The sequence below is a fragment of the Sciurus carolinensis genome, chromosome X (genome assembly GCF_902686445.1).
Source record: "Sciurus carolinensis chromosome X, mSciCar1.2, whole genome shotgun sequence".
Classification (NCBI taxonomy): domain Eukaryota; kingdom Metazoa; phylum Chordata; class Mammalia; order Rodentia; family Sciuridae; genus Sciurus; species Sciurus carolinensis.
This window is the reverse complement of record NC_062232.1, coordinates 98,526,032-98,646,479: the sequence shown is the minus strand read 5'-3', so window position 1 is coordinate 98,646,479 and position 120,448 is coordinate 98,526,032. Positions and strand designations below refer to the sequence as shown.

The window sequence follows — 120,448 nt, the reverse complement described above, 5'->3', positions numbered from 1 at the left end:
GGAAATATTCATATGGGAACATCCAATTATTTGCAGTTGAAACAACAAGAACCATGGCAGGCTATAGTGTTCAGGTAGAAGTCAGTGAAAGTCAAGTTGCCTCAAAGAGTTGAAGACACTGAGTTCTGGATCAATCACACTGCCACCCAGACCTTGAGTATAAAGGAAATGCAATTAGTTAGAGAGTCAATGACACAGCAATTCAACCTTCCAGGTAAAGTACAGGTGAGCCAGGGTGCCAAAGCAGAGAGATGAACATAGGGGAGAAGGGAGAAGGGGAAAGAAGAAGGCAAACAAAATGCAGTTAGCCAGAAAGCCCAGAACACCCCAAGACCATGCTGATTAACAAGGATATAACTGTGGCTCCCCAGCTTCTCACTCACATACTGAAAATGAATGCAGTAAAGAACACATGAGCATAGAGATGAACTCTTACCAGTGTTCCTTTAGAATTAGATGTAAACATTTAAAAATTTTTTTCTTCTCTTTTTACTACTGGGGACTGAATCCAGGGATGCTCAACCACTGAGCCACATCCCTGATCCTTTTTTTATATTTTATTTATAGATGGGGTCCTGCCAAATTGTTTAGTGCCTCGCTAAGTTGCTGAGGCTGGCTTTAAACTTGTGATCCTCCTGCCTCAGTCTCCCAAGCCTCTGGGATTATAGGTGTGTACCACCACACCTGGCTAGACTTAAACATTTTTTAAAGGAGTGTAGCTAATGCATTATCATTTAGAGGTCTAAAATCTGGCCCTCTGTTTGCTAAAAATCAAAATTACTGAAACCAGAGTTTGTCTTGCATTCCTCTGTTTACTGAAGTCATCTGAAAATAAGTCACATTCAACAAGTGTTGGCGACCAACTTTTAATAATACATATTTAATTTTCAGAAACATATGCTAACCATCAACAACATGGTCAGGGTTCCACTGCCCCAGATGTTATTTCATTGGTACATTATATTGATATTTACAAAGGCTTTCAAATTCAACAACATAAAACAAAACAGCTTAATTTTTAAAAACTACAATGCTTTAAAAAAAATGTAAACAGTTCAATTTTACATTATTGTAAAAAAGAAGACTCACTCCTTAATGCGGCTTATTTTTTTTTAAGTGAGCAAAGCCTGGTGCTCATGGATAAAGAATGAAAAGAATTCTTTACATAGAAACATTGTGCTCCAGTGTGGCAAAGAAAAAAAATTATATATATATACATAGAAAGAAAAGAATCTTAAGTCCACAATTTAGACCACAAAAAAATCTTATCCCCAAATTGAGAAATTTATAAAAACCATTTATCCATGGTTATTGACCTATTGAAAATCTATATAACATTTTCAAAACAATAACTCAGTCAAAAGAGACTACTTCTCTTTTTTCTTTGGTACTGAGGATTGAACCAAGGGGTGCTTTACCACTGAGCCACATCCCCAGACCTTTTCATTTTTCATTTTGAGACAAGTACTCACTAAATTGTTGAGGCTGGCCTAGAACTTGCGATCCTCCTGCCTCAGGTTCCCGAGTCGCTGGGATTACAGGTGTGCGCCACTGCACCCGGGAGACCATGTTTTTTTAAAATGAAATTTTGTGCAAAAGAAATTGTTTAAGCTAGAAACAAGACTATATACCCCAGCAAGAGGCCAAAAGAGCCACTGAAATAATTTAACTTTGTTAGACTTAGTGCATGTAACCAAAAGGCACACACATGTGATTAATATATTAATATCTTTTCATGCAGAAACTTGTGCATGTTCATAATTATATAACAAAAACACATATATAACAAAACATAAAGCCTAATATCTGGCAATGTTAATCTAGCCACATTCTTTTCTAGTCCATCAGTCCAGGATTTCCTAGATCATTAACACTGCCTCTCAAAAAATATATTATATTTGAAAAACTTTCGATAAAAATTAAAAAAAGGATGTTAGCTTGAAACACTATATATTTTTTCAGTTCTGATACATATAGAAACTTACTGATATGTTTATTTTAAATGTCAATTTAAATTAAGATACATTTTTCCTTTTGTTAATAAACACTTTGATTGCTCCAGTGAAGTCAGCAGAGAGAAGAACTTCTGTATTATCTGTCTTCGCAATACCTTAAAAGCACAGAAAAAAGGGTTTCAGTGAATATGCAGCCTGCTGCCACAATTACCATATGCCCATGACATTTGACCTTTGTGGAGAAAGATCTTAACCTCACAGCCTTTCAGCTTGTTCCTGTACCCTATTCATTCTGCTGTACCCTTCCTCCTCTCTGAGGTTCACTTCCACTAACTCTGTGCTAGCTCTTTTTTCCCTGGCTTGAGGATATTATTCTTCCTTGGGGCCTGGAGGCCTGGATTTACTCCCAGGTGCCTAGGTTTCTAAGTCGTCTAACACTTCCATTTCATGGAAATAGGCTAGTGTGTTATTCAGCAGCAGGACTGGAATGTTGGTAGAATGGGACTAGTTGGGCAAGTCTGTTGCTAACAGTGTCTCTAATAAGGGTGACGGTAAGGTTAACCGTACCACAGACATATTGAGACTGCCATGAAATGAAGTAAACACCTTAGCTCTCTGAATGCTGACAGCACCTTTGCCTTTACAGTCCATATGAAGATCTGTATAGCTATGCCAAATGGCAAATATGCTTACCTCTAACAATTGCCAGCTGTGTAAAAACGTTTAACAAATTCAGTATTAACTAACTCTATTATAAATAGGTAAAGATTATAGATGTAAGAAGGACTGATTAATAAGGAAGAGAATAATCTAAACTTTAATTGGAAAGTTGTATATAGGATGAGTCAGACAAAATGGTTTCACTTAGACGTGCTAAGAACATATTCTATGTCTTTGAGCATTCCTTACCACCCTTTTGGTCTATCTAAAGTTATGCTGTGCAGCAGTAGCAAAGGACTTACGGATATAAGAAAGGCTAGAGAAGAAAAAAAATCAACATATACCAATGCATTATGAGACTACATAATAATGAAGATGAAATGATAATATTTACTATACACCAGGTATTATGCTAGGCATTTTACATGTTATCTTCAATTCTTATCAAAACCCTGTAAAGCAAGTTATTACCACCATTTTACACACTAAGATGACAGGCTCAAACTGCCAAATATGCCAGGAATAGAGGACAATCAGATATTTTATGATCTCCACATCCTAGGATTAAGAGTTTATTCTTGTCAGACATGGTGGTATAATTTGGGAAGTTGAGGCAGGAGGTTCACAATTTTATGGCCAGCCTCAGCAACTTAGTGAGGCCCTAAGCAACATAGTGAGACCCTCTCTCAAAACAAACAAACAATAAATAAATATATAAAAGGGTGGGGAATGTAGCTCAGTGGTTGAGTGTCCCTGGTTTTATTTCCCAGTACTGGAAAAGAAAAATCTTTGATTACACCAATATAGGTACAGAGCAACAAAAACAAATCTGAGCATAATCCATAGCTAGGATTTCCTGTAGAATATGAAGGGGAAACATATAGAGTATAAAAAGGTATAACTGTGTGGGAACAAAAAAGAAAAGAAAAAGAAAAAAATCCTAAATCATTTAAGTTAGAAGAAAGAAATGGGATTTAATTCTGAGAAGGAAAGTAAAAGAAAAAAATACAAAAAAACCCCAAACCAAAAAGCAGAGGTCAATATTTCCAAATGTGTAATTAAGCAAAGATTTAATAATTCTAACTTGGTTTAGTTTTTAAATCTTGCAATTGAAGTTCATCTTTGTTATAAAAAATGTTCTTCTCAGACAAACATTAGTGTGCGGAGAGTGTACATACTACTACAAGAGTAGTTACTTGAGATTCAAGTGCTTAAAAACTTCAGCATTCAAAATATTTAAGAAGAACCCTCTGCACATCCTATTGCTGTAATTTTAAGGCTTTATAAAAGGTTGGTTTGTAGTCTGTAGCGTGAGAAGGCACATTAAATAGTCTTCTGCTACTGAGTTTCATAATACAAACCTATTTCTACTAACAAGTGGTCCAAATTTGCATGGTCTTACCATACTCTTAAGGACTAGTAGGAACCATTTTTACATAATTGGCTGGCACTAAATCCTATTTGCTGAGTTTCTTTCCACTTCCTAATTTGAATTTTTTATATAACTGGAATCACTACTCATTCTCAAAGCATTACCACACATGTAAGAAATTATTGGCTTGTAAATAGCTACCTATCTCAAGATGCTGCACATTTGTGGCAAGTAGAAAGTAAGCTTGCTTTCATTTGAATTTATTCACTTAGTCAAGAAAATATTTACTAAGCACCTACTATATACAGGAAAGCACTTTGCTAGGCACTACTAATGAGACAATAAATAAGACAGACTCTCTGTTCTCTCAGAGATTACAGTCTAGTAGAAAAGACATAGTAAAGAAGCTTTGCACTCATATGTCTTGTTTGCATTTCTTTAAGGAAAATGGTTGCCTATAAAAATTAGGAACTTCCAAAATTTTCATTAATTCCTAGGTGAATTTAAAAAAGAAAAACTTGCAAAAAATGTTCCTAAAATGTTGCAAAGTGGATATCTGGCAACTATTATGGTGTAAACAAATATTCTCTATACTCATGAGAACAGCATTATAGTCAACACTAGGTTAGTGAAGCTCCTAAGTATTGACAAGAAAAAAATTAGGGCAAATAAAATATAAGTACCTACCAGTTGATGTGGTATCTAAAACTTCAGCATCTTCACCTTTATCACTCCCTTCTGATTTTTCAGACTGCATATCCAAAGATAACATCAGACTTGGATTTGGAGCAAAGATGGCTGATGTAACAACTGCATTATGTGCTGGAAAAAAAATTACTTAAGGATAACTGACAAATTTGATAGTAAACATCAGGACAAAAAGGGTAAGATGTAGGGCTGGGGAGATAGCTCAGCTGGTAGAGTGCTTGCCTCGCAAGCACAAGGCCCTGAGTTCGATCCTCAGTACCGCAAAAAAAAAAAAAAAAAAAAAAAAAAAAGGGTAAGATGCAATATATCTTTTAAAACTAACATACAAGCTGCGTGTGATGGTGCATGCCTGTAATTCCAATTAGTTGGGAGGTTGAAATAGGAGGATTGCCAGTTCGAGGCCAGTGTGGGCAACTGAGCAAGACTCTGACTCAAACTAAAATTTTTAAAAAGGGCTGAGGATGTAGCTCAGTGGTAAAGCACCCCCCTGGTTCAAACTCCAAAGTATGGGGTAGGTCAAATAAACTAACATACATGTATGTTATATGCCAAACATCCTTAAAAACAAACAGAAGAGCTGAACCCAGTGGGACACACCTATAATCCTAGCTACCTAGGAGGCTGAGGAAGAAGGATCACAAGCTAGGGGCTAGCCTGGGCAATTTAGCAAGTCTGTTTGTTTAGATGGGTTGGTGATGTATCTCAGTGGTAGAACATCCCTAGGTTTAATCCCAGTACTGTCAAAAGCCAATCAAACAAACAGAAGGAACTAAAAGCAATTTAAAACCCAGAATTATTTTCTAAAAAATAAAAACAAAACAAAGCAAAACAAAACAAAACCCCAAAATCAAACGCATACAAGTTCTAAGATTCCATGACTTCTTAAATTTTACCTCAGCTAAACAGGACGTAAAGCAGCTATAATTGATAAACTTCTTAAATAATGCTGATACAAATTTACTTTGATAAATCGCCATTTTATTCACTTATAAGACACATATAAGTAGGCAATTGCTTACCTTTAATACCTTCCCAGAAGTCATTACGATCTCTCCTGACTGAAGTAAACTTGCTTAAGTCATGATAGGTACTCCAGATATAAACATATTTATCTTCTGAACCGCTAACGAGGTAAGTAAAATCATGGCTAAATTTTGAGAAAAAGGTAAAAAAATAAATAAGAAAAAAATATCAAAGTTTCTATCACTACTTCCTAATTTAAAATACCTAAGCAACACCTGAAAGAACTTATTGAAAACTAGAATCATTGTCTCACTCTGGAGTGGGTAGGTCTAATGTTGTTTCTAGATATTGTGTGTGTGTTTATGTGTGTGTGTGTGTTTACTGAAGATTGAATTAGGGCCTTACACACACTGGGCAAGTACTTTATTACTGAGCTAACCCCCTAGTCCTGGCATCTATATTTTCATCAAAGCTCCGGTCACTGTGATGTGTGATGCTAGTTAACTCACACTGGGACAATCAATGACTTAAGGGATGAGAGAAGCAGAATACTTTACCAATTTAATTACTATAGAATTAAAGAAGAAAAGAATAATTGATAGGAAAAGACCTGAAAGAAAGATGGCTAGGAAGAAGAAAAAGTAAGCTGACAATCCTATTTCAGGAGAGCTTGCAGACTGCAAATTGAGTTCAAATAATGAAGCTGGTGGCAAAAGCTTGTAATCTCAGAGCCTTGGCAGGCTGAGGCAGGAGGATTGAGGGTTCAAAGCCAGCCTCAGCAATTTAACGAGGCCCTAAGCAACTCAGTGAGACTCTGTTAATAAATAAAATATAAAAAAGGGCTGGGGACCTGGCTCAGTGGTTAAGTGCCCCTGGGATCAATCCTTGGTACCAAAAAAAAGTTCAAATAATGATAAGTAAAGGTGTAAAGACAGGACATTTTGCTTAAGGGTAATAAAATGCTTTCTTAGCTGCTGTACCTAAAAGGAAAAAGATAATGTGGTGGTGTTGGGGTAATCCTTCTATTAAAAGCTTACATAACAATATGAAAGCAAAATATTTGGAGCTAAGAATCTTCTATGGCTCTGCAACTGTGACTTTGACCAATCAATATTTTGTGTTTTGTTTTTTTCTTCTGTAGAATAGGGGCAATTCTAAGTCTTACCTACCACACAGGAAGACAAGGTAAGTATTGCATGATGACATGAGATGCCAGTTACAAAGTGCAAAGAAACTAAAACCCTGACATAAAAATAAGGCATAGATCAATGAAAAAAATGGGAATAGGTAAGAAATGTTCTGGTCTCTTTTTAGGAGTTTCTCAATGTCAATTTACCTGAAACTTGCTTTGATCTGGCTGCTGCTATTGACATAACCCTTATACTTCATGGATAGTGACAAATCTCTCAGATCATATAGTCTGATTCTGGAGTCATTTGAGGTTACCAGTATCTAAAAATATATAAAAGAAAAAGTTAAAAATATATCTTTTAATCTAAATTAAGCTATGACACATGTAAAACAGAGCTCAAAACAAGAAATAGTAATATTCCACAGGAAAGGGAATACATTCTTCGTCCAGATATTAAAACTAACTTCAAATCTATACGTAGTGTGGAGAGAGCTGGTTTTGAATAGTACAGTACCTTATTTTCTCCAGGTAAAGGCTCAATGCCAGTAATTTTCCTTCCAACCTTATTGCGCCCTCTAGTAGATCGGACATGTATTTGTGTATGGTATTTCAAATGCTAAAATTAAATCATAAATTAAAAATATCAGAATTAGAAGAAACTTCCAAGATCACTTGATAAAATTCTTATACAGATTTGGTATTATTTGTCTAATTTACAGGTAAGGCAGGGGATTAATGACTCATCCAAAAACTACGAAAGTGTTTTATTGAGTACTCAATTATGTTATTAACCCAAAATAATCATTTACCTCTGTATCATAGAAAATACATCTCCCATCATATGTTCCAATTACTGCATATTTGCCATTCTGACAGAAATTTGCAGCTGTGATCAATTTTGTTTGACCATCTACTTCATTCCACAAAGCCACTTTTTTGTCAGGTATGTTCCAAAGGCGAAGCTTTCCATCAAGTGACCCACTTAGAAAATACCTGTCATCCTAAAAAGGTGGCAAAAGAAAAGCTTTTTATTTTACCACTTGAAGAAAAATTCAGCAAATCAAAACATTAATAAGTCTATTAGAAATAATGTTTTAAAATGTAGATCTCATTGTATAAGTATTCTTATTTTTCATCTTTTGTTTTGGATGTTGGGGATGGAACCTGGGGCCTCAGACATGCCAGGCAAGCTTTCTATCCTTGAGCTACATCTCCAGTCCCAAAACATTATTTTTAAGCAAGCATTAGTTTATGCACCAAAAACAATAACAACAATTAGAAACTTCAGTATTCATTGTGGAGAAATAACATTCTAATCATTTTACCCTAATCTTGAACTGCTTTTCTCAAGGTATGATATTAGTAGAAAATGTGCTTGAGTGTGTATTGTGTGGAAAAAAATTCTGTAATCATGTAATTTGGAAATTCTGGGTTGCAAAATATTAAACAGGATTCTCAGACAATTCACATTTTGAATATATAAAAAGAGGATAAAGTTGGTAGTGTTTTTCAACTTATTTCACCACACAATTTTTTTGGGCAGATGGGGGAGTCTAGAAGGAACATCTAACAGGCCATGTTTTGGGAAACATTATCCTATACCATACTCTCCTCTGGGATGCACACAATACTGGGATAAAAGGGTAACACAGGTCAGTGGCTTACAGAACCAGGCTTTTTTGGAACTCCAATATCTTGTCAGCAGAGAATCACCTCATGATTCAATCTCAGATCAGGAGTTCTTCATCTGGGGTAATCTGGCCCTACAGTAGACATCTATCAATGTCTGAAGTCAGTTTTGGTTGTCACAGCCTGCTCTGGGTTGGGATGCTATCAGTAACTAGTAGGCAGAGGCCAGGAATGCTGTTAAACATCTTACAATGCTCTGGAGAGCATTCCCTCCCCCTATAACAAAGAATGTCAATAATACCGAGGTTGAGAAATCCTGCTGTAAACTAAACCAGTCCTACCACCAAGCTGGTCTAATCTTTGGCAACATAAGAATTAAAGATTAAATAATTAGGGCACCAAAACAAGGAGGCAATTCTCTTCTCTGCTCAAGATTATTGTTCTTACCTACTTAGGATGTCTGTCAAGAACAATCAACAAATGATGGGCATTTTTATGACTATGGTTTAATCAGCTGTACTCAATGTATGCTAGAAGAGCTGAACAAGTAAAAATACTTCATCTTGGGGGTTGGGGAGCTCAGTGGTAGAGCACTTGCCTAGCATGCATGAAGTCATGGGTTCAGTCTCTAGTACTGCAAAAACAAATCAAAACACAAACAAAAAAACCCTTCATCTTGGTATTCTAATACAAAATTTTACTTAAATACATGTGTGTGTCTCCAATTTGCTGTTTTGTTTACAATGCTGCTACTTTCCTTCCAGTTATATTCCACGTCATACTGCCTAAGGAAATATCTACACTACCACATTCTTCTATCTCCTCTCAAAACCCCTCCAGATCAGTAGAGTTTTTGTTTCCTAAATAAAAAGTAAAATTATAGAAAAAATTACTGACTGACAGAGGCCTTAATAATAAAAAGCTACCTAGTACTATCACAATCTAATATTTCTTTCCATTCTGATAGCTAAAATAGAGACAAAATGGTAAATCTATCCTGCTACATCTTTAGGGGACAGAATGGCAATGTCATTCAGAAAGAAGACTAACAACTTGATGGTCAAAACTGATAAGGTATTAACATAGATCAGACATTTTTAATTTTCCTAAGTTAATGACCAAGTTCTTTGAAGTGTTCAGGTTTATAGGTTGCTGCCTATATCATAAATCTGCCTAGAGAGGGCAGCAAGTATATTAAGGGGGGAAAAAGTCAGTCTTCTCTCCTAATTTGGAGGAAAAGAGGAATAAATGGGAATATGATTGAAATGTTACATTCAAAAGACAATGATTGCTGGGTGTGGTAGGGCACAACTGTAAATCTAGTAGCTCGGGAAGCTAAGGCAGGAAGATCTCAAGTTCAAGGCCAGCCTCAGCAACTTAGTGAGAACTTGTCTCAAAATAAAAAATAAAAAGGGCTGGGGATGTGGTTCAGTGGTAAAGCACCCATGGGTTCAATCCTCAGTACCAAAAAAAAAAAGACAATGGTTGTTAAACAAATGATTGGAAATATAACAATATGTCAACACAGGGGAGGGCAAGTCAAAGTCAGCATAGGGTGACTCCAATTATTTTTTTTATTTATTTATTTTTTTTGGCGGGGCTGGGGATCGAACCCAGGGCCTTGTGCTTACAAGGCAAGCACTCTACCAACTGAGCTATCTCCCCAGCCCCCAATTATTATATTAATAGATAGTAGAGTTGATACCAACATGTGATTTCCCTTGTGCTTAGTTAAAAAAAACTTAAAACTAATCTAGCATTAAGCATTTGGTGGCTCTGTCCTCCAAGGGCATACGATAGACAACAATTCCATTACAGCAGAATTTTCTCCTTTGGTTGAAACATGAAGTACTTTCTTTCCAGGGGAAACATATTAAAAGATTTTCTAGATTGAAAATGAATAAGAAGGGATATCAAGATTAACATGAATCAGGCAAGCTGGCAAATGCCTGTGGTCCGAGCTACTTGGGAGGCTAAAGCAGGAGGATCACTTGAGCACAGGAGTTTGAGGTTATCCTGGGCAACAAAATAAGACCCTGTCTCAAAAACAACAAAATACAACAATAAAGGATTAGTGAAGTTTGCAGACATTAAATAGAATTTCATGTGTATATGTATATATTTTTTGGTATGAGGGATTGAACTCAACCACTAAGCCACATCCCCAGCCCTTTTTTATTTTTAAAAAATATTCTTTTAGTTGTTGATGACATTTATTTCATTCATTTATATGCAGTGCTGAGAATCAAACCCAGTGCCTCACACATGCTAGGCAAGTGCTTTACCACTGAGCCATAACCCTAGCCCTTTTTGTTTTATTTTGAGACAGGGTCTTGCCAACTTACTGAGGCTGGCTTTGAACTTGTGATCCTCCTGCCTCGGTCTCCCGAGCTGCTGGGATTATAGGCATGTACCACCATGCCTGGCAGAATTTCGTATATCTTATAATGAATTTTGGTCTTTGCTTCTTTCAGTCTTTTCCACTTTCTCTCTTTCCTCTCTCATCCTCCTGTAATTCTCCCTATATACTTCCATTTCTCATTTTATAAATTTGCTGTTTTCGCTTCTGTAACAGCTCTCATCTTTAATAATTTACACACTACATGTCATAAAATATTTGGAATGTTTATTTACTATTATATTTAGAGTAAAATATTCTAATGTAGAGTAACAGTATTTATTTCCCTTCCCATTTTTAAAGCAAAACAGAACAAACACTAATTTAAGCTGATTTAAACTACGTAGCTATTAATATTTTTTCCATAGTCTAACTGCCCTCCAAAGAAACCAAATTCCCTCATCTTCCTTTTAGCATGACAAAAAGTATTAATTACTTACTCTTGGATGGAAAGCTATGGCAGTGACAAAATCTATATGTTGAAAACAGCAAAGGCATTCTCTTCTAGAAATGTGCCATAACCTAACTGTTTTATCCATTGAAGAAGACAGCAGAAAGTAGTTCTATGGAGAAAATAAAATTGATTAATACCACATGAAAAATACCTGTTTGTACAATAAAAGTAAACTTTCAGTTTTATGTACCTCAATAGTGCTGTTATTATTATATGCAGCACCAGAAATAATAATTATCCAATTTGCTTGAAAATTTTCATTTTTTCAAACATTTAAATATCACATTTTATCAATTCATATTACCTTTTCTGAAATTAGCACAACTCTTATGATTTTTATGTCCTAAGAAATCTTCCAGGCACCAGCAGAAGACTAAGGTGTACCTTAGTTGGTATAGCCTGTACACATTGAAACTTAGCTATAAATAAAAGGCATCTACTCACTTGATTGTCATTTCAGTTATTTTTCACACTGATAACACTGTGAATTTTAACTCACATGAATCCTAATTGTCACTTAAAAAGTCTTCAGAAATTATTTTATAATGCAGCATGGAAATGAAAAGTTATTGTGCACCTGTCACACTCTAGGCAAGAAAAATAGAGAATAGAAAGTGTCAAATCTTTCAGAATAGATTATAGAACTTTCAAAGCTCAGAGAGGTACTATAACTGAGGCATTGTGATGGCCCCATCACCAATGAACCAAACATCTATCTATCAAAATGATCCTGCTGGTAGAAGCTAATTCACTTCTAAACAATCTATTTAAGGTGAGAAATTTAAGCGATACTGGATGAGGAAACTCAAAAGAGACCCTAGTATTCTTTGGTATGCTTAAAGGTGCTAAACAAATCAAAGCAATGATAGTATTTTTTTTGAGTATATACAATTTGTCTATGCATTATTCTTAGTACTATATAGCAACACTCTGAGGTAGGAATATTATTATCCTTTTAGACAAATGAGAACAGGAAGGCAGAGAGAGAGTTAACAATTTGCCTAAGAATACACAGTTCATCAGTGGCATAGCTAGGATTTGAGCTCAGATGGTCTGGTATAAAGTCCAGGCTATAATCACTACACTGTTTTGCAGAGTGCTTAAGCAGAAGACATGTTATGAAAAGTACCATGATAATTTTGTCATTTGCTAATAGTAATTAAGAATCTTGGGTTGGGGAGATAGCTCAGCTGGTAGAGTGCTTGCCTTGCAAGCACAAGGCCCTGAGTTTGATCCCCAGTACCGCAAAACAAAATAAAACAAAACAAAAAAAGAATCTTTACTCCTCACTGTAAAAACATTAACTGCAAATATGGATTTGGATATGTAATTATGCTGAGATATAGATATGCTGTTTTTGACTATTCTAAAAAGTATACATTTATGTAGCAAAACTGTTTTTAGGTAGATGGCATACTTTACAATTAAAAAAAATAGAACTTAAGGGCTGGGCATATAGCTCAGGGTTAAATGACTTGTCTAGCATGTGTGAGGCCCTGAATTCAATTCCTAGTACCAAAAACAAACAGAATTTGGAAGATTTACAATATTCTTTGAAACATCTAGTAACAATTATTTTTACTTTTCCGATCCACTCAGTTCCAGAAAAGCTTAAAAGAGTATATGTAGTTTTATTATTTTCTATTGATTAATAACAACTATATAAAAAATAAACCTACGGCACACTGCTCATTAAAACTGGTTTTAGGGCTGGGGATATAGCTCAGTTGGTACAAGCTGCACAAGGTCCTGGGTTCAATCCACAGCACCACGAAAAAAACTGGCTTTATTCAGGGCTAAGGGCATGTGGTTTAGCAGCAGAGCATGTGCTTAGTATGTGCTAGGTCCTGGGTTTAATCCCCAATACAAAACCCAAAATAAAACATTCTAAACAAAAATGGGTCTCATTGAGTTCTTGCTTTAAGCTGGAAGAGGTAGTGTAACTAAAAGAGGTAATATAAGCATATGAACTAGATATGAAGACATTCCTAAAACATTCAGTAAAGATGAAGACATGTTATGATTTGTTCTATATGTCAAGAGGTTTCTATTTAATACTTACTCAGTGAAATTAAATAAACTTCTTAAACTAAGCACTGACGTTCGGAGTCAAAGAAATTAGGTGCAAATCAAGTTCTATCCATAGCTAGTTTTATGACCTTAGACACATCACAGAGTCCAGTCCCCTCATCTACAAAATGAAACCCTGTCCACCATGTGGGGGTTGTTATTCTAACAATTATTAAGATAATTCTTGTTAACTGGCATAAAATAAGTCTTCAAGAAATGGAAAATCCACTATAAAAACTAATTATTACAGACGTTGAAGAGAACCAACAGTGAAAGATTAGGCCTCTAACCTTGAGGGATTTAGAATCTTGTTGCAAACGACACCTAGAAATGTACATAGGTAAGAGTTAAGTAAAAAGAGAGTTCATGAAAAAAAAAAAAAGCACAAGATAGGTGATTAAAAAAATGCAGTGACCCCAGCACTGCAAAAAAAAAAAAATGCAGGAAACAAATCAACATTTACCTTAGTTGCCTTATAAAGGAGATGGGACTCAAAAAAATACATTGAAGAATGAATACATTTTTGGTTAGATGGAGTAAAAGAAAGGCACTCCATGCATGGGGTTTTAGAACAGAAGAAATTTTGTTCTTTTTCTCTCTCAGGGTGGGGAGTTAGGGATATGATAAACCCTTGGGGACTATTCATCCCCCTTTTTACAATTTATTATTTGATTTTTTATTATAAATTATTTTTTTATTTTTTACAGACAGCACTTTGATTCATTGTACACAAATGGGGTACATCATTTTGTTTCTATGGTTGTACACGATGTAGGTTCATACATGTAATGTCTGTCTGTCTCATTCCATGATTTTTCATACCCCCTCTCATTTCCTTCTACATAATCTAAAGTTCCTCCATTCTTCTCTCACCTCCCCCACCCCCATTATATATAATCCTCCACTTATCAGGGAAAACATTCGGCCTTTGGTTTTTTGGGATTGGCTTATTTCACTTAGCATGATATTCTCCAATTCCATCCACTTATTTGCAAATATATTATTCATCTTCTTTATGGGTGAATAATATTCCATTGTGTATATATGCCAGAGTTTCTTTATCTATTCATCTGTTGAAGGGCATCTAGGTTGGTTCCACAATCTAGTTATTGTGAATTGAACTGCTATAAACATTGATGTGGCTTTGTTACTGTAGTATGCTAATTTTAAGTCCTTTGGGTATAAACTGAGGACTGGGATAACTGGGTCAAAATGTGGGTCCATTCCAAGCTTTCCACACTGCTTTCCAGAGTGGCTACACCAATTTGCAATTTCACCAGCAATGTAAAAGTGTGCTTTTTTCCCCACATCCACGCCAACAACTATTATGGTTTGTGTTCTTGATAACAGCCATTCTAATTGGAGTAAGGTGAAATCTTAAAGTTATTTTAATTTGCATTACTCTAATTACTAGAGATGTTGAACACTTTTTCATATATTTATTAATTGCCTGTATGTCTTCTTCTGTAAAGTGTCTATTATTTGATTTTTAATTGACACATAAATATTGCATATATTTACACTTTATAATAATTTGAAATATGTATACATTGTGCAATGGCTATATCAAGTTAATTAACACATGCATTATCTGTATACTTATTTTTGTGGTGAGAACATGTAAAATCTACTCTCTTAGCATGTTTCAAGAATGTAAAACATGAATATTCACTGTATTCACCATGTTGTACAATAGAGCTTTTGAACTTCTTCCTCCTGACTGAAATGGTAAGTCCTTGGGCTAACATCTTTCCAGTATTCCCTCAAAGTCTGCATTTCTAAAGATGGAAAACCGATTATGAGTTTTTAGAGTTATTCTTAATAGTTCTTAAAATATTTCAAAATATTTAAAAATAGATACAGCAGGGACATCAACAAACCCAAACCAATTTTGGTCATTACAACATATACAATATAATTGGCATGTGTCCTTTTAATGCTCAGTCCTGCATTTTTCCTCTTCTCCTCACTGATTTTTAATCCTGGGGTCCAGCTGCATCTTAGGTACCTGCTTACATACAGGAAACATCTGGAACATTCTCTGATGATGACAATGATTTTGCAGTACTGGAGACTGAGCCCAGGGATACTCTACCACTGAGTCTCATCCCCAGTCCTATTTATTTTTTATTTTGAGACAGTCTTTCTGAGTTGCTTAGGCTGGACTCAAACTTGCAATTCTCTTGCCTCAGCCTCCACAGTCACTGGGATTGCAGGCATGTGACACTGCATCTGGTCTCAAATGATTATTAATTTTTCTACTCCCCCAGTAAGGTAACCAGAGACTGGTGAATTTTCTCCCCAACTTTTCCTTGTCTTGGTGACCATTCCAGAATGCGATGAAATTCCATTCAAATAACTCATCTAGACCAATACATCCCAAAATATTTGTGGTAAAGGACTGCTTTTGTTTTTAATTTCCAGTGAGTCACAGGCCAGAACTACTAAAAATATACAAAACAATAACTAGAAGAATGAAATGAAAATAAAAGTAATGTAAAATATAAAGGCTGATTTTTATTAAACAAGTAGAAGATTTCTTTTTTTTAATCTTTTTTATTTTTTGGTACTAGGGATTGAACCACAATCACTGAGCCACATCCCCAACCTTTTTTAAAGTTTTTAAAAAATTTTGAGACACAGTCTTGCTAAATTGCTAAGGACCTCACTAAATTGCTGAGGTTGGCTTTGAACGTCCAATTCTCCTGCCTCAGCCTTCCAAGCAGCTGGGATTACAGGCGTGTATCACCCCACTTGGCTAGAAGCCCAATTTTTAAGATTAGATTCAATAGTCAAAAAATTACTCTGAAAAACTTCCATTAATATTTCTAAAAGGATTCATCTTGGTTTCTGTATTTATCTCTTCACAGAGCAGTATTCATACCAGGAAAGTCAGGGGCACTGCTGTATGCCTATAATCCCAGTGGCTTAGGAGGCTGAGGCAGGAGGATTGCAAGTTCAAAACCAGACTCAGCAAATTAATGAGGCTCTAACCAACTTAGCAAGACCCTGTCAAAGAGTTAAAAAAAAGTGGGGGGGGGGCCTGGGGATGTGGCTCAGTGGTTAAGTGTACCATTGAATTCAATCCCTGCTAGCAATAAAAAAAAAAAAAAAGACCAGGAAGGGCCAGTTCACAAACTGCCACCAGTCCTTAAAAATGCGTATTTTTCAGGACTGGGGATATAGCTCAGTTGGTAGAGTGGTTGCCTTCCAAGCACAAGGCCCTGAGTTCAATTCCCAGCACCACAAAAAAAAAACCAAAAATGCACATTTTTTCCACTGGAAGTAAGCAGATATCTAGATGGATACTAAATAATATGTCTGTTAACTCCAAAATATTTGGAAAGAATACCAGGAAGAAAGTGTATAAAAATTTTGATTTCTTAAATCTTTGTAATGTGCAGAACATTTGTTATTTTTGTAATTCTGTTTCCATGTGGTGATTAGCTGCTATTACACAGGAATGGGCTAGAGAGGAATGCTCCAAAGCCAAGAGGGTTGAACCCTAACTCCTTTACTCCTTGGATATGTGGCTTTAGGTATGCTAGTTAACCTGCACAAATTTCGTTTTTTTTTTTTTTTAATTATTGCTAGGGAAACATCAATGACCTTATAGGATTTGAGGGTACAAATAGCACATGTATTTACATTTTGCCTATGTCATCAATGCCTAAACTGCTACCTGGCACCTTAATAAGTAATATTAATTGGGCATTTACTATATTATAGACAAGTGCTTTGTATTAACTAGGTCAATTAATCTTCCCCTACAGTTCTTTGAGGAAGCTACTTTTATTATGCTTAATGAGGCATGCTGAGGTTAAGGAACTTGCCCAAGGTTACAAAACTATAAGAGGTAGACTAGGTAGGATATGAATCCCAGGAGCCTGGCTCCGGAGTTCATGTTCTTAATTAGGCGGTAAAGTGATAAACAGATATGTTTTGAGTGAGCGAAAAGTACTGGCATTCATATAGGTGTATTTGCATAGGTTCTAAGTAATGTTCTTTTTACTATTTCTTCCATGAAGGAAAAAGGGGAATGGTCAATGAGACAGGGAGGATATCAAGAAAGTATAAGGCTCCATAACCAAGAAGAGCATTTCAAGAAAGATTAATAGCATCAAATGATCCAATGCGAGGAATGTTAAGGAGAAGGAATTCAAAGAACAGGTGTTAATTTTGATCAAAAGGTAGCTATGATGGTTGATTTTATGTTATTCTGTGTAGGGTTTAGTACCCAGCTGTATAATCAAGCACCTCTCTAGTGGCTGTTGTGAAGATATTCTGTAGACTTAGTTAACATCTATTATCAGTTGATTTTAAGGAGATAACCCTTGAGCATATGGGTGGGGCCTTATCTAATCAGCCCAAGGTCTTGAGAGGAAAAACAGGTTTCCTAGAGGATAAGAAATTCTGCTTTGGGTTGGGGATATAGCTCAGTTAGTAGAGTGCTTGCCTTGCATGCACAAGGGGTTTGATGCCAGTACTGCAAAAAATAAATAAATAAAATAAATAAAAACAAAAAAAATTCTGCTTTAAGATTGCAGCATTAACTCCTGCTGTTTTCACCCTAAAGGCCTGTCCTACAAATTTTAAACTTGCTTTTCCCCACAAATGCATGAGCCAATTTCTTAAAAAGTTGTTATTAGAGGCTAGGAAGGGTGGGAGGGTAGGGGGATGAGGGATGGTTGAATAACAGGTATCAAAATACAAATACTGGTGTTCTGTAGCACAGTATAGGGTGTCTATAATTTTCCACAGTTTATTACGTATGTTATAAAGAACTACAGAAGAGTTCAGAAGCACCTGACACAAAGAAATGTTAAATGTCTAAGGAGATGGAGGGGATGGGGTTGTACCTCAGTGGTAGAGCACTTGCCTAGCACGTGTGAGGCACTGGGTTTGATCCTTAGCACCACATAAAAAGTAAATAAATAAAAGTACTGCGTCCATCTATAACTAAAAAAAATTTAAAATATTTAAAGAGATGGAAATGCTAATTACCCTGATTTAATCATTACATATTATATACATATATTGAATTATCACATTGTATCCTACAAATTTTTTTTTTTTTTTGGTGCTGGGGATTGAACCCAGGGCCCTGTGCTTGTAAGGCAAGCACTTTACCACCTGAGCTATATCCCCAGCCCCCCTGCAAATATTTTTTAAAAGTTAAAAAAAATCTTTCAGTTAGTATTACATTTCAGAAAAAAACACTTTTAAAAAGCAAAATGAAAGCAAAATTTCTAATTATATGATTTGTACTTATTATTACAAATGAATGTGATTATCAAATTAAGGATATCTCATACTTCTATCTTCTGACAACTCAGGGTAGGGAAGAAGTGCAAAGAGACAATTAGGACTTAGTTTCAAAATCAACTATCAGGTGAGACCTAAGCTTGTTTTGAGAGATTAAGGGAGATGCTATGTACCCAGAACATCTAAACAGGTATGACACAAGAACAAAGCTGGAGCTTGGGGAAAGCCTGACTTGCCAACATGAAAACTGTGCCACATGAAGTTCTCCTAAAATAGTTAAAATATATGGGTACCACTGGTATCCCTGATATTATTTGGTTAACTCAGTTTATTTTCCTCAAGTCAGGCTTTTAAATAATATTTTCTTTCCTAAATTCTTAATATTTTAAAGATTCTGATTACTGGCAAATTTTAATATGGAGAAAGTGTAAGATGTCATGCAAAAATTCTAAGTTTTCATGCTTCTAATACCTTATATAAAATTTAAAACATCTCTTTAAATTTTCACAAGACTTTTAAAATATTTCATGGCAAAAGAGCCTCTTTACTTTGGAAATAATTTTTCTATAAGGAAAAAAATCACAAACTGTTTAACAAAAATTAATAATTTCATGAATTTTAGCCAATTAACATCAAATTAGGCTTGATGAGATATTTAGGACTTCATCCTCACAGTAAAAATCATATTCATTTTGCTGAGGAAATATATTTTGCAGAATTACTGCTTATAATAAAAGCAAAACATAACAAATGTACAGATAGATCTAGATAGAACCCATAATATAAATATTTACTTATTAGCCCAACTTGATAGGTCTTTTTTTTTTTTTTTGGTGCTGGGGATCAAACCCAGGGCCTTGTGCTTACAAGGCAAGCATTCTACCGACTGAGCTATCTCCCCAGCCCTAATAGCTCTTTTTTTAAACTTAATTTGTAGATAACTCGCACAAAGGATATAAGAACATCGAAACACTTGACAGTGTAATAATGATACAAATAAAACTGTTCTTATCTTAAATTCATAGTTATACAGAATTAATACACAATTTCCAATAATAATATCTTACTTTAGACCATGAAAGATCGAGGAGATCAGCAGTGTGTCCTTTGTATTTGCAAAATGGCCTTTGGCGAAAGGGTGCGTTTTTGTCATCAGGGTCTTCTTCAGTTCCACTGCATACCTATTTAAATATAAAGATAAACTTTAAAACAGAGGTGTAGAACTAGCAAAACCAACACTTCTTACTCTCCGCACCCCACCTGTTCTGTCATCAGTGCCCAAAATGAAATCATAAGCCACTAAAATCAAATTCCATTTTATGTTGATCTACTTTTTATGACTTCTTTTCATCTCCTTGCTCTAATAAACCAAGATCATTCCCTAAGATAGATCATTCTAGATAGATATATATTTAGATCTATCAATACATCTATATCTCTATGTATACCCTGCTATCACAATCTTCTCCCTCCCTAACAAAGTCCCTACTTCATCCTTTTCTGAGCATCTGTTTCTTCAGGAAAGACAGGGGCCAGCACCAGGCAATGAGTCATGATTGGTTTAAGTTAATTAAGATGAGCTCATTCCCTTTCCCAATGATGGCTGGTTTAGGTATGGACATATGCTACACTTTTAGTCAATTAGACAAAGGGAGAAAATTATGGGGGTGGTGAGAATAAAGGGAGTCTTATATAGAGGGATTTTCTCACTCTTAAAAAGGAGCATACTTAAGAGACCTTCTACTTTCTTGTCTCTAAACATTGTTGTGTGCACGTGACACCTAAAACTATAGTGGCCATCTTGGGACCATGAGGGAAAAAGCCCAAGAGAACTAAACAACAGAGCAAAAAGCAGGAAGGTGGTAGGATCCTCTGTCCCTGATGCTACTACTGAGCTGCTGAATTAACCAATCCTGGTACAGCCTTACCTATAGACTTTTCCTCATTGTTTAAGCCTTTTTCAGTTGGTTTAAGTTATTTAAAGTCAAAAACACCAGAAAGCCAGGTAGAAAATAATGCCATACATGTGTGCCATGCATTTAGTTATAACATGCTTTTTGTATTCATTATCTGAATGAATCCTAGCAACTCTATGAGGTAGATATTAACATTATGAAGAAATCAGGAAAGAACCTGAGGTTCAAAGAGGTTAAAATAACATATTAAACATCACACAGCCACCTGTGAACAGCAGAAGCAAAGCAGGAATATAAGTCATCTAATTAGTCCAGATTTGTCCCTCAGCTGTTCTACAGGATATAGAATGAGCAAAAATATGGAGTGCTCATTAAGCCTTCATATTTACAGAAGTGTGGGTAGAATGATGAGGATAGAAAAAGTTTATGGAGACACAGTAAGGGATTAAGGTAGAAAGCTACTTTGAGACCACATCATAAAGGGTCTTGAATTCGAGGCTTAAAAGAATGAACACTCTAAGACAATGGAGAGCCAACATAGGGTTCTGAAAAGGAATAAAATTATTTGACTGGTACTTTAGAAAGAGAACTCCAGAAAATGACAAAGACAGTTTGGAGAGAGCCAGTGGAGCAGGAAGAACAATCAATAAGATTAAGAATAATGAGGGCTTGAACTAGAACAGGGGCCATTGGATAGATAAAAATTACTACCATTCTTTGTCTAGTTGTTTGCTTGTTTGTGGTCCAGGAGTTCAAAACCAGGACTTCATGCATGCTAGGCAAGTGCTCTACCACTGAGTTACACATCCAGTCCTCTCTAGAACTTCACCATTTACAAAAACTTTTTCACATCAGCTACGGAAGTAGACCAGCAACATAGGCTTTGAGACCTTTTCCCAAGCTCACCTAATCCTAGATAACTAAAACTTTTACCTCTAATTTCTGCTGCCAGATTAGTGAGCACTATCAAAGACATAAAACTAAATGGTCTTGCCCCATTACAAAAAAGTCAACTTCTTTTTAAACTATCATTTACTTTTCAATCACTTCTTAGCAGATTTTCCCTAGCAGTGATTCCATGCCTCTTTCTCCTCAAATACCCATTTTCTTCTCCCTGCATTCTACCTTATTTCAAAATATTTTTCAAAAGATTTTTATTGTAAGTAGTACATGATCAGTATAGACAGTTTAGAAAATCTAGAAACTAGAACAGCTAAAACCAATATCACCCACAATCTGCTTACATTTTGACCATCTTCAATCTTTCATTTTTAAAAACATAACTGAAATCATATTGTATACAAAATTTGACATCTTCTTTTTTTAGACCATGAGAATTTTCTCCATTTTACACTTTGAAAACACTTACTGGCCACACGTCAATGCACCATAATTTAATCATTCTCTATTAGCTGATCACCTAGACATTTCCAATTCCTTTAATATAAGCAGCAATTCAAAGAATGTTCTAGGACATGAATGTTTATCCCACTTTGACTATTTCTTTAAGGAGTAATACTGGGTCAAAAAGTTTGAAGTTGAGGGCTGGAGTTGTGGCTCAGTGGCAGAGTGCTTGACTAGCATGTGTGAGGCACTGGGTTCGATTCTCAGCACCACATATAAATAATGAATGAAATAAAGGTCTATCAACATCTTAAAAAATATTAAAAAAAAGTTCAAAGTTGAGACTTTTTATAAAAGTATCTTCTGTTTGTCTTAATAAAAGTAGATAAGTTTATTAAATAAATTTTAAGAGACAAATCAAATTAAAATGAACTAAAATTCTATTAACTAGAGATAATATTATTAATAATTCAGCATATTTCCTTAAATCTTACCTTTTTCGTCACAGGGTAATATTGTATATATTTTTCCATTGTGCATTTTCTACTTTATTTATTGTGAAGATTTTTAATGCTATTACATAGCCTTTGAAAACAATTTAGGGGCTGCACAGTATTCTACTGTATGGATTATATTATAGTTTATGTTTAAATCATTAGAAATTTAGCTTTTTCAAATGTTAGCTATTATTAGAACACCTAGATGAATGTATTTTTACTTATATCTTTGGCCATATCAAATTATTTCCTCATGATAAATTATTAAAGGTAGAAATTTAAAGTAAAATATTATACAATTTTTCTAGGTATGTGTATACATATAATATTCAACAAATGAAGGAGGGAGGGAGATTGAGATAATAAAAAATATATGTAAAGCTTTATTATAGACATATCTAATATATACAAAAATATGAATGAATATAAAAAAGCTTATATTCATTGTGCCAAGCAAATGAATAAGCCCCATATAATATAATCAACCCCATGCATCCATCACCTGCTTTAGTAATTAACATTTCAGCAATCTTGAACCACCAATCCTTTCATTTTTATCCATTTTTGGTGGAGCATTTAAAGCAACATCTAGACACTAATTATTTTATCAGTAAATACTTCTATGTATATCTTCAACTGATATGCTCTTTTAAATATAACTACCATGTCATTATCACAACTAAAAATACCATTTACATCATCTAGTACCTAATCCATATTCAAGTATAGGTTGAATATCCCTTATCAGAAATGCTTGGAACCAGAAATCAATTTTTTAAAAATATAAAGTTAAAAAAATTTGTACATATATGAGAATATCTTGGGGATGGAAACCAAATCTAAATATAAAATTCATTTGTGTTTCACATAGGTCTTATTATAGCCTGAAGGAAATTTTTACCACCCCCCCATAAATAACACTTTTGGTAGGTGCTGGTTATTGAACCCAGGGCCTTGTGCATGGTTAGCATTTGCTCTATCTCTAAGCTACAACCCCCAGCCCCTCAATATTTTTAATAATTTTGTGCATGAAATACAGTTTAATGACATGGAATTTTCCACTTGTGTAATGTTTGTGGCTTAAAAATGTTTTGGATTTTAGAATAGTTCAGGTTTTAGATTTTCAGATTAGGGATGTTCAACCTATCTCTTGATTATCTAAAAATGTCATTTTAAAGTTGGACTATTCTGCCACATGGTAGTGTGACTAAGTGGTCTAAAGTTGGGCAGTTTTGAAAAATTATAAAGCTTTTGATACTTAGTAGACTTACTGTATACCACATACTGTGTTGATTATTTGGGATACCAAAATGAATAGACCATAAAAGTAAGAAATGTCTTATTCTCAGTATAGAAGCTAGAATGATCCTTTTAAAATGTCAGATTATGTCATTCTGTTTTCAAAAACCCTGCATTGGCTCTCACCTTTCTCAGAGCAAAAGCCAAGCCCTTGCAATGGCCTACATGTTCTGATCCCTATCCCAATCCACACCTCTGTGACTTCATTTGCTGCTTCTCTTCCTCTTGCTCACTGGCTCCAGTTACCCAGGTCATGCCACTGTTTGTTGAACACAACAGAACTCCTACTTTATAGCAGTTTCACTTGTTGCTTCCTTTACCTGGAATGGTCTTCTCTTTCAGATAGCCATATGATCATTTCCTCACCTCTTTAAGATTTTGCTCAAATGACAAACTCTTGGTGAAGCTTTGCTTGCCCACCTTATTTGCCCCATACCACCCTACTTTAGTTGTTTTATCTTTTCTACATGAAACGTATTACCTTCTCATATCCACATGCAAAAGAATGACCTTGGACCCTTATTTTACACCATTCACAAAAATCAACTCAAAATGGATGAAATACTTAAATGTAAGGTCTAGAAAAAACAAGGAAAATGCTTCTTGACATTGGGCTTGGCAATGATTTCTTGGATATGACACCAAAAGCACATACAAAAAAGAAGTAAAAATAGTAGAGCTACAGTAGTAGCTTCCTTATTCTTAGTTTTGCTTTTAGCAGTTTCAGCTAGCAGCAGTCAACTGTGGTTCAAAAGTTATTTGTTTTAACTCTTTCGAGAGAGAAATACCATATTTATATAAGCTTTATTATGGTATATGGGTGTAACTGTTCTATTTTATTATTATTATTGTTAATCTTACTGACTTATTGATTGATTGTACTGGTGGTTTACCCCAGGGATGCTGTACCACTGAGCTACATCCTTAGCTCTTTTTTTTTTTTTTTTTTTTTTTTTTTGAGACAGGGGCTAAATTGCTGAGGCTGGGCTTGAACTTGCCATCCTCCTGTCTCTGCTTCCTGAGTTGCTGGTATTATAAATGTGCGCCAAAATGCTTGGCCTGTGCCTAATTTATAAATTAAACTTTATCGTAGGTCTGTACACACAAAAAAAAACCATGGCATATAAACTTGCAATATCCATGGTTTCAGGCACTCACTGGGGGTCATGGAATGTATTCCCCATGGATAAGGGATGACTACTGCACATCAAACTAAAGAGTTTTCTGCACAAAATGTAAACAACCAACCAAACGAAAATACAACTATGGAATGGGAGGAAATATTTACAAACCAATCTGATAAAGGTTAACATCCAAAATATATAAGGAACTCCTACAAATAAAAGCAAAAAACTAAACCAAACCCCAATCAAATAACCCAATTAAAAAGGGGTGTGTGTTGCATGCTTGTAATCCTAGCAACTCAGGAGGCTGAAGCAAGAGGATCACAAGTTAAGAGGACAGCCTGTGCAACTTAGTGAGAACCTGTCTAAATATAAAAAACAAACAAAATGTCTGCAAATTCAGTACTGCAATCAGCAGTAGAGCACCCATGGGTTCAATCCCTAATACCACAAAATTAAAAAAATAAAACAATTAAAAATGGGCAAAGGAACTGAACAGACATTTTTCCAAAGAAGGTATACAAATGGTCAATAGATAAAAAGGCACTCAACATCACCGTCATTAACTATATAATGATATATTTCCCAACACCTGTTAGAATTCTATTATAAAAAAAATAGGTGTTGGCATGAATATGGAGAAAAGGTAACTCTTGTGTACTATTGGTGTAAATTGGTGCTACTATGAAGAGCAGTATGGAAATTCCTCAAAAATTAAAAACAGAACTAACAATTGAACTAGTAATCCCACTTCCTGATATATATCCAAAGGAATTAAAGCCAAGATTTCAAAGAGAGATCTGTACTCTCATATTCATTGAAGCATTACTCACAATAGCCAGATCACACAAGTAACCAAAATGTCCATCAATGGATGAATAGATTAAAAAATGTTGCATATACATGATAGGTTATTTTTCAGTCTTCATAAAGAAAATGCTGTCATTTCTTTATGCTAAGTGAAATAAGTTAAATACAGAAGGACAAATACTGCATGATACAGAAGCAGAGAGTAGAATGGTGGTTGCCAATAGCTCAGGGAGGAGAAAACAGGACAATATTAGTCAAAAAGTACAAAGTTTCAGTTATACAAAATAATAAGTCCCAGAGATCTACTGTATAGCATAATGACTATAGTTAATACTGAACTGTATACTTAAAAATTTATTGAATGTTCATACATTGTTGGTGGGACTACAAATTAGTAAAACCACTTACTTACTTAATTAATCAATTAATTTATTGGTGCTAGGGATTGAACCCAGGGCCTTGTGCTTGCGAGGCAAACACTCAACCAACTGAGCTATCTCACCGGCCCCAGTAAAACCACTTTAGAAAGCAGTATGGAGATTCTTCAAAAGACTAGGAAAGGAACCATCACATAATCCAGCTATTATACTCCTCAGTATATATCCAAAAGACCTAAAATCAGCATAGTATAGTGATACAGCCACATCAACGTTTATTCACAATAGCCAAGTTATGGAAACAGCCCAGGTGTATGACAACAGATGAATGGATAAATAAAATGTGATATATTTACAAAATGGAGTTTTACTCAGCCATAAAAATGAATGAAATATGGCATTTGCTGATAAAAGGATGGAAATGGAGAACATGGTACTAAGTGAAATAAGTCAGTCCCAGAAAGTCAAGGGTTGAATGTTTTCTCTGATATGTGGAAGCTAGAGTAAAATAAGGGGAAAAGGGTGTGTGTGTGTGTGGGTAGGAATCCCATGAAAATAGAAGAGAGATCAGTTCAGTAAAGGAAGGAGATAAAGAGGGAGGGAGAAGGGACAGGAAAAGAGGAACTGTGGAATGAAACTGACCAAATTATGCTATGCACATATATGAATATAACACAGTGAATTTCAACTTTATGTATGTCTGTAAAGCATCAATTAAAAAACTATAAGTAAACAGAAGGAAGTTCAATGGATTAGAGGAAGAAGAGCAGGGGGAAGGAGGAGGGGAGGGAAAGAGGAAGTACTGGGAACTGAAATGGAGCAAATTATATTCCATGCATATGGAATGATTATTTCTAAAAGAACCCTGCTATTATGTATAACTATAATGCACTAATAAAAACATAAAAATACAGAGTGTTGATCTTAAATGATTTTAAGTGCTCTTAAAACAAATAGTAAATAAGAGGGTAAGGGAAAACTTTTGCAATCAATGTATAGGTTAATGGCATAGGTTGTGGTGATGGTTTCATGGTTGTACACTTATCTCTGAACTCATCAAATTGTGTATTAAATGTGTACTGATTTTTGAATGTCAATTATAACTAGATACAGTGGTTTTAAAAATTGTCTTGGAATGTTACAAAATGTACTTATTTTATCTTCTTTCACAAAAATGTAGGCTTTATAATAGATTTGCCTCCGTTGTTCATTTATATCTCTGATTCCCAGAACAGCGACTAATACACAGTAGGTACTCAATCAATTTTTTTTTTATAAAGAACCTAGATTTATTTAGTTTATGATATTGGAGACTGAGAGAGTCAAAAACATGGCACCCATGTCTGGTGAGGACCTCACAGCTGTGTTATAAAATGGTGAAGGCAGGCAAAATAGAGTCACTATTCTACCTTGGGTTCTTCTACCTCTTTTAAAGTCAGTAATTCCATCATAGGGGTCCAACCCTCACAACCTCATCTACTACTAATTACTTCTCAAAGGCCCCACCTTTAAACACCATCAATATATGAATTTGAGGATTAAGTTTTCCACCCTTGAACTTTTAAGTGATGCTTTCAAACCATAGTCATTGAAGACACAATCAGTACTTAAGAGGTGGGGCTATTATATTCAATCAATATTTTTGAATTCAATGAAAACCAAGTTCCAGATCTCAAGATATCAACTAGTGAAACATAATGGTTAACAGCATAAGTTCTAGTGACAGGACAGAGTTGTGTTCTAATTCTGACACTAATATATCTACTCACTGTGAGAAACTAGTGAGTTACTCAGTATTTCTAAGCTTCCCCCTGCTTCTTTTTTTTTTTTTTTTTTTTTTTTTGCAGTATGCTTTACTGGGAAATGAAGCCAGGTCCCTGCAAATGCTAGGCAAGAGTTCAACCATTGAGCTGCACCCCTAGCCCTTTTTAAAAATTATTATTTTAGATATACAAGACAGTAAAGTGTATTTTGACATGTCATATATACATGGAGTATAACTTCCCATTCTTGTGGTTGTACATGATGTTAAGTTACACTGGTTGTATATTCATACTGAACATAGGAAAGTTATGTCCAATTTATCCTACTGTCTTTCCTATGACCCCTAGCCCTCTTAAGAGTACTTTATCTGTAAATCAGAGTTCTTAATTAATGGTATCGGGGATACAGGTGTACTACTGAGTATTAGCCCTTTTTATTTTTTTTTAATTTTGAGACAGGTCTGGCTAAATCGTCAAGGCCTCCTGCCTCAGCCTCCTGAGTTACTGGAATTATAGGTATGTGCCACTGTGCAATGCTGTAAAATGGGAATTTTTCCTAGTACCAAGGCATTGCTTTATGAAATGCTGCACACCTACATTTCACAGATATTATCTCTCATACCCTTACAGATAAATCCCTTCATTCAAGTTCCAGATTCTAATAATCTATTCCCCCAAATTTTAAGTAGCTGTTAAATGCTATTAATACTCATATTGATATTTTACTACATAAGCACACTAAACCCAAATTTACCCAATAAAGCATTAATTTCTAGGTAAAAAGCATACTTAAAACTTTCACTGTTCAGAAGAAAATTTTATACAAAATATTCATATTTGCAATCTGGCCTAATTATGGATTCTTAGAAACCATGAGGTAAAAGTCTAAGCTGCAGCCAACTATAAAAATCTTCAATTTATTAGTCCACAGCATAACAGAGAGAACTAAGCATGCATCTCTTCCTTTCTCATATTTACTGAGCTACTTTAAAAAATCAACAGAAATGGAATAATAGAATTCTAGGCTTGGCACTATAAATAAGTGGTGAGTGATCGTGGATATATCACTGTCTGCTCAACTGTACAATAGGTACGTTTATATATTCTATTTTATACAGATAATGAGAAAATAAAGGAGTGAGTTTGTGTCAGGTGTGGTGGCACATGCCTGTAATCCCAGCGGCTCAGGAGGTTGAGGCAGGAGGATGGTGAGTTCAAAGCCAGCCTCAGCAAAAATGAGGTGCAAAGCAACTCAGTGAGACCCTGTCTCTACATAAAATACAAAATAGGGCTGGGCATGTGGCTCAGTGCTTAAGTGGTGACCCTGAGTTCAATCCTTGGCAGCCAAAGGAAAAAAAAAAAAGGAGAGAGTCAGTTTGTACTTCAAAGGAGATATCATATGGGGAAAAAAAATCTCACATACATCAGGAAAATAAACTCCATGTGCTCACCATGCTTCGCTGCACCTGGTGCTAAGTTAAAAGATAATTCCAAATACCAAACTCTAATGGCACATGAAGTAGAGATCTTTTTAAACTGTTCCCAAACAGAATGTAGAAATTCTAAATGAACCTTTTCTTGAAATGTAAGATAAAAGTTATTCAACTATTCCAGGAAAAAAAAAACAGTATTCCAGGAAGGATCCCAAATTTTTATGTCAAAATACATGACAGTCCCCATTTTAAAAGGCCTTCCATTCAGTAAAGATTGTAGTTACTTTGGTTTCGGGGGGGGGGCAGGAGTAGAAAGAAATAGTTAAGAATCTCTAGGTAAGATTGTTGAAATAAGCATAAAACAAGGTGGTACACATAGCCCCTCTTTTTAATAGTAACCAATGCTTAGAAATTTAAAGATAAATTAAACTATTAAGGGCAAACTCCTTTCTCTAAAGCAAACCAGTTAAAATTTCTACCATTACATTAGTCAGTGAAGGCTTTATGGAGGAAGTAGGCCACAAAAATTAGGCAAGGTTTGAACTGAAAGAATGAAGATCAAAGGCACCTAGATAGGGACAAGAATGGAAATAAAGGCACAGAGGCTGAAATTCAATGCTGGCAGTCCTATCTCAGTGAGCATGGAGTTCAATTCCAAAGATATGAAAATCTGTGAAGTACAGCTCTGTGGCTCAAATTAGCCACCAGCCTATACAGGGAGACAAATTGACAAGGAAGATATATAAGCAGTATCAATAAAAAAGTACATTTGTACTATCAGAACAAAGATAAGGAACAATTTTACATGCTGAATTAGGAAAAATACTAAGAGAAAGTAAGATATTTAAGCTGAATCTTTTTAAAGATTTTTTAAAAAATTTTCAATGGACCTTTATCTAAATTTATATGTGGTGCTAAAAATTGAGCCCAGGGCCTCACACATGCTAAGCAAGCCACTGAACCACAACCCTAGCCCTTGAGCTGAATCTTGAAGGATGAATACAGGTTTGCACTGTGAAGAAAGCGGGCAGAGAAGACAATCCAGGTGAAGCAAACAGTATACACAAAAACCATAAAAGAGTATTTAAGGATACAGGTCTAAACCCAGCATGGTAAGTACGCTGCACAGGTAGTAGGGAATTAGAAGTAAGTTCAAAAGGTAAGATGAGGCAATGTTAGGACAGACCTTATTCTGGAGGTAAAACAGAGCCCTCAGAAAAATATAAACCATAAAATGGCATTCATTATTATTTTAAATATATCTAACATGAATTTGAGGGAAGGAGATTTTTTTAAATCTAAGTTTATATTAGTAGTTTGGTACCTTGAATACCAATCTTTAAACATCAAAATTTTTCATTTGTCAACTCTAATGGAAGAAACTCTTGTTTCTTTTCATTTTTTGAAATCTACTCCTTTTATTTTCTAGGTCTTCTCATGGATAGCAAGAAATAGAGGAAGATTCAAGATGGTGGAATAGAAGACGACTACATTCCTACTTGTTCTGTGGCTAGGGATTCAAGCAGCTTCTCAGCAAGTTGGGTGAAAGGAATTTCACTAAAATTCCATAATGGATATTCAGAGTATCTTAGAGACTCAGAATTTGGGTATATTAAACAAAGAAGGAAGAGTACATTAGAGCCAAGCCATTCAGGTTGCTGGTTCACCAGAGGGGAGGGATAATACAGAGAAAAACACAATGGACAGATTGAATGAAAAAACCTGATATCAGCAAAGCCTGGCCAGGTGTAGTGGTGCACACCTGTAATTCCAGCAGCTCGGGAGGCCGAGGCAGGAGGATTGTGAGTTCAAAGCCAGCCTCAGCAACTTAGCAAGGCCCTAAGCAACTCAGTGAGACCCTGTCTCTAAATAAAACACAAAATAGGGCTGGGGATGTGGCTCAGTGATCAAGTGCCCTGAGTTCAATCCCCAGTACCAAAAAAAAAAAGGAAAAGAACAAGGCAACCTGAACTTGTACTGTACAACTGAGGTTGTACTGTGAACTGGTGTTTGAAAACTGCCCCATGTTTCCCATCTGGTCATGGAGCGCTGAGGCGGAGCCATCTTGAGGCAGCCACAATGCAGCTACTGCCATGGAGCCAGGAGGTCATAGCAAACACTGCACGTTGTCCCAGCAAGTACCTACCATGTGGTCGAGGGTGCATCTAGAAGAATGGGAATTAAACAGGCACAGAGAAGAATGTGCCCAGGGGATTCAATTCAGAAAAGCAAAGGGGAGCCTGACTTGCTTTCCCTTTGGGTTGGGCAGCTCACATGACCAGCTGAAGTGAGTAGAGAATCAAAACAAGTGGGTGTGAATGCTGTGGGCAGCAGAGTGTGTGGAGGATTGGCTCCCCTGCTCCATAAGTAACCTTCTTGGGAGGCTCCTGAGATACAGACTCCTGACAGAGATTGGCAACCACCAGGCCCTAGCAATGTGTTGATCTAATCTCTCCAGAGAAGGTGCCACCCAACAAAACCCATAAGGCTTAATTAGACCTAAACTCCAGCCAAAGAACCACCATTCATAGAACACTGAAGTAGCCCCTTCCTGAGACTGCATCCATCCAGTCTGTGCAGACAAAACTCCAACTGATAGTACTTCCCATTCCATACTACCTTATACCGGTGAGAAGGGAAGCTGAGATTTATTTCAACCAGCTTCAGTCTTAGGACACTCCAGCTTGGGGAGCAACACAAAAAGAGGAAGGGGTTCATAACCCTCAGCCCTTCCTTTCTCTCAGTACATTGCCTAAGAAGAAATGGGAAGAAAGACAGTTGGACATAGAGACTGACCATTCTTGTCGATTATCTTGACCACATCAGTGGAGACGATTCCTTCATTTTTTATTAAGAATATTTTTCTTGTGTTGTAGCTGTGGCTCAGTGGTAGAACACTTGCCAAGCATGTGTGAGGCATTGGGTTTGGTCCTCAGCACCACATAAAAATAAATAAAATAAAGGTATCATGTCCATCTACAACAACAAAAAATATTTTAAAAAGTTTTCTTTTCTTTCCTTTTTTTTTTTTTGTGGTACTGGGGATCAAACTCGGGGCCTTGTGTTTGCAAGGCAAGCACTCTACCAGCTGAGCTATCTCCCCAGCCCTCTTTTCTTTCCTTTTAAATTCTTGATGTGTTGACTGGTTCATGAGTTATGTATATATACATACATACATACATATTTGTCTCATTTTTTAAAGTGTAGTTTTCCTTGCCTTGCATTTTGAGGGTTAGTGTTTTTGGTTTGTATGTTTTGGTTTTATTTTATTATTTTCTCTTTCTCTCTTATCTTTTCCTCCTAATAGTCAAATTCTCCTATTCTCTCTTTCTACTTTTATGTTGTTTTTCAGATTTTTTCTTCTCCTTCCTTATAACCATCATCTGCTACATCTCTTTTCCATTCTTTGTTCACTTTTTAAAATTGTAAACATCTTTTCACCTTCCTAGCACATATTCTTTTCCCTTAATTAACTAATTTTGACCATATTTTAGTACTAATTGGTTTCTAAAACTCCTGCCCCCACCATTCATGCTGCTGTTATGGATGACATAGTTGACACCTACTGTTTGCTTTGATGCCAGTTCTAGTTTATGGTTACTTACTGTTTTTGCTGTTGGCAATTGCTGACCCCATCGTTTCTGGGTTTTGTGGTAATTAACCTTATAGATGTCATAGTAGGAACCAGGTATTTATTTTAATGCTGTATACTGCTTGCATTGGTTGTTACTATTGTTTGTCTCTCCATATTCTATTAGGTACTGGAAACTTACTGGGACACTACAAGTTCTCAAGGTAGAGACTCTGTTGCTGAACTAAACTCAACCAAAAGATAGTGCAACTTGTTCCACAAATTAACGACACTCAAACTTCAGCTATACTTTAATACAAAGAAGAGAAGAGACAAAAACCCAGACTAACACCCAGGCCCAAGTAGAAATGGCTAGGGGTGGGCCCTCAGGTCTCACTCATGGACATACATTGCTACAGCAAAAACAGAATTAACACAAAGGCTGTGGATACCAGGCTTACAAGGGGGTCTCAACCTAGATCACTCTAGAACACTTTGACAAGTGAAGAGTATACCCTAAAAAGAACCGTATGAGTGGAAGAGAAATGCCTCCTAACAGATGCATTAAATTCAACATAAGAATACAAGAAATATGAAAAAAATGTAATCTGACACTTAAAGTTCATTATTCACCAGCAACTGATCCCCAAAGATACTGAAGTGGATGAAGTATCAGGTAAAGAATTCAAAAGAATGATTATAAAGATGATCAAAGAATTCCAAGAGAACACAGGAAGACAACTGAATGAATTAAGGAAGTCAATATAGGATATGAATGAGAAATTCAGTAAGACAGAGATATTGAAAAAGAATAAAACAGAAATATTGGAAATGAAAGTCACAGTAAATCAAATAAAATGTTAAGTTGAAAGTATCTCTAATAGAGTAGGCCATGCTGAAGATAGGATCTCAGAGCTGGAAGACAATGTCACCAGCCTTGGACACTCAGAGAGCATTAAAGAAAAGAAAATAAGTAACCATTATACAAGAACTTTGGGACAACAAACAGACCAAATTTAAGAATCATTGGAATTGAGGATGGTTGAGAGATGCAGGCTAATGGAATGGATTAACTCTTCAGGGAATAATAACAGAAAATTTTCTAAACCTTGAGAATGAGATGGATATCAAGATACAGGAGCCATTTAGAACTCCAAATAGACAAGATCAAAAAGAACCTCTCTACAAAATGTTATAATTAAAATGCCTCAAATACAGAACAAGGATAGAATTTTAAAAGCCTCAAGAGAAAAATGTCAGATCACATTTAGAGGCAAGCTAATCACAAGAATTTCCAATTTCCCAGCATAAACTCTAAAAGCCAGGAGGCCTTATAATGATGTCTTCTATGTTCTGAAAAAAAGAAACTGTCAGCCAAGTCTGCTATATCCAGCAAAGCTATCCTTCAAAATTGAAAAAAATAAAAACCTTCCATGATAAGTAGACACTAAAAGAATTCACGACTACTATACCATCACTAAAGAACTAACTTAAAGAAATACTCCATACAGAAATAAAAACAAAACTTTAGAACTTACAAAAGAACAAATCTCATTTGAAAAGTAGCTAAGAAAATGAGAAACAGGGCCAAATTAAACACTATAAATAAATCAAAATAGTAGGAATTAATAAACATCTCTCTGTAATAACACTGAATGTAAATGGAATCAACTCTCCAATTAAAAGGCACAGGCTTGCAGAATGGATTAAAAAGCAAGACCCAACTACAAGTTGTTTGCAAAAGATGCACCTTACAGGCAAAGATAGCCACAGGCTGAAAATCGAAGGACAGAAATTGATATACCATGCGAATGGAGCCTGAAAACAAGGAGTAGCTACTCTCATATTTGACAAAGTAGTTTTCAAACCAAAATTAATCAGGAGACAAAGAAGTTCACTTCATACTGGTAAAGCAAATAATCCAAAAAGAAGATATAATAATAATAATAATAATAATAAATATTTATTCCTAAATGTGTATATAACTAATTTACATAAAGGAGACACTACTCAAATTTAAACCTCAGAAAGACACCAGTAAAATAATACTAGGTGATTTCAACACACCTCTCTCACCATTAGATAGGTCACCCAGACATAAACTCAGTAAAAACTATTTGGACCTGAAAATTACTATAAATCCAATGGACTTAACAGATATCTATACACTATTTCATTTGACAACAGCTGAACACACTTTCTTCTCTGTGGCTCATGGAATCTTCTCCAAAAAAGACTATTTTAGGCTGCAAAGCAACTCTTAGCAAATAAAAAAAACTGATATAATTCCTTCTTGTATCTTATTGGGTCATAATGGAATGAAATTTGAAATCAACACAATAAAATACTAAAGAAACTATACAAACACATGGAGATTGAAGAATACATTTTTTTTTGTGGTACTGGGGATAAACTCGGGGCCTTGTGCTTGCGAGGCAAGCACTCTACCAGCTGAGCTATCCCCCCAGCCCCTGAAGAATACATTTCTGAAGGATGAATGGGTGACAGAAGAAATCAAGGGAGAAATTTAAAAATTTCCTAGAATCAAATGAGAATAGTGATACGATATACTAAAACCTCTGGGACACTGGGAAGGCAGTTCTAAAAGGGAAGTTTATAGGTATGAGTGCCTACATAATTACTCTAACCACTATGGAAATCTGAATGGAGGTTGCTCAAAAGACTAGGCATGGAACCACCATATGACCCACCTACACCATTTCTTGGTATTCATGAAGAATTAGTCATCATATTACTGTGATACATGCATACCCATGTTTTTAGCAGCACAATTCACAAAAACCAATATATGGAACAACTCTAGGTGTCCATTAACAGATGAAGGGATAAAGAAAATGTGGTATCTACACAAAATGGAGTTTTTATTCACTCAAAGAAAAATTGACTTGGGTCATTTGGAGGAAAATGAATGGAACTAGAGACCATTAAGCAAAATAAGCCAAACTCAGAATGTCAAGAGTCATATATTTTCTTTCATATGTAGAACCTAGAGAGAAAAAAGGAAAAGAAAGGTGGGGGAAGATATCATGAAAATCAAAGGGAGATGAGTAGAGGAAAGGAAACAGTGGGTGGGAGATGGGGAGGGAAAGGGGAAGTGCTGGGGAATGATATTAACCAAATTATATTGTTACAGTGTATGCATGTATGAATATGTAACCATAAATTCTGTCATTATGTACAACTCTAATGTACCGATTAAAAATGTGGAAAAATAATAAAATAAAGCTGGTTCAAAATTTAAAAAAAAGAGAAAGAAGATATGAAAATACAAAAATTTCCCAACTGGAACAACTGTTCTCAAACAATTAAGAATTAAGGACACTTACTAATGGATAGGGTATGAATGTATTTACCTAAGCAACAGATTTTTTAGACTATCTTCAAGAATGAGAAAATCTTGCTATAAATGCTATATCATACTTTTAATTAAGTGCCTTCAAACAACTATAATTTTTGATTAACAAAAGGTAATTTATGGCAAACAAATCATAGAATTTCACAATAGTAACCATAAAACAATGAACATACCCCTGTATCTGTATCAGATTTTGATGAATTTAGACTTTCCTGAGAAGGTGACGGGGACACACGTCCTAAAAACAGCATAATAATTGTAAAAAGGCATATATGTACACATACCCACTCAAACAAAAAATAATCATAAATAATAACAATAATGCCTAATAATCATAGGATATAATATTCTGGAAAAATATACTTTTAAACAAGTAAAGTATTACCTTATAAGCACCAAAATCAAAATATATATGTATGTGTTTGTGCGTGTGCGTGTGTGTGCGTGTGTGTGTGTGTGTGTGTGTGTGTGTATATATATATATATATATATATATATATATATATATATAAATGATATTTTCTTTTTGGTAGTGGGAATTGAACCCAGGGGCACTTTACTACTGAGGTACATCCCCAGCCCTTTTTATTTTCAGACAGGATCTAATTTGCTGAGGCTGGCCTGGAATTTGCAATCCTCCTGCATTACAGGTATGTGCCACCATGCCCAACTTACCATTTTTAATAAAATTTTTATAAACTGGCTTAACTATTCCCTATTAGTAAATAAATATTGCTAAATACTCAGTATTCATAGTGAATACATTCTTATTAATTATGACAAATAGCAGGAGGAACAAGAAAGGGGCAAGTCAAGACTATAGCTAGGTCTTAAGTGCTACTGAAATAGTCTTTTTGCTCTAGGAAGGGCAATTAAAGAAATGATAAACAGCTAAGGTTAAAAAAAACTCCCTCATTATACTGTAAAAACAGTTTAATTTCTTGTCAAACTCATCATTGCTTTCAATTATATATTACAACATAATGCAAGTAAATTTATAGGGTTTTCTAAAAATCATGAGTCCTAGTTTGCCAGTTCAGTGAATCTCTCTAGACTTCTATGTTCCTCAAATTGGTGCTTTGAATATACTCTATATTCTCACCAATGGCCACCTCTATTCCTCTTTCCCTATTCTTTTTTTTTTTTTTTGGGGCTGGGGATTGAACCCAGGGACTTGTGCTTGATAGGCAAGCACTCTATGCACCAAGTTATATCCCCAGTCCCCTTTCCCTATTCTTAACTTCTTGTTTTCAGCCTTGGATGATTGGGAGGGGGAGGTTTATGGAGAATATTTATTATGCTGTTAAGTAATTATAAGAAAAGAATCCCACAAATGAAAAAACCCCTATTTACATCAATTTTACATTTGCTGATAACTTACAAGGCAAACATTTTTACATAGGTGAATATCTATTTATAAACATAGGTGTTCATATACATTGTATTCTGAGGGCTCTCTTTCCACTCAACATTTTTTTCACATACTCCTTGATATACTGACAATTTGGACTTACTTTTCATGGTTTATTTCCTTAATCATTCTTTACATTTTAGGTATACATATTACATTCATTCTTTTTCTAGTTTAATGAGATCTTTCCTTTTAATCTAGGATAGAACTGAAGGTTGCCAGGCGAAACCAAATAATTTTGTTCTCAATGGTTGATGAAATTAACTATGTACTATGCTTGAAAAAGGATAAATCAAAAAAGCTTTGTGATAGTTACTTTCATTTGGGTTTAGTTGCTGAATTGTTTATTTTTAAGTGACCAAATGACAGACAGCTAAGGAGGGCATTATAAGTTGAATAGTCCTTAATCAGATTCTGGAGTTTTTCGAATTTTGGAATATTCACATACACTTCATCAGTTTAGCATCCCCAATCTAAAAATCTGAAACCTGAAATGCTCTAAAATTAAAAATTTGTTGAGCATGATGCCAGTGTTCAATAAGTATACAGAGCATTCTGAATTTTAGAGTTTAGGATTAGGGATGCTCAACCTGTACTGTACCTAAAATGCGAAAATTCCAGATTTCTGTAATTTTTAAATAAATGAAAAATACCTTCAGTATTATATTTCATTCGCATATTGTTGAAATAATCAAAAGCATTTTTTAAAGCCCATATTCTCACTACATTGTCTTGTCCAGCTGAGGCAAGTAACCGGCCACAGTGAGAAAATTTCATAGTCCAAACAGCTCCCTATGAAAATAAAAGAAGGTTCAAAGTTGTTATTTTTAAAGTTTAGACAGGCAACTTTAAGTCAAAGTTTAAAATTATGCCAAATTATACATATTAAGATAATGTTCATGGGCTGGGGATGTAGCTCAGTGGTAGAGAGCTTGCCTAGCATGTGTGAGGCACTGGGTGCAATTCTCAGCACCACATAAAAATAAATGAATAAAATAAAGGTGTTATGTCCATCTTAAACTGAAAATATTAAAAAATTGCTCACATTACTAAGGACCTTTATGGTCAAAAATCCAATGGTGTTATAATACCCCAAAAGGAGACACTGAGAGGAAAGGCAGGATATGATAGTTGTAGTTTGCCATAATTTACAAGTTCAGGACCCCAAACCAATGTCTACATATTAATGAAAATAAGCATTCTGAGGTAGCCAGATATCTTAATTAGAAAGTCTAAGTCCTAGTTTGGGATCTTAGTTGCCTAGCTGAACATGAAGTGGGAAGAGAGAGCTCTCTCTTCCAGACAGCATCCCTAACCAGGGCTGAGGAAAAATAAAGCCCATAAAGCCCATCTTGGCTATGAACCTCACGGCATTAGGTATTTAGGAAGAAATATAGGAATAGTGTGGTCTCATCCTGCTTTTCTCCCTAGAAACAAGGTTCTGTAACATATGGGGGAGTGGATGAAGAATACAAATCCTTAAATTGGAAAAGTCAAATCCTATGACAACAAATACTATAACACACCATCTACATGTATCCAAAAAATTACTCAAGTTAGAAGCAACAGCTCATTTACTGCAATAACATTCATTTCTACAAAGTTTATATGCAATAAAAACTTTGTCATTTGGAGTCTACTACAAAGGGATTTCACTTAAAATAACAAATAACAAGGAAGTAAAAATAGTACAAGAAAATTCATCAGATTCCTTAGTGAAGGTACTTTAATCAACTCAAAAATCTTATGTGTAGATTATAAGCACCTAAATTTAAGTTCCAATCTGGCTGCCATCTGTTGTTTATGGTTGCTTCCTTCTATTTAAGCCAACATTTAGACTTAAAATCTAAATAGATTCCCTGATCAAGAACACAGCATCACCGGGCATGGCTGTGCAGACCTGTAATCCCAGTGGCTCAGGAGGCTGAGGCAGGAGGATCTCGAGTTCAAAGCCAGCCTCAGCAAAAGTGAGATGCTAAGCAACTCGGGGAGAGCATGTCTCTAAATAAAAATACAAAATAGGGATGGGGATGTGGCTCAGTGGTCAACTGTCCCCAAGTTCAATCCCCGGTATCCCCCCCACCTGAAAAAAAAAAAAAAAAGAACACAACATCACTTATTCATCTCTGAGTTCTATTGCTGTCTTCCTTTTGTGTTCCTACATTTCCAAAGGATAACTGTAATGCTACCGATGTACTTTCATCTATATTGATATACTTGAATTCTGATGTAAGAATATAAACTTCTACTTTCTTCCTTGTTTTAGCTGAGTGTCTCACTTTAAAATACATATTGGGTCTGAAATATTTGTTAAAAATATTTAAAATATACTGGAAAATATCTTAAACATTTTTCATAGTGACAGATCACACTCTAATTTAACTGCTTTAATATTTGATACTTTGGCATGGTTTTATTAATGACAGAAGCTTAGAGTTTACATATTCAATACTTCACTCCTTGATCTATAATTCAGAGACAGATTCTGCATCACCTATTCATTAAATCATAGTAATATAAATGTACTTTTCTTGAGTCAGGCTAGCAAAAGTATGTGTGTGTGCATGTGTATAAATAACTAGAGATCAGTTTTATAAAAGTGAAAGTGTTTCTCTTAACAAAAACAGTATCAATCCTGAAAAATGAAAAGGTTGGTTACCATATGTTCTCCACTAAGATCTTGCACCACTTTGATCTGATCAAAATCATAAGGTCCTTTGAAACCATGTGCCGCTTTGAATTTAACTGGTCTTGTATATGGCATCCCTTCATCATCACTTGATGAAGGATCATCTTGATCAGTATGAAACACTGAAGAGAAAAGCAACAGAAATCATTGCCAGTTAATATACATATCTACTTTCATATTTTCCTATCTACTGTTTATAAAGAAAATTCGTTAGAGAAGAAAAATTTAGCTATTACTATATAACGTTGGTTAAGAACATGGAATCTTAGTGCCAAGTTACCCGAGTTCAATTCGATTCTGTGGTTTATTGTCTATGTGACCTTTCTATACCTCTCACTTTTCTCAACTATGAAATGGGAATAATGATGGTATTTATCTCATAGGGTTTTTATGTGATTAAATGGATTAATACAGATAAAAGTGCTTAGAAAATTGGCACAGAATAATTACAATATAAGTGTTTATTAAATAAAACAAATGAATGCAATAATGGCAAAGGCACAGGAGCTTAAGATCTGTGCAAATTTAGAAAATGTACCAAATTTTGAAAATATTTATAAAAACTAAATAGCCTCACAAAATTAATTTACAACTGATTATTGAATAATCAACCTGTCCAGGTTGTCATAATCACCAAATATAGACATAATAATTGCATAAATTCATTTACCTTTGCACTTACAAAATTAAGTGATATAGTAACTTATGATTTACTGAAATATTAAGATATTAGCAGTAAAGGTTTATTACATTCAATAAAATAGTGTTTCTTATAAACTGTAGGCTAAATTTAGATAGTTACCAATTTACTGAACATTCAGTTGAAATAGTCTTATATTACTTACCTTCATCTCTTACACTTTTAACTTTATTTATAGCACGTTCACCATACTCCTCAGCAAGATGCTTTGCTCTCTTTACTGATTTTCCAAGGAACTTCTTTAGTTGAGTCCTTAACAAAAATATAAAAATATTTTATTAACTAATTGTTAAAGTTTAACAATTCACAGATAAACACATTAGCTGTGACTGATAAAGTATATTACTTTGAAATGAATTTTTCATTTTTATTTCACATAAATAGCAGGTATTTGAGTTCCCATGTTCCTTCAAATAATTATATTCTAGTGAGTATGTTACCAAGGAAATACAGGCAATTTCTCCCAATTTATAGTATCATATTATTCAAAGGCATCAGCTTTCTATGGTGAATAATTAGCAGGGGTTGGATGGGGAAGGGAGTACTTAAAATCAAGATACTTGTGCCCCATACCCAGATAATCTAATCTGGAATCTGGGGTGAAGCCATGGATATGCAGTGAGAATCACTTTGAGAATATGGCTTTAAAGAGTAGTCCTTAAAAATATTTTACCAACAAAAAGAAAGGGTAAGGAGTTATTTACTTACAAAATAGAATGCTTTAGTAGCCTAAGGTGGTCCTTTGCCCAATCTCTTTCAATCTAGGTGTGTGCATATAATAAAATCAGACCAAGATTTCCTAGTAGGTACTCCCAAACACAATGTTAACACAAGTATGTATTAGTTTCAAATTTCATGTGTTAAGAAACAAATCACATTACATAATATTTAAAACAAAAATAATTTACAAATCAAGGGTAATTTTTACCAATCCATTGATCCTTAGGATGTTAATGATACTATTTTTTAAAGTAGTTAACTTTTTGTAGAAACTAAAGAGAAAAAAGGGGAAAAAGCGATCTTACAAAAACAGAGGGGAGATCAGTACATTAGAAAGGAGGAACCTAGGGGAAGGAAGGAGGGAGGGGGAAAGGGGGAGAAGTGGGAAATGAAGTTGACCAAATTATACTATATTCATATATGAATATACTACAATGCATTCCAACTCTATATACAACTATAATGTATCAATTAAAAACAAATGAGTAAGCCAGGTGTGGTGATGTGCACCTATAATCCCAGCAGCTTGGGAGGAGGACCTCAAGTTCAAAACCAGCCTTCGCAGTTTAGTGAGGCCCTAAGCAACTTAGTGAGAACCTGTCCAAAATAAGTAAGTAAGTAAGTAAAAAGGGCTGGGGGTATGGCTCAGTGTTTAAGTGCCCTTGCATTCAATCCATGGTATCAAAAAAAAAGTAAATAGAAGGAAGTCCAGTAGAATACAGGGAGGGGAAGTACTGGGGATTGAAACAGAAAAACTATGTAATATGCATTTATGAATATGTCAAAATGAACCATATTTTTATATATAACTATAATGCATTAAAATTTCAAAAATTAAATGAAAAAGTTGATAACTCATACACACAAGATGTTTAATCCTATGAAAAACAAAAGGAGATGAGTAGAATAGAGGAAAGGGAGCAGGGGAGGCGGGGGTGGGGAGAGGGGAAATACTGGGGAAAGATATTGGTCAGACTATATTGTTATATTATGTACATGTACAATTATGTGACGACGAATTCCACCATTATATACAACTATAATTGTACCAATAAAAATGTGGGAAAAGAAGTATAGCATATACAATTATGTATAGTACATAAGACTTTAAATAAAGATAATAAATACCTACATTTTACTGGTTTTAAAAAAGATATGTTCATTGTCATACTGTTTAGAATAGATAATATACAGAAATAAATTTTAATCAACATAGGAATAGATTATATAAGTGCTTGTATGGAGTACAATAAAATCAATGAAGCAAACATCAGTTCATTCATTCATTCACTCATTAATTCTTTCTTTTTTTTCCTTCTCTTTTTTTGATTCCAGGGATGCTTAACCGTTCACTGAGCCACATCCCCAGTCCACTTAATTTTTAATTTTTTTTTAAATTTTGAGACAGGGTCTCATTAAGTTGCTGAGGCTAGTTTTGAACTTGTGATCCTCCTGCCTCAGCCTCTGGAGTCACTGGGATTATAGTTGTATACCCCCTTGCCCAGTGCCCAAACTTCAGTTCTTTAAATGTTCCAAGTTCCCAGTCACCTCAAAGCCTCTGCACTTGTTGTTTCAACCTAGCATAGTCTTCCCCTGGCTAATTCCCATTCATTCACCTTTTAGGGCTCAGATCAAATAATTCTCTCTCAAAAGAACCTTCCTTGACTTTAGGACCAGTTTTCCTATTACATACTCTAACAGTATACCCGCAAACTGCAGTTTTCTAACAATCAGTACATATCTAGTGAGATTTGTCTGTGTAATTTCACATTTACATCTGCCTCTCCCATTTAACTTGAAGGTCTATGAAGATGGAGACTGATCGTCTTCTTAACTGATGTATACCCAGCACCTAACTACCATGTCTGGCTCATAGAAAGAGTGCAATATATTTATTATTGGTATTGATAGAGATGTTTATAATATATTAGATTTTTTAAAAAAGCAAGCTGATAAACTATTAGGCACAGTACAAATCTCAATATTGTGAGAAAAAAATTTCTATGGAGAATATACCAAACTATTAAATTGATTATTTCTGGGGGTGAGATTATAAGAAATTTTCATTTTCTATTTTATGCATTTCTATTATTACTTTTTTAAAAATTCATTTTTAATGTAAACAAATGGGATACATCTTGTTTCTCTGTTTGTACATGAAGTAGAGGCATACCATTTGTGTAATCATACATTTACCTAGGGTAATAGTTTTTGATTCATTATTTTTTTCTCCCCCCCACCCCTCTTATCCCTCTATAGAGTCCCTCCTTCCTCCATTCTTGCCCCCTTCCCACACCTTATGTGTCATCATCTGCTTATCAGTGAGATCATTCGTCCTTTGGTTTTTTGAGATTGGCTTATCTCACTTAGCATGATATTCTCCAACTGCATCTATTTGCCTGCAAATGCCATAATTTTATTCTTCTTTATGGTTGAGTAATATTCCATGGTGTGTGTGTGTGTGTGTGTGTGTGTGTGTGTGTGTGTATATATATATATATATACATATACATGTGTATATATATATATACATGTATATATATATATATATATACATGTGTGTGTATATATACACACACACACACACACACACACACACACACACACACCAGAGTTTCTTTATCCATCCATCAATTGAGGGGCATCTAGGTTGGTTCCACAATCTGGTATTGTGAATTGAGCAGCTACAAACACTGTTGTGGCTATATCTCTGTAGTATGCTGATTTTAAGTCCTTTGGGTATAGGCTGAGTAGTGGGATATCTATTATTACTTTTGATAATCAGAAAAAACAGAAGACAAACCATTTCTAAAACCAATATAAAATCTCCACCACCTGTAATCCTAAAGTTATATTTTCTGGATAACAATAGGTTTACTACTTTAAAAGAAAACATTTTAACCATTTCAGATGAGAATATTTCTAAAATATGTACTTTCATGAATTCTTAAATGGTATTTAATGTTCAGTCAAGTTTGTTCCTTTCTTTTTTTTTTTTGGTACTTGGAATTGAACCCAGGGGTGTTTAAACACTGAGCCACATCCCTAGCCATTTTGTATATTTTATTTTGAGACACGGTCTTGCTGAATTGTTTAGGGACTCGCTAAGTTGTTGAGACTGGCTTTGAACTCAGGATCTTCTTGCCTCAGTTTCCCGAGCCACAAGGATTAAGGCGTGCACCACCACACCTGGCTCTTTCCTTGATGTATAGTGCCACTGTTACCATTTTTTTTGTTCTTTAATATATAGAGAGCCTTGACAAGGGATTATAGTTCAACCATACTATTTGTTTCCTCTTGGACTTCAATGCCAATGGACAGTGTTAAGGGAAGCCAGAACTGGACCAATCTCTTCTGGTTATCAGCTGCCTCATCAGTTTTACCCAGCATTCAGTGCAAATATTACCACATTTTATGTGTGTTGTGGCATGAGAAGATGTTGGAAAGTACTGCTTTAAGGACAGTTGTCCTATGTATGAGTCCTTTTGTAAGTTTTCTTATCACTGTCTTGCAATCAGATTACCTGATATTCTTATGTGTCAACTTACATGTTGTCAGGGTTTTACTGTTTTCATTTTGCTGTGAGCTCAGATACTAAATGACCAGATTTAAAAAAAAAAAAGACATACAAAGCACAGTATAATGGCTTTGAATAAACCTGAACTTTGCTCTTGGGAAAATGACCTTTAGTGCACAGACTACGAAACATTTATTCCTGGATGTTTATCTGTCTCCTGAGTAATTCCTAATTCTCATATTCCTGATAGTTGCCACTGCTAGACAGTCAAGTACCAGATATCTGAGGTGATAACTGTACATCTGCCTTTTAAGTATATCTTTTAAAAAAATTCTTCATGTTTCCTTTGTCATAGCTAGGAAAAAATCAGATTCAGGTGAATAATTAACTTTGGACTTTAGATCAAATTATTTCCAATTAAGGGACCTATGTATAATCAAGCACAGTCCATATGCTCAGTACTGTGCGAGACATCTCAACAGAATGGTATGACAACAATTGTTTTTTAACATATGGTTTAGTTGTTGAACATGTACTTGTTTTGCTTTTTAAATCAGAAAACAGTTTAAGATAATATATGATATAGGGAAAAAGTAAGTTATATGAATTCTGGGTATTACTGAAATTAAGGACAAAAAGATATTTGCTATAAACTGGAGCAGAAAGGAACAATCTCACAAAATTTGATTTAGAAAGATTCATAGGATTTGCAGAGAGCAAGAGAATGGGAAAAGACAAATTCAAGGACAATCATGTTTTTCTTCTAATATTTCTGGTACCTACCACCAGAAAAATAATACAGGGATGATACAAAACTTATTGGTCATTTTCTATATGTCAGGGGTTTTATAACTGACCACTACAACCTCAAGGAACTCAATCAGCTGGGAGCAGGGAGTAGTGATGGTAGGTGGACATACTAAGCTGGATAGTATGTAGATTTAAAAGAATACAGCAGTTCTCATATTTTCTAATAAACGCTTGAAATACAGAAAAGGGATATACTGTAACTCACGTTTTCTGTTTTAACCTTCCACCGTCAGTATCTGTTGGTTGAGATTGTAACTTCTCTTCATCATCTGACTGTGCTGCATCATTACTACAAGAAGGAGAAGTCATCATAAAAGAAACCACTTCTCTTACATTTCTCAAAAATCTCTTTATTACTACATGATCAGCTAATCAGAATAAGAAAAACTGTTAAAATCTTTAAATAATTTTAATACAAATGATAAGCCTGATAATTTAAAGGTTCTGAAGATTAAAGAATAAAATATTTAAGCAAGGTGCAATGTACAAAATTTAAGTGAATGCCATTTAGTAACTTCTGAGAAACCTATTATAAATAAGGATTTTTACTGGGCAAAATGTACTGCACAGAAATGTTAAAAATAACTTGTAGATATCTTCCTTCCAACTCATCAGGTACATCATATATTATATTTAATAAAAAGCTCTTGTTTTTCTAGAAATTATTCCTAAGATCTACATATATTTCAGAGTAAAGTCAATTGTTTCACTCTAAAGCCATTTTCTAGCCCTATGAAAACAATAAAATATTATAAATTTATGATTCTTAAAGCAAGGTTTCAGAACACTAAGTATTTATCCTATGTGGCCTTTAATCCTCAATGTTTTTGTACCATCTCTAGTATAAGCTATCTTAAAAGAAACTAAATACTGTGCAATTTAAGATTTATACTATTTTTTCCCAAATAATTTACAGTCATAAGAAATAACAAAGTTAAAGACCATATACATTAACTATTTTACTTCTAGATTAAATAAAGAACACTGAATGAAACCAATTTAGAGACTGTCAGAGTTGAAGAATTCTTCACTACTCTGAATATTATAAATGATAAATAACATTAGGTCATACCTTACATATTCCTTTGTCCTTCTCATGATGTGTAGGGTGAGAGGATTAATACCTGTTGGAAGCTTCTCTTCAGCAAGACTTAAAGGTATTTCTTCTCCAGTATCTAGGTTCTTAATCATTACACTGGCTAAAATTTCCTGAGGTTAAAAATAACGCCAAGATGACCTACAATTTAATTATCTTTTTGAATCTACAAAATTCTTAAAAATTTAACAACTTTCTAGATACATTCTATACTGAGCACAATAATTTAATATTTTTATCAAGAAATAATTCACATACCACAAAATACAGTCCTTTAAAGCACATAATTCAATGGTTTTAGAATATTCATAGTTAGTTGGATATGGTGGCACATGCCTGTAATGTGGAGGCTAAGGCAGGAGGACTAAAAATTTTGAGGCCACCCAGGGCAACTTAGTGAGACCTTGTCTCAAAATAAAAAATAAAAAGGCTAAGGATGTAGCTTAGTGATAAGAGTGCTCCTGTGTTCAATCCCCAGTACAAAAAAAGAAAAAGAATATTCAGTTGTGCTAACATTGCCACTAAGCTAGAACATTTTCATCACCCCAAAAGGATATTTCCTACCCATTAGCAGTCACACCTTATTTCCCTTTCTTTCCTGCCCCTGGAGATTACTAATCTAGATTTTGTCTCTATGAATTTGCCTGTTCCAGACATTTCATATAAATTCAATCATATAGTATGCAGCCTTTTGTGGCTGGATTCTTCTACTTATCAGGCTGTTACAAGGTCCACCAATGTAGCATGTATCAGCATTTTGCTCCTTTTAATTGTTAAAAAACACAACATTGTATGAATACACTGTATATCATTTATCCACTCTTTAGTGATATACATTTGGGTTCTTTCCATATTTTTGCAATTATGAACAATGCTGCTATGTACATCTGGGTATACTTTTGTGTGGACGTATTTTACTTAGGTATGCATAGGAATGGAGTTGCTGGGTCATGGCAATATCATGTTTAACATTTTGAGGAACTGTCAAACTATTTTCCAAAGTATCATGTTTTTTAAAAATGTGTTGTTCTAAAAAAAATTCTGCTTCAAAAGTGGTGAATAAATTGGGCAGTAGATGCACACAAAATTTTAATGGTAGAAACCCTTAAAATGATAAAAAACATTTTATGTTTGTATAAAAACATGTATCTATATAACTGCTTGAAAGAGCAAGTTTAAGTCAGGGAATGAACTATCCAACACACACACACACACACACACACACACACACACACACACACACAAAAAAAAAAACCCACTAAGATAATCTTCAATTTTCATTGTTTTTCAACATAACTTTATGGTCTAACAATCACTTATTCTTTATTTCAAAATAACTAGAAAGTCCAAAGGTTCCCAACACAGAGATGATAAATGTCTGAAAGGATGGAAATGCTAACCACCCTGGTACATGTACACGTTATAAATATGTATTGAATCATACTGCACCCCATAAATATGTACAAATGTTAAATGTCAATCCAAAAGAAAGCATCTAATTGTGGTAAACTATACATAACATGAAGTACAATTGTATTGCTGGGCAACTATCATGATCATTTCCAGAATGTTCTCATCTTTCCATTATGGTTTTTATATTTTATAGTCTTAAGGAAAATAAAAACTGAATTCTACCTCATCAGTAAGCTCTCTCCCAGAGTTGGATCTAGGTCTCTGAGGGCCCATCACTTCACCTGCTATTGTCTGCCCATCAGGTTCTTTTCCATTTTCCTGAAATTATAATTTTATAGACAGAAAGTAGACTTTGTCAGTATCTATAAATTCAATTATTCATTATCATACATAGTTCAAAAGAATTCCATAAGTCAGACACTAGAGTCTACTGAAAATTTCAAAGGAACACTCCATTTCATTCCTTATTGTTTCCTGCATGCTTAAAACATTAGATACCAAAACTATTTAATGGGCAGAAATTATTTGTGAATTTGTCTTAAAAATGAGTAAATGTTCTATTTGAATCTGACCAAAAAGTAGTTCTCTACTAAAATTGCTACTAATCAGGCTGTGTGTGGATGTTTCCAAGGCAGGGATTGGAAAGCTTTTTTTCTGTAAAGACAAGACAGTAAGTATTTTAAGACTTTTTGTTCACATACATTTTCTGTAACAACGTTTTAAAAATATAAAGACCATTTTTACCTTAAAAGTAAAAATGTAATGATCATGTTTAGCCTACAAAAACAGACTGCTGCTGACCTCTGCTCCAAGGCTGTAACAAGACTACAGTGTCATACCTCCCAGTCTGCTACCCTGCCCCACCTCCACTACCACATGGGTAACCCCTAGTCTCAGAATTTGGCTATGGTAAATTTCATGTTATGCAGTCTTTTGTATCGCCCACTGCCTAGTACAAAAGGTTTTTATGATTAGGAAATTATTTAAAAGTCCACTGATTTTTGATGAATATAGGTTATGTAAATGAAGAGTATAGCTGGTGTTTATTAATATCAGTAATATTACAAATAGCAGCATCTGTCATGTTTTGAATACCTACTACTTGCTATATGCCTGGCAAACTCCATTATTTTTTCTATTTTATCAATGGGGCATCTGAGACTCAGATGCTAAATAGCTTGCTACGCTCACTCAGCTAGTTAGTAACAGAGCTACAAAATGGAAATGAGGCTAGGTTTGGGGGACAAGGAAATATTTGGCCTGGAGGAGAAACAGGGTTTGACAATTAACAAATTAACCAGTTGCAGGAAGTTTGATAATGCCTATATCAAATATAATACTAATTCACCAACCTGGGCTGTAACTATTTTATCTCCACTGGTAGCACTTGCCAAATCAAGAGAAGGCTGAGAATCCCTGACTGTACTTTCTGAAGCCATGGTTGTAGTTAGGAGAGAATCAGACGTAATATTCTCTTTGGGTACTGCAACGATAAAAATAATAACTGACATTTATATAAGCCCTTATACATATAAGTGCTTTAATCTTATTTGATTTTTTTTTCTTTTTTGTTACCAGGAAATGAACCCAGGGGTGCTTAACCACTGAGTCATATCCTCAGCCCTTTTTATTTTGTATTTTGAGACAGGGTCTCAATAAGTTGCTCAGAGCCTCTCTAAGTTGCTGAGGTTGGCTTTGAACTTGTGATCCTCCTGCCTCAACTTCTCAAGCTGTTGGGATTATAGGCATGTTCCACTGTGCCCAGCATTTATTTGGTTCTTAAAACAAGCTTTTGAGGAAAGTAGTTTTATTGCTCTCATTTTCAATATGGGGAAACCATGGTTCAAACAAGTTATTTAATTTCCTCAAGATTATTCAGTTCTTACATAAAGAGGTGAAGTATTCAAATTTAGACCTTAAGTTTCCAAATTCCATGTTCCCTTAACCATGACACACTATTTATCAGCTAGTAATAGATGTGAAAATTTGAGGTTAGCTGAAATGTTCAATAATAGTAACATCACCAATGAAAATTTTTCACTTTTTATCTAGTAACAAATAATTTTATAGTGTGGTCATCAGTGTAGTCTCATTGGTCTTAAAAAGAATAAACTGAAGCAAAAGGACAAAGTTAAACAGTTTCAATTCCCAAATCTCCCCATTAAAACAGTTACTTCTCAATTAATACTTGCCATCTAGATCTGGTGATTTAAGAGCCTCAAACTCCAATTCACTTTTCTTTTTTCTTGGTGGTGGAGCAGGTCGAGATGGAGGTGGGGGTCTAGGAGGTGGGAAATTAGTTGGAGGGGGTGGGCGTGCTGGAACAGGTTTCTTTGTACTAGCTACTATATCAGGTTCTGGAGTAAGGTGCCTCGGGGGTTTGGCAGGAGCCACTTCTTCCACAGCAACAAAATCTTTATTAGATGAAGAATTTGAGGATGCAGGATCTATGACATCACTTCGTTTTACTTCCATTGCTTCCTTGTTCAACACTTCTATTTCCATTTCATGCACATTATGCTGCTCAGTTGAACTTATTTCATTTAACTTGATGGTTTCTTCTACTGATTTCTCACAGGTATCATCAGATGGAAAACACTGTTTTGATTCTAATTCAGTTTCCTCAAATGCATTCTGACTCTCTGCCTTTGTGAAATCTTCCTGTAGTACTTGATCTATGCCTAACAGTCCAGGTATATTGCTAAGATCTGTTCCAGACACAACAGGACTGGCAGTAGCCTGGTCAGAGAGTTCTTTTCCATTGGAATCCAAAGAGTCATCTTCACGATGTAGTACTTTCTGACTTTCCTCAATAATACTTTCAATTATCTAATGAAAGGTTAAAAAGCAGTTTTTCAAAAATGAAGATATTTATAAAAATACATTAATAGCTAACCATTTATATAATACTTGGTATGCATCAGGCAATGTTCTTATCACTTTATAAATTTCAATCTTTAAAACAACCTTATGAGATTGTGCTCCTCTGTGACCAATTTACAAATGAGGGAACTACTGCAAATGATTTGCCCAAGGTCAGAGTAAGGGATGAAGCTTGGTATAGACTCAGGGATTTTGGTTCCAGAATCTACACTCTTTAATATTATAAAAGAGAATCTGTTTAGCATATAGCAACAAAAGTTCAATCAACGCTGTAAAATAAATTTCAAGCCTAAACTTATATTAAGACTCATAAGGTCATAGTTCCTTTATATAGTTGTGCCAAATTAGTTGCAATAACTGCCTGCTGGGTTTGAGGTTTTTATTTTTACAAAACCATGAAAATCAAAATCCACCCAGGACAAGAATTCAACTTGTTTAGGTCTAAACCCACACCTATGTTAGAAAAGCCAGCAGCTTCGGAAATTAAAGTTCTTAAACTACATCCAATACTCCACTATTCAAATTGATGACAGATCTATGAAAAAAGAGTTCAAACACCCTTCCCATCTTACCTCAACCTCCAATTCTAATCTGTAGCTGAAAAATATAGAAAGTCTATCTGTCTTCTACCAATATTTAGTAGAAATATATTTTCTACTCAGTCTTGTGATTACTAAAACATTAAATCTCTCAACCCACTATCCTTCCACCACGCCCAATCATGGATAACTTCTGCTTTCTCAATTCCTGGGTTCCCGCAAGTAAATGGAGTGTGTCACAGAACCATCCTGGTCTGGCTTCCCACAGTCAGTCATGCTAGCATAATTTGGATATCACTACTACTCGATAATATTCATCTTTGATATGAAAACATGCAATATATCAGTTTCCTCCCCTCAATCTTCAAATTTTTAATTTGAGAAAGTACCTCACTTTTGCCAGAGGAATATTAACTAGGGTTAAACTCATTTGTCAATTAGGCAGCAAGGATCTTAGTGATAACAAAAGTCAGATTACAATAAGTTTAAGACTGAAAAGAAGTGAAGGCATACATAACTGGTATGATTTCCTTTTCCAAACGTCTGGTGCATGAGGCCCTGGGTTTTGATCCCCAGCACTAAACACACACACATACACACACACAAAAAAAAAAATGAAAAAGAAGATAAAAGAAAAAGATAGGAAGGAAAGGAAAAGAAAGGGAAAGGCTTGGCTATAAATGGAAGAGACTACAAGAAAGTGACCTACCACTTTTATAAACTGAAGGGAAAGAGCCACTGGAAATGAAGATAATTGAGCAAAGTTCTGGAGAAGAAAGAAATCCTGTTGTGTGCTATACCCAGTAAGCACATCATCATTTAAGTGTTAACACAGGTCTTGTAAGGTGGCTGGATTATCTCTCTTCTACACAGATAGGCATCTGAGATAAAGGCATGAAGAATTTTGTGCGATGTCCCATAACTAGCAAGCTACAAAGATAAAATTGAAATCCAGGTCTTAAAAATCGAGTGTTCTTTAAATATACCACACTACTCTGGATGGGAAAAAATACTTAATGGGCCAGGTGCAGTGGCACATGCCTGTAATCCCAGCAACTCAGGAGTCTGAGGCAGGAGGATTACAAGTTCAAAGTCAGCCTTAGCAACTTAGCGAGACCCTGTCTCAAAATAAAAAATAAGAGGGCTGGAGATGTGGTTCAGTGGTTAAGTGTCCTGGTTTCAATCCCGGGAGCCAAAACAAAACAAAATGAAACAAAACAAAAACAAAACTACCTAAATGATCAGTGATGAATGACGTTAGAAAGAGGTAAGAGATGAAAACAAGTTTGCTGGGGAGGAAGTGAGAGATGATAGAAAGGAAAGGATTCGGGCTTCTTAGCCTCTTATGTCTACATGTAACAGGAAACAAGGTTATGTGCTAAGGGATGCAAGTGGGCACAGCAAGCATAAAATGAGTATAAAGGTTTATAAATAATCATTGTACATAATGTAAAGGTCCCTGACATAAAGAGGGGTCAAAAAAGCTTGAAAATCGTCTTCTCTAAGCCCCTGAGAACAATCTCTCTCTCCCTCTCCTCTAAACATTTATCGTTCTTGCTGGTCATTACAGTATGAACAATAATATAAACAAGGAGCATATGGGCTAGTTCTGCATATTCATTTTCTCCACAATAGATAATTTGTTCCTGGAAAGTAAGGCCCATGTTTTCAGGCTCATGATACCTATATATATGTTGCCTAGCCCTGGATTTGAGGAGATAATGAAAAGGAAAAGGAGAGAACAGTGAAAAACTATGACCAACACAAAGCAACAAGAGCAACATAAAGCACTGTTTTGCTTCAGAGAGCTCACTGCTTTCCCAGTGATTACAAAATAAACCCCAGATACTTAGTATGACAAAAGGCATTTCCACGATCTGGCCCCAACTAGACTCATTGTCAAACAGTCATCACATTTCCCATCTCCATGCCTTTGGTAATGTCTTTCCTCTCTTATCTCTGCCTGCCTAAATCTTATCCATTCATCAAGAACCAGTTCACATGCTATTTTCTCCATGAAGTCTTCTCCACTCCTACCCCCAAGTAGGAAGTAAAGTCTTCCTTTGAGTTCTTATACTACCTTGCAAATTTATTTGAATGCTTATTACATTTAGCTTTATGTTTATCCAATTTCCTCTACAAAAATGGAAGTTATTTTCAGGGTCCTGGTCTAGGGTATATCCCCATAATATTTATCATAAATACTCTATACATCATCAAAAAGGCTAGAATTAAAAAGTGATACCTCAAGTCTTTTTTTTTTTTTTTTGTGGTGCTGGGGATCAAACCCAGGGCCCCAAGCTTGCAGGGCAAGCACTTTACCAACTGAGCTATCTCCCCAGCCTGATACCTCAAGTCTTTAGCCTCACTCTACTGTCTCATGTTTTCTCACTACTTTTTCAGCTCCTAAATTCTCCTTAAAAATCACCCTTTTCTTGGCTATTAACTGTAGATAGGATAAATTACAAATGGCTAACTAAGAAAATATTCTTAAAAATGGAAAGAAAAGCTATAGCACAAAAAATAAACATTTCAAGTTTCAACAATAATTTCAACAAAAGTGGCTAGGTATGTTGTAATACATTTGTTTGATGGAAACTGTCACATCAAATAAAACCTGAGTATTGAAATGGGGTAGAAATATGGGGAAAATCAAAAAATTATAAGAGTAAAAGGTAAAATATAAAATTCTACCTACACTACAATCAAATAAACAAGCGTATGCAAGTCATGAGAACCAGAAGAGAATCCTGAAAGATCAAGGCAACAGATATTTTACAGTGCAGAATTGTGAAAAATTCTTTAAAAACTATCACATCCCTGTTTTATATGCTGGTACACAATGCTACCACTTCTTCTAAAAGGGATTTTTTTTCTTTTAAAGTAAAAATATGACCAACATTAAAATATGTAGTCCACTAAATTCATAAAGTCTGTAAGGGGAAAATAATCCACTGGGGATGATTTTACCCCATGCACTTCCCCTGACATTTGGTGATGTCTAGACACATTTTGGGTTGTTATGACTAGGTGGTGGGGTGGGGATGCTACTGGCATCAGGGTAGGTAGAATAATCCTACAATGTATACAGCAGTTTCCATTCCCTCTACCACAATGAATTATCCAGTCCCAAATGTTAATACTGCTACTGCTGAAGAAACTCTGAATGTGTCATTTTGTTGACTTCCAGAAACTTGCTTGTTAGAACAGTGCCTAGGACACAGGTAAAACTCAAAACTTGTATAAAAGGATAAATACACATATGCAGTCTTTCTCTGTGAGTTTTATCCTGATACTTAAAACTGCCTATTCTAAAAATATTTATCTTCTAGTAAACCAACTACTGGAGCTTCACAGCACTGATTCTTTAAAAGGTATCAAGGATAATATCAGAATAAGAACTCTGGAACATCTCAATCCTAAAGACATTAGAATTTGCTGCATTGAGTTTTTCAATACCTGTAATGCCCTGTAGCAATTTCAAGAGCAGCTACAATTTGATCTAATAAAATACAAACAGGAAAAAATAAAAATGTTTTACAAAATACTGTTTTAAGGATATTACCAATTAGTTAGAATGTAAAAATGACTTATAAAAAGCCTGATGTGCCTTCTATTACAAATTCAATGAATTCAAGATAATACTTTCTGAAGAGTACAATAAAGTAAAAGAATATAGAAAATTTTGTTTTCAATGTTTTCATGTTAATATGATGTCTACTATATACTAATATTGACATATCTTTCCAACCTTTTTAGACACATCTTGTTTCAATTCTTGTACAGGGGACTCATTTCCAACTTTGTGTGCAGTGTTATCTGTTTCCTGTTTTAAAAAGAAAAGAAAGAGACCAAATGATGACATCTTTTAAAAAAAAATGTGCTTAAATACGGTGCAAATGAGAAAACAGAACAGTAATAAATCGAACATCCACAAATGGTTTAGATGTCTATATACTGTATATATATCTATAGATGCCTTCAGATTTTATTCCAATGAGGACAATGTGATTTGCACAAGGTTGACAATTTGTAATTTTATAATTTTCTAATGCAACAGAATATTTACATTTAAATGTGAAATCCTGCCCAACTCTTAAACATTTAGACTATAACTGAAGAATAAGAATATCTAAGTACCTTTGTACCTGAAAAGGATTAAAGGTTTAAGCAAAGGGTTGAATCAGAATTATATTCCCCAAAATATGGCTCTATAAATAGGCATAAATACAAAAACATATGATACAGAAAAACAGAAGAGTTTTTAAAAAATTTACATGCTTTAGATAAAAGGAATCAGGACTTAACCAGAAGTTAAATGAAGCCTCTAGAATAGTAACAGATGAAAAATTTTAAACCCACCAAAAATACATATATATCTACGTATACATCTATATACACATACGTACATATATATATATATTTGGGAGGTTAGAGAGGGTATAAATTGATCTTCATTTCTGCTAGAAAAAAATCGGGGTAAAATGAGTCAATTATATATTTGCAAATTTTAACATAATGTTCTTTTCCATCTTGTTTTTATATCTACAGACATACAGCTTATATTTATTTTTTTGGTACTGGGGATTCAACCACTGAGCCAAATCCCCAGTCCTTTTTGTATTTTATTTAAAGGCAGGGTCTCACTGAGTTGCTTAGTGCCTCACTAAGTTGCTGAGGCTGGATTTGAACTCCCAATCCTCCTGCCTCAGGTTCCAGAGGTGCTGAGATTATAGGCATGTACCACTGTACCCAGCAGTATAGCAATTTGAATGCTAATTGAACTGAGAAAACCTTCCATGATTCTTGGTGTACATCCCAGAGCACTATAACCAATTTTGACAGAGAAGTCACTCAAGGCACATAAGGATGTACATAAGTATGAAGGTGATACTTACATAAATATCAGAATATGATCATGATGTGCTCCATGATAAAACTGCCTCAGAGATTACTATTATGGATTGAATTGAGGTAGTGAAATTTCCAAAGAACTTGGAATAACTTTAATCTGAAGTTGTTTCACTGAATTCCTACCCAGCATTTGGGGACTACTACTAATCTGATATAAATTCTTCGAAAGAATTATTTCATAGAATCTTAGGTACTAAGTAAAATACAAATTCCACCACTGCTCATGTGGGTCTAAAATGACATGCCCCCTTATATACTATCTACACTTTTTTTGGCACAAAGGATTAAACCCAGGGGCACTTTACTACTGAGCCACATCCCCAGCCTGTTTTTTATTTTGAAACATGGTCTTGCTAAGTTTCTAAGGGTATTGCCAAATTGCTGAGGCTGGATTTTAACTCGTGATCCTCCTGCCTCAGTCTCCAGAATTAAAGGCATGTGCCCCTGTACCCAGCAATCCCTACACTTCTGATATCCCTCTCCCACCTCCCCCTCAATTACACTCTGGCCAACTAGGTGGTTCCTTGCCACGAGGTTGGTGGTTCAAATGTTATTGTATCAGAAAAGCCTTCACTGACCATCTTAAAATGATTTATCACCACCTGAAATGACCGTTTTTACCTGTTTTTTTTCCTAGATTACACTATTAGATCATGTTTATTTTTATATTTCAAAGAACCGTATCATTTCAGAGCTGGAAGATCTCTTAAAAGCCTTTCGTGGTATGTAGAAAATAACATGGTGCCGGAATCAGGGATAAGGGTTCAAGTCTTGTGTGCACTAGTTATCAGTCCCCTGGCATCTGCCTGTCCTACCCCACTGAGCCATTAAGTTTTTGGCAGGGTAAATCCAGGCTTCCCTGGAGCATGCCTGAGTGTCAATAAGTGGTTATCATTTTGACCAACCACTGATTTTGTTTCATTTAATGTTTTTAGACCTGCTTTTGTTCCTTTATTTAATTTTTATTGTAAACAAATGGGATACATGTTGTTTCTGTATGTACATGGAGTAACAGCATACCATTTGCATATTCATACATTTACATAGAGTAATGATGTTTGATTCATTCCGTTATTTTTTCCTTCCCCCCACCCCTCCCTCCTCTCTTTTCCCTCTATACAGTCCCTCCTTCCTCCATTCTTGCCCCCCTCCCACCCCTCATTATGTGCATTCATCCGCTTATCAGTGAGACCATTCGCCTTTTGGATTTTTGAGACTGGCTTATCTCACTTAACATGATATTCTCCAATTTCATCCATTTGCCTGCAAATGCCATAATTTTATCATTCTTTATAGCTGAGTAATATTCCATTGTATATATATACACCACAGTTTCTTTATCCATTCATCAATTGAAGGGCATCTAGGTTGGTTGCACAGTCTGGCTACTGTGAATTGAGCAGTTATGAACATTGATGTGGCTGTATCTCTGTAGTATGCTGATTCTAAGTCCTTTGGGTATAGGCCGAAGAGTGGGATAGCTGGGTCAAATGGTAGGTCCATTCCAAATTTTCTAAGGAATCTCCACACTGCTTTCCAGAGTGGCTGCACTAATTTACAGTCCCACCAGCAATGTATGAGTGTACCTTTTTCCCCACATCCTCTCCAACACCTATTGTTGCTTGTATTCTTGATAATCACCATTCTAATTGGGATGAGATGGACTCTTGGTGTAGTTTTGATCTGCATTTCTCTTATTACTAAAGATAGTGAACATTTTTTCATATGTTTGTTGACTGCTTGTAGATCTTTTTCTGTGAAGTGTCCATATCCTTAGCCCATTTGTTGATTGGGTTATTTGTATTCTTGGTGTGTAAATTTATGATTACACAAATGGTATGCCTTTACTCCATGTACAGAGAAACATGTATCCCATTTGTTTAAAATAAATAAAAAAAGAAATTAAATAAGATATAAAGAAACAAACAAAAAATTACTCCAGAACTTTTTTCTCTAGTGAAACCAGAAAATGATCCATTTGTTATTTGGGAGATTTCTACTCATATATTTATTTGGGAGGGAAAAGAATATATTGCTGGTATAAACCACAAGCCAAAAAGGGGGAAAAAAAAAGGGGATGGGGATGTGGCTCAGTGGTTAAATGTTCCTGGGTTCACTATCTAGTACCAAAAAAAAGATATAAACAGATACATTGTTATACATAATATATACTGAACATGCTCAGTATATCCATAGCATAGAATACTACTTTGCAATAAAAAGGAACTGTTGATATATACAACTACTTTGATGGATCTCAATCCTTTCAATTGACCTCAAAACAACACATCCTATACGATTTAATTTATAAAATACTCTCAAAATGACACAAAGAGATGGAAAACAGATTTAGGGATGATGTTGGGGAGCTGGTGGGCATGACTTTATAGGAGTAGTATAAGGAGTACTCCATGACAATGACATAGTTCTGCATCTTGGTTGTGGTGGTGGTTACCTGGACACAAACATGTGATAAACCGATAGAGAATTATGCACTCACATTGTTCTGATGTCGAATTCCTGGCTTTGGTACTCTACTATAATTAAGATATAGTCACTGAGGAAACTGGATGAAGAATACACAGAACCTATCTGCACTATCCTTGCAGCTTCCTGGGAATCTATAATTATTTCAACATAAAAAGGTAAAAAAGGAGCCAGGCAACAATATTCAACTTCATATTTATTTACTAAATATGTACATTTGCTATCTAATTTTATTCAAGTAAAGGATAATATATAATTACTGGGATAAAATAAATTCTAAACTATTTGTTATAACCTAAATGTATCTTAGAGCTAAGTGGTTTTCAAAACCTACAAAAATAAATAGCAACTGCCTCTGGATATGGATACCAGGAGGTAGGGATGAAGGATGACAGCAAAAGGTACATTTTCAACCATATACTATGCCAAATTTTAACCATGTATATATATATATATATGTATATATATATTATATATTACTTATATTAAATATTGAGTAAATGTTAATTTTTATAAAACACAGGGAATAAGTAATTATGATATAACCTTAAGTGCTCAGTTTAAAAAAATGAACTTTATACCATTAGTTTTTCGAGTCTGTAATTCTTCTCCATTTCTATTACAGTTCTGCCTCCTTAGAGATGACTGAGAGCTTAAAGTTTATTATTCCCTTGCCATTATTTGTAGTTTTAGCATGCTTGTATCCCTAAACAATCTCTAAACACTATGTTCTTTAATTTGGCATGCGTTTTAAAGTTAATATAAATGGGATCACAGAGTATATATTTTTCTATGGATTGCTCCCACCCATTCTGGGGCTGAAATTCATCCATGTTGTTGTATATAACAAATTCATTCATTGTTACTGTTGTAGAATATTCCAATTAAATATAACACAATTTATCAAAGAGACTGGCATCTGATATATATAAAAGAAGGTAAGTATACTAGAACTGAAAAAAAGAGCATGCTTTAGATTTATGCACACAAGAACACACATATACAATACATACTATATTCTATTTGATGTAAATAGTTCTGTTTGGTGATATTCTCATTTTTAAAATGGGTCTCTCTTAGGGGACTATGGTATAGTGGTAGAGCACTTGCCTAGATGTGTGAAGCACTGGGTTTGATCTCTAGCATTACAAAAGAAAAAAACAAAGGCTCTCAGTGGCATAATGTCTCAATATCAAACTCCTTTGCTTGGATAATATAAGGTTGGGATTTATTTTTATATATAGTGATGGTACAAATTCATGTGCCCACAATGTTTTGGTTACTCCATATTTTTGTCATGCAATTACTACTTTTCTAGTTAACATGCTCATATACACAAATTATAAAGTGCTCTTTTATTCTAAAAATCATAAAAAGAAAAAATAGTGAAAATCTAAAAAATATTTATAATCCTTTCCTTATAGCATAATATTTAGTTAGTTATTTCTAGAATACCTAATTATACAGCAGAATATAATGACAATATTATTGAACAACAAAGTAAAAAAAAGCAAAATAAGGAAAGTGACAAATTACATAAATGAGAAAACAAATGTAAAGTATATATGATTTCTAAAAACATATCTTTGAGGAAGCACAACTTACCTTGAATGATAAAAGCCCAACTTTTCCTGGAGACCTGTCCAGAAATAAAAAACAGTAAGGTGCTGAATAAAAGAGGAAAGAAAAGAAATACTTTAATATACTGTTAAAGCCAAGTTCTGCATTTTAAAAATCATATATTTTGTGGCTGGAAATTCTTACCTGCATATAAATAATGTGAAAATGTCAAAAATCAGAAGAAAATTAAAATAATTTATAATCTTATGACCTAGAGCTTTGAGTACCTCGTTTTATTTATATATATATATATATATATAATATATATAAACATAATGCAAGCATCCATATAAATAAGTTTGTACAGTTCCACGATAAATTTCCTTAAAAAAACTTTTCTAAAAGTGGAACCACAGGCCAAAAATACAAACTTTTCAAAATTTTGAGAAACTTACAAATTGCCATCCAAAACAGTAGTACCAATTTACACTCCCACTGCTTTATAAATTATTGTTAATACCTTTGTCAAAAATGAGTGTTTTCAAATTTTTTTTACCTATTTTACAGGCAAAAGTATATTTCATCATTGCTTTAATTTGTACTTCTTTCATTTCTGGTCTTGAAAATTTTTATGTGCATTAAATGGTTACATTGTTTTTGAAGATAATCATTTTCATGGCTTTTTTTTACTGGAACAAAACTTTATTCTTAAACATAGACTACTCTAGACATAGCAATTTTAAAAAGTAAATATTCACCAATTATTTTCAACCTTCACTTTTTTTTTTTTTACAAAAAAGAACAGTCTGGGACAGAGTGCTTGCTAGCAAGTGTGAGGTACTGGTTTGGATCCTTGGCAACACAGAAAAAGATAAAGGCATTCATCTACAACTGCAAATTTTTTTTAAAAAAAGAACAGTCCAATATCTGCTTCACAACACGAGAGAAAGACATCCTTATGGCTACTTATTATATGTCAGGATTATAAAATTAGAGAATTTTAAATAAATATGTCATTCTTAATTTTCAAAAAAATAAACTACAATGATCCCAGATGATACAAATTTGATTTGAAAGGCACCTTCAAGACCATCTAATCACACAGTCTCTTTTCATAGATAAAGAAACAGGTCCCAAAAGATTGACTTTTCCTCAAACTCATTTAGGGGAAGAACCAAAAGAAGCGAGAGTTGTACTGCCACTTTCTTGGTATGTAAAACTGGGTGACATTTGCTACAGGAATCCTCAATCTCCCAATAATCCCCTTTATTAAGCAAACATTTGTGGAGTTAACTTTTACATCCTGGGACTAGAGATAAGAAGATAAGAAAATTCTACTTTCAGTTTTTTAAAAACTTGTTTAAAAAGTTACAAAAAATATCATAAAAATAGGGTCTGTTTACAATTACCAAGAACAGGAACAATAACAATAAATGCTGGTGAAGATGTGGGGGAAAAGGTACATTCACACTGCTGGTGGGACTGTGTACAACCACTATGGAAAGCAGCATGGAAACTACTCAAGAAACTGGGAATGGAATCACCATAGGACCCAGCTATCCCATTCCTTGGTATTTATTCAAAAGAACTAAGCATACTATAGTGATACAGTCACTTCAATGTTTATAGCAGCACATTTCACAATAGCCAAATTATGGGACCAGCACAGATTCCCATCGATAGATGAATGGATGAAGAAAATGTGGTAGATGTACACAATGGAGTTCTATTCAGCCATAAAGAAGAATGAAATAAAGGCATTTGCTGGTAAATGAATGGGATGGAGAAAATCATCCTAAGTGAAATAGACCAAACTCAGAAAACCAAGAGTGAAATGTTTTCTCTCGTGTGCAGAAGCTACAGCAAAATAAGGGAAAGAAGTGGTGGGAGAGGGGATCAGACATGATAAGAATATTGGGTATATCAGTGGAATAGGAGAATGAGAGGGAGGGAGGAAAGAAGGGAAAGGGGTGGATACGGAATGAATTTAACAATATGATGCTAAATACATACATAAATGTACCAAAAAGAATTTTACCTGTATGAATATGCAGAAAATACCAATCAAAAATAAATGAGTGAAGGAGTGAATAATAGAAGAGAGGAAGGAAAATAGAGGGAGGGAGGAGGAAAGGGAAAGGGGGGAAATGGAGATTGAAATCAAATTCCTTGCAAGTATTATTTTATGAAAATGAACCCCAATACTATGTGTAATTATAATGCTCTAATAAAAAATAGGGCCTGTTCAGTGTCAGGCCAACATAAATTTGTGCTAACAAAGAGCAATTTCCAGAAATAAATTTATATCACCCATTATTTAGTTACCTTTATAGTTTCATATTGCTATGTAACAAAATGCTGCATGCTGCAAATGTCACTAGGACGACACCCATTCCAATTTTGAAAGAATAAAGAGTATTCCACACAAATGGATACTCATTATAAATGCAATCAAGAACAAAAATAAAACAATAACAAAAAACCTTGAAAGGGCTCAAATTTCCACATGGTACAAATTCTGAAGGTCAGTGTGTGTATGGAGGGGTAACCTGCAATAGAAGTGTAAAGAAAAGAAGAATTAAGATTTTTTTTAAACAGTTAAGCCCCATAGAAGGTAGAGAAAGTAGAAAGTGTTCTCCCCACAACCCTCAACACTTCTGGAGAAATCTGCACAGGTTTTTTAGTTGCCTGCCAAAAGAAAGAAAGAAAGAAGGAAAAAATAGGAAGTCACATTTCTTTCTTGTATGTAACTGATCTCATAAAGAGCACTTTCCAGCTGTTTATTCACAGAATGTGTTATTGGTCAATTGTTGACACATGTAGAAATATTCCAGATTATGCGGAGGAATTACTTCCTTTTCAGAGACAAGGGACATCGTAAAAACAGGTTTTGGAGCAGATGAACTTTGCTTGAATATCATTTCTACCATTTATTCTATGTGTGATCAAACAGTTTAATCATTCAGCTTCTGTAAGCCCTGGTCTCATCCTTTGTAAAAAGGGGTAAAACCATTTACTCAGGACTGCTATGAGGATTCAGTGAGGATGCCTGGGCACACACCTTCAGCAGTAGTTTCTTCAGCAGCTTTGAAATGCTCCATGTTTCTCAAAGGTATTTGGCAGTCTGTCAGTACCGAGGAGCCTAAGCTCAGTTTCTGGAATACAGTAGAGGTACCCTAAAGCCTGTCAAACTCCAGCCCATTTAACAACAGAGGGCATAAGGAAAAAAGCCAAATTGTTATCACTGGGGTGTCCAGTTGGGGTCCAGGTCCTTGGTGTCCCAAAGAACTGAGTAAGACACAGAAGTAACAGTTCAAGGACGGATTTATTGACAGTGAAGGTGAAGGTAGCACTCTAACATAGAGCAAAGTGGGGTGAACAAGAAAGAGTGGCTCAAGGATCTGATATCTGGAAATAAATGTCTCATATGCTGAACTATGTGGTATTCTCTATTCCCTATATGGACCTGATTGAAGATCTTACTCCATTTGCTCCCATTAGTTATCTTAGAAAACAGAATACTGTCCACTTTACCCCCATTGGTTATTTTAGAATATTTGAACCTGTGGTGGGAGTTGTCATGGTAACTGGACTTATCATAAACAGGGACATGATGACTCATTTCCCTGCCTTGTCCAGTACTGGTATTTTTCTTGTACCCTGCCTCTGCCATCTTGGCAATGCTAAAATTCTACCTAGTAAGATTATACTGAGCTAGTGATTAAAATGGGATCCTGCTTGCAACTGGTGGTGTCATTAATCAAAAAACTGGTAACAAAGACATTCACGTTTGAAGCATATTTTAAATATTATAAAGTTGTTAAGGTCTTGGTGGTTTAAAGTATTTCTAGATACTATAGATTCTTCCAATCAATTAAACCTAAAATTTCTTTTACCAGGGTAGGAAGACTTGAATTCTTTTGTGATTAAATTTTTGATCTACATATGTAACATCAACACCTAGTAAAAAACATATTTATAATTTTCAAAGTTGGCTAAAATGATTTGGGTCATGTGCCAAGATGAGAAAAGAACAATTCATTTCACCACAAAAAGCACTAATTATGTAATATCCCCACCAGGAGTTTTCTTAAAAGGGGCCTTGTAAGTAATAATAAAACAATGATTATCATTTATTAAATATGTGCCCAAAACTATGTTAACATTTTAACTGCTTTGGTCTTCACGACCTTCTTATTTGGTAGTTATATTACTTTCCCCTATTTCATAGAACAAAAATATGACTTAGGTCAGACATAATCATTTAAACTACATGGTAAATAGTAGGGCCCGGAATTTGACCTTATATAGTCTGACTCCAGGGCCCACTCTCTCAATCACTTTACAATATCACTTCCTTTCTGGGTGAGGTCTTAAAATATTAAAATATTATCAAAAGTTTGGCACTCAAAGGAAGGTTTCATTTCTCTAGAAATTTTACATATGGAACAATTAATTATTTCATTTCCTGGCATTGGCAAGTCAGGCATTAATTTGTTAAAAACAGGTCAGGATTCAAAAGGTTCTGACTTAATCAGTTTAGTCCAACTCAAGCAGCAGCACATTAATATTTTTATAATTAGGACCTTTGTGTTACTAGGGATAGAATCCAGGGGTTCTTTACCACTGAGTTACAGCCCTAACCCTTTCTTTTATTATTTCTTTCTTTTCTTGAGGCAGGGTTTCAGTAAATTGCCTAGGTTGGCCTCAAACTTTCAATCCTCCTACCTCAGTTTCCCAAGTCACTGAGATTACATGTGAACCACCACACTCAGCTCATAATCATCACTTAACTATTTTTTGAATATAAAAAGTTTCAAAAGCAGCTTATAAATAAGTACATGTAGGGCTGGGGTTATGGTTCAGTGGTAGAGCACTTGCCTAGCATGTGTGGGGCACTGGGTTTGATTCTCAGCACCACATACAAATAAATGAATAAAATAAAAGTCTATCAACATCTAAAAATATTTTAAAAAATAAGTATATATAAATGAATAGGCTTAGTCTTACAGTTTCAATAAGTTAACTGTTTGAAATATCTTTCTAAACAAAGGATATACACATTTTCCTTTCTTAATTATCATACTCATATACAGTATTATTAATACAATAATGCCCTCCTGGGACTCTAAAATGCAGGGAATTTATTTGCTTTCACACCAAAGGACCCTAGGCTACTATGTTTGGAATGTCTTAGTTTTGTGTTTCCTTCCTCTGTTTAAGTGGTCACTTCTTACAATTGGCCAGGTGCCTGCCTACCTTTAAAAGTTTTCTTCCCCCTTCTAATTTTTATTTCTAATCTGTATTAAACTGGGAAGCCAGATTTTTAAAAATGGAACTGTATGGTAAAGAAAGAATAAGAATGCTGGGAGTCTCCCCAGGAGACTTCATGTACATGACCTTATTACGGACTCTGTGGCACTTCTTTTGATCATTCAGAGGCTTTCGATACACTTATTATTTTTTTAACATTTAGCTGTATCTGAGAATTGTTATTACCAAAGAAGTAGCTGCCAGATAAGTGAGGTGTTAACAGTCTTGAATATTCCTGGACAACTCAACTTCTCTGTAACTTGGTCACTAATCTCAAAGTAAAGATAAAATTATACTAGTTCAAAGTTTTTCTCCATCTGAAGAAAATAAATATTCAGGTCAAGTTTAGTGTGGGAGGGAGAAATGAGGGACTAGATGTCAAGAAAATTACATTCTACTTATGGCTCTCCCACCAATTAGTTTTAAGATCTTATGCAAGGGTTTTTAGAGTTTATGTAATTTTAAGAAATTTTATCTTAGGAACCATTATTAGTTTGGGAGTAAAGATATAAATTATACCAAGATTAGTGATCTAAATTTATACTTTGATTTCACTTAAATTTGAGATGTATTATACAAAATATGGACATAATCAAACACACATTCAGAAATTTTACTTACTACATCTAGTCAATTCAAAAAATACTACTTCAAAATATTCTGTAGATGCTGAAACAGAGCAAATTAAAATTTTCCTACTAATATGTTAAAGTCAGTAACTTTTCCCAGAAAAAGCCCATAAAAATGCCTTCATCAAATAACCTTTTTTACAGTACTGATAAGAGAAAAATCTTTCAGTAAACCCTAAAGTTACATGTATACATATTAAATAAGGTTGGGGGTGGACCCCACTTCAAAGTAAACCTAACAAGCCAAAATGAGAACTTTGAATGTTCATCTTCATTTCAGAAACTTTTATCATAGGGTTGAAGTATGTTTGATGCATTTATTATCTGATTAGCTAAGTTACTAATTATTATAACTATAGTCATATGCTATATAGATCTTAAAATTTGATTCCTAACTGAAACTTTATACACATTGATCAACATCTTCCCATACCTCCATTCCTCTCCAGTCCCTCATAACCAACATTCTATTCTACTTTGTATTTCTATGATTTTGTTAAGATTTCACATTTAAGTGAGATCATGAAGCATTTGTTTTTCTTTTGCAGTGCTGGGGATTGAACCCAGGGCTTTGTGCTTTCAAGGCAAGTACTTTACCAACTGAGCTATCTCCCCAGTCCAAGCATTTGCTTTTCTGTGCTTTGCTTATTTCACTTAATGTATTCTAGGTTCATCCATGTTGTTGTCAATGAAAAAATTTTCTTTTCATGGATGAATATTCCATTGTGTATGTTTACCACAGTTCCTTTATCCATTCATCCTCTGATGAACATTTAGCTTGAATCTATATGTTGGTATTACACATAAAGCTGCAAGAAACACAGAAATGCAGATATCTCTTTGATATTCTGACTTCCTTTCCTTTGGATATATACTCAGTAGTGGGACTGCTGGATCATATGGTAGTTCTATTTTTAGTTTCTTGAGGAATTTTCATGATGTTTCCCACAATGGCTATAATAATTTTCATTCCCACAAACAATATACAAGTCTTTCCTTTTTTCTACATCCTCACCAACACTATCTTTTAGATAATAGCTATTGTAAGAGGTGTAGGGTGAGATCTCATTGTGATTTTAATCTGCATCACTTTATAATTATTGATGCTGAATTATTTTTCATATACATACATATTGGCCATCTGTATTTTTTGAGAAATGTTTCTTCAGGTTTCCCCCTACTCCTGGGATTGAAAACTAGAGGTGCAATATCTATGCCCCAAACAGTGGCTCTCCCATGTATGTCAAACAAATCCTTCTCAATCTCAAACAAAGTAGACCATAATACAATAATACTAGGTGATTTTAACACGCCTCTCTCACCACTGGACAGATCTTCCAAACAAAAATTGAACAAAGAAACCATAGAACTCAATAACACAATCAATAATTTAGACTTAACAGACATTTATAGAATATACCATCCAACGATGAGTGAATACACTTTCTTCTCAACAGCACATGGATCCTTCTCTAAAATAGACCATATATTATGCCACAAAGCTAATGTTAGCAAATACAAGATAGAGACACTTCCTTGTATTTTATCAGATCATAATGGATTGAAATTAGAAATAAATGAAAGTAAAAAACAGAAATTACTCCAACACCTGGAGATTAAACAATATGCTATTATATGATGAATGGACAACAGAAGATATTAGGAAGGAAATTAAAAAATTCTTAGAGGTAAATGAGAAGACATCATATCAAAATCTCTGGGACACTATGAAAGCAATACTTAGAGGAAAATTTATTTCATGGAGCGCATTCAATAAAAGAAGTAAAACTCAACAAATAAACGACCTAACACTACAGCTCAAAGCCCTAGAAAAAGAACAGACCAACACCAAAAGCAGTAGAAGACAGGAAATAGTTAAACTCAGCTGAAATCAACAAAACTGAAACAAAAGAAACAATACAAAAAATTGACAAAATAAATAGTTGATTCTTTGAAAAAATAAACAAAATTGATAAACCTTTAGCCACACTAACAAAGAGAAGACGAGAGAAAACCCAAATCACCAAAATTTGGGATGAACAAGGAAATATCACAACAGACACGATTGAAATACAAAACATAATTAGAAGCTATTTTGAAAATCTATACTCCAACAAAATAGAAAATTTCAAAGATATCAACAAGTTTCTAGAGACCTATGAATTGCCTAAACTAAACGAGGAGGACATACACAATTTAAGTAGACCAATTTCAAGTAATGAAATAGAAGAAGTCATCAAAAGCCTACCATCAAAGAAAAGTCCAGGACCTGATGGGTTCTCAGCCGAGTTCTACAAAACCTTTAAAGAAGAGCTCATTCCAATACTTTTCAAAGTATTCCATGAAATAGAAGAGGAGGGAACCCTCACAAACTCATTCTATGAAGCCAATATCACCCTGATACCTAAACTAGACAGAGACACATCGAGGAAAGAAAATTTTAGACCAATATCTTAATGAACATTGACGCAAAAATTCTGAACAAAATTTTAGCAAATCGCAAACAAAAACATTAAAAAGATAGTGCACCATGATCAAGTGGGTTTCATCCCAGGGATGCAAGGTTGGTTCAACATCAGGAAGTCAATAAATATAATTCACCATATCAACAGACTTAAAGTCAAGAATCACATGATTATTTCAATAGATGCAGAAAAAGCATTTGATAAAATATAGCACCCCCTCATGCTCAAAACACTAGAAAAAATAGGGATAGTGGGAACGTTCCTTAACATTGTAAAGACCATCTATGCTAAGCCCATGGCTAATATCATTCTAAATGGTGAATAACTGAAAGCATTCCCCCTAAAATCTGGAACAAGGCAGGGATGCCCTCTTTCACCACTTCTATTCAACATCGTCCTTGAAACTCTAGCCAGAGCAATTAGACAGACCAAAGAAATTAAAGGGATACGAATAGGAAAAGAAGAACTCAAACTATCCCTATTTGCTGATGATACGATTATATACTTAGAGGAACCAGGAAATTCCACCAGAAAACTTAGAACTCATAAGTGAATTTAGTAAAGTAGCGGGATATAAGATCAATGCTCATAAATCTAATGCATTTTTATACATAAGTGATGAATCTTCAGAAAGAAGTTAGGAAAACTACCCCATTCACAATAGCCTCAAAAAAAATAAAATACTTGGGAATCAATCTCACAAAAGAGGTGAAAGACCTCTACAATGAGAACTACAGAACACTAAAGAAAAAAATTAAAGAAAACCTTAGAAGATGGAAAGATCTCCCATGTTCTTGGATAGGAAGAATTAATATTGTCAAAATGGCCATACTACCAAAAGTGCTATACAGATTCAATGCAATTCCAATGAAAATCCCAATGACGTACCTTACAGAAATAGAACAAGCAATCATGAAATCATCTGGAAGAATAAGAAACCCAGAATAGCTAAAGCAATCCTTCACAGGAAAAATGAAGCAGGGGGTATTGCAATACCAGAACTTCAACTATACTACAAAGCAATAGTAACAAAAACGGCATGGTATTGGTACCAAAATAAGACAAGTAGATCAATGGTACAGAATAGAGGACACGGACACAAACCCAAATAAATATAATTTTCTCATACTAGACAAAGGTGCCAAAAATATGCAATGGAGAAAAGATAGCCTCTTCAACAAATGGTGCTGGGAAAATTGGAAATCCATATGCAACAGAATGAAACTAAACCCATATCTCTCACCATGCACGAAACTAAACTCAAAATGGATTAAGGACCTCGGAATCAGACCAGAGACCCTGCATCTTATAGAAGAAAAAGTAGGTCCAGATCTTCAACATGTCGGCTTAGGACCAGACTTCCTCAACAGGACTCCCATAGCACAAGAAATAAAAGCAAGAATCAATAACTGGGATAGATTCAAACTAAAAAGCTTTCTCTCAGCAAAGGAAACTATCAGCAATACGAAGAAAGAGCCTACAGAGTGGGAGAAAATCTTTGCCAATCATACTTCAGATGGATCACTAATCTCCAGAATCTATAAAGAACTCAAAAAACTCAACACCAAGACTACAAATAACCCAATCGACAAATGGTCTAAGGAAATGAACAGACACTTCATAGAAGAAGACCTACAAACAATCAACAAACATATGGAAAAATGTTCAACATCTCTAGTAATAAGAGAAGTGCAAATCAAAACCACCCTAAGATTCCATCTCACCCCAATTAGAATGGCGATTATCAAGAATACAAGCAACAACAGGTGTTGGCGAGGATGTGGGGAAAAAGGTACACTCATACATTGCTGGTGGAGTTGCAAATTAGTGCAGTCACTCTGGAAAGCAGTATGGAGATTCCTTAGAAAACGTGGAATGGAACTACCATTTGACCCAGCTATCCCACTCCTTGGCCTATACCCAAAGGACTTACAATCAGCATACTACAGAGATACAGTCACATCAATGTTCATTGCTGCTCAACTCACCATAGCCAGATTGTGGAACCAACCTAGATGCCCTTCAGTTGATGAATGGATAAAGAAACTGTGGCATATATATACAATGGAATATTACTCTGCAATGAAGAATGATAAAATTATGGCATTTGCAGGGAAATGGATGAAATTGGAGAATATCATGCTAAGTGAGATAAGCCAATCTCAAAAAACCAAAGGAAGAATGATCTCGCTGATAAGTGGATGATGATACATAATGGGGTGTGGGAGGGGTTAGTTTTAGGGTTAGAGTGAGGGTTAGGGAGGGGGGCAAGAATGGGGGAAGGAAGGACTGTATAGAGGGAAAAGAGGGATGGGAGGGGTGGGGGGAAGGGAAAAAATAACAGAATGAATCAACCAACATTACCCTATGTAAATTTATGATTACACAAATGGTATGCCTTTACTCTATGTACAAACAACATGTATCCCATTTGTTTACAATAAAAAAAAACTAGAGGTGCTTTACTACAGAGTTACATCCTAAGCTTATTTTATTTTTTTATTTTGAGACAGGGCCTCACTAAGTTGCTGAGGCTGGCTTAGAACTTGGAATCCTCCTGCCTCGGCTTCCCAAGCTGCTAGGATTATAGGTGTGTGCAACTGCTCCTGGCTCTTCAGGTCTTTTAATCCCCCCCGCCACTATTAAGTTGTTCAAGTTCCTGATATATCATGGATATTCCTTTTTTTCCTCTTCAAGGAAACGGGGGTTAAACCCAGGGATGACTGTGTTGCACTCCCAGCCGTTCTTATTTTTTATTTTGAGACAGGGTATTGCCAAATTAATTGCTTGGGGCCCAAGTTGCTGAGGCTGGTCTCAAACTTGTGCTCCTGTCTCAGCCTCCCCAGGTTGCTGGAATTACTGGTATGTGCCAGTCTACCCTACCAGTCACCCTATCCAGCTATACTGTGGATATTAACCTCTTATAAAATAAGATGAGCCAGGTGGTGGTACACACCTGTAATCCTAGCAGCTTGGGATGCGGAAGCAAGAGGATCATGAGTTTAAAATCAGCCTCAGCAAAAGTGAGGTGCTAAGCAACTCAGTGAGACCCTGTCTCTAAATAAAATACAAAATAGGGCTGGGGATGTGGCTCAGTGGTCAAGTGTCCCTGAGTTCATCTCCCAGTAGTAAAAAAAAAAAAAAAAAAAAAAAAAAAAAAAAAAGATGAGTATTTTGTAAATATTTTCTCCCAACCCATAGGTTGTTTCTTTACTCTGTTAACTTTCATTTGCTGTGCAGGAGCTTTTTAGTTTCATGCAACCCCATTTGTCTATTGTTGCTTTTGCTGTCTGTGCTTTTCAGGTCAAATACAAAAAAGATCATTACTCAGATCAATGTAGAAATCAAAGTGAAAATTTAATTTTGCAGTAGTTTCCAAAGTGAAGACAGTGTCTATCAATTGTTATTACCTTTCAAAGTAAATATTTTGATTCATTATATCCTTCATACACTAATGTTCAGTTTTTACTAACAAATCTCATGCTTGAATATAAAATAATGTGGTAGATGCTTTCCCCAGTCCCAATTTATTTAGTTTTTGTTTTGCTTCGTTCTGTTTTTTGATACTGTGGATTGAACTCAGGGGTACTTTACTACTGAGATACATCTCCAGTCCTTTCTATTTTTTATTTGGAGATAGGGTTTCACTAAATTGCTGAGGTAGGCCTCGAACTTGTGATCCTTCTGCTTCAGTTTCCTGAGTGGCTGGGATTACAGGCATACCCCACCCACCACATCTGGCTCTGGAATTGTTAATTACAGTAGTTTTCCTTTTCAAGCTAGGGTACTGGTATCCAGTAGCAATATATTTTAATATCTGCAAAACGGTCACTATGTAAAATTTTTCAAGTGGTTCCAAAATGTTACTATGGTGATATCGTAGGATAGCATAGGAATTATTTTTCTGTTATAAACTCTGACCTGATCCAGTCATAACCTTCAGGTATATGAAGCAAAATTTCATAAGAATAATGAAGTCATTACTCCCAAGCATAGGTACCCAGTCACAAAGGATCTGGATTTAATGACCATACCTGCAACTTACCCAAGAGTTGCCGAGATTCATAGGAAGCAAAATGTCAGATCCTTTATAATCTCTCACTTAACAGTACTGCATTCAATACAACTTCAGTGAAAGATGGAAATATGCAAGCAAAGCAATGTTTTATCAACCCTCTTATATGGTTGGACTTTGAAACTTGCTAAACCTGATCTCTAATTTAGTTGGCTGAGAAGAGTATGCATTTACATTATAGAAACAAAAATCAATCCAATAGAAAGTATATACCAATGCCTAGCAAGCATGAAGCCCCGAGTTCAATCTCTAGTAAAACACATACACACACACACACACACACACAGTATATTGCAATAGGTTATTTTTTTCAGATTTGGATGCAACATATAACTACTGTTTTTTTCAATAACAAGTTGTTAAAAGTGAACACATTGCCTATCTATTGATATTACCTAGTATTAAAGGAATTTACAGTAATTCGTTTGAAAATCCCCAAAAGATTTTAAAAAAATGAGTTAGAAGTCAAGAGTAATTTTTAGTGTTTGAAGTAATACTAACAATCAGAGGAAATGAGTGCAAAAATGTTAAATTAATTCATTTAACATTTACTTATTACTTATCATATACCAGGCATGGTACTAGATGTTTGGTGTAAAGTGGTGAACAAAACAAACAAGATCCCTGCCATCTTAGAAATTATGCTAAGGTCAAAAGCCCTAGTTAAGCTCAGGTATATATAACTCAGTAGAACATGTACTTGACATGTGGGTTCAATCTCCACCAAAAACAAAACATAAAACCAAAAAAAATAAAAAAAAAAAACCACTAGTTTGGACTAGGACCCCAATGGGTTCTTTTGCTATTTCCAACAAACCATATAGTCTCTTGATTTACCTTACTAATTCTAATGTGCCTTAAAACTTTCATATGGGTAGGTAGCCAATTAATTTAAACTATAACAATATACTAAAGCCTTGATTTATCTAGAATTTATCCACCAATTTTCTAGGCAAACCTTGGGGTTTCCAGACACTGAAAGGAAAATGTAATGTTATTCCAGAAGTAGAATTGCTGGAACTTTAGCTAAATAATAAAAAAGAGCATGAGTTAGAATCAGGAGACCTGAGTTTTAGACTTATATCAGCCAGTAACAATTTATGTGATAATAAAAAAAAGTTTGGGGGGAGGTTTTCCAGTTTTTAATTATGGATATTTCAAACACAAAAAATTGGGAGCATAATAAAATAAACCCATACATACAAGATGACCAATGTTAAATGATGATCAATAAATACCCTTTCTTCCAATCCTGTCAGATTTTGAAGCAAATGCCAGAAACTATTTCATTTTCCCCATAAACATTTCAGTGTGCACCTAAAAAGCATATAAACTTCTCTTTAAAGCATAACTATAAGACCATTATAAAATGTAACCATTTCTTATTATGTAGTCGACATTCAGATTTCCTAGTTTGCCTCAATTTTTTTTTTACAGTTGGCTCATTTCAATCAGATAAGTTTCACATACTGCAATCAGATAACATGTCTATTTCAATCAGTAGGTTCTCCCTCAATCTTTTATTTTCTTGCAATTTGTGTATTAAAGAAATTATGTTGCTCATCTTGTAGAATTTCACATGGTCTAAATTTTGTTGATTGCATCTCCATGGTTATATGTCACAAGACATTTTAAAGGAAAAACTGCATAAGATATTGAAGAAATGGAATGGACACATATCCAAGGAAAATCGTAAAAAACTGTAAGAAAAGTATCAGAAAGGCTAATGCTCAGAATGTGCAAAGATTTCAAAAATGCCAACAAAAAATATTTTCCCACACTATTTCTCAGTATACTTGAGAATTACCAGCCAAATTCCTATCAAAAACAGGGAAAATGGAAAAGGATGCTATAAGGAAAAAAATAAAAAAGAGTCAGTACTGGATGGGTGTGGTGGCACATGCCTGTAATCCCTGCAGCTTTGGAGGCTGAGGCAGGAGGATCACAAGTTCAAAGCCAGTCTCAGCAAAAACAAGGTGCTAAAGCAACTCAGTGAGATCCTGTCTCTAAATAAAATACAAAACAGGGCTCGTGATGTGGCTCAGTGCCCCTGAATTCAATCCGCCCCTGAATTCAATCCCTTACCCCCTCCCCCCAAAAAGAATCAGCACTGAACAGATAGATGCCACAAATTATAGACAGATTCATTTTATGTCAATAAAAAACAAATTTTCTGAGACTGGGTCTTGCTGTATTGGCCAGGCCTGCCTCAAACTCTCAATCCTCCTGCCTCAGTCTCCTAGTACTTGGGATTATAGGCATGTGCCACTGCACCTAGCTCCAAACAAATTTCTTAAACACATTAATATAAAGGGAATACAGTACACAAAAATATACAGATTAAAGTACTAAGTTCCCTATCCTACTTTGATGTTCTTACTAATGTCTTAGATGAGGACACTGATATATATCTACGAAATTCGCAGATGACAAAAAGTTGGGATAGGTAGGTATTATACTGGTCAAAAGGATTCAAAACATTTCAACAGACTAGAACAATGAATCAAATCTTTTGTATAATAGTTGTCAATGGGGGGCTGGAGAGATAGCTCAGTTGGTAGAGTGCCTGCCTTGCAAGCACAAGGCCCTGGGTTCAATCCCCAGTACCCCCAAAAAAGAAAAGAAAACAAATAGTTGTCAATGGACCTTTATTTTATTTAAGTGTGGTGCTGAGAATCGAATGAATCAAATCTTAACAATGAAATGAAGTAGGGATAAATGTAAGATGCATGAAGAAAGAAGACATAGCTTAACAGAAAACAGGTGAAAATATTTAGATATTTCTGTTGATGGCTTGGATAGAGTAAAGGCTATGACGTGGCTGCTGAAGAACTAATGTGCTCTTAGACTGAACCATTAATAAAACCATTAAACCATTATGTCCTGAGCACAGGGGATATGAGTGTTCTGTAACTTCTCACCGATAAGAGCACACTTAAGAATACTGTGTACTATTTGGAGATCACATCTTAAAAGGAACACTGATAAAACAGAAAATATCCATAAGAGAGAGACCAATTTCATAAATGCTATAAAAACAGAGTGGAATGATACAAAGAGGCAAGTATGGCTAACCTGGAGAAGACGAAGAAGAAAAGCAGCTGCTGTCTCCAAATGTTTGAGGCATCATACAGCAGAACAAAGACTAAGTGGTTATTTTGCTCAACCTAATGAGTTTAGTTATCCTTTGGAGTTTAGAAACAGGAATGAGTTGCTTCCCTGATATTCAAACAGAAACTGAATAATAACCTTAACAGGGACACTGCAGAAGGTTAGAATGGATGATCTCTCTGGTCTGATTATATTTCTTTCTTTTCTTTTTGCAGTACTGGGGATTGAACCCAGGGCCTTCTGCTTGCAAGGCCGGCACTCTACCAACTGAGCCATATCCCCAGCCCTGTTTCTATTTCTTAATCTCTCTACATTTCCGTTTCCACGTGTGAAATGAAGTTAGATTTAGATTGGTTGAGCCCTTAAGTCTCTTCATTAGTCAACAAACCATTACTAGTTGTCTAAAGTGTGCCAGGCACTGCCAGGCATTGAGGGGGATAAAACGATGAGAATGACTGAGACTTTGCCCACAGAGAGGTCACAACCTGATGCATTAGGTAAATACATGAAACAGATAATTTCAATACTTGCAATGAGAGACATAAGCACACCATATCCTGGAAGCAGAGAGGAGGGGCACTCAAGTGTAGATAACAGAGAGAAAGGATTATATTTAGAAAGGCTTCCTGGAACAGCCCTCCAGCTATTTCTACCACAGAAAATTATACAAGGATACAGAGAACTAGATGTGCTTTGAAAACACCAAGTAAATGCATACAAAACACTTTAGCTTAAATGCCCTAGACTGGCGTTTGCTAAAGATGAATTTTTCTATTTACTGATGGTCACAAACTGTCCAAATACAGTCATACATGGATTAACAAAGGGGACATATTCTGAGAAATGTGTCATTAGGCAATTTTGGCATTGTGTGAACACCACAGAATGTTCTTTTTTTTCCTTTTTTTGTACTGGAGATTGAACCCAGGGGTACTTAGACTGAGCCACATCCTCAGCCCTATTTTATGTTTTATTTAGAGACAGTGTCTTGCCAAGTTGCTTAGGGCATCGCTAAGTTGCTGAGGCTGGCCTTGAACTTGGGATCCTTTTGCCTCAGTCTCCCAAGCTGCTAGGATTACAGGCATGTGCCACCATGCCCGGTTGAGAGATTGTTCTTAAACTAAGTCATGATGTCACTAGGCAAGACATAATCATATGGGACCACTGTCATCTATGTAAGCCTCTTGTTAACCCAAAAGGTCAACATGTGGCACATGACTATAGTTCTCATGTGGGAAGAGTTAGAAATCTAATTTTGAAAAATTAAATCAAGGAGAGCAGAGTTCTTGGTGATTTTTGCTCTGCCCTAGGAATCCTAAAATTTATATGAAGACCATTTGATCAAATCAAGTCTTTATGCATGCTGTTTTCTTCTTTCTTTTAACTTGACATATAATACATCTATCTGAACCATCAATTTTCCCAAGTAACGTAAAAACTGAAGCTTTTTACTGTAGAGGTCAGATAAAAATGAAAAATTGATAAACTGAGAAGTTTATTTTAGATGTATTATATGATAAGTAATCATTCTAAATTCTATTAATTACTTGATCTGATCTCTGGGAAACTAGTAAATGCCTCTTGACCTCATTTTTTTGGATTTATTTTGCAAAATATACACAGTGAAACTTAATGCATGGAATAATTTTCTTATTCAGGTTTATGTTTTAACTTTTAATCTGCCATTCTATATTTGATATATACAAGATTATATGCAGCACATACAGGTTGAGCACCTCAATTCAAACATCTGAAATCCAAAATGCTCTAACATCTAAAACATTCTGAATGCCAATATGATGCCACAAGTGGAAAATTCCACAGCTGCCCTCAAGTGACAGGTGGTATGTGAAATGTAGGCACACTAAAATTATGTGCATAAGAAACAGATGAATTTTGTGTTTAGACCTGAGTCCTATCCCTAAGATATCTGATTATGTACATGTAAATATTTTGAAATACAAAATGATATGAAATTAAATCTAAAATTCCAACCACTTCTGATCCCAAGTATCATGGAGAAGGGATGTTCAACCTGTACATTAAATTAATTATGACACATAATAAATAATACGAACTCTTGACACAGCAGCAATACCAGAGCAGCTTACTGGGTACTCCATTTGCCTGTCTCTCCCACAAAAGTAACCACTATCCCAGATTTTGCTTATGGTTCCCTTACTGTTTCATCAAAATAGCATATATATGTATTCATAAACAATTGGTAAGTTTTGTCATTTTGAGTTCTGTTTTCACTGATGTACTTCAAAGAAAAAAACGTTGAACACTAATATTAATATCACTGCACTGGCAAGCATGGTGGTCTGTGCCTATAATCCCAGTGGCTTGGGAGGCTGAGGCAGGAGGACTGCTGAATTCAAAGCCAGCCTCAGCAACTTAGTGAGGCCCTAAGCAACTGAGTGAGATCCTGACTCTAAAAATATATATATATGAAAAAAAAAAAAAAAAAAAAAAAAAAAAAAAGGCTGGGGATGTGGCTTAGGCTCAGTGGTTAAGTAGCACCTCTTGGCTTCAATTCCTGTTCAAAAAAAAAAAAAAAAAAAAAAAAAAGAGAAACCTGTGCCCATATCTAATACTTTCCCTTTGTTTCTCCCCAACTGAGAGTTGCCAGATTTTGTAACTAAAAACAGAATGTTCAGTTAAATTCCAATTTTAGAAAAATATACTAAAAATGTATGTTGTTTATCTGACATTGGAATTTAACTCTCGCTCCTGTACATTATCAGCAACTTTAATTCGTCCTCAAGTTAATTAGGTGGACAATAAATTCTATGATGTACTGGTATGTGTTTAAAAGAATGAAGGAAGAATCACATGGCCAATGTCATTATATAAATATTCATCTAAATATTTATAGCATTCACTAAATGGGGGAAAAGATCTGTACATGTGTATATTCGGTCAAAGTTTTTCTGGACAGTACATTCAGTGCATATGCCCAAATGCAAATACTGCGTACACAAGCACCTCCCTTGCCCCCCCCCCAAAAAAAAATCTGAAGAAGGTTACTGTAACAAACTGACAAAATTTCTATATATTTCTATATATTTAAGCTGAGTTAGTCATCATCATTTATATAAATATTTATATGAGACTATTCTCATTCAACATGATCAAAATGATGTTAACTGATATGAATCAAATAAACACCAAAAGCTAACTTTCTAGACAAATCAATTGAAAGTTTGTTGTCATTAAAAAAGAGATTCACTTACTACATATACATTTTAGAACACTTCCCTCCCTTTATAAAAAGGATACTAGAAATATTTCAGATACACTATTTCTACATCAATCAAAACAACTGATGAACCTTCTGCAACATGAAGTAGAATTTGCTTCTCAATTCTGTCAACTCATAATCTCGACATCCTCCCACAACCTGAGGTACTAATAGAATCTACATTTGAGTAGAAATAGATACAAATCTGTATTAAACCCAAATAGCGAGGCGAGGCGTGGTAGTACATGCCTGTAATCCCAGTGGCTTGGGAAGGTGAGGCAGGAGGATCATGAGTTCAAAGCCAGCCTCAGCAACTTAACAAGGACCTAAGAAACTTAGACTCTGTCTCAAAATAAAAATTAAAAAGGGCTGGGGATGTGGTTCAGTGGTTAATCACACCTGGGTTCAATCCCTGGTACCAAAAAAACCCCCCAAAAAAACAAAACACACACACATAACAAAAAGCCCCACATAGATTAGATCTCCTAAAATAGAAGCTACTTGTACTGCCTTACCAGGCTCACTGCAAAACCCACATTTTGAAATCAACTACTGACATGGTTGACCACAGTAGGAATTTAAGTTGGTTTTTCAGAGCTTTGACCAGTGGTTTCTCTGCAGGCAATTACCAAATATTCATCACTCATGCCTTAGGGTACTTAGGGTACTTAAAATCATGGTGCAAGTAATTAAGACTATTTTTTAAAAAGAACAATGACTTTCTATATTTTCAAAGAGCCAGACCTCATAAGCCATCCTTCCTCCAGTTTCTCACCCATTACCTATAGGCAGATTCTCTGCCTTTTGGGCTTGGTGTTTCTCCATCCAGTACCTGAGAGTTATCTGAAAACAAACGAACCCAACCTATAAGCCTTTTGCAAATAGAGAGAAATCAGTGTGCAGATGTAACCTACATTTGCCACTTATTTAACATTTAACTAAACAACTAGGAACTCAAAAACCACCTTCTATGGTACAAAAATAAAATATTAGTGCAATTTCATTATTAAAATAAGTTTGGAAATGGGGATGTGATTTCATGAAAGATATACCAAAACATTTGGTCAATGCACAGAGAAATGGACTGACAAGGTCTTTATTTTTGTCCCTAAGGGAACTTACTTCTTTTTCAGGCTTTGAGAATAAAACGTGGTTGGCTATGAAGAAGCCTCTGGTCAGGTTGCAAAATTCCTGACAGTTGTAGAGATAGGTAAAAAGAAGCAATGACATTGAAGGAAGTAGTATAGTGAGTTTGCTAGAAAAAAAGCCTGATGCTTGGGAAATAATTTTCTTATAGAAAGGTGACTTACTCAATCTACGATGAGATTTTGTTTTTATCTCCCTCTTCTGCCTTTGGCATAAGAAACACAAAACAAAAGTAAGATGAGCTTAAGCAGTGTTTCAAGTAACTGAAACAAGCAGAGAAAAGAACAATTTGCTGGTACAAAGAAAGTGCTGGAATTCTAAGGTCCTTGAGGTGAATTGGATATGAGCAGAGATAAGGGAGTAGTAGCCAGTCATTAAAGCAAGCAACAAATTAAAGGGTTCTGATTTCTAAAGCTCAGCAAGCTCGAAACATTAAGATCTGATAGCAAACCAAGACCAACACTAAAGTGCTAAGTCTCAACAGAGAATCAGAAGGGTTCTGTTGCTCAAAACACTGACATGGAACCCTTTTATTGTCCACTAAGGCTAGGCAGGAAAAAAAAAAAGCAGCAAAATCAAAACCAACCAACCAATCAACAAATATGCAAAAAAATGTTCAACATCTCTAGTAGTTAGTGAAATACAAATCAAAACTACTCTAAGATTTCATCTCACTCCAGTCAGAATGGCAATTATCAAGAATACAGGCAACAATAAACGTTGGCGAGAATGTAGGGAAAAAGTACAATCATACATTGCTGGTGAGACTAGAAATTGGTGCAGTCATGGTGGAAAGCAGTATGGAGATTCCTCAGAAAACTTAGAATGGAACCACCATTTGACCCAGCTATCCCACTCCTCGGTTTATACCCAAAGGGCCTAAAATCAGCATACTACAGTGATGTAGCCACATCAATGTTTATAGCAGCTCAATTCACAATGGCCAAACTATAGAACCAACCTATGTGTCCTTCAGCAGATGAATGGATAAAGAAAATGTGTTACACATACACAATGGAATATTACTCAGCCTTGAAGAATGAAATTATGGCATTTGCTGATAAATGGATGGAGCTGGAGAATATCATACTAAGCAAAATAAGCCAAACCCAAAGAACCAAAGGCTGAATGTTTTCTCTGATATGTGGATGCTAATTCACAATAAAGGGGGCACTAGGGAAGAACAGAGGTACTTTGGATTAGACAGTGGTGGGTGAAGGGAGGGAAGGTGGTCTGGGGTAGGAAGGACAGAACGAATCTGACGTTATTACCCTGTGTGCATATGTCACCACCTGCGGCAATTTGTTATCGCCTGCAGCAACAATTGCGCAGGTATTTATCGGAGGTGGACTGGAAACTGAGCTACTTCTATTATCTTTCTCTTTAGTGGGTTGCTTTCTTGCTTGTTCCCTAGCTTATAGAGGAAGTATGAGAGAGAGAGAGAGAGAGAGAGAGAGAGAGAGAGAGAGAGAGAGAGAGAGAGAGAGAGAGAGAGAGAGAGAGAGGCTTTGCATAAGAAAGACTTTGCTTAAGAGAGAGACTACACTTTCAGAGATCTATATCTTCTTAAAGTCCTGCATCCTGCGATCTTCATTCTGCGAGCTGCAACCTGCATTCTGCAATCTGCCATCTACCTTCTGCGATCTATCAGAGGTGCTGCTTATCCTCCGCCCAGCGATCTAGAGGTGTGGCTTATCCTCTCTGCTAGCTGCTTATCCTTGGTGCTTCCTATAGGTGTGTGTCTTATATACCTAAGGCAGCCAATCAGCTTAGGATCAGCACAATTGAGGCATGCCCCTCGGTACCAATCAAGAAAGAATGAGGAATATCTGTTGACCACTAGCACAAAGGAGACATTAACTAATCAGGCAAAAGTAGATCACACCGTGTTAACACTAACTGTGCACCACCTCTTGGCTCAATGCCAGCCACCATCTTAGGGTTACCCAAACATGTCTTCTGCATCTCCCCCTTTTTTAGTTTAAAAAGGTGAAGAATAGTAACGGATGTGTGATGGCTATCACTACATCTGGATCGACTGTGCCTGTCTTAGGCATCCACATGTCCCACTGACATTCTTACCTATCATCGGATTACCAAGAAGCTTGATATTGTCTTGGCTCCTGTCTTAGGTTGATATGTCAGCCACACGAGACCTTCCCGTCTTTGACTACCAGCCATCCATTTGAGACAACCAAGCAGTTCTGGTTTCTAAGGTGGCAAGTGCATTTTTTCCCTTTGTTGGCATAGGTGCATTTTACACATGCAGTAAAATTGTAACACAAACATACACATGAATAAATCTAAGTTTCCTGAAACTGGGGTCATGTGTAGTATTTATTTGTCATAAATGACTAGGCAAAAAACCTTTTACCAACATGAGGGACTAGAAAGTGAGTTACACAGGATGAAAACAAGCAGCTTGCTTTACTGAAGAAAAGATGAAAAACATCTGAGTGGCCAAGTCAGCCTATGAGGGGCTGTGGGTTCAGCCTACTCCAATCTGGGAATCACCTAAGTGATGCAGTTACTATCAGTAAAAGATCTGCTACTCCTTAAACTCTACAAGGGCTATGACAACTGCTTCCATTTCCACCAATTGAGCTGATTTTTGAGATGTAATCTGAATAGTATCTTGGTGAGTAACTACTGCAGCAGAACCATTAGGAGAAACATTCAGGGCCTTAGGAAAGGATTGTGTCAAGGAACCATCTGAATTCGTGATCTGACGTTGTTCCCCTCTAAGGCTCCGTACATTTGTGAGCCTTGAGTTGAAGAGCCCTGTGCCCTATTCTTAAATGATTTTGTAACATCTTGCCCTCAACATCAGCAACCAATTTGCACTTGTTAGCCCAATGTTTTCTTTTTCTGCACTTTGGGCAAAGACCAGGGGCACGAGGTGTAACAGATTTTACTGTAGTCGCCTCTTGTCTTTTATTAGGGCATTGCCTTTTGATTTGGCCTGGCTGTCCACATAGGAAGCAGCCTTTAGGGCGAGCCCCTCCAAAGGTGTTTAAAGGAGAAGTACCTCTCATAGCTGCAGCAATTATATTTCCTGTAATCACTGCCTCATTGATATCTTTACAAAGTTTTATATAGATAGAAAGGTCCCTTTTATTTTTCTAGGCCCTGATAGCCTCTTGGCAAAATTTGTTAGCATTTTCATAGGCTAGCTGAATAAACAAAGGCATAGCTGTCTCTACCTCTCTTGCCACTGAGCTCTCCAAATCAGATATTGTCCTCCAGATAACACTGCTCTGCATAGCTGTTTCCAATCAGTCCTAACTGCCTCTTCAAAAGTTTCCTCAAATACACACAGGTTCCACGAATTTTGAAGTTCTTTGCATTAGATTCAGCTCTCTCCTACCTTTTTCCCCTTGTTCTTAAGTTTTCACTACCACTCAGTTATTCCTTTTTGGGGTTCTTTGTATTAGATTTAGCTCTCTCCTACCTTTTCCCTTGTTCTTAAATTTAAGTAATTGTTTTCTAAGTCACTACCACTCAATTCTTCCTCACTTTGTTCTCTTTAACAGTTCTTTTCTGTCGCTATTAGATCCTGTTTATGAAGATCCCCTTGTGGCAGCTTGAGCAGCCTTTCCTCTATAAACCCTGGGCTTGTTTCTGCTAGAGTTTCAATGTATGATCATGCAGTGGTTTCCTTCACTGTCGTGTCATTACCTTTTAATACTTCTTTTTTAACCTTAATCATTTGGGTCTTTAAAATTTCCGACCCCATTTTTTCTTACTATGCCTCACCCTTAAACCGCTCTGGCCAGACTTCCGCGAGGCTTCTACTTTCCCTTGCCCTATTCCCGCGAGGTTCCTATTTTCCCTCGCCCTATTCCTGCGAGGTTCCTCAGTTTCCCCACCGTTCCGATTTCCCTTTTTCCCTTTCTCCCTTTCCTTTTTCTTTTTTCCCCCCATACGGGCCACCATTTGTCACCGCCCGCGGCAATTTGTTACCACCTGCAGCAACAATTCCGCGGGTATTTATTGGAGGTGGACTGGAAACTGAGCTACTTCTACTATCTTTCTCTTTAGTGGGTTGCTTTCTTGCTTGTTTGTTTGTTCCCTAGCTTATAGAGGAAGAAAGGCTTTGAGAGGAGAGAGAGAGACTTTGCATAAGAGAGAAAGAGAGACTTTGCTTAAGAGAGACTACACTTTCAGAGATCTATATATTCTTAAAGTCCTGCATCCTGCGATCTTCATTCTGTGAGCTGCAACCTGCATTCTGCAATCTGCCATCTACCTTCTGCGATCTATCAGAGGTGCTGCTTATCCTCCGCCCAGCGATCTAGAGGTGTGGCTTATCCTCTCTGCTAGCTGCTTATCCTTGGTGCTTCCTATAGGTGTGTGTCTTATATACATAAGGCAGCTAATCAGCTTAGGATCAGCACAATTGAGGCACGCCCCTCGGTACCAATTAAGAAAGAATGAGAAATATCTGTTGACCACGAGCACAAAGGAGACATTAACTAATCAGGCAAAAGTAGATCACACTGTGTTAACACTAACTATGCACCACCTCACCTCTTGACTCAATGCCAGCCACCATCTTAGGGTTACCCAAACATGTCTTCTGCATGCATATATGATTACATGACCACTGTAATTCTACATCATGTACAATCAGAAGAATGAGAAGTTATACTCCATTGATGTATCCAAAAGCATTCTACTGTCATGTATAACTAATTGAATCAAAAAATTAAAAAATTAAAAATCTTTCTAGGACATGCTCCAGTGACATGCTTTCTCCATCCATGCCCCATCTACAGTCATCCCAGTTAGTATATTCAAATGATTAATCAATCAAATGAATTAATCCACTGATTATATCATGGCTTTTATAATCTAATCATTTCATCTTTGAATATTTCTGCATTAACACAGGAGCTTTTGGGGAATCATTCATATCCAAATTATAACAAGTTCCTACCCTGAACAGACAGTATGGTGATAGGTATCTCTCTTGCTAGGAGTTTTGATGGACTATAAAAACTGCACAAAGATAGAATATTTTGTCTCACTATTTATACCAGGTCTAAATCTAGTAGTATTCTATCTATGTGTGCATGTGTGGCTATTCCCTTCCATGTATAATCCCTAGGAAACTCTCCAGTGTGATAATGCCCCTTGGGGAGGAAGCAGAAACATAATACTTATGAATGCCTCATCAGTGTATGGTTTTGTTTAAATTTTTGATATTCTACACTATAATTTGAATCTTACAATATTTTCAATTTTATGTTAACAATTGTTTTGCAGAATCTTTAAAAAAATTCTTTACAGCCATATTATTATTGGACGAATACCAGATGTATTCCTTCAATTTTTGAAGGTCATTTTAAGTTTTAAATATGATGGAAGTCCAGCCTGAAGTAGAAATGTATCAAAAGTACCTATTTTATCAATGATATTGACAGAAATGGTGAGAAAATTTGGCATAATGGCTCATGTTGTTTAGGTTTTGTGGCAATTTATAAATAACCTTTAATGAAATGAAAGGAAATTTAGTGATGTGATGAAATATAAAACTGTTCACAAATAAGGTGAATTACAAACTAAAAGTGGATACCTTAAACAACTATCTTGTCTAAAATGACAACCTGATTTTTTAAAAAATTAAGTGTATATTATAGTCCCACGTCATATTCCTAAAAGAACTGCTTGATAATGTGTTTATTGAAAAAAATAACAAAAAATTGTGTTCTTTGGCGTACTCCAGAATTTTAAACTAAAAGCATTCTACTGTGCACACTTACAACCATTCAATAAATACCTACATTAAAAAATAACTCTGGGCTGGGGGTGGTGGTGCATGCCTACAATCCCAGCAGCTGGGGAGGCTGAGGCAGGAGGATCACGAGTTCAAAGCCAGCCTCAGCAAAAGCAAGGCACTAAGCAACTCAGTGAGATCCTTTCTCTAAATAAAATACAAAACAGGCTGGGGATGTGGCTCAGTTGTTGAGTGCCCTGAGTTCAATCCCCGGTACTCCAAAACTAAACAAAACAAAAAAACTCTGGGGTAACGCAGCAATATCACAATGCCCCAGTTAACCAAAGTAGGGTAAAATAAAAGTCAGATCCATTAATGTTTTAAAGTAATTTCTAGTAAAATAGAAGCAGATAACTAAAATTATGCCTGTCTGGAGAAGTCAATAACTATTGCAAGCATGTGAAATCACTTTGAAACTTACTTTTTAAAAAGTTAAAAAAAAATAAAAAAACAAGATGTTGGGCTTCAGGACATATTACAGAAACTTTATCAAGCTAATATGTTAAGATACTGTAAGTTATCTAAAACATTCAGTGAAATACTTAATCGTACAAAGTAAATACCAGTAACTTGTGAATTAAAATTAGGGCTCTAAAGCATTTGTCAAACCTCCTTTTAAAGAAATGCAAATGGATCACTTCTATAGTGAACTTACTATTCAGACTTCAAGATTTCTGGTTGAGTTCACTGCTTATCACCCAAGACAGGCAGAGGAACAAAATTCAAACCAAATCATTTTTTAAAAATATTTAAGAATATCTATGGGTATTATCTCTGAGAAAAAAGGTTTTAGAGGAAAATAAGTGGTAAACTAAAGATTTTACTAAGATTCTGGTATAAAGCTTAGGTTTTGTTTTTGTTTTTGTTAGTACTAGGGATCCTATACCCAGGACTTCATGCATGCTAGGCAAGCATTCCCGGCCTGTTTTAAAAAATTCAGGACAAGGTTTCACTAAATTGCCCATACTGGCCTTGAACTTGTGATCTCCTGCTTCAAACTCCCAGGTAGCTGACATTATAGGAGTGTACCACCACATCCAGTTAATGGGTAAGTTTTAATTATTCTTGTTCTTCCTCACTATCATAAATGGAAAACCAAACATATTTTGGTAAGATTTAATATTAAGTACTATATAAATTCAATTTTATACTTTACATTTGAATTTCTACTTCTGCATTTTTTATGAAAAAATGTATGAAGGACTTAAATATTCTAGAAAAATCTTAAATTACCTAGAATGCTTACCTACATAAAACATTCTATAGGTTGAGTTTAAGCCCTTTATAATTTATTATAAAAAAGCTTATTCAATCTTATCTGCATCTTAAACAGTAATTACTATTCATGTAATTTTTCTAATTATCTAGTTATCAGGAATGCATTTTTCCCATTAATTTAATAGTCAATATTTTGGTTAGGTAGAAAATATTAATAGCTATCACATATACTCATCGTGACTACTAGAAAACATATATGAAGGGGAAAGGGGAAAAAATATTGTGTAAATGACTTGTGGTCAAAAGCATGAATCAGTTATAAATAACAACACCACCACCACAGTACTGTGGCCTAACTAAACAATTGACAACAATTTATAAAACAAGTATAGAAAAAAATTTGGGAATAGAGTTTTTGATGAGGTATTGCAGTGGCTCACATCCTGAGTTATCCTTAAGAACAATGAACATGCTGGGCATGGTGGTGCAGGCCTGTAATTCCAGCAACTTGGCAGGCTGAGGCAGAAGGATTGCAAGTTCAAAGCCAGCCTAAGCAACTTAGACCTTGTCTTGAAATAAAATGTAAAAAGAGTTGAGGATATGCACCCCTGGGACCCTGGGATCAATTCAACCCTTATACCAAAAAAAAAAGGACAGAAATATAACCTTTGAAAGATAGCAAACAGTGGTCTGGGATTCCAGTTCTTTTAGTAGCAAGGTCACTTTCTGACCTGGCTACCTATCATAATCAATTATGCCAAAGCTTAAAAAGAAGGGAATAGAAAACACTGCCTTTTATTGTTTCAAAGTTATACATATCCAAATGTCAGGAGAGTTAGTCTTGTCATTTTAATAATTTACAAGTAAAATATAACATCACAAAATGTTTATAGTTTAGAAAAGGAAAGTAAGGGGACCTGGTGTTTTGTATCTCCATTCAAAACCATTTGTTTAATAACCACAGTTAGTAAAATTTCACCTCGTGCTGACTGAGCGACAAGTCCCTAACCCACCTTGAGCTGTCAATTGTTCCACCTATTTCAAAAACTGTCCTATCACACAGAACTTCAAGACAATCAGAATTCACTGTATTAAAAAAAACTGAAAATGAATGCCCAACATCATGGAGTTATCTATCATTCTTTGCATGTTATAACACATAGAACTATATTATACTTTTTTATTTGAACCCATTTATCCCTGAAAAAAGTTAATAACAAGAATTTGATACTAGGGCATGATAACTAGCAACATTTCCCAAGGCTTCACTGTTAACATTTAATAATTACTGAGTACAGGATGTCCCCAGTTACAAAGGTCCCATAAATCCAAACCACTGTCCTTGCCTCAGCTCCTCCCTTACCTCCCTTCTCTTACAGTAACTGGAATGTGTGTGGGAGGGGGACTCGGATGATTAGGTAGAGATCTGAGTGTACCAGGAAGTTCAAAAGTAGAAGACATCGTGAAGGGAAGTGGAACACCAGAGCATAAGTATATCAACTCAATACCCATCTAAACCTTCTGCTGCTGCTACAACTCAACTGTGGACATTTCTCTATGCTGGGAAATAAGGAAAAGGCTAAAATAAAGGACAGCAGCCAAGAACTATGACCTGGTATATAATAGGGGTAATAAAATTCACTTAAAGGAAAAAGAACTGATCTCAGTCATTTATCTTAACCCCTTAATCCAATTCAATAAAAATAAAATACACATTGCAAAACATTGACAAACATACTTGCTCTCACTCACCAAGGTACTAATTTCATAAAGCTACTGAATTCATGCTGTTTACCTATCTTTACGTAATCCAATAACCAACTTCCACCCAAGACACTACTAAAAAATTCCACTTCCAAATGTATATATCCAATTTAACTGACATTTTCCCTTACTCCTTCCTTAATCCTTCCACTCTTTATATTTCATCCATCACTGTTCTTTCTCAGTTATAAGGGACAAATACTGTTATGCTAGGAAATCTCTGTATTAATGTTACTGGGTAAACTAGGAAGGAGAAAGTTGGCAATAAGAGTGGATTTGGGGTTGGGGAAAAGGTTCAAACCACCTGTCATTTTAGTCTGATATGGGTAAATAAGCATATTTTAAGGGTGTTTTTCTTTAACCTTTATTTTTTGGGGGGGTGCTGGGGATTGAACCCATGGGAGCTTAACCACTGAGCAACATCCCCAGCCCATTTTTATTTTTTATTTTGAGACAGGGTCTCTCTAAGTTGCTTTAGGGCATTGCCAAATTGCTGAGGCTTCCAAGTCACTGGGATTACAGGCATGTGCCACCACATCTGGCTAAGAGGTTTTTTAATAAAAACACTTAAACTGTTACTAGTACTACTTAACCAGAAAGATTACTTATTCAGTCTCTTAATTTAAATAAAGGACTTCAGAGAGATTTAAAAGAGGCCTATGGGTTTTAAGTTCATCCATAGCTATTCTTACCAGTTCAAGAAAAAGGCCAGAAAAAATATTCCTACCCCTTCTCTTAAACCTATTTAGTGACCAAATGCTTCCTTTGAATAAACCAAGTTTGAATACAGCACAACATACTGTTTACTGCTTCTCTAGAAAGCAGTTCATCAGAACATTCAGGGTTCAATTATGGTATGAAAAAAATGTTAAAAGTTTTGCATCTTAGGTTTCCCATAATTTTATGTCCCACCCTTGGATTTTAAAAAACAGATCCCCCTCTTTTAAGATTTTGAGGATCAGGGTCCCATGGAGAAAGTAAAACCTGCTCTTAAGTCTATTTGTGCAATTAAAATTCTCCAAGGGGGCATTATTAGACTTTAACTGCAGTTTTGGATAAGATGTACTAGTCTTAAAATGAAACCATTCAAATTATGATTTAAATAAAAATTAAAGATAAGAAAATTTAATCATTCACTGCCAAGGGTATATACTAACAAGCTTACTATAATAATATTCTAATTCAGAAGAGATACTTTTGGAAAAATATCAATATCTTAAAAGTAAAATCCTAATAAAACATACAAAAATTAGTCATTTCCAGAACCAATAGCAAATTATCTGAAAAGGAAACAAAAAAGCAATTCCATTTACAATAGTTAAAAAACCCGAGTAAACCAAAGATGTGAAAGATCTCTAAAATGAAAATTATAAAATGCTGATGAGAGAAATCATATACCAAAAAGATTTCTGAAATTCATGAATTAGAAGAATCAACAGTTAAAATGTCTCTACTACTAAGCAATCTATAGATTCCACACATTCCATATCATAATACCAGTAACACTTCTTACAGATCCAGAAAAAATTACAAAGTTCACATGGAACCACAAAAAAAACCTCAAATAGCCAAAGCAATCCTGAACAGAAAGAATAAAGCAGGCAGCATTACACTATACTACCTGACTTCAAAACATACTGCAAAGCTATAGTCATTAAAATGAAGTGGTACTGGCATAAAAAGACACACAGACCAGGAATAGAACAGGAGCCTAGAAATAAACCCACATATCCATCCCCAACTGATCTTTAACAAAGGTGGTTAGAACATGCACTGGAGAAAAGACAATAAATGGTGCTGGGAAAACAGGATATCCACATGAAATTAATCCCCTTTCACCAAATGATTTAAAAAAATAAATTCAAAATGGAGGGCTGGGGATGTAGCTCAGTTGGTAGAGTGCTTGCCTTGCAAGCACAAGGCCCTGGGTTCAATCCACAGCACCGCAAAATAAATAAATAAATAAATAAATAAATAAAATTTTTAAAAAATGGATTAAAGACCTAAATGTAACACCTGAAACTATGAAACTACTAGAAGAAAACATAGGTGAAATGCTTCAGGGCAATGGAACGGGCAAGGATTTTTAGGATAAGATCTTAAAAGGACAAAAAATGAAAGTAAAAATAGAAAAATTGGATTACACCAAGTCAAAAATCTTGGGCACAGCAAAGGTAGCAATCAGCTCAGAGAAGAGATGGCCTACAGAATAGGAGAAAATATTTGCAAGGTACATATTTGAAAAAGGATTAATAACCAGAATATATAAAGAACTCAAACGACTTAATAGCAACCCCCCAATAATCCCATTTAAAATGAAATTCAATTAAGAAGATACATTTCTCAAAGAATATATACAAATGGCCAACAGGTACATAAAAAAATTCAACTTCCTTAATCATCAGGGAAATGAGATATTATCCTACTCCAATTAGAATGGCTATTATCAAAAAGACAAAAGATAACAACAAGTGCTGGCAAGGATGTGGAAAGAAACCCTTGTACACTGCTGATGGAAAAGTAAATTAATACACTGTAGAAAAACAGTATGGAGGTTCCTCAAAAAAACTTAAAATAGAACTACCATATGAACCAGCAATACTACTACTGGGTTTATATCTGAAATAAATGAAATCAATCCAACAAAGAGATATATATACATGCCCTGGGTTATTGTCAAGAAATAGAAACAACTGAAATGTTCATCAACTGGTAAATGGATACAGAAAATCTGGTACATATATGTAATGGAATATTATTAAGCCATAAAAAGAATGAAAATCTGTTGCTTGTGACATCACGGATGGAACTGGAGGTCATTATGTTAACAGAAATAAGCCAAGCACAGAAAGACAGGTGCCACGTGATATCACTCACATGGAATCTAAAACAGTTGATCTCACAGAAATTCAGAGTAAAATGGTAGTTACTAGAGGTCAGGGAAATAAGAAAGGAGAGGAAGATGGAGTAAAGTTGATTAACAGGTACTAAGTTACAGTTAGGAGAAAGAAGATCTGTGACATAATAGGGTGATTACAGATGATAATGTACTGCATAATTTTTTTCAGAATCTTTCTAAAAGAAAGATTCTGAATGTTTTCAACATAAAAAAATGATAAATGAAGAGAGAAGTTCATCCTGATTTAAACATTGCACAATGTATACATGTATCAAAATAACACATGATACCTCATTAATATGTATAACTTTTATGTATCAATTTTAAGAGTAAAATTCTACTTTGCTAAATAGAAATGACTTATATTGTGGGCTGGGGAGATAGCTCAGTCAGTAGAGTGCTTGCCTTGCAAGCACAAAGTCCTGGGTTCGATCCCCAGCACCACAAAAAAAAAAAAAAAAGAAAAAAGAAATGACTTTTATTATTGCAATGTATGGAAATGATACCAATGCTTAAACCTTAACAGATTAACCACCTCCGATTTAGTTAATACAAAAGATAAACTGTGCACATTTACAAATTACTACTATACCTAGTAATACTAACAAGATGAGGTCCAAAAACAAACATTAATGGAAGTGACTTAAATATTCTAAATAGTTCCTCAATATCCTTATTTTGGGCAAAATAAATAAACACATGTATAATTTAAAGCTATTTAGTTATTTGAATTTTGAGGTTTTTATGAGATAAAAATGTTAAGTGAACATGAAGAACTTAAAAGACCCATATAATTAATTTTTCAGCCTTTATCTTTCTTTTCCTGTTCATTCAAAGGCTGCAAGACAAAGATAATATTTCCTATTAAATTTCTAAACAGTTTTCTCAAATTACAATGAATTTATCTAAAGGCTAAATATACTTTCTACAACCCACAGAAACCATTTTTGTTAAAAGCCAGATTATTTGGTAGTTGCTGATGAATCCAGATGCTCTTAAAGCACTTTGGCTAGCTGTGATGATACTGAGTCTAAAATCCTATTTGCAAATATATTTCCTAAAGGTCACCCTTGATCTTGAAATTTATTCTACTTGGTATTACAAAGGATAGCCAAAGGATGCCAGTGATGCAATGCATTCAATCTAAAAGACAATGGTTAACATTGGAACTGAGATAATTAGTATGAGGAAATTGCTGCCTGAACACGTTTTTGTTAAATTCTGTATGTTCAAAATGTTTAAAAATGTTTGGAGGAAAAAAAGGTTTCATGAACTTGAAAGCAACTGACCCTGATGGAATGCCAAATTATAAACTGTCAGACAGCTGCAGCCGGTAATAAAATGCTAAGACCTGAAGCATTTTAGCAGAACCTGATTATATGGTAATCCTAGCATCTGAGAGAAGGCAAAAGAGTTAGAAGAATAACTGATAGACTGGTTGCTATAGTAACCAAGATAAATTTGTATACTGACTGGGAAAAACATTGGGGGTGCCATCAGTTATGAGGCTCACATTTCGTCTTAGGTGCTTTCCCCTCAATTTTGAATCATGAGATGACAGACTGAAGAGTAAAGAGAGCACCTAATTAAAGATTTATCTGGTTAGCTGAATAATATCCAAAAGCAAAAGGGGAACAGACTTCGTGAATGTTTGTAGAAATTAGTTTAGCTCTGGACAGAAAATAGAAACAAGGGTTAATTATCAATTCAATATCAGTAGGGCATCATAAAGCACCTATAATTTTGTGACTTTAAATATTGTCAGAGATATTTCTTACAGGTTATTAATACTTGCATAAAGGGTTATTTAACTCAGACCATTTATGTGTATCTAAAACAATACTAAATGGTGGGATTTGTCTTATTTCAGTTACACAGGCCCAAGGAAGCAGCTTCACCCCCTACGCTTCCCTCGCTACAACTTTCACAAGCTCCTTTTCATATTCCCTTCCTATACCTCCTCAGGACCCCAAGATGTAACCCTCAAAATTGCAGCCAGAGTGTGAGGAGGAAACAAAGTTTCTTTATTTTTAATGTGTTGATTTTATTTAACAAACAGCTTCTTAAGGGATTTAACTGAAAAAAATCATCTGTCATAACAATGAACTGAAGAGAACACAGAATGTTGTACAAAGTTTACATGCTAAAAATTAAGTTTTTTCTGTTCTATAAGACAGCCAATTAACTATTTTTATCCTAAAACTGTGTAGGTCTTTTTACATTTTTAAAAATTAAATTTTGTCTACTCTATTTTATGAAGTAGGTTATCATAAAAATAAAAATAAAGTTCTCAACTTACAGATTCAAATTAATCCCCCCAAACTGCCATACTGCTACCAACTGTCCTACCTAAATGAGTCACCAATTGACATTTGGAAGTCACTAAATTTAGAACTCAATTTTACTAATTAATGTGTTGAAGGTTTTCCCTACTTCAATATGATGTTATAAGACTGACAAAACAGCATTTATAAGTGTATTTCTATCAATCCACAAAGTCAACAGCAATCAAATAAAACCTATGATCAAATGTCAAAAACTCAGGAACAAACAGCCATAAAGGAAACTTTGCTTTCCTAAAGTAATTCACATCATGCAAATATTGTTTAAATAAAAACTATGTAAAGTTTCAATTCAGAAACATTTCTGATGCCTAAGAAAGCCGAATTGTCAACAAAGGCAGCTATGTTAAGTTTTGGTTTTGTAGACATAGCAGTTCTTCCACTTTTATCACAGTTCCCATGACTTAATCAATATTTTGCCATTACTCCAATCTAAACGTGGTAGTTGCAATTAACACTAACTAGACTCCTAAAAATAAAATAAAATAGTATAAACTCTGTTCTACATAAGCCAATTTGCCACCATTTTCATTCTCACTTGGAGAAAAGTAGTGAGCAATAGTTAGGATGTGAGAACAGTCAATGTTCTTTGGCAAGTAAAACATGAAGAAATAGTCATGTTAGATAGATGTACACCATCTTAGGAGTCTGGTCAATGGGGTATGTACCAGAAATCTATAACAAGGATAACCAGCATTTTTCTCCCCCATTCCACAGACATGGCAGCACCATACAAATGAGGAATCAAGAAACCTGGGTTCAGTGCTGAGTGCAGTGATGCCAACAGCTCAGAAGACTGAGGCAGAACGATGATCATTTCAAAGCCAGCCTAGGCAACTTAGTGAGGCCCTAAGAAACTCAGCGAGACCCTGTCTTTAAATAAAATATTAAAAAATGCTGGGGATGTGGCCCAGGGGTTAAGTGCCCCTGGGTTCAATACCTGGTACCAAAAAAAAAAAAAAAATCTGGGTTCTAGTTTGTCTATTACTAATCTGCAATATGTTACTTCCCCTATCTGAGTCTAGGTTTCACTTTCAGTTAAATGGGAGGACTGGGTTAAATGACTGAGTCCCTTCCTAGTCCAGAATGTATGATTCCTTCTTCTGAGGACTCAAAAATATTTTGGCTGAATAAAGTGCTAAAAACACTACATTTATTTTTATAACACGTTCTCAGTGTCAGCCTTTAGAACGTGTAGGTATAAGCCACCGGAGTTAGCAAGGGTATTCAACTCATATATAATTTACCCAATAAATAATTTCAAATCTATTGGTCTTTTTTTTTTGGGGGGGGTGCTGGGGATCGAACCCAGGGCCTTGTGCTTACAAAGCAAGCACTCTACCAACTGAGCTATCTCCCCAGCCCCTCAAATCTATTGGTCTTGAATCATGTATCAAAGACATAAAATTTGTTAAACTAAAAGTTGTGTGTGTGTATGATTTCCTAAGAACAAAAGTTTATCAATAAAAGCACACTATTAAATCTCCATATAATGACAGACATTTAGAGTTCGAAGGGTTCTCAAAATGTAATTTCAATTTAAAGATGAGGAAATGAAATGACTCACAGTTCAGAACTCCTTTCTACTACACCACAGTTCCTGTTACCTTTCTTGCAGTATTAAGCATGATACCAGAAAGAATGATGGACTGTGAAAATGATCTGTGTTCTAGTCCTAGTTCTGCCATTAATTTGTTGTAGCACCATGGACAATTCACTTTTCTTCTCTGGGCTTCAAGATTTTCACATTTTATAAGAAATAGTTTAACTAGATGTCCCTCTTACTTAGTAACAGACAATGATCTTATAAAATTCCTATCTGACAAAACAAAAATATACATTCCTGAAAGAAAAAGTGGGAATATCTCTCTTTGGCAAAGAGAACTGAAGTTTGGGCTGCTGGTTTTAATTTTATTTTTGGTATTGGAGATACTACCCAGGGCACTCTAACAGTAAGCTACATTCCCAGCTCTTTCAATTTTTTATTGAGACAAGGTCTCACTAAGTTGATGATGCTGGCCTTGAACTTGTATTCCTCCCAGCCTTCCAAGTCACTGGGATTACAATTGTGTGTCACTGTACCTGGTCTTTCTGCTTTTGAATTTTTTGTAGTACTGGGGATTGAATTCACAGTCTCTCAAATTCGAGGCAAGCGCTGTATGGGTGAGATACATTCTGAGCCTCCCCGCACCTGCCCATTTTAAATTTTGAGACAAGGTCTTGCTAAATTGCATATCCTGGCCCCAAATTTGTGATCCTACTGCCTCAGACTCTCTAGCAGCTCGGATTACAGATGTGCACCATCATACCTGGTTGGGATGTTGTTTTTTTTTTTTCTTTTTCCCACATTTTTTATTGGTGCATTATAGTTGCACATGATAGGATTTTTATTTACATATTCCTACATGCCCACAATGTAATAATATAATTTAACCAATATGAATCTCCAGCACTTCCCCCTTTTCTCTCACACTGTGGTCGCTTTCCTTTACTGATCTCCCTTTGATTTTCATGAGATTCCTGCCAACTCCCTACCTTTCTTTTCCTTTTTCCTCTCTAGTTTCCACATATAAGAGAATACATATAACCTTTGACCTTCTGAGTTTGGCTTATTTCACTTAACATAATGGTCTCTAGTTCTGGGACGCTGGTTTTAAACAAATGCATCCGTTCAATTCAGCAAGTTGATCCTTAAGTATTTTACTTAGAAACTATTAGGGGAGAATCTCCCCAACCCTGTTCTATACATAGTATGGGGGCAGCTATGATATACTAGAAAAAAATTCTGGACTAATGAGTCTGAAGAGTTGGTTTCAAATATATGCTCTGCTACTTACAAGTTGTCTCTCCTAAAATAATCCACTTAATTTCTCTAAGCCTTAAGGTTCCTTATTCATAAAACTGGAGACAAAAATAAGGAAACTAGACCTAAAGCATAAGTCAAAATAAAGCATTATAAATGTAGTACATATTGCAAACCCGGAAAAGAGGTGATGATCTGCCACTGTGAAAAAGTAGATTGTATTGAACTCAAAACTCTTTCTGTAAAAAAAAAAAAAACAGCTACCTTTCAACTTATTAAATTTACTTTCAAAGAGCAGATTAATAAAGCTGAAGACAACACTGGAGGGGCAATGCAAGAAATACATTTTTAGGAAATGGACTGTATATTTGAATTTTGCTGATCAACAAAACACATGAGATAATGTTCAACTCTCTGCTAAGTTAACTACAATTTGGAGAAAAGTTCTGTGCAATCCCAAACACACAAAGGAAGGAACATTTCTTAAAAGAGTCCAAATTCAGTCTATTTATCTCTTAGGGTTTGTAAGATGTGTTACCCTAGTTCATATCAAGGGACAGAAGACAATTCTGATTACCAAATATCGAGTGATGTTATCTGTTTCTACAAATCAAGATTTCTCACTGCATTTCTAGGTTGTTAGTTGTTGGGTCAAGTTTGCTAACAGTATCTTATGCAAAGGAGTAAACCTGCCACAAAGGATAGAGGAAACTGTAAAAGATCTCATTCTTTTCCTCTTCTCTGAATATGGCTAGTTCTTTTCAGATGTAATTCTCCAGATGAGTTTATTTTCTTCCAAATTCTTTCACTAATGCAGCAAAGTCACGAAATCCAAACAGATCCTATATTCTGTTCACAGAAATTTCTTTCAACAAACTCAGATTTTGGACAGGCTTAGAGTTAAAATTAGGAAGCTGGGTCGCAAGGAATTGTTTGGTTTTTTTGTTTTGTTTTTTTTTTCTTTTTGCCTAATGTCAAAGTGCTTAAGAAGAGAGGAAGTGACTATCAATTCTATCAAAATGAGTCATCCAGTTAAGTAAAATACTTCCAAGTTCTGGATATGTCCTCCCAAAGTAAACACTGTGTAAAGCTAACAATTTTGTTAATGACCAGAAAAGAAATACTGAATTAATATTTGAATACTTCTCTGTATTAAGTACAGGACTAAAAACACTTTACATAGGTCCTGAAATAACTGTCTTTGAGGTTAAACTTATTTAATGAACTTAATATCCACATAATTTTAGATTGATAATCATGTAAACTGATTTTTTTCCTTCCCCCTCCAACACACACACACACACACACACACACACACACACACACACTCTAAAGAATTCAGTCATTACTTTGAAGGGAAAATCACAAAAGATTTATTTTTAAAGGAATCCAAAATATTTTAAAGTCCAAATGCATTTTTATTCTCTCCTAGATAGCCATGAACTTGTCTCAGATATTGAACTTGAAGGAGATTCAGTGCCATCTGGAGATTTGGCATTACCACCCCAAGATCTCACAGTAGTGAAGTGATATGAATTTTAGTGAGAAGGTACACATTTGCAATCTGCCAACATATATTTCTTTCTGATTTTGTTTCTGTGATTTTTTTTTAGTATAAATTGTGTATAATAAAGATTTTAGAATGATTTCTAGAATGTGCAGACAGCTTTATCAAACAGGGTATTTCTTCCACAGGGTAAGCATGAGAATGGAAGGCTGTTGAATTCTTAGAACCATATTTGTGATTTACACTAACATACAAATTTTACCAATTCTAAATTCTTACAGCAAGGAAATATATTTCACTGCCTTTAGTTCCACCCATCATAGTAGAAGAGTTGGCAAAAAACGCTTTAAACACTATTTCGACTTTGAAAAGTGGAGGAGTGGAAAAGTAAGTAGAAGTTCTGGTCAAGGGAAGCATTCCAACTACTGTACTTTCAACTCAGAATCGCCCTTATTAATCACCACTAAAACATCTTGCAAAATTAGATAAAGGGCACAAAGCTGGGGCTCCGGGTTCAAGCGTCAGATTACTCAGCACTTGTTTGTACCTCTGTAGTCGGTTGTATACATATTTATGTCCGACTCCCCTTTTAGACCACATCATCCTCCCCAATGGTAAAGACCTTGTCTTTGATTCCCTTTGCCTCACTGTAAGGTGCTATTTTAGTAAAACACTGTTGATTCAGAATGTCTCAGTTAGAGGACTTCCTTAAGTAAATATTCAATCTTTCCCCCACTCCTTTTCTGTGCAAGAAAAAGTGGACAGCAATTAGGGAAGAGTTACAGCCATCTCTGACACCAATACGTAAGTTAGCGGTGAAAGGAAAAAAAAAAAAAGAAACTGGTAAGTACAATTTCTCCTGTTACCGCTCCTTTAATATATGGTCCCCGAGGCCAAAACGGATGTTTGAAAGGTTGTCTGAACCCCAAAAATACAAATCTCTGACTCTCATGCACGTAAGCTGTCCCACTCAAGAAGGTTGAATAAGACGAGGCAAGGGATTCGAGGGAGCACCCGGGGCTGTTCTCTAAGGAAAGGGGCGGGAGGTGCCCGAGGCGGACGATTCTTCCTCCTCCAACTTACCCTACCCTAAGGAGCCCCAGATCTGGGCTCTGAAAAGCTGGAGTGAGACTGAGAGGAACAGCAGTGGCGGACACAGCGGAACCTGGGAGGGGTGTATGGGAAGGCGCAGGAGAAGCCATGGGACTGAGATGCCCGGCTTTTGGGCCATAGCTTCGTTACTTACCCTACAGGGTGCACATCTTCAGGGGCATCATAGAATTCCTCGGTGTCGCTTTCCGACGCCATTTATAGGACACACCCGCGGGTGAGGGGGCCGACGCCGCCTGGAGGAAGGGTGACTCTCCGGTCTCCTCCTCTTCGTCCTCCACCCCGGTGAGACTGTGGGGAGGTGGGTCCCAGGCGAGGTTAAGGAAGGAGCAGACGATCTGGAGTGAGTAGCCGGTTAGGGATAGGGGGCCGCCCTCAGTTGACGGGCTGCGGGAATGACCCCCCAGAGCGGCCGCCTGAGGAGGCGGCAGTGGGTCCAGGGACTGTTACTGCCGCCGCTCCCGGCGATAGGTGTATAAGGAGCGCAAGGGAAGAGGCGGTGGCTCTTCTCAGTGGGGGAGGGCGGGCGTGCCGGCGACAGCAGCTCCAATTTCTCCCGCAGCAGCAATACAGCAGCTGGGAGAGCTAGTTGCCCGCAAAATACCGACGCGCACCTACCCTCGCGAGACTTCGGGAGGGGCCGGTAAAAGCGTGGGCGGGGCGAAGAGGTGGCGGGGGCGGTCCCAGAGAGTCAGCTCTGTGATTACTTATGCCTGGGAAGCCTATCAAAACGGCGCAAGCGCGTTAATGGCATTCGGTGAGGGCCGGAAGTAGCGGAGAAGGGAGGGGGTCAGCCTCCTAAGGGGAGGAGTCTAGGACCTGCGCAGGAGCAGCGTGGAACCCCAACTCTGGGCGCGTGCCCGACGTAGGTGCGGTCTGGCATAGCGTTTTACCCACTAACTCTACCAATTCATGGTTCCAAAGAGAGGCATTTAAAAGGGATAATTTTGAGTCTGCTTTTTTTTTTTCTTGTTTGGGAATGCTGTCAGGAACTGTTGGTGTGGGCATTTTGATGTGTATTTATGTTGCCCTAGTAGCTAAGCCCGAAATATCCCACCGTGGGGCGTCAGCAGGTCCACCACCTCTAGTGTTACAGGAATAACCAACCTATTCACCACAAGAGCTGTAATTGAGATCCCTAGATAGATTTCGGACCACCAGAGGGTGGGGTCCATGAGAAACAAATGGGGAGTGTCCCAATTCCATGGAGTAATGATGGATTTATTGCTGGAGCTGAGCCAGTATAAGGCCTCAGGTTACTTTTTCCTCCACACACCTCTGTTGCTACCCCGACTTAATGTGAGAGAAATTCTTACTGTCCAAGATGTGCGTCAGCCAAATGTTAAATATATGTTGAGCAGATACCATTGCAAGGCTAAGATAGTAACTTGATTCTGATCTTCGATTGCTCAATGTCCAGTGATGAAAATAGACACTTTTTAAAAGACCAAGATAGTCTTTCTTAAACAACAGGTCATTGGTGATCAAAGTGATAGCATTGACTTTCAGTGGAATCACAAGACACATTATTTCTCCCGCTGACGTCATAAGCAGGCTCTTGGAGCTGTTTGTGCAGCCTCAACTTATTACTCAAGATGGCAGCAGAAAAGAATGGAGTGAAGCTAAAGACATTTCCTCAGAGAGGCAAGAGGTTGCTTCTTGTCAAATCTGGTGTGGTTTCGCGGATTTGTGTAAATTCAAGCGTCATATACTGTATGTTCTGTAACATCGGTTTAGGAAAAGCACTACATAATCAAATATGTTAATATTTTGCAACAAAAATGATGGGATAAATAAATACTAGTATATAGCCTTGTTCAGTTCAAATTAGATACTACTGTCAAAAAAGACTAGGATAGATCAATTTGTCACATAAGTCTCTCATAAAACAAACAAGGAGAAGTTTTGATGCATGCCAACATAACATTTTATTTCTTTAATGCCAAACCCTAAAACAAAAGGTCCAACAACAACAAAACAAAAACAAAACCAAAAAAGGGATGGGGATGTGGCTCAGTGTTAGAGTGCTTGCCCAGCATGTGCAAGGCTCTAGGTCCAATCCCCAGCATCACCAAAAACAAAAACAAAACAAAACACCACCACCCCAAAACCCAAAGTTTGATTTCTAGAACTTTTTGGATTTCAAAAACATATACAAGGGATTTGTGAATTCTTTTGAGATTTTTTTTTTGGCAAAAGCTAATACTTAAAATACACAAGATGGTGAGGTGTGGTAGATATGATAATTAGCTTGACCATCTATTTCTATAGTGTATGCATAGATCAGTGTATTACATTGCACCCCCAAAGCCTGCACAATTACAATTAATCTATTGAAAATAAATTAATAAAAACCACATTAATTAATTTCCTAAGTTAAAATGTATCTCAAGGTAGTAACATTTTTGCTCACTAATGAAGATAGACTTTTTTCTTTATGGATTATGGAAAGATATATTTTTTATTTATGGGATGATACAACTTTATATGAAAAAACTTTATATGCTGCCATCTTGAGCATATTTACCTGAATTTTGTTTCTTGTTATCAAGTAATAATTTTTTATTTTCATTAAAGACAGTTTTCTATTTATTGTACAGGTGTTAACCTCTTTGCATATTCAACAAAAACATTTCTTTAAAAACTCCATGTGTGGAAACCAGTCTTTCAATTAAGTGAATATGTGTTATTTGGTGTCATGCAGTATTTGAGGTGCTGAGGACAATTCAAAGATGAAGTAGACAACTTACTTCCCGTCTTCCTACCTCACAGGTTCATAATGGAGACAAATATGGAATCCTAGATTGGAACTTGATTTCAATATACAATACCACCTCTCTTGGGTTTTTTAAAGTGAGTTAAACTTTATACATAGGAAAAGTAAAAAATGGCATAGGATTGCTAAGTTGATAGCATATTTAGAGCTTTTAGAGTTGTCTATTTAAATGCTTTTATCACTTGCAGGAAAAAGTTAATTGCTGGGAACATCAAAACCCAAATGCAAACTGCCCATCATCATTTTTAAAGGTGTCAAAAGGTGTGTTTATTTTTCCTGAAACATCTGTTCTTTAGTTTGAAAGTATCATGTTTTAGGTTTAGTACAAAACACTGGTTTTGTAGCTTTCTTCATATTAGAAATGGAGTCCATTAATCAAACCTAATTTCATGTAAAATTTCACATGTAAAAAATTAAAATTGCTCTATTCAAAGCATGGGTAGTTCAAATTCCTGCCTGCTTAGACTTTCCTGAGTTTCAGAAGATACAAGTTCCATAAAACAAAAAACAAAAAACAAACCAGAAACAAAGGAAAAAAGAAAGAACTCAAAACTATTGATCAAAACGGAGGTCAGCAAGTTATGGCCTGTACTAACTTTTTTAAAATGACATTTTATCAGAACATAACCAGACCCATTGTTTGTGTTGTATGTAGGCTGTTTTAATGGCAGAGTTTAGTAGTTGTGACAGAAACTATATGGCCTGCAAAGTCTAAAATATTTACTATCTAGACCTTTACACAAAAAAATTTTTTTGCAACTCTTAGTCCATAAGATATTACCCTTGAATTGAATGGTTATTTGAATTAGTTTTACCACTGTGATAAAACCTTTTCCCATTTGGCTTATTTCTAATGACTATAAAAACTATACAGATCTACAGTTATGGTGGATTTAAGAAAAATGTTTATGCTTGGCTAATTTCCTTATCTACATAGAAAAAACTACGCTTCAAGAGAAATAGGTAATGGCCACTATATGAAACAACTTGTCTATGAGATACTTTCTTTCTTCTCTTGGCAAGAATAATACAAACTATCAGTATACTTGGTGCCCCAACCCTAATGGTAGTCATTCAAAACATCAGTGATTCAAAGTACACTATACTGTCTATAACCTTTTGTTACAAACAAGAACTAGAGTGGTAACTCAGGGAAAATTTTTATAGACACAGTAGGTGATCCGAGACATAATATTGACATGAAAATTAATAGTACAATTTCTGTGAGAGTTTTTATGATTTTGAAATATCAGAATCTATGAAAAGAATCATTTTGAAACTGGCCAAAATTTATCAGTGCCAAGATAATTTTCTACAATTATCACTCCTCAATTATCTGTTTGAAAGGTCAGTTGAGTATAGATTGTAACAAGTATTCACAAAATTGTTTTCCACTGCCTTTGAAATCTTTATATTTTTTTCAGTCAGCCAGTCTACCTTCTTAATGATAATTAGTTTATGTGAATATTAAAATGAATTTTCAATTCCTGAGCACATAAGAACTGAAAGTAGGGTCTAGAAATATATTAAGAGACATAGGAGGGCTGGAGAGATAGCTCAGTTGGTAGAGTGCTTGCCTTGCATGCACATAGGCCCTGGGTTCAATCCCCAGCACCTCAAAAAAAAAATTAAGAGACACAGAAAAGCCAGCCTATGATTTAAAATGTGTTATCATTATGTAATAGAATATTAGGTAGCCACGTATTACTTTTCAGGATTCTGAAAGAGGTAACTGGAATTATCTTAAAAATAAATTGGAATTTATTAGGTTACATAATCAAATGCAGACTTGTATTACATTTGTTCCATTGTGATTAATAGAGAATAATTTGAGCTTAAAGTGAATTTCACATTTGTTTATGCATGATTTCATCCACCAGAATTTTTAAGTGAAAGCATAAAATCACACCCAACTGAATCAAGTTGCATAGGAATATATAAAATGCAAGCACATACACCATAGCTAGCTACCAGCTACCTCAGTCCAGAGTTTATTGTGTCTTTTAAGTTCCACCTGTCCACATCTAGTGCTATATCTTTTTGTTGATTTGAGGTGACCCTGTTGGCAACACTTCACAATAACTCACAAACTGAAACACTTCTGATACACACTTCCACAAGTAAACTTCAGGTCTTTTTCAAAACAAAGTATCATATTTATTATAGTACTTGTATAAATTTCTAAACATTAGCATGTGTAAAATTGTTCTACCATTTTTATCAGATCATATCTTTGTATATGGTATATATCACTGGTGAAGTTTTTGAATGTTGTTCCCCTAAGACTCATTTTCCCCATAAACCCTGTGTTTTTTATTAAACAATTTTGCACAGTAGAGTAATTTGAGTAATGAATGTATCACCTTATAGGGCAACTGACTATAGTTCAGATGAAGTAGCTTCAGGCACAGCTGCATACAGGTCCCAAGATATGTCAATATCCTTTCTGTCCATCTCTCATTTTTTTGCTATCACTGCTTCTTTATGTGCTTTGTCTTCAGTTTTCCTCTTGCCAGCAGTTAGCTTCCTGTAGTTAGTGAAGGTGGCTGCAAGCAACTTTACCTTATGATGCCTTAACTCTTACTCCCAAAGGAAGCAAGACCCACCCAGTTTTTTTTCGTACATTAAATCTCATGGAGGATATTTATTGTTCTTAGGAAGCACATTTAATTAGGGGCAGAGAGAAATTTCATTTGTCAGACCTGGGTCAGCTGATTCCATGCCACTCACCAAGTGGGGAGAGACTACCATGGTTACCTTCCTCACTAAGGCTGCAGGGTATATGTAGCGAGTGGTTTTTCCAAGAAAAGTATACTATCAGATAGAAACAACATGTTTACTGTGGCCGCCCGCAGCAACAATCCCACGGGAAGGAATCGGAGGTGGACTGGGAATGAACTACTTCTATTTCTGAGATGCTTCCTTGCTTACTTGCTTGTTCTCTAGTTTATAGAGGAAGAGAGGCTTTGCTTAGAGGAAGAGAGGCTTTGAGGGGAAGAGAGTCTTTGCTTAGAGGGAGAGAGGCTTTGCTTAGAGAAAGAGAGGCTTTGCTTAATTTTAGAGGTGCTACGCTTTCAGAGAGGCTAGCTTTCAGAGGTCTACTGCTTCTTAAAGATAGGTCACTTCTTGGAGGTGTGGGGTGTGGCTTACAGTGTAGGGCCTGCGGCCTGCAGCCTACAGCCTGCAGCCTGCGTCCTGTGTCCTGCAACCTGGGACCCCTGCCCAAGTGAAGAGAATGTCTTATATACCTAAGACAGCCAATCAGCTTAGGATTAGCACAATTGAAGCACACCCCATGGTACCAATCAAGAAAGAATCAGGAACATCTGTTGACCACTAGCACAAAGAAGACGGTAACTAATCAGGCAAAAGGTCATGAGAGATCACGCCGTGTTAACACTAATTATGCACCACCTCTTGGCCCAACGTCAGCCATCATCTTAGAGCTGCTTAAACATGTCTCTGCAGTTTCCCATAGGTTATGGGTAGGTCTCTATGTTCATTGACATGACAAGAGCTTATGACATGTATTAAATGAAAACATGTTATAGAATACTGTATATGTAATAAACCTGTTCATGTAAAATCATTTATTTCTATATCTATGTGTGAATAGCTACATGCATATAGAATTCTAGAAGAATTCTGGAAGAATCCAAGAAGGATTAATGGTAATTGTTTTGGGTTGCTTATTAAAATAATAAGAGATTTGTGTCTTATTTGTACCTTTGTGTAATGATTGAATTTTCAACAGTGATGATCTATTACTTTGTAAACGAGGGGAAAATGTTAAAAGAAAATATATAACCTATCATATATGAGGTAGACATGTTTCCATCATACTGCATGTCTGTGAGTACTGGGCCTACTGTAGGTATTATAATTTAGTATCTAGAAAAGTTCAATAATTGCCACCAAGAGGCTAAACTTGGAAAAATACCCATAAGCAAATCTTGGACTCTAACTAGTCTACTTGTAAAATGTCATATTTTCTGTGCAGCAGATCTGACACATATATAGAATAAGGAATAGTAATTTCTAACACATCTGTGAAATGATGGACTGCTGTGGAACTTCTAGGAGCAAGGTACAATATTAGAGGTACACTTCTAATAATATGGGCTAATCATAATTTTGTTTTTCAAAACAATAAGCAGCACATGGCCTGATATAGGGATAAGCAAAGACATTTGAAATTTATGCTTCAAAAAAACACTCTGGGTCATAAACAGGGGAAGACTTCTTTTGTAGTTCTCCCTCCCCTGTGTGACATCTGTCTGTATATTTTTGATTGCTGATACTTAACATAATGCAAGCATTTGTTTTTAGAAATATCAACCAACAGGCTAATACAATATGTACATATACTCAGGCTCAATAGCAACAACTAGAATTGCATGGTGCTATTGACTAAGTATTTGTGTCCTCTCAAAATTCATATATTGAAATCTAATCCCCAACGTAATGGTATTTGGAGCTGGGAAAGAACTTTAAAGGTCACTAATCCAAGCCTCATATCTAATGCATGAATTCCTTCTACAAACTTCCCTGACAAATGGTCATTCAAGGACTTGGAACTATTTACCCAATCAATCTTTAGATAACTGCAAATGTTAACAAATTTCTTATTTTTATTTAGCCCAAATCTGCATTTCTGTGATTTCTACCCACTGGTTATAATTCTGCTTCATATAATTCTGATTCATATGATTTATAAGTTCATATAAAATCTTTCATCTTTTGAAAGATGGTTGTCTTCATCTGTGTTTTGCTGCTGTAACAGAATACCTGACTAGGTAATTTATAAAGAATAGAGATTTATTTCTTATAGTTCTAGAGGCTGTAAGTCCAAGATGGAAGTTTCCACATCTGGTAAGGGCCTGTGTGATGTATCAGCCCATGGAAGAAGGCAGAAGGGTACACAGAGGGAGAAAAAAAATAAAGACTAAATTTGCTTTTACTCTCTCAATAATTAACCTACTCCATGATAATAGTTTTAATCCATTCATGATGGCAGAGCCCTTATGACCTAATAACATCTTATAGGCCCCACCTCTAACACTGTTGCATTGGAGGCTGTGTCCAACACATGAACTTTGGGGGATTTTCAGCCACAGTAATGACTATGAATTCACTTTGTTTTATCTTGGAAATATATACTGTTATGTTTACATTGAATGTGTTTGTGACACAAAATTAAGGCAATACATTAAATATGCAGTAATCTGTGTATACACTAAACATAGTCAACATATATAGAGAATAATTATTTAATGGTAAGTCAAAAAGTTTATGTGACTAAGTTGGCTACAATTATTAGCACAATAAATTAAAGTTATTTAAGGTTTACTCCTAACATCAAATATTAACATACTGATAATAAACCAGAATCCAATTCTCTGTGTGTTGAAGTACAAGGGTTTCATAAAACATTGATTTGCTCTTATCAATCAAGATAATTTCTCATGTGTGTTAGGGTTTTTTATTCAGGGGACTCATCTTAAAGGACTTAGGGTTTGTACAAATCTAGTTAAACAATCAACTGTTATTTTAGGTTATCGCCCTACACTATGGATTCTAAATTTTTCTTTAAAGGGTATACTTGGTTAATATAAGGACATAAGTATAATTGTAATGCTGTTACTTCCTTATTTGTATATTTGATGTGTTCATGTCCTCCAAGTATACAAGTCTTTTAAAATGTAAAGCTTAGGATAGTACTTTACCAAGCTGATGTTCTCCAATCTAAAGTTTTCTCTATCAGTAATCTCTTTCAGACTTATATAGAAATAACACATTTAGTTGGGAATTTATTTATGTCATTTAACATTTGTAATTGGATAAAAATAACCTGTCATCAAGAAGTAATAAGTAAAGAATTTTATGTTGCTCTCTATGCTGGGATGGGAATTTAAATGTATTTTTGGAAGGTAATAAGGAGAGCTTAGTTTAAAGGTTGACAATGTGGAACAGGAAAAATATTTTCCCACTTTTCCACAAAAAGAGAGTATGGAACTCTTTTAGCTTTAGTTTGATTTATGTTTTGGATGTAATGTTGATTGATAAATGTTGATATTCATTTAGACTCAGGAAATAATATATGAGAAATTTGCAAAATGATATTTAAGAGGAAAAGATCAGCATCAGAAATAAATTGCTTTACCTAAGATTTGTCAAGAGTCCCACCTCACCTGAGTTAATTTGAGGTAATAAGCTATCACCTATAGAACAGATAGGATATAAGACTGACTTCTAGTACTAATATTGACCCCATTTCAATGGAAGGGGTAAATAACTATAAAATTATATACATTAAAGTTAAAACCCAGTACTCCTACTCCAAGACCAATGAAATTGGTCTGCTGAATGTTTAAAACCAAAACCAGGAGACCAAGTCAAGGAAATAAAAGGGCTAAGGAAAAAACAGCCAGTATATTGGCACTTGCCCTCTAAGGTCAGCCAGGACTCAGGGAACATTAGGGAACTTCTCTATGGGCTCTGTAACTCTGAGTTACCTGACCTCCTGATCAGGGGAATCAAGGGAACTCTAGAGAACAGGAAGTCCACCAGTACACAATCTGTAAAGAGAAGGGTCATTGGAAAGGGAAATATCCCAGATGCTTCCAAAGGAAGCCACATAAGGTCAGCAAGACCCTGACTCATCCTAGCAGATGGCATGACTGGTAGAGGAAAACTAAAGGACCCAGAGGCTTCTCACAAGTTCCAAGAGTGACTCTGACAAATCTCAGCTGACTTTTAGTCGTAGATAGGAACAAGGTTAATTTTTGACTAACTTTGTCTTAAATACCTGTCAGGAGGATATAACCAAAGCACAGTACTACATGGATGTTTAGAAGGAGAGACCATATTTTTAGTATAACTTGAGATGTACACTTGTCAGTTTTCTCAAAAGTAGATATAACTGGGAGGTTACACAACTAAAGGAAATCTCTCCACCAAACAGACATAACAGTAATAAGAAAGCTGTTTTACAAAAATCAGATGGCACTATAGCTCAAGAGGATACCTAAACCATTATAAAAGCTAAATGTTAATATATATGTTTCTAACAACTTTTCTAATCTTTCTAAAATCTCAAATGGCCTTCACTCACAAATCAGTGGCACATCAGACTGAACCCTAAAATTTAATAAATCACTGTCTTCATAGTTTTCAGGGACTAGTTAATAATACTGATCACTTTTGTGATAATTGTTTTACAAAATATAATGCTTTGTTGTCTTGTTTATTGTCTTAACATGACCCCTGCTCTATAAATGCTTTATCTAGTTACCTGTCAACCACCACCATGAACCTCTGGACTGACCTGATTTGCAAGATGCTCAAGCTCAAATTCTACTGGGGTCCCTTAGACAGAACTCTGTGGAAGGACCCTGACTGCCATGTCCTTTCAGTGCCCCCTTTCAGCCTGAAGCAGCCAGAATAATTTCACTAGGAATCAAAAACATGTATACTTCTTGATTGGACTTTTATCCCTGTGAGCTAAGCTTTGGATTTGAGCTCTGACATGTAGCTCCAATATCCTGTGCCCGGAACCTGACACATGTTAAAAAAGGAGTTTTAAGATGAGACTAGATTCCATGCTTTGCCAATTTTCTTCTGGGTTCTTGTCTTGGAAATTTGAAGAATAAAATCCATGGACAACAGCAGAAGGGAAGAGTAAAGGGAGTAGGATTTATTTATGTGAGAAGAGATAGAAATCCTGAGATGTGGGAGGAGGTCAGATAGCAGGCAAACCCATTTTGGTGTGCTAGTTTAGGGGCTTATATGGTTTGAGGTATGAGCTTTCATCAAAATCTATGTTAAACAGGTCTTGAAAATGTATTGGCTGTGTCCTTTAGCCTGAGTGTTTTTATTTTTGTACCAGGAATTGAACCCAAGGGCACCTAGCCATTGAGCCATATCCACAGCCCCTTTTTGTATTTTATTGGAGACAAGTTAGGGTCTCTCTGAGTTGCTTAGGGCCTCGCTAAGTTGCTGAGGCTGGCTTATGAACTCCAGATCCTCCTGCCTCAGCCTCCTGAGCTGCTGGGATTACAGGTGTGCACCACTGTGCCCAGGTTAGCCTGAGGTTTAATCCATTCTGTAACTCCTATCTGTATTCACTTCCACCTTCCATTTTTCTGCCTCTCTTAAACAAAGGAATTGGCTGGAGTGATCCCACAGGTGAGCCTCATGTCTTTTATATTTGAAATAGGCCTTGGTGGTACACATTAACCTTTCTACCAGTTAGCCTCCTGGTATGGTCTCTGCCTTTGAATAAGATCTTAATTGGAGCCCATTGCCTGATTATTATCTATTCTTATTCAGTGTGACCCAGATCATCTGGGGATGGGTCTTCTAGTAGTCATTTTCTAGTCCTGAAAAGGTATATTCCTTTTCGTTAATGCTTTTTACATATTTTTTAAATCTCTGAGGCTTAATCTTCTGGACATCAACCTTCTCCGGCCTGCTTTGACTGGGTTTCCTATATTCTCTGGCCCCTGCTAAGTTTTGGACTCAAAACATTGCTTGCCCTGTTGGATCTCTTTGTCTACTTCTGTTATCCCGTCCACCTTTACTACCCTGCCCACCTGGCTGTCATGGCTGGGAATATCTATTCCCTTAGACTTGTCTTGCATAGCTACTTCTACTAGCAGCAGGTCCTAAAGAGGCCAGATGCTTTCTGGACTGGAGAGTTGCAGGAAGTGTATCAAACACTGTTTGCACAGAAGGTGAAAGTCTGTTTTTTCCAGGAGAATGTAAGCATATCTAGGTTAACCTAGGAAGTATGGAGTTTCTGTCCATTTGGTGTTGATCTGCTTTAGTATCAAGGAGCCATAACCTTTGTCTAAGATGGGGTCTTTGATTTCTTTGTTAGAATCTGTCTTTTCCCTTTAGGTCTGTATCTGTTATTGGACACCTATTCAGCATACATCATTTTGGTTGGGGGATAGAAGTCAATGAGACTTGTAATAGAAACCAGTTTCCCCTTGTCATATGCGATATTTAGGAAAGTTGGAATTTAAATCATATCTCAAACCAGCCCTGAGAAAGATTCTGGACCCTGCTGAACTCTGAAGATGCCATTGTAAATCCAAAATCATTCTGTAGATCAAGGGATAGAAGGCAAGAAGTGATTAGTAATACTCTGAGCTGATACTGCCACAAGAGTAAGGTTAGGGTGGTGGTGGAGGATGTTTAGATATTATAGAGACTGTGTTGTGTTATGGGCCTGTGTAGTGAGGGAAAGGGGAGAATTTGTATTTAATCTTTAAACCAAGGATGACTTTTCTAAGCAAAAGATATTAAAAAAAAAAAAACACCTCCCCTTGTCTCACCTTGAAGAATGATGATCTTGAAAATGAAAGAATGCCAGGCACAGTGGCACATGCCTAAAATGCCAGCAACTTGGGACACTGAGGAGGAAGAATCACAAGTGTGAGGCCAGTCTTGGCAACTTAATGAGACAATGTATCAAAAATAAAACAAAAAGGACTGGGGAAGTAGCTCAGAGGTAGAGAGCCCTTTAGTTTGATGCCAAAAAGAGTGTTAAAAATGAAAGAATCCCAACACATTATAGAACACAGCTGTATATAGAATACTGATTAGACCAGTGATTTTCATCCCAAATCTCCTTCCCCATCCATAATCTTGCCAAAATCTCAGGTATCCTCAGCCAAGGCACATGTCACCTGAAAAATCTCCTCATCCTCATCCCTCCCAGCCAGCCCCATTTTGGCACCATCAAGTTAGATGTTAATTGAGAGAATTGCCATTTCCTATTAAATAGATCAGCAGGTAGTCAGTCATTTGCAGAAAATATTAGAAGGAAATAAACATTAACATAGAAATAAATTAATTCTCAATACTTAGAGCAAGCACATGGGGTTTCTAATAAGCATCCTGAAGCAAGCATTGGATCTCCCAGGTCAGTCAACTTGGGATAATGACAACATATGACACATAGGAAATGATCCCTAGGATCTAGAAGAAAAACATACATAGGGTCAGTTCTGACAAAGGAGGACATGGAGATTGATACCAAAATCTACCATAAATACTTATAGCTTGTTTTACTGAAATATATGCAGTAAGTTAATAAGCAGTATGTATGTGTGTGTGCATGTATGTGAGTGCACATGTGCCTAAGTAGGTATATAGTTCTTATTTTTAGAGTTCAGGTTCAGTTATTCTCAACTGATTTTTTGCTATTTTCATAAAGTCCCAAGTTAGAGAAATTACCACATACTGTTACAGGTGAATTGCCTACTGATGACAGTCAAGATCCTGATTCCTAAAGTGAACAAAGCTACATAACTGGTATCTATCACTTCAGAGGTTTTCAACCTATATGCACACTTAGCGAGCCTGTAAAATACAGATTCTGGAACTTCGCCCCAGATCTCTTGAATTTTGATCTCTTGAAAGTGCACCCAAATCATCATTTTTAGAGAACATCCCCCAAATGACTGTTACACAGGTGGTCCTTAGATAATACTTCAAATAATGCTTATTTGAGGGAGCATTTCACACACACACAAACACACACAATTTTTCTTAGATGGAGTCTCACTGTGTTGCCTAGGATGACCCTGAATTCCAGGGTTCAAGTGATCATCCTGCCCCAGGCTTCTAAGTGGGATTATGAGCATGTGCTACCACTCCCACTTCCATATTATAATTTTATACATAATTTTATACATAAGGGTTTGCCACTTACCATCAGATTGAGAATTATAGGCATATACAGTTAGAGACTTCTATAGAGAAAGGCCTTCCTTCCTCCAAGTGAGCAAAATTGGGGAGACAAAATCTAAAGTGAGAATAATCTGTAAATGCTTAATGGCAATTAGTGGTGATGAGACTGCTTTCAATGATTTGTATTGCTAAATCCTGCATGGGGAGAAAAGTTAAACTGGAAGGAGGTAAGGAAATGCAGCCCAACACTACAGGTGGGAGATATCTTAGGGTAAAAACCCAAAATTCAAGAGTGTTTTTTGAAAAAAGGAGAAGAAACAGAAAACATGTGGAATGACCAGTGTGGGGACAGGAAGAAGCTCATAAGATCTGGGTAAAAAATATATGATGGTGGCTGAAAAGTGCAGGGGAGAGGCAATAGAGAGAATCTGTAGCCTACTATGGATGTTATAATCCTGGGGGCAAGGACTAGTAAGTGTGGGAGTAGGCCCTTTCTCTGAAACAGGGAGGAGATAGGGAGTAACAGGACATCCTAGGAGCAGCCAGAGGGAAATGAGCCAAGTGGGTTATGAGAGGTAGGAAGCTAGTGCAGTTTCAATCTGAAGCCAAAATATGTGTCCATTGAAGGCCAGATAGCAAAGAACTCTACCCCTTGAGAGACCAAGAAGGAAGTTAAAGCCAATGTTATAATCAGGGGCTGGAAAGTAGAAGTAGGAAAGATTAATTTGAAAATCTAGGACTTCAAGTTTGGGTTCTAGGGACTACTGTCACCCCTCAGCATTAAAGGAGTGCTTTATTATAAGGAATACTGGAAGAACCTACTTTGTTTCACCTGTGAGTTTGGCACTACTTGCCATCATTGCAAACGTAAGTAACTTTTCCCAAAATTGACCTCAGTGCTTTCAGTTTGTTGTATTCTGGAATAGACTTGGGGAGCTGGTTGGTAAAGAAAAAAATGAGGATTCAGCCAGAGGTTGGCCAGGTTCATTTTAGTGCATCTGTAACTTCAGTAGAACTCTCCATTAAAGAATAAGGGGTGCCAGGTACAGTGGTGCATGCCTGTGATTCCAGCAGCTTGGGAGGCAGAAGCAGGAGGATTGCAAATTCAAAGTCAGCCTCAGCAAAAGTGAGGCCTAAACAACTCAGTGAGACCCTGTCTCTAAATAAAATACAAAGTAGGGCTGGGGATGTGGCTCAGTGCCCCTGAGTTCAATCCCCAGTACCCTAAAAAAAAGGGGGGAGCTCACCCCTTTAAGTTCTGAAAATTGGGATAAAAATGACAGTTTTTTAAAACAGTCCTCTTTAGACTAGGACTGAGACAACATTTGGCTTCCTTGTGGTTTGTAACTTTAGACCATGTTCCTTCATAAGAGTTTGTTGATATGTATTCCAATTTTCCTATGTACCCTCTTTATTGATCTGACTACACATGCACCAAGACAGTTTTCTTGCTGCCAGCTCATAGCCCAATTAAATATTGAGGTTCCTGTTCTTTTAGAAAGGGGAAATGGTCCTAGCCCATAAATATTCTTTGTATGTCTAGGTCAATGAGGTGAAAGGAATTCAGAGGGACCTTTAACAGGACACCACTGCCAAATTAGGATTCAAATTAGAAGATGGATACATGTTCCAGACCAAACTGAGGTTAGATTTTCTCATGTTCCTATGTCCAGAGACCTTCAAACTGTAATTAGACATTCTCACCTAGGATGAAGGCTCAAGTTTTCTGGTATCTTCTTTGTTGTGGAATGACAACAACAGGTGCCCTCTATTTCCAGGGTCTCATAACTATCTCTCTTGTAATTCCAGAAATATCTTCAAGTTTTTTGAGCTGGGCTGGCTGAGCTGTCTTCAGAACCTTTTAGCTAAGCAGCTGTTGATAATAATGTGATGGTATAATGAAGCTGCTCTGGGGATAAATTGTCCTTGGTCCCCAGGATCAAGTTCTATCTAAAAAAGAAATTTTTAGGTGGCTTCACTTGTACTCTGAGTCTACTATCAGGCCCTAGAATGTTGCTGCATGCCAATAGTAAAATTATCCCCAGGAAATACAACTAGCTAAAATTATAAATAGCTTCTGAATAGATTTATTAATTCACCTATAATGGTTTTATAATAAATTATTCAAGGAAGCTAGAATTATTATAGGTATATCTCTGAGCAGGTTGAGGCTGATATTGGTGAGGACAACCTTGAACTTTTATGCTATTAGTAAAAATATTTAGTCTAAGTTAGTGAGACAATTATTATATTCTTTTTTCTGCTTTTTTTAAGTACTGGGGATTGAACCCAGGAGTTCTCTACCACTGAGCTACATAGCCAGCCTTTTTTATTTTGAGACAGGGTCTCATTAAGTTGCTACAGCTGGCCTTAAAGTTGCCATCTTCCTGCTTCAGCCTCCCAAGTTACTGAGATTATAGGTATGTGCCACTGTGCCTGGCTCAATACTTAGTCTTACAAGGTAATGCTACATCACATTTTACAAAAGAAAGTTATGAAATGACCAAAATATTAATGGAAATTTGTGGTTTTATATTACTGGCAGGGTTTAGGCACTCATTTATTTGTTCTCAACAGGTACTGGGATTGCAAAATTGAATAGGAAATGTTTTTTTGCTCCAAAAACCTTATAATCTAGAAGGGAGGGCAGATACTCTAAAAACTGGATGAAATACAGTGCAGTGTTAAAGGTATGTGATAGCAATGGTTCTCAAGTTTGGACACACATCAGAGTCACCTGGAGAGCTTCAAAAAAATTCTAATGCTGAGGTGGTACCAGAGACTTAACCTATCAAGGGAAGGGATTCCTTAGCTGAATCTTGAATGCCGAGTAGCTTAAACAGATTAAGAAAAGAAGGAAGGACATTATACTCAGAGGAAATAGCACTTGCAAAGGCACAGATGGGGGAATTGCAATTTTAGAAATGTTAGTTCTTAGCATGCAAGAGAAGAAAAGATATGTTTAGAGAAGTAACCAGGAGCCAGATCTTAGTGTTTAGAGAAGTAACCCGGAGCCAGATCTTAGTGTTTAGAGAAGTAACCCGGAGCCAGATCTTAGAGTGCCCTGAAAAGATATTTATATTTTATGTATTTGTTATGGAGCCACTGAAAGATTTTAAGCAGGAGACTGCCAGGATCATGATCAGTTGTCTTGGCTTAATATGCTCACTCTGTTGGCAGTGTTGAGGAAGGAGTGTACAACCTGAAACTGGATCAGAAAGAGGGAAGTTCTTATTATTTGGTGAGAAGTCTTATAGGTCTGAATTTGGTTCATGGCAGTGGGGATAAAGGGAAATAAACAGATGTGAGCCAGTTGTGGTGGTGATTGCATATAATCCTAGTGACTTGGGAGGCTGAGGCAGTAGGACTGCAAGTTCAAGGCCAGCCTCAGTAACTGAGTGAGACCCTAAGCAACTTAATGAGACCATGTCTCAAAATAAAAACATAAAAAAGGGCTTGGGATGTAGCTCAATGGTAAATGGCTCCTGGGTTCAATCCCCAGAACCAAAACAAACAAAAAGCAGGTGTGAGAAATATTTGAAAAGTAAACTAAATTTGGAAAATGGAGGGAGGGGACACATGAGAAAAAAGAGTCACGGGACTGTGAAGTTTCTCATTTGGGTGACTGGGAGAATAAAAATATCATGGACAGAAACAGAATTCATAAAATCAAGTCAGTTTGGTGAGACATGTGTTTTAGTGTTTGATTAATGTGATGTGAGGTCATGTACAATCAGGAAGAAATGGCTAGGATACACTTGAATATATAGGGCTAAAGATTTGAAAAGTGGCTAGGACTGGAGATAAAAATTTAGATTTGTACTCATCAAAGTGATAGGAACTGTGGAAGTAGATTGAGTCCCTGAAAAATTGAAAACATCTTCCTTTTTTTCCTCTTTTGCTTACCTTACCTGATAGCCCTCTAGTGACAACAAGCACATACTACATTTCTTAAAAGGCCTCAACTCAGTTAATGTGATCATGAAATGAATATTCAGGACCCTGGATTTTGTCACAATATTATTGTATTAATATTCCAATATTAGTGGGTAGTGGCACACCTCAGCACCAAGGGTCCTAACTTGTACCAAAATTTTTTATTGATTATAATTCAGGGAGTGTCAAGAGTACTTGAAATTGACCTACCAGGAATCTATTTATATGAGGAAGCAAGGAACCTCCTGTGAAATAATTTATTCTAAAGCAGTGGTTGTCAACTAATTTAAATAATCTCAATGCCCAGGATGCACCCCTGACCAATTAATCAGAACCTCTGAGGTGGGACCTGACCAGGCATTAATACTTTTTCCACATATGCATTTATTTATATTTTATTGGTTTGGTACAATTATACGTAATAATGGGGTCCATTGTTACATATTCATATATGCACACAATATAACAATATAATTTGGTCAGTATCATTTCCCAGAATTTCCTCTTTCCTTCCCCTCCTTCCTCCCCTGGTACCTTTCCTCTAATCTACTGGTTTCCCTTCCATTTCATTAGATTCCCACCCCCAAGCATTAATAATTATTAAATTTCTGCAGGCAATTCTTTGTGCAGCCAAAGTTGAGAATTGCTACTATAGAAGATGAGAACCTAGAGATGTACAGGTGTGAGTCAAGGACACTGGCCAGTGTGGCAGGAGAAGAGTGGTACTGGGGGCAGCATGAGTCTTGCAACCAAACTGCTCCTAGGCTCAGCTATAAGGAGTCAAACCTGAGGCCATGCCTGAATTGCCATACATGAAACCTAGATCTAAGGAGATAAAGTAAGAGTGTAGAAGCTAAAATAACAGTGTCCTCTATAAACTCAGAGAGTAATAAGAGCACAAGGGCAAACAGTTTTGGCATTGGCAACAACGCTGGCAGTATTGTTGATGGTGATCCCTTCATTCACCAAAATTTTAAGAACCTAAGCTGTGCACCAGGCACTAGTCTAGTTGCGGAGGATATGGTGGTAAACAGGGAAGACTAGATTCTTTCTCTCTTGAATCATGGATTCTAGTGGGTGGATATGGGCAAAAACAATATCATGCAGTGTTAAATGTTGTGCAGAGTTGCAAATAGAGTGATGTGATGGAGAATTAGTAGGTACCTATTTGGATTGGTAGGTCACAGACAGTTATGGAGAAGTAACATGTAAGGTAAGGTGTATTCATACTTAAAGAAAGACTCTCTTCATAAGAAAGAGTCAACTTTATGAAGAACAGAGAAAATAACCTTCTAGGTAAAGGAATAGTAAATACAGTGACCTTAAGGCAGAAGCAAGGTTGGCATGTCTAAAAAATAGAAGGGAGGCTGGTGTGGCTAGATCAGGCTAATTGGGAAGAGAGTGGTACAAGATGAAGTTCTAGAGGTAGTCAAGGGCCAGGTCATATACAATCTAGCAAATTATGGTAAAGAGTCTGAACTTTATGATGGAGAATCACTGAATGTTTTTTTAATACATATATTTTTAGTTGTCAATGAATTTATTATTTTATTTATTTATTTATATGAGGTGTTGAAGATCAAACCCAGTGTCTCACACAATGCCAGGCAAGCACTCTACCACTGAGCCACAACCCCAGCCCCCATTGAATGGTTTTGAGAAGGGAAATAAGACCCAATTTCTACTTTAAATTATCATTCATATTACTGTTATAGAAAATGGGTTGAAATGTTATAACAATGGAAACAGGAAGACTAGTTATTAGGGTATTTGTAATAGTACAAGTAAGCTTTGTTTGTAGCTTGGGCCAACATGGTTAATAATAGTCTTGGAAAGAAGTTGGTATATTTGAAAGTTGAATTTATGGCCTTTGTTTTTTTTTTTTTTTTTTTTTTTTTTTTTTTTGTACCAGGGATTGAACCCAGGTGCGTTTAACCACTGAGGCACATCCCCAACCATTTTTATATTTTATTTAGAGATAGGGTCTTGCTAAGTTGCTGAGGTTGGCTTTGAACTTGCCATCCTCCTGCCTTAGACTCCCGAGCTGCTGGGTTTACAGGCATGCACCACCACACTCGGCTGAATTCATGGACTTTCAGAGATGAGGGAAAGATAGGTATTGGGATGATGGTGATGGTAGCAGCAATATTTGTAATGGTATTGTGGAGGGAAGTAGCTTTGCTGGCAGTCATACAGTGTTCAATGTCTTTGACAAATAGCATCAGTGCCTTCGGCTCAGATGTTAGCACATGCAATCTTTATGGAAACTGTTGACAAGCCACTCTTAGTGATGACAGGAACAAGAGACATCATTACTGGAGGAAAATGGCAGGTACCACATGGCAGCAAAGCAGACTCATTTTCAGAACACATGTGAGATAGCCTCTGAGTACTTATTTCCAGAAATATTCAAGAAAAACTTAAGAAGGGTTATTTATAACTTCTGCAGAACAGATGGAAGAGGAGTCAGAGATATATAATTTTGTGATTGTGATCCCATATTATTCATAGGCTGTTTTGATAAAAGTAATCTGGATTACTCATAGAAGAGTTTCTAATTAAATCTATACTAAATTGGACATTATCAGATAAATTTCTATTAAAGAATTCCCCCAACTATACAAACATTAATATTTTTATATTAAAATGACATAAGAAATCTTCAGATATATGCTGATAAAGATTCAAATAATATAGAAGTTAAATGCTATAATTGTTAGTCATTTGTAGTAACAGTCCCATTAGAGGTAACCAGAAAGAAAATTTGTTTCCTTC

General features: G+C 35.8%; 1 protein-coding gene and 1 non-coding gene across 2 annotated transcripts; both read right to left on the bottom strand.

Annotated features, from left to right (window-relative positions):
• Positions 1–799: 799 nt before the first annotated feature.
• On the bottom strand, positions 800–100,844 carry Wdr44 (WD repeat domain 44). Its single transcript, XM_047536274.1, has 20 exons — positions 100,397–100,844; positions 60,901–60,934; positions 55,646–55,720; positions 50,665–51,301; positions 49,825–49,955; positions 48,695–48,790; positions 47,036–47,172; positions 46,169–46,252; positions 41,062–41,168; positions 40,187–40,338; positions 38,181–38,319; positions 36,290–36,354; positions 19,674–19,787; positions 11,258–11,380; positions 7,600–7,791; positions 7,305–7,406; positions 6,995–7,110; positions 5,715–5,842; positions 4,675–4,809; positions 800–2,110 (listed from the first exon to the last, which is right to left on the bottom strand). Exons 1-20 carry the CDS (start codon positions 100,456–100,458, stop codon positions 2,016–2,018), a joined length of 2,724 nt encoding a protein of 907 aa, XP_047392230.1. The 5' UTR covers positions 100,459–100,844; the 3' UTR covers positions 800–2,015.
• On the bottom strand, positions 10,012–10,088 carry Trnat-ugu (transfer RNA threonine (anticodon UGU)). The gene has a single exon. It is a non-coding gene; the product is annotated as a tRNA-Thr (tRNA).
• Positions 100,845–120,448: the final 19,604 nt, after the last annotated feature.

What these genes read in the sequence shown, in the direction of transcription:
- Wdr44 (XM_047536274.1), bottom strand. Translation starts at nt 100,458, where the DNA reads ATGGCGTCGGAAAGCGACACCGAGGAATTCTATGATGCCCCTGAAGAT. An exon ending in TAAAAGTGTAAGAGATGAAG is followed by an intron (nt 40,339 to 41,061) that starts GTAAGTAATATA and finishes TTTTCTCTTCAG; the next exon opens with TGTTTCATACTGATCAAGAT. An exon ending in CTTTACCTGGAGAAAATAAG is followed by an intron (nt 7,111 to 7,304) that starts GTACTGTACTAT and finishes ATATATTTTTAG; the next exon opens with ATACTGGTAACCTCAAATGA.